The following is a 144,179-nucleotide window of genomic DNA, read 5'->3' on the forward strand; positions in this document are numbered from 1 at the left end:
TTTGCACCCCGCGGCATTCGGGTGTATAATGAGCGATGAGCGGGTCCTGTTCAGGCCCCTCGACACTGTGTGACTCGCCAGAGTCAACCCGGCAGGCGAAATAAACCCGGCCCTCACCCGGGAGTGTGCCCGTTGCCTGAGATGTGCTCGGGAGAGTGAAGAACCGGTGCCAATCGACCGGTTCGCCCCCTTTATGCTGGCGTCTAGATTAAGGGGTCACGAGCTTCCATCCGAGCTCCGAGAAGATCTGGAGACGGAGGAATGCGCCGCGGATGAGAGGGTGGCTCCACAATACGACAAGGGGGGAGTGCTAACTGCAACTTTTCACACAGTAACCGATCTAATGCATAAGAATTTAAGTTTGAAAGCCCAGCTGCGTATGGCTGTTCGAGCAGTCAAAGAAGCGGCTGCGAAAGAAAATCCTGAAACTCCACGACAAGGTGGCGCCAAACAAGAGGGAGACCACGTGGAAGAGCTGGAAGAGAAGGGTGGAGCTTCGAAGGAAGCCGTGAGAGTTCGGTCAGCGACTCCGCCCACCGACGCAGCGTCGCTGCCGACGACCACGCCTTCTTGCCGACGGAGGGGAGAATCGAGCAGAGGAGTGCATCCGCCCCTCCTGCCTGAAGCAATAACAGCAGCAGTGACTCCCGCAGTAGTAGTTCAGCCTGTAACAACATCGACTCCCGAAAGAGCAGCTCGTCCTGTAACAACGATCAACCCAGTGACTGATGCACAAGATGCCACCACCAGTCGCATTCGTGCTTGGACGGAGTTACAGCAGCTGTACAAAGAATCTGAAATTATAGCCTCGTCAGACTCTGTCTCATGGTTGGAACTCATGTCCATGGAGTTTCAGCTTGACTAACCGCCTTGTTGTGTGTAAATTTTGTAAATATTTTGAGATACGTTAACTTATTTTTTTTGAGAGTTTTTGTTTACAGATCCGGAATTTAGAGTGCGTGGCGGAGAGAAGCCCCAAGAAGGATAACATCATCAGAAGAAGTGAGGGCCTGACGCGCGACTTTGCCATAACGCCCACTGAAGCCCTGATCGTGCAGTTCTTTGTTATGAATCTGATCATGTGTATATGTGTTTGTGCTGGTTATTATTTGATTCGATCCCTAGAAGACGAACTTTTTATGTTGGCGAATTTTGTGTTCACTCGTTTAGTTCAACAACCCGTGGTAAGAGCTCTTAATAACTCGAGTGACGAGCATGCGGTCTAATTTAGCTATGCTTTCAGCAAGGGGGGATGTCACAACCCAAGGGTGTGATTTGATGTGTGTGTGCTTTGGCACTGCTAAATTATTTCCCACCACTTGTAGCTTTCTTTGCAGGGTGAATTTCTTAGTTGCAAAAGAGAAATGCACAGTGCAAGGAGTTCCCGCCATTTGTATTCAAATTTGCGTCCCACTATCGGCCAGTTCTAAATTATTCCCACGTGGCGGCTAGCGATTGGCTTGCTAGCCGTATAAGAGACTTGAGCGGTTTCTGCCCAAGTTGGAGAACTCCACGACTATCAGGAGGAGGAGAACTTCACATCTCGTGAAGATCTCTAAGTGCTGCAGAGCCTATCGGACCCAGCGTGTATCTCAAGAAGGCTATAGGGGTCTGATCAGCCTCTCGCCTCTCCCCGTTGCCGCCTGATCCCTCGATGTACCCTTCCCTGCGCACAAGTTCCACGGAGCCTAGCAAACTTCGTGTGAGTCTATTCAGAGCTCTTTGCTTCGAGTACTTTTTTCAGTTGACACTACGGGCTCGCGGTTTAGAGCTCTCAACCGGATTGGGCTAGAAGGTTCACAGGAAGGAACTCTAGTCCGCCTCTCTTCTTTTCTGTCTGTAACTTCAACTCAAGCAAGTTTTCCTGCCTGCACCGCGACCATCTTCGGTGTAAGTAAAATAATCTTAAATCAACCACTAAGCGTCTGTGCCTAATTCTAGCGTGCTGCCTGCCTTCCCCGACCCGGCGTGTCCGGGCTGCTGGCCACAGCCCGCTGCGCGAACCACCCCCCCTGCGGGCCTCGGACCGCTCCTGGCCCGCACAGGCCCGTGCAAAGCAGCTAATATTCACTTCGGATTTGTATTCGGCCAATTTCATAGTTTCATAGTAGGTAGGGTCGGAAGGGACCCAAGCAGGTCATCAAGTCCGACCCCCCTGCCATGGCAGGAAAGAATACCGAGGTCAAACGAACCCAGCAAGGTGTTCATCTAACCACCTCTTCAAGACCCCCAGGGTAAGAGCCAGCACCACTTCACTTAGAAGTTGGTTCCAGATCCTAGCCCCCCTGACTGTGAAGTAGCACCTCCTGATGTCTAGTCTGAATCTACCCTCTGCCAGCTTGTGACTGTTATTTCTAGTCTCTCCTGGTAGTGCTTGGGTGAACAGGGACTTCCCCAGTGCCTGCTGGTCCCCTCTGACTAGTTTGTAACAGGCCACTAGATCCCCCCTCAGCCTTCTCTTGTGGAGGCTGAACAGGTTCAGGTCCCGTAGCCTCTCCTCGTAGGGCCTGCCCTGCTGCCCCCTGATCATGCAGCTGGCCCTCCTCTGGACCCTCTCAATGCTGTCCACATCCCTCCTGAAGTGCGGCGCCCAGAACTGGGTGCAGTACTCCAACTGCGGCCTGACCAGTGTCACATAGAGGGGGAGGATCACCTCCTTGGACCTGCTTGAGATGCATCTGTGGATGCATGACAAGGCGTGGTTGGCCTTCCTGACCGCGTCCCCACACTGCCGGCCCATGTTCACTTTGGCATCAATAACGATTCCAAGATCCTTTTCTGCCTCTGCACTGACAAGAAGGGAGTTCCCCAGCCTGTAGGTATGCTGCTGGTTCTTCCTCCCCAGGTGCAGCACCTTGCACTTGTCAGTGTTGAAACCCATTCTGTTCTCATCTGCCCATCCCTGTAACCTGTCTAGGTCCAATTGCAGCCTATTCCTCCCTTCTAGCGTGCCCACATCCCCCCACATCATAGTATTTGAATAGGGTGCTTTTTACCCCCTTGTCCAAGTCACTGATGATGTGGAACAGCACGGGTCTGAGGACCGAACCCTGGGGGACCCCACTGCCCACATCCCTCCGTGTTGAAAACGACCCATCCACTGCCACTCTCTGGGTGCAGCCCTCCAGCCAGTTAGCGACCCATTTGACTGTGTAGGTGCCAATGCCACAGTCCCCTAGTTTTTTAATGAGAATGGGGTGAGAGACAGTGTTGAAGGCCTTCCTGAAATCTAGAAAGACTACGTCCACTGCTACCCCCGCATCTAAGGATTTTGTGACCTGGTCATAGAAGGCCACCAGGTTGGTCTGGCAGAACCTGCCTCAATTGAACCCATGTTGGTTGGCCCTAAGCATAACCTCCCCTGCTGGCCCCTCGTGGACATGCGCCAGGATAATTCTCTCAAAAAGCTTACCCAGGATCGAGGTAAGACTGACTGGCCTATAGTTTCCTGGGTCCTCCTTCCTCCCTTTTTTGAAAATGGGAACCACATTGACCCTTTTCCAGTCCTCTGGCACCACACCAGAGCACCACGAGTGCTTGTAAAGCCGTGCCAGGGGTCCTGCAATGACCTCTGCTAATTCCCTCAGTACTCTGGGGTGGAGATCGTCAGGACCAGCTGATTTAAATATGTCCAGTCTCTCCAGAAGTTCCCTGACTAGATCCTCACTGACCCTAGGCCTGGGTGTGCCTCCCCCGGGGCCTGAGCGGGTCCCAGCGGACGGGCTGATCTGGTCCCTGATCAGGAAAACAGAGGCAAAGAAATCGTTAAATAGGTTAGCTTTGTCATCTGGTGCAACAACCAGATTTCCTAGTGTGTCTTGCAGAGGTCCCACGTTACCCGGTACCTTCTTTTTGCCCCCTATGTATTTAAATAAGGAGCTCTATACCATCTGCCCTTCCTCTGCCCAAGGGACTCTTGCCCTTTTGTCCCTTGTCCCTAGCACTGAGATTCATATTTGTTGCAGTCTGTACTTGTGTTACAATGTCAATTTGGAAGCCAAATCACTGCAAATGTTGAGTGAAGAGAAGTCCACAAGGAGGAGCAGTAATTCACAGATTCATAGATGTTAGGGTTGAAAGGGACCTCCATAGGTCATCAAGGAATCAGCAGCGGGGGCAGCAACAGCTGATCCCCCGAAGGTAAGCGGGGCGGAGGGACCCAGCACAGCTGAGCTGGATCTGGAGGGGAAGCCCCCCGGGTCCCTTACAGCTGAGCCGGTAGGGAGCCGTGCTCCTGAGCCATGCAGTGCAAACAGGTGTGCTCTGTAAGAACACACTCGCGTTTGCGCAGGTGTTCGCGCCGGCGGGCAAGCAGGAAGGGAAAGGAGGGAGACTCCTGTAAGGGTAGGGCGTAGACACCACACAGATCTAACAAACAGCAGCTTATACAATGGTGTCGATGAGGAGTGCTGCTAGGGCCTCTGCCCAGGGGGCCATGCCTACCCGGGGCAGGTCTGAGGCCTCCACCCAGACTGAGCCCATGTGGGGGCTGATGTCCCCCTACCTCCATGCCTGCGGGGGATCCCCAGCAGGGCCGGGGGGGGCAGAGATTGGGGGCCCCCACACCTGTCCGGCAGGTGCCTGTCTTAGGGCTCTGGAGGCGCAGGTGAGGGAGCTCCGGGAGGAGGTTAGCAGGCTGAGGGGGATCAGGGAGGCGGAGGATGAAATTGACAGTTATTTCCTTTCCCTGCAGGACCAGGCACCTAAGGAAGAAGCATCCCGGGGAGTGCCCTCCACAGCAGAGTGGCAGACGGTCACATCCAGGATTGGAGCTGCTCGCAGTAAACCAGTACCAGTTCCTCCAGGCTGACTGGAGAACAGGTATGAGGCCCTGGCGAAGCTGCAGGAGATGGAAGGAGAGGAGGAAACCTCTGGGCAGGAAGAAACACCACACTCTCCACGCTCCGAACAGGTCAAGGGAACCAAGCAGGCCCAGAGGAGAAGGCGTCGACTGATCATCATAGGCGACTCCATCCTGAGAGGTACGGAAGGGCCCATTTGTTGCCAGGACCCCTCAACACGAGAGGTATACTGCCTGCCTGGAGCAAAGATTCGGGACATGACGGGAATAATCCAGGCCATGATTCAGCCCACCGATTACTACCCCATGGTCCTTGTCCATGTGGGTACTAATGATGCGGCCAGGAGAACCCCCGATCACCTGATGATGGACTACCATGCTCTGGGTGGCGTGCTGAGGGAGATCGGTGCACAGGTGGTATTCTCTTCTGTCCTACCAGTGAGCGGACGTGGAAGGCGACACGAGAACTGCATTAGAGAGACCAACTGGCGTCTTCGGCAGTGGTGTCTCGAGGCAGGCTTTGGCTTCCTTGACAATGACCCGAACATCACAATGAGAGACATGCTCAGTTGGGATGGGCTTCACCTGTCCCCCAAAGGTAAGCAAGTGTGTGTTCTCTTCTAGGTTGGCGGATCTCCTCCAGCGGGCTTTAAATTAGGCTCATCGGGGGGGGGGAGGGAGATGAGGGCGGGGGAAGCCATGGACCACCAAACCATGTGGCACCCACAAGGACAGCCCAGCCTGAAGGAGAACATCAGGAACCTGCAATCCATGGGGCGGCCAGCAGTACACCACAGGTAAGCAGTAAGCAGGTAAGCAATAAGGGGCCCTTTGGGACTCAGAGCTGGGGGACAGCAAAGGCGCCAGTCACAGGGCTCAAGTGCCTATATACTAATGCTAGGAGCATGGGGAGCAGGCAGGAAGAACTAGCACTTCTGCTTGCAGAAAACACCTACAACTTAGTAGGGCTAACGGAAACCTGGTGGGATTTGTCCCACAACTGGGCAGTACATATTGAGGGTTATAAGCTGTACAGAAAGGACAGGGTGGGGAAGAAAGGGGGAGGGGTTGCGCTCTATGTCAATGAGCAATATACTTCAACCCTCATCAAGACGGAATCGAAGGAGGAGAAAGTAGAAGGATTGTGGGTTAGGTTACATGGGGGTCAAGGAGAAAGGGATTTGGTGGTAGGGGTCTGCTACAGACCCCCACACCAAGGGGAAGAAATAGATTCGGGGCTCCTGAGGCAGCTCTCGGAGACCATAAAAGCTAGGGAGGCAGTAGTCATGGGGGACCTAAACTACCCAGACATCTGCTGGGAGACGCAGACAGCAAAGTCCCACCATTCACGCAGGTTCCTATCCTGTGTACAGGACCTCCACCTGACACAGGAGGTACACGGTCCCACTAGGGGGAATGCCTTACTGGACCTGGTATTGGCAACGGGGGATGACATGGTAGGGGACCTACAGATTGGTAGCCATTTGGGAGACAGCGATCACCAAATAATAGAATTCTTCATAAAACGTCGAGTGGGTAAGGTAACTAGTAGGGTGAAAGTGCTAGACTTTAGGAAAGCTGATTTCAATGAACTCAGGCGATTAGTCAAAGACGCACTGCAGAGTAGGAGTTTTGAAGAGATGGGAGCCCAGGAAGGGCGGCTGTGCCTTAAGGAAATGATCCTTTGGGCACAGAGGGAGATGATCCTGATGCGAGGAAAAGGAGGGAAAGGGGCCAGAAAGCTTCCCTGGCTGACCAGAGAAATCCAGAGCAGCCTACAGGCAAAAAAGGGGGCATATAAACAGGGAGAGATCACCAAAGAGGAGTATACCTCCTCTGCTCGCGCTTGTAGGGAGGCAGTTAGATGGGCCAAAGCTACCATGGAGCTGAGGATGGCATCCCAAGTTAAGGACAACAAGAAATTGTTTTTTAGATATATAGGGAGTAAAAGGAAGGCCCAGGGAGGAATAGGACCCCTACTAAATGGGCAGAAACAATCGGTGATGGACAGGGGGGACAAGGCTGAACTCCTCAACGAGTTCTTTGCCTCAGTGTTCCTAAGTGAGGGACACGACAAGTCTCTCACTGGGGTTGTAGAGAGGCAGCAGCAAGGCGCCAGACTACCATGCGTAGACCCTGAGATGGTGCAGAGTCACTTGGAGGAACTGGATGCCTTTAAGCCGGCAGGCCCGGATGAGCTCCATCCGAGGGTGCTGAAGGCACTGGCTGACGTCATTGCACAGCCACTGGCAGGAATATTTGAATACTCGGGTGCACGGGCCAGGTCCCGGAGGACTGGAAAAGGGCCAACGTGGTCCCCATTTTCAAGAAGGGGAGGAAGGAGGACCCAGGCAACTATAGGCCAGTCAGTCTCACCTCCATCCTTGGCAGTCTTTGAAAAAATTATCAAGGCTCACATTTGCGAGAGCCCAGCAGGACAAATTATGCTGAGGGGAAACCAGCACGGGTTCATAGCAGGTAGATCATGCCTAACTAATCTAGTCTCTTTTTATGACCAGGTTACAAAACACCTGAACGCAGGAGTAGGGGTTGACGTCATATACTTAGACTTCAGGAAGGCCTTCGATACGGTATCCCACCCCATACTGGTGAACAAGTTAAGAGGCTGTGACTTAGATGACTGCACAGTCCGGGTCCGGTGGGTGGCGAATTGGCTAGAGGGTTGCACCCAGAGAGTCGTGGTGGATGGGTCGGTCTCGACCTGGAAGGGTGTGGGCAGTGGGGTCCCGCAGGCCTCGGTCCTTGGACTGATATTCTTTAATGTCTTCATCAGTGACTTGGACGAGGGAGTGAAATGTACTCTGTCCAAGTTTGCGGATGACACAAAACTGTGGGGAGAAGTGAACACACTGGAGGGCAGGGAACAACTACAAGCAGACCTGGACAGGTTGGACAAATGGGCAGAAAACAACAGAATGCAGTTCAACAAGGAGAAATGCAAAGTACTGCACCTAGGGAGGAAAAATTTATTTTCCTCAATTTTAAAAGTTAAAAGTTGTTTCAACAAAGAGCTCTCAGTTTCAACAGCATGAAGCACTGCTACTTTGCACAGGCCATTGTCGAGAACAAGGGCAGAAGTGCTAAAGCTGAAGCAGCCCTCATTGAAGCATAATTTCCCTGTACAAAATGCTATGTGGGAAGGAGATCTCCTGGATCTGGTTCCCATCCAATGCACTGTGTATGTGCTCAGAACACAGGAGGAAATGAGCACATTCTGTCTGGTGAGCGTCTCTGGTTTTTGCACGTGCAATATGAAGAAATCATTGCATTCTTTCTTAACTGTGAAAACAGTTCCTTGTGTGTTTCCCTCAAGCCCATCATGGTCTCATACTCTCTGTGCTGTCCCTGTGGCTTTGAGGCTTTATCCTTGCTCTTCGGTGCATATGATGGAAAGCCAGCATGATTAACACTTCCATGCCTTAGTGTTCCCTTTTCTGCAGTAGATTTGTCCTGTGTTAATATTCTACCATTCCTTACTATAGGTTTGTGCCTTTGGCTCTGTACACATTCACCATGGAGCAGAGGCTAATCCATAGCTAATAATAAGGAGCTCTTTGTTGAAACAACTTTTAACTTTTAAAATTGAGGAAAATAAATTTTAAAAATATATTTGGCTGCTTATCTCTCAGTCTCAGCATTCTGCAAGGACTCCCATAAATGGCCAGAATTAGGCAGGCATAGCACTGAGAGAATGTGTTTTATATTTTGAATTACACAGCATGCCCACAATGACAGAAAGAGTTTTCAAAGACCCAAATTCTTTGGGAAAGACTGCTCAGAAAGGCTTTCATAGCACATGCACAAGAAAGATAAACTCAGACTGGAACAAGAACAGAGATCTACTACAATGATCAGGAGAACAGAAAGTCTTTCTTATGAAGAGACTTTGCTATGCTAATAAAGACTAGGTTGAGAGGGAATATTCATAGTTTCATAGTTGGTAGGGTCGGAAGGGACCTGAGCAAATCATCAAGTCCGACCCCCTGCCATGGGCAGGAAAGAGTACTGGGGTTAAACGACCCTGGCAAGGTGTTCGTCTAGCCTCCTCTTAAAGACCCCCAGGGTAGGAGCCAGCACCACTTCTCTTGGAAGTTGGTTCCAGATCCTAGCCACCCTAACAGTGAAGTAGCGCCTCCTGATGTCTAGCCTGAATCTACCCTCTGCCAGCTTGTGACCATTATTTCTAGTCACTCCTGGTAGTGCTTGGGGGGAACAGGGACTCCCCCAATGCCTGCTGGTCCCCTCTGACTAGTTTGTAAACAGCCACTAGATCCCCCATCAGCCTTCTCTTGTGGAGGCTGAACAGGTTCAGGTCCCTTAGCCTCTCCTCATAGGGTCTGCCCTGCTGCCCCCTGATCATGCGGGTGGGCCTCCTCTGAACCCCCTCAATGCTGTCCATATCCCTCCTGAAGTGGGGTGCCCAGAACTGGACGCAGTACTCCAGCTGTGGCCTGACCAGTGTCACGTAGAGGGGGAGGATCACCTCCTTGGACCTGCTCGAGATGCATCTGTGGATTCCTTCCTTCCTTCCTTCCTTCCTTCCTTCCTTCCTTCCTTCCTTCCTTCCTTCCAAGTCTACCATAGAAATATGATGCTGGTGTTGATGGTGTTTGGAGAATTGCAGATTACAAGTAATGTGGTGGAGCCCATGACAAGCATTTTCCTCCCTGAATCCCAAAAAGGGCACAAACTTACTCCACTTACACCCCTTAATGACTGTTATGCATCTGCACAACTGCAGTTTTTGGTACCCATGCACAGTTTGGGATTCTGTTTTGCCAGATGATTCACGTATGTGTTGACAACATAAAGGAGAAGGAAGAAAACACATTTAATGGCATTAGGTTAGGATATGTGCCAAGGGAACAGAAAACCTAGGCCTTAAACCAGCTCGCATGGAGAGGATTTGAACCTGCATCTCCTCAGTTAAATGCTTTGAACTCCATACCATAGCTTATGTATTTTCCAGAAATGTCTCCATCCCTCCCTTTGGAGCTGGTTCCCTAGATAACCAAGTAAGGGATTTTGTGGGGGAGGGGGCTGAGTAAAGAACAAAATGTTGGTGTGTTATTCTGTGAGAAGGATACTGCCTGTGTTATAATTTGGACTCTTGTTCCCAGGGGGGGCAGAAACAATCCAGCGCGCTATTCATTTTTGCCAAGATGCAATGGATCAGCTTAAAGAAGAGCAACAGAGAGAGCTCTGGGTAATACCTAGGTCATACCTGATGGCTGGAGCACTTTTCTGCAAAGCAGGAGATGCAGGTTCCAACTTTCTCGGTGTAAGAAGGGCTTAGTACCTGGACCTCCCATGACCTGGGCAATAGCTAACAATCCTTTATTTGGGGAGTTTTTTATGATCTGTGCTGGAAAGCTGTAAGAGGACTATCTTCTGTAGAAATCCTCTTACCCAGAGTTCAAAGATGATGGGAGATGAGGTAACAAGCTGTCAAGGAACCTGGAATGCTTGTTGGATGTTGTAGATGGTGTTTGGGAGGCATTTTTTTGCAAAGGATGCAGTTTTTTATTGGATAATAATTGTTTCCCAAAACTCTCCATTTTTTATTGGGAAATGAAGGAACCACATGGTAATTTCCATTTGTAGTAATAACTGGAGTGCTGAATGACATAACTCAGCTGTGCCCTCTCTGACCAGTAAGAGAGAGAGCTTCTGTTAAATTTCAGAGAGAGATCCCACTCCATGACATAGTGGATGGTGGCTGAACTGTACAGCTCCAAGTGATACACACATAGTAACATGCTGGCATGTGTGGCAAGTTTAAAATAACTCTCTCTAGACATAGCGAGGATATGCTAAATTAAGACAGAAAGCTCTACTGAGTGAGCGATACAGACAAAGACCCTGGTGCTTTGTTTGGAGGTTTCAATCTAACTAGCCCTTTCTTATCCTTTTTTTCCAATGACACGGAGATAATCCTGTTTACACTCAGAAGAGTAAGGCATTGTCAGATGAGAGGTTTTGAAGACTGTATCTGCAACTTCAAGAGAAACCTTTGCTTTTTATTATCAGTTACTCAGAGATTAATAGACTCATAGACAGATAGTGCTGGATGGGATCTCAGGAGGTCATTTAGTCCACCCCCCTGCTGCAAGCAGTATCAGTCCTGTTTACACCATCCTAGACAAATGTTTGTTTATCCTGCTTTAAAAAAATGACAACAATGGATATTCCATAACCTCTCTAGATAAGGTGTTTCAGTTGAGGTATAACTACCAGTGTTTGTGACCAGAGGGCAGTGGGAACAGGGGTGGTGTCAAAGGGCTGAGCTGCTGTAGGAACAGCAATGGCTGGGACAGCGATGGTGGCAGCTGCTATTCTTCCATCCCCTCTAAATGGGCACCTGGGGTTGGTACCCTGGTTACATACCTCTTATTACTCTATGGTGCTCCAGTGCTTAACCACATGCATAGTAAGAAGGTTCTGCCTAATATCTAGCCTAAGCCTCCTTTGTTGCAATTTAAGCCCAATATTTCTTGTCCTATCTCTGTGGATGCAGAAAACAGTTGACACTATCTTGTTTATGACAATCTTTTTGTATTTGAAGACTTATCAAACTCCCCCCTGAGCCTTCTCTTCTCCAGACTAAGTAATCTCAGTTCTTCCAGTCTTGCTTCCTAAACAATGTCTTCCACACCTCTAATAATTTTTGTTGTTCCTTACTGGATTCTTCCCAATTTGTTGCTTCCATGAAGTCTATTGCTTAAAACTAGGCCCCAATACTTGAGATGAGGTCTCACTAGGGCTCAAGAGAGCAGAAGAACCATGTCCTTTGATTTACCAGCTATTAGGTCTTTTTTGTACAATGTTATACTGTTTACTCCTATTTGCCTTGTGGTTGACTATGACTAGAGACCCACTGAAATCATGATTTTGCAATTTTCATGGAAATTGCAATTTCTAGCAGGCTCCACAAAAAAGTGCAGGCTCTGTACTTTTGACAGGCTCCCTGAAAAAAACCCATACTGAAAATAAAATGTGGGTTTCCTTTTGGGGAGTCAGCAGTCCTCATGGCTGCTGCAGCCTGGCACGCAGCCTGCTGGAGGACTGGGGTGGGAGGGAAGCAGGACAGGGGCTGCTGGCATGGCAAGATGGCTGTCACCTCCATCCCTAACTGCTGATTGGCTGTGAGAACTGTCTTTCATATGGCCCCACCCCTCACCATCAGTCAGCAACTAGGGGCAGGGCTGCATGATGGACAGCTTTCACAGCCAATCAGCGGTGAGGGGCAGGGCTACCAGGGACTCTCAAACAATCAGAGGTGTGGGGGGCCTACTGTGCTCTGCCCATGAAAATGGCTGCTAGCTCCATGATTTGCATGTGGAATTGGCCAGCAGCCACCTGTATGACTACCAAGTGTTTTAATGCAGTATTGTAGCCTAAGCCATTGCTCCCCCTTCGGTATTTGTAAATGTGATTGTTCCACTCTAAGAAGTGCTTCTGAATCTTACTATATGTGTTAGAGACCAGACCATTTTACCAATTTGTCAAGATCATTTTTAATCCTAATCCTATCTTTCAAAGTGTCTGCTACTGCACTCAGCTTGGTGTCATTTGCAAGTTTTCTAAGTGAGCACCCAATTGTATCCTTCAAGTTGTTAATGAAGATACTGAATCATACTGGGCACATGGCAAAGTGCTAGGGGATTCCATTTGATACCGCCCCCATCTAGACACTGATGACTACTCTTTGAGCAACGAGCCCACCTTACAGTAGTTTCATTTAGACTGTATTTCTTTAGCTTGCTTGTGAGATTGTCATGGGAGACAGTGCCAAAGTCTTCCCAAAACCAAGACAGACTACATCCACCACTCTGTCACAACCACAAAGCCTGTCATCTTGTCAGAGAAGGAATAATAACTGGAATAGCATTATGAATGTGAATAATTAAAGCACTGACTTTGTCTAATTTACCATAGCATGAGTGTCTGATTATATTGCACAGAAATTAGAAAAATGGCACAAGCGGTAAACAGACTTCCAGCTAGTTAGGGCTAGAAACTTGCCAAAACATTTTGCCATTTCCACAGATCCTTAGAGTGCAGTCATCCTGTAGGGGGAAACAAGGACGGCCCAGGCAAAACTAGCAAGGTTTGCTAGGCACTTGCATATTAAGCAGTAAGCCAGGAAATAGCAACATTCAGTTGGTTCTGTGGGCAAACCCACCAGAGCACTGGTGCTGCCAGGCAGCTTGAGCTCAGCTTCCACAGCATCCTGGGAAAGGATACAGTCATTTGGTCCAAACTCCAGAGCACCCATGCTTCATTTTAAAGGGACACTGTCAACTCCCCTTTTGGTCAAAGATGAGATTTTATAAGAAAAAGAAAAGTTATTATAATCCTAAAGACTCCTGTGATTTTATACACTTCTAATGAAAACAGGGATTTTTTGGGGGTTTTTTTGTTTTGTTTTTTAACAACTACACATCCCCCTGCAGGGACTAAAACCATGAGAACCTGTCAGTGAAATAGTGGACTAGAGACAAAAAGTGACACTTGATTCAATAATGTCCTTGACCTAGCTGAGCAAAATAAAATGGCAAATTAAAAGCAGAGAATGGCAAAACAATGGTTTTTTTTTAATAACGAAACTCTTGTTAGTAACATGGGTAAGGAAATGTGTTTGCTTACATGTTCTAAGTTGGCAGCATCCCTTTAAATAAGGAAATATATTTGTTGAGAGGACAAAACTATCTTGAAAGCTATGTACATCTAGGCAGTGCAACAGCTACAACTACTCTGGATTCAAGTGCTATTAATTAAATCTTCATGGAATGGCTTCTAAAATCTCTTTGTTATAAAAAAAGGTATTCTAAATAATGCCACTTGTGAATTGTTCTATCCTAGCAGTGCATTGTGAACATTTGTACAACAAAAAAGTGGTGCTTTAAATAGTGACTTTTAAAAATGACTATGGTGTTCTTTATACAACATGCAACAATGTAATTAACTGGAGACACAACTGGAGAACTGGTTGCAGAGACTCCTAATGCAGCTCTAACAGGCTTTTGGGTAAGTCCTTCACATGGGGACAGCCCCCACAGACTGTACAGCCCTGGACCTGTTCCCAAGATATCTGCATTTCCAATATGCTGTCCTTCCAATAATACAATATTAAATACACCCAGTTTGTAAATATTTTAACAATCTTGGCAGCAACAATATTTACTTTTGCAAAACAACCAAAACATAATTGCAGAGAAGTAGATGTATTCATCAAACAGTCTGTGACAAGGTCTTCGGTGGAAGCCAAATGGTAAAGTGAAGGCCCTTTCTTCTGGGGAGCCCTATGAATTATATTGCACAAGTGATGCCTAGAAGAAATGCTGGTGACTTTGTTGCAACAGAGCATCCATTTCTGATGAACTCAGAAGAACAAGCTCCTCTAGGCTTGTGGATTCACAGCTGTTCTCCGAATGGTTTTGCTCTGAGCCAAACGGCTGGTGATAAAACAGTAAATTCAGAAGAGGAGAGAAGAAGCACAAATGAGGGAGAAGGGAGTGAAGAAGGGAAAAGAGGTGGGATGGCAGAGCAAACATATATACCACAAGTAGGTATTCAAACAAAAATCTAGCCACAAATAAGGACCCACTCAGACCCATACCAATTTTTGAGGTATACCTGGGAGAGTCAAGGGGCCATTTATTGCTATCAGCTTTCTGTGGCTTCTCCCTGGAGACTCCTTGTGGTTTTTACACTTGAGTTTCTTGTGTTGCAGAGGAAGGCCTAAGGGACCAACCCCACACCCCATGAAACTTCATTTTGTTCACTTTTAAATTCAACATCTATATTGTTCCCTGCACAATAAACACTTCAGATTTGTAACATAGTAACTGGAGTCTATATTGTCATCGGCATCATAGTCCTCTGACATCTGTGTTAGTAATCCAAGCAATTGGACTACAGGGAGCAGGACCCCTAGCACTTGAGCAGCATGGAGGTCACAGACTCTAGTTTGGTTAAAATCTAACGCGTAGCTATGAGGCATGGACCACTCCCCAGCTCTCACTCTCTAGGGGTGACTGTGTGTGATGCACTCGCACAAGTTTCATCTCACAAATCCAGTGGCACAACCCACCACCCTTGACTGGACAGCTGTGTCTCGACTGTGGTGACTTGCCTTCAAAGCCATTTTAGATCAGTTACTATCTGGAACAGAGACAACAAGCTGAGTGAAGTGGATTTAATTGTACAATGAAGTAGTGTGCTGGGGCACAGTGCACAGGCTTTGCTGCTTCTAGGATTTCCAGCCTAAGCTGCTTTGGGGTTTTTTTTTCCTACTTCATTAAGATGCACCTTGCAGTATTATTCCCTAAAGGAGATGAGAAAGATGTAGGTGGCAATGACTCTGCCTTGGGCCCTGCTCTAGATGGTATCCTGCTGTGTCTCAATGAGTTTTCCTCACCACACTATACCTCACAAGCTCCTCCAGTTCTCATATGATTGGCTGCTAAAACTGGAAAAACCTGAAAGCTCAAAAAAAAAGGTTGGTTTAGAAAAATATCGTTTGTAAAAAGTGTCAATAAAGTCTGCAAGGATGTTAAATTGTAAAAAAAGAAAAGGTAAGAGTTGTTGTGCTGACAATTCTCAGTGACTGAAAACTTGTACAAGTTATTTACTGGAAAAACCCCTCCAGCTTCCCCTGACTAGTTGGCACATTAGCCCTTGGGGCCAAGTCTCAGGTCTTTGCATTCTCTTGCTTAATAAAGGACTTGGGGTGGTTGCTTTGGACATATGGAGTTCAATCGCACATCCTTTCTCTATTGCCATCTCCTTTCACCACTGCTGTAAGTGAAGGTCCATGGTGGTATTTAAATTGAGATCAGTAACATCTAAGAAATCTATATTGAAGATGCTGGGGCCAGCAGTGGTGAGAGAACCAAAGGCAGTAGTTGAGCTTGGTGGGGTGAGATCCAGCCATTCCATTGTTTCCCAAGGAGATTCAGTGAAGCTCATTTGTAAACCGGATCCTTCAGTAGAAGTAGGTGACAGTTGGGTCTCCATGGGTGAGAGGGGAGTCTGTAAAATCTCCTGGGATGTCAGCAGTTCATCTGCAGCTTTGCTGGAAAATCCTTCAATCATCCCTTCAAAGTGCGACTCCTCACCACCCATTTTCAGGAGGGTGATATCGCTGACTCTTCCCAGGGGGCTGTGGGAATTGAGTAAGACTTCGAGGTGTGTGTCACTGCTACCCGGACAGTGGTCAAATGAGAGCTGGGATGAGGACACTTGTTCAAAGGCAGCTGATGACTTTGGGAGTGAAGTGCTGGTATTTCCTGAAGACATCGTGATCTGAGGTACTTTCTGAAGACAAGAACGATCTTCTTTGGCATTGGCTGGCATTTCTGTTGACAAAACAAAACAGGTCTGTTAGAAATGGGGTACTACAGGGCCTGTACAACTTCTCAAACAAACCAAGCTCTCCACATCCTCCAATCCACTTTCTCACCACTTCTGACTCCTCTCTAAACCCTTGCCACTTGCTCCTCTTTGCTCAGGATCTTGCCAACTTCTCTGGTACAACTGTCACCTCCCCTTCCCTGTCTGCCCCCACCATACCTGTATACTCCTTCCCTGCTTTGCACTCAGTCTCTGGCTGTCCCTTTCCCACTTCCTCAAACACAAATTACCCAACTTCTTTTGTAAGGTCCCTCATGGCTTAGCCTTGATCATCTCATCTGTAACTAAGCTTCTGAACCTTCAAGCCCATTCCACCAATGATGTCAGCCTGTCCATTAGTAGTACTTCCCAGGAGAGGAATGGGGCCCAGTGACATGTTGCATGAGTAATGGCAATGGGCTGTGGTCTGCATGGCAAATGGCTATGGACTATGGCCTGGAAGGGTAATGGATATGATCTGTCATCTTCAGGGGGGAATGGGGATTGGTAATAACCACAGAAACCCCCAGAGGTGATGGGTAACATGAGTGGGCTTGGGTAATGTTCAAAGGCAAAGCTCCATATGGTGATTCCCTGCAGGGTTTCTCATCAGCATTGTTCAACTTTATTTTTTTGTAATAGGATAGGAAACTTCAAAAATGAGCTTCACACAGTCATTCCTGAGAGAAAGCAAGTACAAAATGGCCTCAAACTGGGAAGCTCCCATGGAATCAGTAGAATGCTGTACTTGTCCCTATGCAATCAAGCCCATTTAGTAGGGACTTTCCCACTGAACCATGTATGAAAGCAGGGCTTACCTCCACTTTCAATGAGCACATCCAGGAGCTCATCCATCTGCTGACTTCGAGTCATCTGCTACAGCAAAAGACCACAAGAATTGAGCTGGTAAAAGGTGAGTTCTTTAGGCTATGACCCAGAGAATGAAATGCAGTTGTAATAACTTTAGAGGTTAAGATTGAGACCGCCATGCAGAGAAAGGCAAGGCAAAGGAACTACCTAAAGGCCCTGTGACTGAAGGTGATGCTATAGATCTTGGAACTATGTGGCTCTCCATCTCCTAACACTACATTATCTAGAAAGCAGAGCTGGTGTGAAACTCATGAAGGGCCTTTGGCAGAGGCTAAGGAGTGGGTTCTTTCCTCTCCTTTCTTTATGTAAGTGACCTTCACTTAATGGGATTGCCTATGGATGAGGGCTCTGGGCAACTGGCTTTGCTGCTTTCTGCAAAAACACCTCAGTTATCCCCCTCACTGCAGAGAGCTCAGAGCTCACACAACCACTTCAAAGCCACATTTCAGAGGTATCTAAATTGGTACTCAATCTGCAATGAAGGTTTTAGAGCCTGAGGAACAAGTCAGGATGAACACAGCCTTGTCAGCACTCCCACTTTCTACCTACTGAGCTGCCTATGTCTCTTCCTACTGCTTAGAGGAGCCTCATGGATAAAACTGACTTTTCATGCCCTTTCCTTTTATATAATGGAAAAGCGACCTCACGTTCCCTCCAACCAACTTGTACCCATGTTTCAGTCTACTTATCATCCCCTTGGTATAAGTCTCGGTCCAATTTCTAGTCCACCTCCCTAGAGCTATTATCATAATTGGGACTAAGAGTTACCCCTCTTGGAAGCCTTACATGAGATGGGAGGGATTAAATTAATCATGGAAACTGAGATACCTTTTCCCCAAAAGCTGAGTTCCTTCCAGAACAAGGCTGAGGCAAATGGGCAGGAGGCAGAAAAAGGCAATTTTGTATTTGCTTGCAGGATAAATATAAATGCCAAAATTTCCCAAAGGGATTAATGATGTTGGGTGTTCATCTTGAGACACCTAAAAGGGGCCTGATTTTCACCCATAAGTAAGTACCCATGCTTTAGACCAGGGGTGGGCAATTATTTTGGGTGGAGGACCGCTTACAAAGTTATGGGGAACTGTCAAGGGCCGCATAGGTAGCCAGCTCCATTGCATGCAGTTCTTGCATACCGAATGAAAGCCTCACACAATGCAGCCAGGCAGACCCCGTGCCCCCGTGGCCCCCTACCACCACTGCTTTCCTCTGCCCCCTCTGCCCGCTGCTTCCCGCTTTGGCTCCAGCCCGGCCTGGCAAGCACCACGGGGCTCCTGGCTTCTGAGTGGTTTGCAGAGGTTTTCTCCTGTCCCTCCATCCGATCTTATCTTACTTTCCACTCGGAAGGAGGCAGGGAATAGGTCCAGGGATGTGTGGTCAGAAGCTGCAGAAACTTCTGGTTGGGGGCTGGGGGTGTGAGAGGGGTAGGGGGCTGGGGATGGGGAGGAGCTGGGCTAGCCTTGATGCTCAGCTACTGGGTCTTGCTACAGGCTCCCCTGGGGTCCTACTGCTGCTGTCTGCCTGTCACCTTTGACAGACAGCCAGGGGCAGATAAAAATTACTTTTTAAACATTTTTAGGGGCCCCACAGGCCAAGTAGAATGGCCTGACAGGCTGGATCTGACCCATGGGCCATATTCTGCCTGCTCCTATTTTAGACTCATACCGTTTGAAGTACCTCAGTTTGGATACCCAAGCACTGAAGCACCCCCTATCACTGGTCGTCTCTGATATGCTTGGTCAATGTGCTGGTTTCCAGGTTGTCAGTCTAGCATCTTTCATGAACACAGTGTTAATTTAACATATAGAACACAGGGCAGGGTGGCACCTTAAAGACTAACTAATTCAGAAAGGCATAAGCTTTTGTCGGTGACAGCTTACTTCATCAGATGCTATGAATGGGCTTGCAGAGAGAAGGAGTACTAAATAGAAAGGAATAAAGTCATTTAAATACAAAGGATAGGGAAAGGAGAGGAAAGGTTAGGGGGATGGGGCACTGCTAAGAGAAGTGAAGGTGCCTTTCTGAACATCTGACAAAGTAGGCTGTAGCCTATGAAAGTTTATACCCCTCAGTAAATTAGTCTATGAGGTGCTACCCTGCCCTGCCTTTTGCCTGACTGCAGACTAATACAGCTAACTACCTTTCTCAGAATCAAGCAGGATGTTTTTCTGTCATATTGAACCCGTATTAACAACTAAAACTTAATTTAAATCTATTCCTCAAACAAATATGGAAGCAGGCCAGTTTTACTTAGAGGCCATGCAACATGCTGTAACTTCCACAGCTACTAGTTGCATGAAACTCAATAAAAATAAAACAAGTTCAAAATGGTATGACCTCTTCCTATAGGAAATAAAAACCATGCAGTTACCTGCTTTATTGCATCCTCATAGGACGGAGGCTGCTTTACCTCCGAGAGGCCTGGACTTGACTTACAAAAACTTGGGGATGGAATAGAAAACTTTTGACCTGCCTGTGTAGCCTGCATAGGGAAAATATAGGGAAATTTTATCAATCCACAGGCAATAGGTTACCCTTTTCTCTGCGTTTCTCTCTACTCTTATTTGAAGCCCACTTCTCTTCTCATTCCAGAGTAAATCCAGTGTAATCTAGAAGAGTCAATGGTGTTATGCCAATGCCAATCAAAGTAAGCTGTATTAGGCTAGTGGGCAGGACAGATGGTCTGTACAGACTAGCTTTGAGTTTCCCTAGCTACAGAGAAACCAATGAGATCTGTCCATGCATACAGCTCTCCATGCATTTTAATATGAAATAATTCTGAGCAGTTTGGCTATCAGCATGCTACTAGCTGTATGTGTCCCTATAACAGAGAAAAAGGAAAAGCAAAAATATTGGGCAAGATAATATCATGATGAAAATCAATCAAATATTGACAGTGATGCTCCCAAAGCTGCCCAGTAACTCATGCATGAAAGGCCTGCCCCTCTAACATGTACATGTTCTGAAGCCCCCTACTGACCCTGTCTGGATCTCATGCTAATTAATGCAAAGTTTGTATTTTGATATCCAACCCTTTCAGTTTCTGACTTGATTATCTGGATGACAGGCTATATTCCTGTTAAGAGATGTGGTACCCCCATTCCTCAGCTCTACTGACCCTTGTCTAAAAGTCTGTGATGGTACCAGTGTCAGACTGATAGACTTTCTTCTCAGAGCCCTTCTTTCAAAAGGTTAGGCATTTTGAAGAACAGTCATGACAGTTCAGCCCCCACAGTATGAAACCGGTTACACTTCTGTCCTTGTACAGTGCAGGCCATGGAAATCTGGTTCTGCTTTACTTAATAATTGTGCTTTTGAATCACAATTATTCACCTTGAGCTGATGAGAAGGATTTTACAAGGGCCACAGGTAACTGAAACCCAAAAACAAATACCTCTCTCTGATCCTGCTTCCTCTTTTATAGAATCAGAACCTTATCCCTCTTAACTCCCAAGTGTTCAACTGCTTCAGCAGTATTTATGCTTAGGAAGGCTCAAAGACTGTCAAGACTTTTGCAACTGAAAGATGAGTTTCTTGGCAGCAGTCCTGAAGGAACCTTGCTATAATATCTGCTTATTTTATCCCAGGTTCCTGTGATGAGACAACTGTGTAGCATTCAGGGGCTTGTGCTGTACTGGAGGCTAGATAAGATTATAATGGTCCCTTGAAGACCTAAAATTAAGAAACTGTGAAGGAGATCAGCTCCTTCCATACCTAAGCCCTACAATTGATCAACCCCTCCCCACTACCTTGCCCGCATAACAAATTCCTTTCCTTTTCCTTCTCCTTTCCATCCAGACTCCCTGCTGGTATACATCAGACTCTGCTGACTGGTGCAATCTTCTATGTTCCCATTGGAGCTATCAAAGGGAACAAAGCCTTATTATTATTATTGTTATTGTTGTTTTTACTACTACTACTACTACACTGCTATATTTTGATTCTGTGATCAAGACAAGAAGCCTGGTGGTTCTGGCTCTGTCAGAGCTATCTGGGAATGTTGACTTGGTGTGCAGGTGATGGTTGCATAACCAGATGCTAGGATTTTCACTGACCCATTGACATACTGATTGGAAACCCTGTGGAATAGTTCTGATCAATGCCTTAGGGTGTAGAGGTCATTTGGAACAACCCTGATGCACCCTTCATAGTTTCAGGATGCCAAGCTGAGCCAGGCAGCAATTCACACCCTCTGACAAGGGCATTTATGGGATGGAATTGTATGCCTAAATGACAGTTTTCCCTGTGTAAACAGTTTTTTGACACTTACATGCAGTTTGTGATTTTATTACACTGCAAAGTGGATGCATAATCATACTTAGATATACTGCACAGGGTCATTAGGCTATAAGGTGGCCAGGCAGGTACATGTATTTCTGAGCATTTCTAAGAAGGAGGGTCCTTTCATGTTTCAATTCTAATATCTGAACAGTTAGAGCCCTTGCCCAGAAAAAGGGAAAAGGAGACCTGGTTTTAGGGACCTTTGGCTGAGAGAAGGTTTAACACTATCTTCCTGGCTTCCCAGTATAGTTCTTTAACCCTTGTGCATCACATGGCCTCTTATTTAGCCCTCCTTTTGAAGCTGGCCCCCTGGGCAACCAATTTTGTGACTTGCATGCATACACAGGAGGCGAGATCTATTCCACCTATTAGGCATGTAAGGGCCTTGTTACATGGTAAATTTAGGTGGTTTCTGGAGCTCTTAACTCCTGTATTGGCTGCATGTTAACACCTCTAAAGGTGCGTATACGCATTGCCCTACATTGCCATGGCAATGTGTTATGTCACTGTGTGGCGTGTTGCAATGATGTAGCAATCATGTGGGTCTACACATGATTGGCAGCTATGTTGCCGTAGTGGCACATTTCTCCATTTTAGCATGCCACTACAGCAATGTAGTGGCAAAATCTAAATGTGCCTACACACACGGTGCAATATGGGTGGTTACTGCACCGTGTTTTAGTACCTCCAAAAGGAAGAACTAAAGTACTGCGGCAAAGCATAGATGCAGTGTAAGTGGCTTAAAGCACTCATTATTTGGCTTAAAGTTATGCCACTCCAGGGCATGATTATCTCTAATCTACCTACTTTTTTTCTTGTTCCATTAAGGTTTGACCACTTCCTGGCTGCCGGGGATCTCCAGGGCTGTGGCACTCACTCTGCCAGGCAGGAGCAATGAGCTGGTTCTGCCTCTAGATCAGAGGCGGGCAATTATTTCAGGGGGAGGGCCGCTTACTGAGTTTTGACAAGCCATCACAGGCCACATGACAGGCAGCCATGGGCAGATAAATATTAATTTTCTAAATTTTTTAGGGGCCCCGCGGGCCAGATAGAATGGCCTGGTGGGCCACATTCAGCCTGTGGGCCACATTCTGCTTGCCCCTCCCCCAAGTCTTAGTTCTGCCTCTGCTCACTAAGGCTGTAGTGGCAAGTCAAAGCTGTGCAGGTGAAGGACAGACAAGTGCTTCACTAAGCCAAACAACACAAAACTGATTAACAGTTGTTTGACTTACAGCGTGAGGTATAACAAGGCCCTAAGTGGACTTCATCAAGGATTAGCTTTGGGTTAGAGGAGGCTCGGTTGGAGACACTGTGGGTCAAACATACAAGGGGGGGGCGTGGCGAAAGGGACCTTATGGTGGGTGTCTATTACCGACCACCCAACCACGGGGAGGAGCTGGACCAGGACTTCTCTGGTCAGCTTACGGAGGCAGCTAGGTCAAGGGATGTCATTGTCATGGGTGACCTAAACTATCCAGACATTTGCTGGGAGGAGCAGACAGCCAGGTCTGACTGCTCGCGTAGCTTCTTGGCTATATTACAGGACCTTCACCTTATCCAGGAGGTGCACAGCCCCACTAGGGATAACGCCTTGCTGGACCTGGTCCTGGCCACTGGGGATGACCTGTGGAGGGGACTGCAGGTCCTTGACCACCTGGGCAATAGCGATCATCACCTGCTGGAATTCAGTATCCAGCACAGGGTGTCAAGGGCTTATAGCAAGACTGAAGCCCTTGACTTCAGAAGGGCCAACTTCAATGAGCTTTGGAGATTAGTGGGGGAGGCACTGAGGGCCCAGAAGGTAGAGGAGATGGGAGTCCACGAGGGATGGTTGTACCTTAAGGGGGCGATCCTCCAGGCCCAAAGGATAACAGTCCCTGAGAGAAGCAAGGGTGGGGGGGGGGGGTAAGAGTGCTCAGAAACCCCCTTGGCTCAGCAAGGGCACTCAGGAATGCCTGAGGACTAAAAGGGTGGCGTACAACCAGTGGAAGGGAGGAGCTATCACCAAGGAGAAGTACTCCTCCTCGTCCCGTGAGTGTAGGAGGGCTATTAGGAAGGCCAAGGCAGAGACGGAACTCAGGCTAGTGTCCAGGATTAAGGACAACAAAAATTTCTTTTTCAAGTACATTGGGAGCAAGAAGAGGACACCAGGCAATGTAGGGCCCCTGCAAGACTCAAATGGTAACCTTGTGGCAATGCCAGATGAGAAAGCTGATATTTTTAACAGTTTCTTTGCCTCTGTTTTCCTGAACAGGGACTGGGACATCCCTCCTACCAGAGGTAGGGACAATCTTGGGGATAGATCTGTCTGGCCTTCAGTCAGCGCAGATGTAGTTAGGGATCTTCTGGAGGGGCTAGATATTTTTAAATCTGCAGGTCCAGATGCCTTCCACCCAAGGGTGTTGAGGGAGCTGGCAGGGGTCATTGTGGAGCCCTTGGCCCAGCTGTATGAGCATTTGTGGTCATCTGGCCAGGTGCCAAGGGATTGGAAACTAGCTAATGTGGTCCCCATTTTTAAGAAAGGGAGGAAGGAGGACCCAAGTAACTATAGGCCCATAAGTCTCACATTGGTGCTCAGGAAGATCTTGGAGAAAATCATCAAGGAGCACATCTGTGGGGGGCCTGCAGGGGAGATCATGCTCAGGGGCAACCAGCATGGGTTCATCAAAGGCAGGTCCCGCCTGACCTGATTGCCTTTTATGACCAAGTATCTAAATCCTTGGATGATGGTGTCACCGTGGACGTAGTCTTTCTAGACTTTAAGAAGGCCTTTGACACTGTCTCTCACCCCATCCTCATCAATAAATTAAGTGACTGCGGCATGGATGCCTACACAGTTGGATGGGTAAAAAACTGGCTGATGGGGCGCACCCAGAGAGTAGTGGTGCACGGGTCCTACTCAACCTGGCGAGATGTGAGCAGTGGGGTCCCTCAGGGCTCAGTCTTCGAGCCCGCACTGTTTAACATCTTCATCAGCAACTTGGACGAGGGGATTGAAAGCACATTGTCCAAGTTTGCTGATGACACTAAGATGTGGGGCGAGGTGGACACACTTGAAGGGAGAGAGAGGCTGCAACTAGATTTAGACAGACTAGAAAAGTGGGCAGATGAGAATAGTATGGGGTTCAACGTAGACAAATGCAGGGTGCTGCACCATGGTAGAAGGAATCCACAGCATATATACAGGCTGGGGAGTTCCCCTCTTGAAAGCACAGAGGCGGAAAGGGATCTTGGAGTCATTATTGACTCCAAGATGAACATGAGCCACCACTGCCAGACCACAGCCAGCAAGCCCAGCCATACCTTGTCATGCATCTAAAGGTGCATCTCAAGCTGGTCCAGAGGGGTGATACTCCCCCTCTTTGCGACTTTAGTCAGGCTGCAGTTGGAGTACTGCATCCAGTACTGGGCACTGCACTTTAAAAAGGATGTGGCCAGCCTGGAGAAAGTTCAGAGGAGGGCCACCCGCTTGGAGAGACTGAGGGACCTGAACCTGTTCAGCCTCAGCAAGAGGAGGCTGAGGGGGGACCTGGTGGCTGCCTACAAGCTCATCAGGGGGGATCAACAGCAAATAGGCAGAGCTCTTTTCTCCCCAGCACCACCTGGGGTGACGAGGAACAATGGTAATAAGCTGATGGAGAACAGGTTTAGGTTAGAGATCAGGAGGCAATATTTTACAGTTAGGGTGGCCAGAATCTGGAACCAACTTCCTAGGGAAGTGATCCTCACTCCTACCTTGGGTAAATTCAAAAATAGGTTAGGTGATCACCTGTCTGGGGTCTTGTGAACCCACCATTCATTCCTGCCTGTGGCAGGGAGTCAGGCTAGATGATTTGTTCAGGTCCCTCCTACTATGAAACTATGACTTAGTTACCTCATTGCAACTTTATTCCACCCTGTTCACATCCTGAGAATCCATTAATGCAGTTACTTTTGTAACATTATCATCGACCCATAAGACCAAGTTATTACAAAAAAGTCACTCAGGGTCCCATCACACAGAAACTTGAGCAGGGTGGAATAGAACTGCAATCAGACACCTAAGTCCACTTATACACCTGGTAGAACAGAATCTGGCTCTGGGTGTATCTGGCTAGTGCATAGCCTACTCAGCATGCTCAGTATATGGGTATGTGCTTATGCATTTACACTGCACAGGTAATATTGGGTAACAGAATCACTAGCTATGAAATAGGAGCTCTTACGCATCTAGAAAATTGCTATGGCACACAAAGGGTAATAGAAATCTGCCTGCCAGACATCTGGAAAACTAGAAAGAGGGAGGGTCAGAGAAACAGAGCTTCAAACCTGTTTTAAGCAAGGTGGGGCTTGAACCTGAATCTCTTGCTTCCTTGTTAAGTGTCTTAACCATACTGCTGCAGGGCTAAAATATAATGGGTACTGCGACTGTTCCCCCTACTCTTAATTTAGTATGGACCTTACCATGATTGCACTGCATAACCATTGGGAGGGTAATGTACGTGCATTGTGTAACTCTTGTGACAGAAACAGTCATACCAAAGCCTGATCTCAGCCTCATCCCAAGGTCAGAGAAATCTGCGTAAGCAATCCCTAAGATAACCATGAATACAAATAAATAACCTTTCTATAGAGACGAGATTGGTTGTTAGGGCATCCTACACTTACCGGAGCTGTGCGGAGGCAACTGCTGGCTTGTGGGGAGACACTGCGACCTTCGCCCTGAGAGCCAGGGGAAACTGAGAGAAGGGAATGGCTATTTGGTGATGGTGGCAGGCTGATATGCTTTGGGCTCTTTGCAGCCCCAAGTGGAGAGTGCTGGGGAGAGCACTGTGGGCTGAGGAATGTGGAGGATGTGATGGCACTCTGGCCTGCTGACTCCATGCAATGACTATTTACAATGTGAGGCAGCTGCGGCACGCCACAGTCACTTAATTTATTTGACTGACTGGCTTGGTCAATCAAGGCAGTTTGTTTTGATGCAAATGGACAACTAGCTACTGCATTTTCTTGCTTGATGGGACCTGCAAAGAAATGCTGTGGTGGGGAATGCTTCTCCTCAAGGCCACTGGTTCTTTTCCGCTTCTGGAGTTGCATCCGCAGCTCTTCCACCTGCCTCTGCTCTTGTTGTAGCTTCCATGTAAGTTCATTAATGACTTTCTGCTTTTCCACCAGCATTTTGTCTTTTTCTGTATCAAGCCCTTCTAGCTCCAGCTGGATGCTCCCTCCATTCATGCTGCTCATGAGGCTTTCCTCAGTACTGCCATGCACAGGGGATGGTTGAAGACCAAACTGTGGAGAAGACATTGGTCCGTCGTTGAATGTGTCTGGCAAAGAGCCACTAACAGAGAGGTCAGAAGATGCTGGGGAGATAGGTGGGGTAGAGCTGGTGCTCCCAAAGTGATAGAAGCCATTGGATAACATGCTGGCTGATGACTGTGACTGGTAGCTTGACAGGGTGTTTGTTGGGGTGACTGGAAAGGTGACAGTTGTTATTTCACTGAAGTTTGGCACTGTGCTGCCACTGCTTTCCTGAAAGGGTCTCAGACGCTCCATTAGTGCTGTTTTCGTGCCAGATACAGGGAGACCTCTTATTCTGAGCTGCTGCCTCAGTTCTGACACCTAGAAAAAGAGCCAGCCACTCAGTTACATTCACTTTGACATATGTTCTCATCACCATGGGGAAATCACTTGGTGGTTTTCCTGTTTTCTACTTTATGGGCCTTCCATGCTCGTTGTCCAGAACCTCTATACACAGCCCAGCTGTCCACCCTAACAGCCATATCTTGTCCTAGCAGAAATAACAGATTTCCTTCCTCAGTAACCATGGCTACTGTATGTGGAGAGACACTGAGCCATGAACAAGTAACTTGGGCAGCAAAGCTCCTAGAAGAGTTATGCTCATCGTACTCATGCAACACAAGTGTGGTTTGATGCCTATCTCCAGCAGCTGGCCCAGCTCTTGATTCTGGTGAGTGTGCTACTACCGTTTACGAGCTAACAGGCTAGTGAAGATCCTATTTCAATTTACATGCTCAAATGGCACTTTTAAGATGTTTAACTGCCGCTGTAGGCACTTATACAGAGTTTGTGATCCTACCCTCATGCAGTGTAGATGCAGAAACATCCACTCAGTTATTGTGCATATTTAGTGGGCTGTGTTCTGGCTGGGAAGGTAAGTGGTTCCATAATTGCCTGACCTGAGTGAATGAATGTCACAAAAACCCATGACTAGCAGGTGTTAAATGTTATCCTTTTGAGGCTGGCTTCCTGGGAAGTCAAAAGAGGGAGTTATGTGGGGAGAGGAAGAAGTAAGCACGCTAGAGGGTGTGTGGCTCAGTAAATGAGTTCTGCTGCTCTGGAAGTGATGGGTCCTTGGAAAAAAAAAGTCCAGGCTAAAACCCCAGTGGGGCAGGAGCTTTCCTGCTATTTTCCATCCATTTTATCGAACAGTTAGTAAATGCAATGTGCAGTGGCTCAGCTTCAAAAGAAACACTTGGCAGGGCAACTGCATAGTGCCTAACCTGTGGCCTGGTATTTCAAGCACCATGCTTGGAAACATTTTTTGTATATCCCTTCTTCTGAAAAAGACTGGCCTGGGACCTTAATCATGCCTGAGTTTAAAGTAACAAGGTCTAAAAGGAATGTAAAATGATAGAATCATAGAAAAGTAGGGCTGGAAGACACCTCCAGAGGTCATTTAATCCTAGTCTACCCCCCTGCTCAAGGCAGGCTTATCCCTGTCTAAAAACCATCCTAGGCAAGTGTTTGACCCATTCTTAAAAACTTCAGGAACTACCCTCATGCTCAACTACCAGGCATAATGTCCAAAACTTCAAAAACCCTTTAACTTGCCACAGGAAAAGCAGGAGAGATGGGAGCAAGGTAAATGTGTGAGCTGTGAATTCCATTATGCCAATGTGGGCCTTTGTTCCTTGCAGTGACTGTGCTGTAAAACAGATTTATGAGTCATTTAGAAATCTGAGCCACAGAATCTAGGGTCTGCCTACACTTCTGCACTGCTGTGAGTGTAGCTTGTGTCATATACCAGAAATAGCCTTAAATTAGCTGGCTTAGATAACGCTAACAATGTAGACAGAACAGTACAGGCACCAACAACCACTCAAGAATCTGGGGAAGTACTTGAGTGCTTAGCTGCCTTATTGAGCTCGGTGGTAATTCAGCTACATTACTAACAGGATTTAAACTCATTAGTTTAAAGGCAATTAGGGGGCAAAAGCATGATTTTTATTATCACTTTGTTACTGCTTTCATGATCCAAAGTAGAGGGCTCTGTGAACCATACCAGCCCCTGTAATTTTATACTCTCTTCACTTGCTCTGAAGTCCATATTTTCTGTTCTATCATTGATATGCTACCCTAGGATGCTTAAGAGACTTCAAAAGGCAAGTATTTTGGGGAGTGATATCATTATTGAAACAACTGAAGAGCTACAGGGGATCTAGATAAGGTTTCAGGTACCATATACCTTTCCTCGGGTCTCTGAAAGTGCAGACAGTTACAGGTTTCCCTTGATTTATATGGTAGATACATTCCCAGGGAATGGCACATAAATTGTATTCACATAAAGTGAACCTAGTTTACAATGAAACAGATAGGGATGTGTTCCCATGGTGGTGAGGGAGGGAGGGAGGCTGGGGCTAGGGAAGGGGCAGGGAGAAGGGCGCGGCTCAGCCCGGTGGCTGCAAGCAGATGGCATCTGCTGCTCCCAGGGTTGCACCAGAGCAGCACCGGGCTCTTTGCGGCACTCCAGGTGGGTGGCAGCCCCAATCACCCCACTTCTCCCCATTCACCCCACTGCTCTGCTTCTCCCCACTCACTGCAGCCCCTGCTTCAGCAGCCCTGGAAGTGGCTGACGTCAGCAGCCTGCAGCCGCTGGGCTGCACTGTGCCCCGAACCCCCGATTCAGTGCAGCCCAGCAGCTGCAAGCAGGTGGCATCCACCGCTCCCAGGCCTACACCAGGATGAGAGCAGGCTGGGGCCAGCAGCCACTGCAGGCTGGGGCTGGGGGTGGCACCAGGCTCTTCCCGGCACTCAGCAGTGGTGCTGGGAGGGCAGGTTGCGGGGGGACTATGGCAAATTTTACGGTGGCAGCAGCTCCCCTCCCATTGCTGTGGCCCACCCCAAGTGCCAGGAAGAGCCTGGTGCCACTGCCAGCCCCAGCCTGCTTTTGTCCCATTGCAGGCTGCTGCCCGCCCCTGCTGCAGCCCTGGGAGTGATGGATGCCTCCTGCTTACAGCCACTGGGCTATGCCATGCTGGGGGGTTTGGGGCACAGTGTCTCAGGGGAAGCAGAGCCCCAGGGGGTTTGGGGCACAGCACAGCCGAGCAGCTGCAAGCCACTGGCATCGGCCGCAAGCCGCTGGCATCTGCCACTCCCAGAGCAGCTGCAACAGAGGCTGTGGTGTGGGGCCCGAGCCCCATGGCCTTTTCTCCGCCCCTCCGCTCATGGCCCTTTCCTCTCCCCTCACAAACTCACAGACTTACCTGCTTGGGATGTGGGGAGCTCACCTATGCCAATCACATAACAGCGAATTTACCTCACAGATAATGAATTTCAGGTATGAAAAGGGTCATAGCATAAGAGTGAATTCGCATAAATCAAATCCTCATAAATCGAGGGAAACCTGTATAACATTTGAACAGTTTCAAAGGTGTCATCTATTAGGAACTGGTTTACAATTGTCCCTGGTTCGAGGTGTCCACATGTACATTGCCAAGGGTTTAAGTAAAATGGTCAGGTTTAGGGTTTGCAGTGCTGCCAAAATCCCACGAGGGGTGGTAGAGTACCCAGACCAGAATGCCTTCTAGGGATCAGTGCCTTGCGTTTCCCTAGGATTCTCCTAGATGGGGAGGAAGACTCAGATTGGCTGGGAACCAAGAAAGAACAATATATCATGACCTACAATTGTAATTTCTGCTCTCATAAAAATTGAGTTAAAAATACTGATTCAGTTTAAGAAAGACCATCATTATACTTTACCAATGTCTAGGTGGTATGACCCTGAAGTGTGTGTAAGTGAGGGGTAGGCAGCTTGGGCCCCATGACAGGAAATGAATCCCACTCAGTGGGATCTCAGGCTCATTTGGAGTGGAGATGAGAGTGCTCCTGGTTTCCAAGTGCTCTTGGGGCTGAGTGCCCCCGCTGCTTGTGTTTCCTAGTGAGCAGTGTGCTCTGGGGCTCCCACAAGATGTTCTCAGATTTTCCACCCCTGCCCTGGAAAGCCATGTTGTCAATGCCACCTTCCTGCTAAGGACCTTGTGCTCTAGTGTCCCAGACTCATTTGGGGTGGGCAGTGGGCATAGAGGGGCTTCCAGGTGTTTGGGGTCCTGAGGGGCATCCTGCTTATGTGGGCCTGACTGCTCCAGAATCCCCCCAGGATCTTCATGGCAGGGTTTGAAAAGCCATGAAGATCATGGAGTGGGGTGTTCCTTAAGCACCAAGCCCCCTGGGAACCATAAGCAGGGGCCGCTCAATTCTCCCATTACCTGGCAACACCTTTGTTTTCACCACCCCCATCTCCCATATGACCCAAGGATGTTGCTGCCTAGTGTCTGTAGAAGGACAGTGAAACTGAAATGGAGGCTTTCCACTTCCCCACCCCTGCAGGCTGTGGTCTATGTAGGTAAGAGGTGTTTGAACAGTAGAGTCCTGGCTGCATTCTAGAGTAGCTCATTACCCTGAATAGTTTTGGTAGAGGGTGTGGGAATGGGGTGCGGGGCATGAGAAGTGAAGTTTGGGATCCCTGAAGGACTGATCAGACACTATACTGCGTGTTTGCACATAACTTTGAACCAGCTCATGGAGGACTGGCTCAAAAAAGTACTTGATTTTCCCAGTACTCTTTGATACACTCCAGGAATTTTAAGCTGGTCTTAAGTGGCATGTATATCTAGACTCTTGTGTTTAAAATGTCTTTAGAATGTACTAAACATTACATCTGTCCACACCCCAAGAAAAAAGCAGACAAAGCAGAGCTAAACAGGAGATAGAACCGTGTAAAACTCCATTTGTAAATAGCAGTAGGATGTAACACATACTATCAGGTAAAGAGACAAGAGTAATGTAGTGGAAAGGATAATCCAATAATTGGAAGAGCAAGACAGGTTCCAGAGAGCTGTTACCACCTATAGAGTTTCAAGAGATTGTCTGGGATTAGGTAAATTATAATGGACCATTACATTAATGTCTGTGTTAATTACCTGGTTCTTAGTGTCTTAAGTGCTAATGTACTTCTGTTCTCAGGGTTGTCTCTTAAGATGTTTTGTAAATTTGAGCAGGAGAACTGAGAGACCAGAAAGAGAATGATGTTTTTCTGTAGAAAATGTTCTCCTACCTGTGTTCTAGTATCTCTGTCCTTTATCTTTATTCCATGATCGTTCTTTCTGGTGCATATTTCTGTCTGGTGTTGCCCACATAGTTTCCATGCTGGCGTTTGGTGCACTGGATGAGGTATACCACATTCTGGGATAGACATATGCAGCATCTATGAATTCGGTTGTTTCCATTGTGGAAGGTGTTGATCACTGTGGCAGTAGAGATGACCTGACAGGTTTTGCACCTATTGTTAAGGCAGGATTGGGTCCTATTAAAAGCCTGTTGATCATAGGAGTTCACTTCTGATGATGAGTTGGGCAAGGTTAGGGGACTGTTTGAAAGCCCAGTACCACTGGATGCTTCTCCTTAATTGCCCTTAAAGTGATGGCATAAGAACATAAGAAGTGCCCCACTAGGTCAGATTAATGGTCCATCTAGCACAGTATCCTGTGTTTGACAGTGGCAGGAGTGGATGCTTAAGAGGAAGAGCACTGAACAGGGTACAGCTGGAGTGATCTGCTGTTCATTACTCTCCCTGGCATCCATCACCACTGGCAATCCCTTGCAGTCGAGGATGATTGTCTTCTGCAGTTGTTTTATCCATGGGTCTGCAGGTGGATTACAGGTCAATCTGGGATTGACAGGTTCTACTGCAACTCACCCAAGTGTTTGCATGGGGAGTGGGTGGCTCTGGATTCTTGGTTCAGTGTGCAACATGCTGTTTCTGCTGCTCCTGCTTTTCTGTCTCCTGTTGTCATCATGAGGTTTCAAAGTACTAAGATCCTGGCAGCAGATTCTTCCTCCATTTGGGGCGATCCTGCACAATACTCTCTCATGAGTTGATGTTGCTTTTTTTCAAATTGGCATTGAAAACATCCTTGAAGCACTTTCTCTGCCCTCCTCTTCAGCATATGCCTTGACTGAGCTAGGAGAATAAAACTTGCTTCATGAATCTGGAGTCAGATATCTGGATGATGTGACCAGTTCAATGAAACTGATGTTGGACTAGACAACCTTCTTGTAACTGCTGCCTTCATGCCAGTTCATGACTAGGAGCTTCCAGGCCTCAAAATCCTACTCCTGTCATCACTAACTGGTTGCTGAAGAGCTTGAAATATATGCTAAAGCTGTTTTCATGGAAGATGCTTGTGTGTGAGTTCTTTTATCATGGAGAAACTGCTATACATCAGCTTCCACATGGGACCTTGATCCAATGGCAAAGAGGCCAAGACAACTGGAGATCTTGTTCCACTGCAGCCTTTGTCTGCCTTCACAGCTGTTGAGATTCTAACATCTTCTTCTACCTGCTCTGCTGTTAAGGACTTGTAGAACCATGGCTGAGGGCTGGACAGAGTTATTATAGTGGCGACCTGTACTCGCCGTGTTATAGTGCTGTCAGAGGATATATGTGGCTTTCCAGGAAGAAGAGCATTGCCATCTGCTGCCCCAACCTTATCTTGGTGGTGATGCCACTGCTTGGTTTGTGACTGCTTATTTGTCAGCATTAACCCTGCTTATTTCACAGATAACCTCCCTGAAGGTCATTCCAGTATCTGCCACCTGTGGACATGCTGGGTAGTAGCACAGCATCCACCATCATTGATTTAAAGGTGTCAGAAGAAATATCTATAACTGTTCTATTTAATAGATACCATATTTACTTGATAAATCCCCTCCCCCATCATCAGCATACTGGGAAAAAAGCTCCTTAACTCATAATTGCATGTAAGAAAAACTTATGAAATACTTTGATGCAAAAAGCAGTACGTGCTCAATAATGGAAACCAACTATGAACCTGAATAAATTCAGTTAATATTGACCATGGCTATAAAACATATTGTCCATTTTGGACAAACATGTTGATAAGAACCTATTACAAAAATGAGTCGGTACAACCTACTTAAATAACGTTTATATTAGTCTATCTTTTTTTAACCATTCACCCAGAATCCCTATGTCACTCCCTCTCTCAGCCTATTGCATATGATTAGTGTTGGCCTACTTTCCATGAAGTGGAGTTGGATCAGGTTGGCCTGTGCCTCATCTGTGTATACATTTTTGGAGGATCCCAGGACTAATGACAAAAACACCCAGTTCCAGTCCTGAGTGTGGTGTTAATTAGCACGAGGATCCTTTGTGGAGGGTATCTGGGGTACACATACGAACTGAGTGAGTGGTGCTGAGCTGTGGAGTCACCATGATTTTAAACGCTGTTGACTCTGCAGGGGCCCAGCCAAATGATCTCTAGGCTAAATCTAGTTCTGGTTCTGGTTTAATATCATGCACAAAGACACGTGGCACAGGATCTTCTAACTTCCCCCTAGTGGGGAAGAGGGTGATGACAGCGAGGAAGAGGAAGAGACAAATGGAACTGAGGATGGCAACACCGACAGCAGTAGAGGGTCCTCCAGTGGGAGTTGGAGCGACAGTCACATGAATGACAGGTGAACTGAGTATGTGACCCTGCAAGCAGGTAGGGGTTGCCTGGTTTGAGAGACCAGGGTTTGTTTGTGGGTATAGCACACGGTGTGGATATTGTAATGGGTCTGGGTGGCCAGCAGGCCTTTGTATGGGTGTGTGGGCTGCACGGGCACGGTTTCTATAATGGGCTATGGTTCTCTTTGTGGAGCGATACTTGGTGTGTAGCTATATATAATCTCATATATATATATATATATATATATATATATATATATAAAACAAAAGAAAAAGTTTTTTCAACCTTTGGTATAGGTATTCCATAAACACACTTTTTGGCATGTATATATGAGCCCTGAATTGATGCATTTTATCTTTTTATCTTTTTTGAAGCTGCTACAAATTTTAGCACAGGTATACCATAAGCACAATTTTAAGCAAAGGTAAAATATATCAATTCTGAGTGATCTAAGTCTCTGGATACTATATGCAAATTACGACGAGTATGTTTATTTCAAGATCAGTAGGCGTGTCTACATGAGGCACTTGATGCCCATTGCATTGATTCTGTTGTACATTAGTGTGGCTGGCAAAACCCATGGTAATGCACTAATGTGCAGTAGATTACTGTACTAGGCATTAAGCATCACAAAAAAGCATTCATCTGTGCTAATGCACAGTATCTTTAGTCCAATGGGTGTTAAACATCACATAAAAAGTGTTCATCTGTGGTAATACGCAATAGAGCCAATTATGGCGCATTAAGTTAGTACCTGTTATTAGAGGTACTAAACTTAGTGTGCTGTAATTATGGTGCATTAATGAACGTGTAGTTTGCTGTTAACTTCCCTGTGCTCAGGGAGAGTAGGGTCTGAAATTAAGGAGAGGGGGAAGAAGGTCTGGGGGCAGAGGGCAAGAGGGCTACCTGATCCTCCAGATTTATTTTCTCTGCTGTAGCAGTGGGAGGGGGACACATTCGAGGCAAATTTCTACTATTAGATTCTATAACTGGAAAATTATAACAAATTTATACATTTTTCATATATAGGATCTAATTATTTGGGGGGCGTCTTATATTCAGGGTTGTCTTATACTTGAGTAAATGTGGTATTAATAGATCTATCCAGTGAGCTTGAGTCCAGTTAGTAGCGTAGCTTGGGTAGAACTAGCTGGAAATACTTTTGTCAAGGTCTGGTCATTTTCAAGTATAGGCTGTAATTGATGATCTTTCTTATGGGGTTAAATGTGAGAAGGTAGGTGACAAGCAGGGGGCTGTAGTTAGTCGGAGTTTTCTTCTTGTATGGTAACACATTGCTGTGAAGTATTTGGGTGACTCTCTCAAAGATACAGTCTACTTCTCTGTTGGAGTGTCCTTGCTGGGTAAAGGTAGTTTTCAGTTTGGCAAAGTGGCTATCATGGGTATTCTCCTCAGAGTAGATGTGGTGGTACCTGAGGACCTGACTGTAATTAGAGCTTTTTTGATGTGTTTTGGATGATCACTGTTTTTATGGATGTAAGTGTGGTGGTCCATAATTTTTTTGTATTCATAGGGTGCCATCTTGGATATAGATCATGGTATCAAGAAAGTTATGTTAGCATAGAAATATTCCAGAGAGAATTTGATTGAAGGGTGGTAGTTGTTGAATCTGTGGTAGAAGTCAATAAGCAAGTCCAGGTGTTCAGTTCAGATGAAGAAAATATATATGTAATGCAGGTTTGGTGGTACACTTTCAAAAAAAAATTATTCTCCAGATAGCTCATGAAGAGATTGGCATATTGGGAAGCCATCATTATGCCTACAGCTGTGCCCAGGGTTTGGTGAAAGTGTTTACTGCACAAAGGCAGCCTGGAGTTTTGCATAGGCCTTGTTCTATTTGCTATTTAGCTCTGCTGTGTTTGCTTTCTTCTCAGAGTCCTGAAGAAGGCAGCATGGTGCCTAAAAGCTTGTCTATGTCCCTCCCAACTATACTTTTTTTTTTTCAGTAAAAGGTATCATCTACAGAAATCCTTGCCTCTCACACTTTTCCTCAATCATCATGGCTACAGCATCCCCTCAACTCCAAGAGAATTCAAAACATTTTGATTCAAAGGCATTCTGTTACTAGGTAAAAAAGGACAGGAGGTTAACACTCACCTTCAGATCATCCAGGTTAGAAGGCAGAGGGCCTGGTTTCATAGAAGACACACAGCTCTGTCCTGAAAAAGTAGTTTTCACTGAAGAAAGAGGGGTATTGTTCACAGGAGTTGATGACGAGTTTGAACTTTTGACCATTTGTTCACTTGAATGCCTGAAATGACAGTGGATATATTTATTGTAAGAATGCCCAGTTTTGGTAACAGCACTCAGTGCCATATTTACTGCTAGCAACTTGGGTAGCCAGAGGAGAGCCCCTCCAGAGTGACAACATGGCTTAGTGGCTACATTGGAGATTTCTCTTATTGCTTAAAGGTATGTCTGAAGGGGTTACAGGCCCCAGGAGGTTATGCACCCAATTGAGAAGGGGATTGTAAAGAATATTTGAGACCCAAGAAAAGGACATGGAACAGCTCCAGCAAAGATCTCAGCAGGAGCCCACAGAACTTTACCCCATTTTTGCCTGTACAGTTAAGTTGGAGAGGTTGGATTGAGGATGTTTAGCAGCCAACATTATTATTATTTTTTTTATTTTGTATCCAAGTCCAAATTAGTCCAAACTAATTCCAAATCCAAGAGCGCAGAACCGTAAGTGGCCCTACTACCGGCAAACATCCTCCACCCGCACCTGGGGCTTCAGATGCTTCCAAAACCTTTGGCAGGCGTCCTACGTGCAGGCCCAAGCCCGGAAGCTTGGGGTTTGGATGCCCCCAAGTTTTGCTTGCCCTCAGCCATAAGGCCCTCAGAGCAAGCAAGGGAGGAGACTCCCATTTCCATAAACTGGGTTTAAAGCCACTGCACCTCAGTGGGTACTGAACCATGCCAGAAGAGCAGTTCTCCTGTGAAGCAGTTCAGGAAAACTGCCTTTTTGGACACAGATACATGGTATTTCCCCTGCCAGGTTAAGAAGCCACTACGCTTGCCCTGAGCCTTCAAGTTAATTTCATGGATTCTCAGAAATGAGGGATGACTGGCCAATAGGAACATGAATAAGGTTGTGATGGGGCTACATTTGCAAGTCTCCCACACAGAGCCGAGAGCTGGTACAAACAGGCACATAGGCATAAACATGGAAACTGCACGGAAAACTTAGGTGGTCAGAGAAGCAACTCTGGGACCCTCAGAATAATGAGCAGACACTGCTGACTCACTTAAGCTGTGCTTGGTGGATTCCTTGATAGCTGAAGTGCTGTTGCTGCTGCTGTTGGCTAAGGATTTGCAGCTGTAGAAAGAGCTGCTGCTGCTGGAGAAGTCTGGCATAGGCTGAGTCCATGGGAGGAGGAGATTTCTCAGCTTTCTGATCAGGTGGGATGTACTGGTGATACTTCAGCTTCTTCACTTTTGGCTTGGTATCCTTGGGCTTTTTGTGGCGGTTCTTGCTATCACCAGAGGACTTTGACTGTGTGTTGTAGAGAGAGAAGGACAGGGGTTAGCTGAGAAATTAACCCCTGAGCTAGAGGCTGATGAAGATGAAGTCATTCTTATCTCTAAATTTTAGTCATGTAAACAAGAGGTGGGCACATCCTGTCCCCTCACAGTCACCGATCAGAGGATAAAAATATGTGATCCTAATGGTGGGGGCCTATTGGTCCAATCCTCCTGGTTGTTGCCAGACCAAACCCTGAACCTGCATATGTGATGCACTTAATTCCAGTCATACTAGAGTTACAGAGAGAGTTCAAGGGGAGTCTTTTGCCCAAGAGTCTCTTTTGTCTTGCATCTGTAATCCTAATGTGTAACACCTACCCTTTTAGCCAGTAGTCAATGTGGTAAAGTGTGATGATCAGAATCTAGAGAACTGCACATATTGGGGCTGCTCTGGACTACGAGATTTTGCTGGTTTGATTTTAATGCCTCCAATAGAAAATCCCCATGTATTGTTGCCTAGATAATTAAAATCAATATAAAATGAAGGGACCCTCAGCTACCAAAGCTAAGATATGTCCCCTTGGTTTGAACAGATAGGCTTTATACAAGTCCCAAAGGTCCACACAGTTGGGTCTCCTTCAGCCAAAATAGATGCAACCCTATCCTCAGCCCAACCCACAGATACTCAACTCTCAGACTTGTGAGAGTTCATTGATTGTGGCTACTGGGTCAGTGCACAGGAGGAATCCAGCTAGGAATCCAGTAGTGGGGTAGATTAGCTCATTTCCTGTCCTGAAGAGATTAACTCTAGATGGGACAATTAAACCAAACACAGAACAGGAAAAAGTAGCTCCTCAAATGAAGAGGTTGGGAGTCCTGGTGAACAAAGCAGAGAGGAGGCTGCTGGAAGGGGAAGGTTCATTGAGAGTGAAGCACCAGGAAGCAAGCTAGGAACCAGTAACCACTCTGAACAGTGAATATCATGGTCCTCACTATGCCCAGGGCTGCTAAGCAAGTAGACAGCCATGTGGTGTCCCAGGGTAAGGTTTTGCATATTCCTTCAGCAGAGCCCCAGGCAGCACCACTCTAGGGTAGATTTCTGTTGCACTTTACAGGCCCAAATGGCAGTTTGCAACTGCATAACCGACAGTTTTTACATTTATGCATAGTTTGTGGTTCTATTCTACGTCCAGTGTAGGCACATAAGCATCCACTGAGGTACTTAGCACGCAAAGAAGATTGCACACTAGCTCAGTGCTCTAACTGCAAGGCTACAGATTAGATGTCATGCGGTCTCCCTCCAGTCCTCCTTTTGAATCTGGACCTCTATGCTGCCAACAGGGAGATACGTGGGTCCACATAGAAAAGGACAAGCCAGAGTATATGAGGTTCAGTGAGATAGCTGCTGTCCTAGAAAGAAGCAGACCTTGATTTCTAGTCTGAACAACTTTTTTTCAGTGGGGTAGACATGTCCTTTCTCTCTTCTCTCCATTTTTATATGACTATTAAATGCAATGTGCAATGGTTCTGTTTCAAAAGAAGCACAGGAGTGGTGCCTGGATGCCTAGCCTGTTGTATAGTGATTAGAGCACAGTGTTGGAAAATTGGAGAGACACGGATTCAAATTCCCTTGGCACAAAAAAGCCTAAAAAACAGGTCTTCCACATCCTGGAAAAGTGCCTAGCCACTAATGATTAGGTCTAAAACATGGGAGGGCCTCTGTCATTCCACGCCAACATTTCAGTAATTATGTGTCCATGTTGCACAGAAAGCAGGATTTCAAACTGTATGCAAGTTTAAAAAATGACAGTGGTGTGGCTGGAAAACTGCCATTTTGGTAGGAAAAGTAGAACAGTGTTCTGCTCTGAAAAGGGTTCTGCCTTTTTTCTGAGGAGGCCTGTGCAACTGGAAATTAGTCTGCAGGGCCTTCTCAGAAAAAAAATATCATTATCATCATCCCAGTTGTAAAGACCAATGACTACTACACCCCTGGGAATGCAGAACTCCATACTCCATAAAAGCAAGAGCATCATGAATCTCACACAAGGCTACACAGCACTTTCAGCCTGCAAGGTGCCATCTTTGAAATTCTCTGCATTATCCTGTCATTAGAATCACTCCTACTTGTTAGTTAAGCCTCTGTTTAGCTTGTTTTTATCCAGGCTCAGAAATAGTTTGTATAAATAATCCCGACCCACTCAGAACCTTCCCCCAAAATTCCCTGCCAGCAAGGGCATGCAATGTTTAACTCTGGGTTAAGTGGAATTGTTTATCAGAGTATTCAGTGCATTAAAACTCAGGTTGCAGAGAGGTTTCAATTCAATTACATTGGAAGGCTCCATTCCTAATGCTTGAAAAGCTGCAGCGTAGTGAGGCTGGATAGATAGCTTCTTCACTTAGAGCACTGAATTGAGCTAATAGGTGTGAGTGAGTGAGGTAAGACAAGGATTTTGATTGCTTTAAAGAGAACTGTTTTTTGGCACTTCACTGGACAAACAGCTGGGAGAAAAGATAAGTCGACAATATGAGGCTCAAATTTCCCTTGCACGTATGAGAGGACAAATAGACTCCACCCCTGGGAGGACCATGAATGAAAACAAAGCAGAATATTTGGGTCATTATCTGCCATGGTGACCTGGGAGAAGAATTTTAACCAGGGAGGTGAAGTAAATATTAACAAGGTCCTTGTCCTCCAGTAGATAGCAGCACATCCTAACAGCTATGTCTGTCTTTACACAGCTCTGGGTGGGCTTTATTTTTGTGGGTTAAACCTAATTTTAATATAAAATAAGAAAATGTAGATGAACTTTAACCAGCAAAACTCCACTCCTCATGTTATCTTTCTTAGGACTTTCTTGGTAAGGTGATGAGGAGGGTACATTACCTTTACTGCCGTGGGCACTGGAAGTTGGTTATTCACCTGCTTTGGGCTTTCACATTGGCTACTTTGCACTGAAGTCAAATCAGTCACATTGTTTTCAGAGCCATGGGTATGAACCTGTAACTAAGAGTCAATTACCATTAGTAGGTAGCATGTAATCCCCAAGGAATATAGACAGCATAAGGAAACCCATACTTTGCAATCCCATCATGGATCACAGCACCCCTAACTGTGCATGATTCTACCACCTTCCATGCATGAATAACATAGCATTCCTGTGGGAAGCAGAGATTACTCTCCTTGAACATGCTTTGGTTGCCTGCCTCAGGCTCCAAAGTCCACAAGAAGAGCAGGAGGCTGACTGGGCTTCAGCAATAGCTTCTCAAGCCGGGGCGTGTAAGGAGTAGGCATGGTGAAGCAGGGACCTTGATCCTGCGCTGAGACCACGGCTGATCTGATATTAAATTCTCTTACTCTGTACCAGGGTCAGGCTTGGCACCACGTCTTGCAGCAGAGCTCCTCATTTGAGCACTCCATCCTGACTGCATTATCTCTTCAGGCACTCCCGATTCTCTACCTATATCCCACTCATCCTGCCTTACGACTATGGCACGCTGGGGCCTGAGAACCCTCCAGCCCATGTCTAACCCTGTTCTCACCCCCAGGCAGCCTCAGCTTGCACATGTGCTAGCCTGTGCCAGGGCTTGTTTTTCCAACATACAAATGAGAATAAGGTTAACAGGGCTGAGTAGCTAACATGCTGCGCTGTCAGCAGCAAAGCCTATGCCACAGGAACTGAGGGACTCTGTTCCTGCAGACCATTTGCCAACACTTAAGCAGAGCACAGCCAAAGCCCATTTGGCAAAAACTCCATCCAATAGAAAATGCCAGAAAAATGGAAGAAAATCTTGTTCCCATCAAAGACCCTGATCTATGCCTGGGTCAGGAGGGCAGCCTGCTCTGGCAGTTTGCATGGGCCATATATGCAGATATTTTTAGCATCTTATTCAGAACAAAGTGATTTCTAAGTTCAAGGCACAGCAAATCTTCCCATCTGTAGGTTCAAATGTCCCTGCTTCGGTTTATACAACTGAGACTGAAAGCATTTTATCAGTCCAGTACAATTAGACAAACCAAATAGACAATCATTTGGCTACTTGCCATAAGTACTTGGAAAATTGAAGCCCCTGGTGCCAAGTACATTGTGTAACAAAGGCATGGAAGTATAGAGTGTCATATAAGCCAAGAATCTGTCACTTCCAGGTTAACTATTGCTTGCGATCTTTTACAGGACACCCCTTTGCTCTCTGTGACCACTGGAGGCTGATCACCCTGTTGTGATAGCCTGTGCATTTAGGACCAGATTCAGATACAAAAGTAGCTGCATCCATAGATTTTCATGTCTTGAACAGGGTTGTACAGAATCACATGTAGGTACCTAAGCCCTCTTATGCACATAACAGATGAAACAGAATCTGGTCCCTGGAATGGGTCTTGCTCCAGGCTATCATACTAACCACTGTTTCACCAGCAGTTTTAAAGGGAAAGTACGTGTTTGTTTTTGCAAGAATCTGAGTCTAGGCCCCCAGCTGTCTCAGTCCCTGCCACGACACAGTTCCTGGGGTGTCAGGTAAGGCCCGTGGAACTGACATCCCCTCTGCTCTGGAGTTACATGTGTCTACTGAAGTTGCCAGGTTCCTTTATCAGGTGCTCAGCACCTGTTGGAAGACAGCAATGCTCTGAATCTCCTGGAATAGCTTGCCTTCACCTACTCTCACATTGTTTATTGCATTCAAAGGAATTCATTTACTGACCAAAGGCAGCAAAAATTAACTCACTAAGGACTGGTGAAAGAGATTGCTTCTCCCAAAGCCATGTACACAATTTCTGCCAATAACAAGAGATGCACTAGGATCCAGGAGCTATAACTCCGGAGGCAGCTGCTGGCAGCTGACTCTTAAATTCACAGAGATGCTATTTTGATTAAAAAAAGAGCCTTGCCCTGTAGCTGAGTTTCTAATCTGCTCTATGCCTGCTTCCATCCATTCACTAGGCCCCTCATTTTTCTTGGTGCCTGGAAGGCCTTTCCTTGTGCTTTCTCTTATTTCTTCTCCTTCCTACAGTTTCCAAGAAGAAAAGCTGATAGCTTCAAGGTCTCAAAACTACCATCAAAGTAGGTGTGTCTACATCTGCAATTAATGTGCCTGAATTTTCTGAGCAGAAAATTCAGGCTCATTAAAGCACGCTTGAGCACACATTTACACGTGCACCTGCATCAGGGGCAAACTGCACCCAATGAGAACCACACAATCCAGGCCAGGACTACTGCTGCCCTGCTCTGCCCCCCTGTCATGGGATCTCCAAGTTCTGCCACGTGCCAGCTTGGGGAGGTGGGGGAAGCTATCTTGGCGCTGTGACTGCATGTGCATGTGCGTGTGTGTGTGTGTGTGCATGCGTGCGTGTGTGTGTGTGTGGGAGGAGTATAGACAGCTAGCATTTGTATCTACTAGGTGCTGGAAAGAGGCTACAGCAGCCACACAGTAATCCCAAAACAACTTTCCTGGGTGCTCAGCTTTGCCTGACCAAGAGAATAAATGCCCTTGCTTCCTGGCACAATGTATCCATGAAGTCAGAGTGCTTGGGATACTAGGTTCATCACATGCTCAAATGTTCCCATTGGGCAGAGAGAATAAGTTTCTCCAAGCTGGCTCATAACATGTGAGCTCAGGCCTGCCACTGCTACTTTCTTTGTTTACCTGAGTTGTTCCTGATATAGCAGAGGAAATTGGCTCTGAGTTTTTAGTGCCTGTTGCTGACCCTGTGGAGCCTTGGGATTCTTCACCTCTGGCCTGCTCGGGGGACAAGTCATCATTGCTACTATCCTCTTCAAAGGCAAAGGCATCAGATGATTTAGAGAAGCTCACCTGGGTTCCTTAAAAAAAAAAACAACAGCAAAGTGTCAACGATGCATATGCAGAAAGTGTTAGCAGTTGCGTGCAGCACATGTCTCCCAAAATATCTCACTTGCTTTCCCAAACACCTCCACGAAAAAGCATGCCCATGACTGTCATGGGGCACAGGAGGTACAGCTAGGTAGCAAAAGTGAATGGCCAAAGCAAGGGAGGATGGTCAATGCAATGAATATTTGCATCTCAGGTCAAGACCATGTTTTGGATAATCTTGAGCTGTACGTATATTGCATATAATCTTGCAAAGGGACTTTCCCTGGAATGGCTTTGCTGAGTTCAGCCATTTGGATACAGAACCCAGTTTTTACATGCAATTGCCTCATAGGGGTGCCCAAAGCCAACCCCTAGAAGCTCATGCCAGATTGAGGTACATACATGCCTGTTTCATGGGCTGCTGTAAGGGTCTAGGAACAGATCTGGGCATTACTTCAAACTGCTTAGAACTGCAGTTGAAAGCTGATCTGAGATGAGAGTCTGGAAGGGAGGAAGTACAGGTGGGCTACGCAGACACCAGAACTGCAGAGATGAAAGCTTCTGCGGTGGGAACAGTGGGTTTATATTGTGGGCCAGGCTGAGATGAGGATCAGAGGGCACTGTTGAGAGTGGTGAAACCTGTGCCACTGGAATCCACTTGTGTTTACAGTCTATGTCAGTGGTTCTCAAGTGAGGGACTGTGACACCCTTCCAAGGGTGCTGCCGTGGAGGTAGCACCACAGCTAGGTGGAACTGCCTACACCCTTCCTGCAGCCCTTCTTAGTCTGACTCCTACACTCATCCCAGAAACGGAGGCAGGTGGGACTGTCCCACACCCCTCCCACGTTTCCAGGAGGAGCATGCAGGGTCAGACTGGGACGGGCTGTGGCAAGAGTGTATGCTCCAGGTGCGGATCATTAACACTGCTTGTCCAGAGGGGTCAGGCTGGGCTGGAGCAACCCTTTGTACCTCCTGGCTGGAGGAGCTGTGTGCAGGGACATCCAGGGCAGGTAAGATGATCTTCCTCCCCACTAGTCATACCCCTGCCCCCCAGGTTTACAGGAGACATTTGTCCACGGCATGAAACATATTAGTTATGCCCCTAATCCTGCTTGCTTTAGGCAGAAACATATGGCAGCACCCTGATTGCGAACCACTGAGATAAGCTGAGGCAACACAACAGTGGTTCACAACTGGGGATATGTTCAAATTGAAAAAAAGTGTGAAGGGTGCTTTGACTCTGAAAAGGTTGAGAACCACTAGCGTGTACCATAGAAGGGCATTGACACATTTGAGTCGTTGCCCTTCAAACTGATTTTATTTCCAATTTCTATTTATCTGCTTCTTATTCATATATCCAGAGCTGGCTGCAGGGATCAGAATCTGGAAAATCAGGAGCTTTTCAAACATGCTATTCCAGCCCTCCAGAGATGATAAGATACAGACTACTATCTTCCAACGGTCCAGATGGGGGAGTGATGGAGGCAGCTTGCTAGTATGTGGCTCCCTCTCCTGTCCTAACACAACTGCGATGACAGCACCCAGAAGCATTTGTACTGGCTGTTAAGTGCAATGGTGTGCTTCAAGGTCTCTAGCTGAGGCAGTGAAAGGGGAAAATGGGGGTTTTCAGGGGCTGGGACAGGCAATGTAGGAGTTACTCTTCCACTTCAAGACGCAGTGTAAATTAAAGGCCCATCATGGTAAGACAGCCAGTACCTGATCCTATTTCCCCTATTAGGCATCTAAATGCACTTAAATGCATAAATGCAATTCTATTCCACCCTGTCTGAGTTTCTGAAAAAAAATTAATGCTTCTATTTTTGTGATACACTGTTATCTTAGCCTTAACACCAGGTCTTAAAAAAAGCAGCAAGAATGAGGAGGAGGAGAATCTCTACCCATGTTTTGCATTGTTTTTCAGGTATTTGAGCTGGGTGGAACAGAGTTGCACTTAGGTACTTAAGTTCACTTACACACTTAATAGGTGGAATATACTGTAGCCCTGAGAGTGTGAGGTATTTAGGACCATAGACAATCTGAACATGCATCTGATGAAGTGTGCTTCAATTCGTGGAAGCTTGCGCTCTATATATATGTTTGTGTACACATATACACATGCACATACACACTTTGTTTAGTCTATAAAGTACAAATTTACCGTGCCCTCCATGTAGTTACATGCCTGGAAAAGGAAAGAAGTCCTTAAACATGCAGGATATCTTTTTCATGGCCACCTTTCCAGTACCACTCTGATCTGGGATTGAACCCTGATATGTCTGTACTATTGACTCTGTCTTCCTAGAAGCAGTGTGGCCTTCTCTCTGGTGCCAGGATGCTCACATCAGCAGAGTAATTTATATTCAATTATGTATGGCAGAGTGGCAGAGTCTTCCTACATGCAAGCAGCCTAAACAGCATTTTGAGTCTTGCCAGCAGCAGATGGACACTTCCAATACAGCAGCTGGGACACAAGACAGTCATTTATGAAAACTAGCCACTGTCTTTCCAAAGGAGACTTGGAAGTAGCTCTTGGCACAGACAAGAAGATTCGGAGGAAAGGGCTTTATGGGAATCTTTGGAGGTCATATAATGTCTCTAAATATAAACAAGTTTGTTGTTCATCACCAAAGAGCAGTGGTTCTCTTAGAGGGATTACTGGCCTGTGGGCAATGAGATTGATGGGTCTCACCATTATTTGCACTGGACAGATGTCTAGATTGCAGTCTTGAAGGCACTCAGGGCACTGCTTGTAGCCTCAGCAGAGGAATCTACTTTTGAGCTGGTTCTCTCAGGACCAATGGGTGACCAAGGGAGTCTGCCACTATTTATTTGGCTCCTTGTTGTGGATAAACAAAGACCTGGTGTCTCCAGGCTGGTCAGCCTGCACGTTACAACTCTTTGGGACTCCCAGAAAACTCCTCAGGACAGTGTCCCACAGCCAAAAGGCAAGAGCTCTTGACCCCTGGTTTCTACTGATAAGTAAAGCGCTGAAAAAGAAAAGCTATCAGGGGAGTCCTTGGGAAGGCTGCAAGCAGGAAGGTGGATAATGGAAGGAATATTGCTGTTGCACTTGTGATCTGCTTAGTCTCACTTCAAGTGTGTATCATGCAGTTTCCCTCTCTGATAACAAGGTGACAAATGGGGAAGTAGGAAGGGATAGGGAAGAACTTACACCTGTCTCTGCTCCAAGCACAGCAATGTGTGGCTTCTCACTGACACACTCCTTCATTCTCTGACCTGTACCTCATATCTCACTAGATAAAGCTTATTGTCTTCTCTCCTGCAGTGTGTTATACTAGAATATGTGAGAAAACACATGAAGACCCTACTGTACATATGGGGCAACTTGTTAAGCCACTGCCTCTGCCATCTCTCACTAGACTCCTACAGCACTTATTGAGCTTGTGCTCATCTGCCAAAATCATTGTGTCAGGAAGAGAGTCAACTGATGTTACCAGGTAACTCACCTTACAATCATAGAATCATAGAAATTTAGGGTTGGAAGGGACCTCAGGAGGTCATCTAGTCCAACCCCCTGTTCAAAGAAGGGCTGTCCTCAACTAAAACATCCCATCTAAAGCTTTGTTTAGCCGGGTCTTAAAGGATGGAGATTCCACAACCTCTCTGGGCAGTCTGCTCCAGTGTTTAACTACCCTCCTAATGAGAAAGTTTTTCCTAATATCTAACCTAAACTTCTCATTTTTCAACCTGAGACCACTGCTCCTTGATCTGTCATCACTGACAACAGTCAGCTCCATCATCTTTGAAACCACCCTTCAGGTAGTTGAAGCCTGCCATTAAATCTTCTCTCAGTCTTCTCTTTTCTAGACTAAATAAGCCCAGTTCCTTTAGCCTCTCCTCATAAGTCATGTGCCCCAGCTCCTGAACCATTTTCATTGCCCTCTGCTGGACTCTCTCCAATTTGTCCACATCCTTTCTGTAGTGGGGAGTGCAAAACTGGACACAGTATTCGAGATGTGACCTGACCAGTGCTGAATAGAGGGGAAGAAACTTTCAGCCTAGAAGCCCATAATGTAATATTCTTGCATACAGAAGGATACAAAGGTAGTTGCCCATTTCTTTCTTCCACACCAACCCATCCTGCCAGTTCTAGATCCGTTTTGCAGAACTTCTTTTGTCCCTATCAACAAAGGAATGTGTGTCTCTTTCTAAGTCTGCCTGTCTGTGGGCCAGAGGCTGCCTTAAATTGTGTAATCTCAAAAGAAAGACAGGGTGCTGCCCAACTTTGTGAAAGGGGCATTTTTAGCTGCTATCAGGGTCAAACATACTCCTCCTTGTCCTTCTAGGGTTTCCAAATATCTACACACACCTGGCAGTTGGGCCTCCTCCCTTGGCAATAAATGTCAGTCATTCAAAGGCTCACCCATCACAAAAAATCCCCATAACAATTGACGTATCTGGGAAGCTGGGAAGCTGCTGCAGTCAGGTATACTCAGCAACTGAAAGCAAGTCTCATGCAGCACACAACATTTGTCCTAGGCTAGTCAGTCCTACCCATGTCAGGACACTGGAACTTTTCTGATGGTTCCTCTAATTTTTGCAGTAATGCAAGGGGTCTAGGAAGGTTTTGAAGGTAGGGGCCGGATGTTACTCCAAAATGTACCTCTAGAGCAAATGTCTGTAGTTTGCATGCCTCAAAAGGTATACACCCTGTAAGGTTGCCTCTGCTGCAGGAGGATGACTTTATAGAGCAGGTGTTAAGGGGTGACAATTGTGATCCTTATGAAATGTGCTGTCTAGAGACCTGTGTAACAGACCAAGACAGAGAGCAAATTATCTGACTTCAACACACCTGCTGTCTTGAACTTTGAGAGAACCCTGTTGAATCCTTGTGCACTACCACCCAGGAGACCATCTCCTAATGCACAGAACAGCTGGGCTGGATTTTAAAAGGCATCTATCAAAACAGAAATGTGCTAAAGCTGTGCATCTGAGGGATGTCAGTCATAGGCACAGTACAGTCTACAGTGTGGCTGGAATGTGCAGCATCTTTCAATTGATATCAGAAGTCTGTGTTGAGTCGGGGGGGGGGGGGGGGGGGGAAGGGAATGCCAGCCTTATCTTTCCTGCTTTCACCCCTATCTGGGTCTATCCATGTTGTTTCATGATCCTGTCTCTGCTGTAATCTCAAGCAGAATGGTGTTTGTTTGAGGCTGTTTTTAATGCACTGGGCATTGTCCTTTCAAATGTAGTGGACAGAGTGATGACAAGGACCTGGTAAAAAAGGCTCTTATATCACCCCACAACTATGCAGAGCGCACATGGCCTCCTGTCGCTGGGACATTAAGGCTTTTAGACTGGCTCTGGTGCTTAGCATTCACTCTCTTGGAGGTGATTAGACAAACATATCAACTGTACTTTCTAGTGTATAAACATTTGAAATTCCAGGGTTAAAGTGAGATGGTTTAAAGCCCTGTCATCTTTCTGGAATTGCAAAAACAAAAGAATTAAAGTTTCAAAGTAACAATGCTCATCTCTGCTCTGTGTTGTACCCCTCCCCCCGCCTTTCTCTGTCTGCAAGAGCCAAGGAGAGTCACTGACTTGGCAAACACACCATAATGCTCCTTTGACATGAGGCATTTAAATGCCCAAACTGTTGTGTGGGGTATTATGGCCATGCAATTTCACATTCAAATTAAAAAGAAAATAGCAGAATTAATTTGATGAGGTATCCTCAATTCTGCCCTTTTGTCTTCATTATCTAGCAGAAGGGATGATGGTTGTTGAGCCCTCAAGAGAGTTTCATACTTTGAACGGGGCTGGAGCTTTGCAACTTACATCTTCCCTTCAAGGGGAACCCCTGAAACTTGTGGTGGGAGCTCCACTGCTTGTCAGCAGAAGCTGCCCAGATCAGATGATGAATCTATATAATTCTTTGACACTTAAGCCACAAATTCTCATAGACTAGTGCGATCCCACTGAGTCACAAGAACCAGTTTCAAGTCTCGTGAAAGAGCAGGGACAACAGGTACCTTCCAGCACATGGAGCTCTCTTGCTAAGTCAGGGAGTTCTTCACTGCTGGGAGAGCCTGGCAATAACTACAGCCCACAGTCTTTAGTTTTGTGACCATGTAGGATGGATTTCTCATATGATAAGGTATAAATCCCCTGGGAAAAGCTGTGATAAACTGGAATCAAGACTGCGAGAGACATAAACATTACTGGGTGCTGTCATAATCTCAAAACCAAAAATTATGAAACCTGGAAATTTGGAATAAAGGATCTTAGGAAAATAGGGCTGAAGGGGACCTCAGGAAGTCATCTAGTCTAGCTCTCTGCCCAAGGCAGGAACATCCTTGTAGCCAGCCAAGTATCTGTCTAACCTGCTCTTGAAAATACCCAGGGATGGAGATTACGTAACTTCTTTAGGCAGCCTGTGCCAATGCTTGACCACCTTCACAGACAGTTCTTCCTAATCTCCAGCCTAAATTTCCTCTGTTGAAGTCTGAGGCCATTGTTCCTGGGCCCAGCTAGAGAGAAAGTTTACACTCAAAAAGAATTCAAGCATGTGGAAGTGTGGAAATGCACAGGTAAGATGCCTAACAAAACTTTAATTCTGACCCATAGTGATACCATGCAATAGCCATACAGTCATGATTTAGGAATTATGGTTTTTGTTGTCAAGACCAGCTTTAGCTGTTGGGGGCCCTGTGTAAAATCAGTGTAGAATAAGCACAGGAGAAAAAAATTATATGTAGGGGAAGAAGGGGAAATTATGCAAGCAATAGCAAAATATGTAATCATTCTAAAGTTACCTCTGGGCTCTGTATGTGGCACATGCTTTAAGCTGGCTTTATTTGTTGTCCCCCATTAAACTTAATTTAATAGGTCACATTATATTTTTCTGCACCTGTCCCTCAGATAGGTCCCTCAGTGTCTGATGGGTGTCACAAAAGAATGGTATTTTAAATAGGGGAAACATTTGTATTAAGACTGTACAAAGCTCTTGTTTTATTAAACCCTATTTTATTCAAATTACTAACAAACACTTTGGCTCCCTTTTTTAAAAATTCAAACATACCTGCCGAGTATATTGGGAGCTGAAAATGACCTTAGAATCAAGTTTGATTGGGAACAGAGAGGTGATTAGCTGTCAGTATGCATCAGCTTTCCCCCCATCTAATGCCCTCCATTTTTATTTACACCAGGCAGTGAGAAAAACAGCAGGATCCAGTCCCCAGTTCTTGAAGGAAACAAGCTCTGATAACCCTGACATTCCTTGTGCAGAAAATGTAAGGAAAGAAAAAATGTCTGTGCCTTCTTGCTGCTTAAAAAAATAATCAAAAAGAGCAACAAGCTTTCCTTTGTTGGTCCATTGCATCTCTTTTAAACTGTATTGGTCACAGGTAGGGGAGGCAGAAGACAGTTTAAGAGGCAAGAACTGAGAAAAGCCTGACAACTACCACTTTTGCACAATATTTTTCCCTAGATTCTCTGCCATTCATGCTGCCTCCACTGGAAAGGGCCTTCTCTGGCTATGCTCTTTAGTCTTGGGGGGACACTCCTGGAAGCACGTGTGCATAAGTGTGTACTTTCACATCTACTGTGCAGTCCAGGATGCCTTGTATAAATGTTCTTAAGACAGACCGTTTTCCAGTTGAGTGAAGGCCCCAGCCCTCATCAAGAACTCTTCCACACTACAATTCAGATGCCAAACTTCAGATCTTTTGGACAGAGCTCTGTTTAAAAAAATGTCTTTAGAACTTTTTATAAAGTGGAAATGTGTTCTTTTCATAAATGACTGAAGAGTCTTTGATTATATCCTTCTTAAAATATTCCCCTTGAGGCAGAGGCCAAGCCTGGAACATTTCAGCTTCAAAGGTGAATACTCTGTAAAGTTACAGGCTTGTGAAGTACAGGAATGACATTGGAACCTGCCCTATAGTAACTTCGGGGAAACTGAACCTTCAGTGAACACTCTGTGTACTTTCTATTGTATTGTGTGCCAAACAAAGAGATGAAACAAGCAATGGGGAGACAAGAAAGGAAGCCCTGTGCATGAAAGCAAGGGAAATCTGCCACCTTTGTTTTGATAGCAGAAACTTTTCTAGCTGGCTCTTCATGGGTATGGCATACCTTGCATTATACACATTGGGTTCAAATGTGAAATGGAAGCCAAAGGCTTTCCTGCCTCACCATTTCCTGTGTAGGTCTGAAGACAGTATTTCAAAGACCTGGGGGTGCGGAGTCTTTGCACTGGCTACTGTCTGCCGTGGGTTCTAACCCGGGCTTGCAAAGATTGTTGGGAAGCATATATAAGTGCTCTACCAGTAAAAGATTCCCTTGATAGTTAAGGACTGAGTGCCACTGGGCAGGGAGTTTAGGCCCCAGAGAGCCACCACTTAAGACAATTCATTTGAATAGATGAAAAGATTTCAACTGACTAGCAGAGCTGGATCACAATTTCCAGTAATGGGCACATCTCATATAGATGAATCATAACAGCACAGTTCTTCTGAGTTTGGAACCCACGGTATCTTTCCTTCCAGTGCAGTGCCCTACTCAGCAGGCATGTCTGTAGGAGATGCTTAACTGCGTAGTAGCATACTTTACTGTGCAGAAACTGTGTGAGTCTACACGTGTGTATGCTTACTTTGTAGTAAAAACTGTTAATCATGAGTAAATTTGCTATCTGCAAATGCAGGTAGCAAATTTACTTGTAATTAGTTACTATGCAATAACATATGTGCAGACGCCAACCCGTACGTAATTAGTTACTATGCAATAACATATGTGTAGATGCAAATTTGCTCCTGGTCAGTCCTGCCACTAGGGGGCTGACTTCAGGATAGCCCCAGGGCTCTGGGCTGGGAGCCTTTCCTGCCCCAGAGTTGGGCTGCCTCTATGGGACCACTGCATGGTACTGCAGTGCTGCACACCTGCCAGGCCCGTGCCATCTAGGCCTGCCAGCACCCAGTGCTGCAGGGTGCTGCAGGCTTCTGCTAGGCCTGCCAGAACCCAGGCCTAGCTGTAGGCAGGTTCTGTCTGCTGGGGCCAGCTGTCAGTCCCATGCTGTACCCCTGCACTGGGTGCTGCAGGCAGCTGCCCAGGCCCAGCAGCACAGGGACAGCTGTACAGAAGCCCAGAGAGCTGGTGCAGGGCCCCAGTGGTGTCATCCTCGCCCATGCCCATGCCCACACCCATTCCCACCATCCAGGGCCCCAACTGGTCCATGGAAGAGACTGGCAACTTTGTGGCACTGTGGGGCAAGGTGGAGGTGCAATGCCAGTTTGCTCAGGGTAGGTGCTCCAATGCCCATGTCTATGAGGGACTGTCAGGCTGGATGTGGGAGCGTCGGCATGACCGGTCAGTATGGGAGTGCCGCATCAAGGTCAAGCCTTTGCAGGCATAGTGGGTTACAATCACCAACCATAATCATTGGTCGGAGAGCACCCAACAAGTCCATGACCTTTATGCTATGTGGCATCTGATAGACATCCTCATGCCCAGGACCCAGGCTACAGACATGCTGTATAGAGCAGCACGGGTGGCCTGCCTGAGTCCCCACCTGGCCTGGCACCCACAGTGACATGTCACTGGGGGAGGACCCCTCAGGCCTGCAGCAGCCCATCTTGCCGAGCTTCCCAGCTGCAGCCTCCACCAGCAGTGCAGGAGCCTGGGCCAGTACCTGCCCCAACAGCTCTGCAGCCTCAGTTCCAGACATGAGGCACAGCTGGCCATGTTACCACTGGCCAACACCAGCACCACCTCCTCCCCAGGGGGCCTTGCCCAGGTGCAGGACACCACTTGGAGCTGCATGCCATCATTGCTAGCTGGGTCTGACCCGAGCCACCAGCCATGCCAACCCTGTGGTAAGCCCCACACTGAGGGGGGACCTTCCCTACCCCGGCACCTACTCCCTATCCTTGGCCAGCCCAGCCTGACCAGGCAGGAGACAATGTAAAACTTTATTGAGCAGCCCATGCCCCACAGCTAGGTGGGCACAGGCCTCTTACATGCCAAGAAATGCATCGATGCTGGTGGCGATGTCTTTCTTGGCTGCAGGGGGCAGGGATGTGTAGCGCAGCCACAGGTAGCCCTCCAGGCAGTGGTGGAGGTTGTAGGGCATCCCAGTCTTGCCCCCTGTGTCATCAAAGCTCAGGGTCCTATGTCAGGCCTCAAATTTGCCCAGGGCACCACGGCCATTAGCAACAGCAGGGCATAGTGGGTCAGGCACACCTTGGTCCCCACAAACAGCTCCTTGTGCAGCCCCTGGGACACAAGCAGCAAGGGCAGGCTCAGGCTCAGGGCACAGTGGCAGTGCGGAGGTGTGGGGTGGGGAGGGCTGGCCCTGGGGCACCTCCCCAGAGAAGACCCTTCAGGGAGGGCAGGGGTATAGGCAGCTCCTTGTCCCAATTGTCCAGGAGCCCCATGTCCCCTGAGCCTGGGTGCCGGGCTGGGTGGCAGCACAGCAGGATGGTTGGCCTGCAAGGTGCAATGGGGTCTGGAGCCACAAAAGTTCCTTGCCTATCTGGTCCCGGGAACAGGGTGGGGAAGGCAGACTGGCTGTGGCCAACACCCAGCAGTCTGCTTGCCCTAAGGGAGCAAACAGAAACTTGTGGCTTGGCTGGTGGCTGCCTGGGCCCAGGGCCAGGAGCTGTGCTTATCATGGTCCCTGGGCACCTGTGCATGCTTGACCCCCGATCCGTCAAGAACCTCGGGGTGGGGTTTGACCCTCAGCTGAGCAGAAGGATGGCCTGGGAGAAGAAGGAGGACTAAGTGAAGCAGAGACTGGGCCTGTGGCATGCACACTGCCTCTATGGGGGAGTGTGTGGCACTCATGAAGGTGGTATTGCTACCAGTGCTTCTGTACGCCACACTGTTCTTCCCTCCACCTAACTGTGTCACCTGCAGGATCCAGAGAGCCATGTGCATCTTCTTCTGGGGATCCAGAATGGAGAAGGTGGCAAGGAAGACCCTGTACAAAGAGAAACAGACCAGGGGCAGGGGAATGCCAGACATTCACCTGTTCCTGTGGGCACAGTACACAAGCCAGATCTGCAAGCTGGCAATGGGGCCAGAGTCCAAAACAGCCTGTCTTGTCAAGTATTTTATAGGTCACCTCCTGAGACCATGTGGGGTATACACTCCAGCCAGAGGGAGACCATGCACCATGGAATACCCTTGGTTCTAAAGAGGCTGAAGGATTTTTGCAGTGAGTACCAGCTACAGAAGGAAAGCCCGGAGACCATGTCCAATCACAGGAAGATACAGAAGGCAGTCAGAAACAGAGATGGGCTGTCGACCATGGACCTGCTCCCTGACAATGACTGCCAGGCTGTCTGGGACTGGATCTTACACAAAGACCTAAGAAAAGACCAGAGAGACTTGAACTGGCTCATAGCTCACGGCGTATTCCCAGTGAAAGTGTGGAGGCACAGAGTGAGATGATAGTCTAGACCCAGCTGTCCCAGGGAAAGTTGCCAAGGTGTGTTCAAGACCATCAACTACCTCTTTTGCCTCTGCCCCTATGCCAAGGGAGTGTGGAAAAATGGTAAGCCGGCTCCTGGAGGAACTGACAGGAGTAAGGCTTATGACAAGGGAGGCGGCGCTGTATGGACACCTGATGAAACATCAGGGGCCCCAGACAACCTGCTTTGACCTGTTTGTGTCCTGCATCAGGAGTGCCCTGTGGCAATGCAGGAATCTCTTGATGTATGACCACATTAAGCTTGAGCAAATGGATGGTGTTAAAATGTTCTGAGTGAACTCTGGAAGTCCTACTACCAGAAAAATGGTGGGAGAAGATGGAGAGGATGAAGCCAACTCCACTTGGAAAAAGGACACGTGGCACAGGCTGTTCAAAGCACCCCTGGGAAAGGAAGTGGACAGGGAGAATGAAGGGGACAATGACACAACTGGACCTGGAGACAGCGGGGAGGACAACAATAGGCAGTGGAAGCGACAGTGACATCAGCAGCGACAAGGACTGAGAAGGGAAACCCCAAATTGGGGCTGGGTCTAAGAGACTGTGTTTTGGGTTAGGAAAGGGCTGAGGGTGGGTGCATGGGGGTGCAGGGGAGTGGGTGCATTTACTGTAATGGGTATGTGGGTTTATTAAGGTGCGCTTTGGAAAAGGAACGGTGCAATGGAAGTCTATGAGACAGGATGTGTGTGTGTGTGTGTGTGTGTGTGTGTGTATTTATACATATACCAAAAAATATATAGATATATTTTATTTAAAAAAAAATAATGCCTGACCCCTGATCTAAGCCCGGGCACTGCATGGTCCCTGGTACAGAGCATCTTATCTCATAAATGTTGGAAACTCACACAAAGAGCTTTTTTCTCATGGCTGTACAGGACCTACAGCTACATGGGGGGGAGAGGCTGCACTTGGCCTCACGGTCACTATCGCCCAAAGCAGGGGCCCTGCAGATGCACTGGCTCTCCAGAGGACAGGACAAGACAGGATAGGAACCTCCTCCTGGACCAGCTGATGATGGCATTGGAGGACCAGCTGGTAGATGCACAGACCTGGCAGGTGGAGGCCATGGCCTGTGAGGATGCATGGGACTGGGTGGACCCGGAGTTGCAGGCACAGCTCCTGGACCTGGAGTAAGAGTGGGTGGAGGTGCTGCAGGAGCAGACCACAATCCTGGCCAGGGCAGTGCAGGACATGGATGATGACTTCTGGGTTCTGGACACTGTCCTGGCTCTGGTGGTCACCTTTGTGCTGCCTGCTGCCCAGCCCCTGACCCTAGCCTCACCTGCCCCCTGGCAGCTGCCTACCACCCAGCAGCAGGCCCCGCCATGGACCTAGGAAGAGGTTCTGTGCTGCCTCCAGCAACTAGGAGCTCCTGGCCCAGCCCCTGCCACCCACCCCCGTGCCTGGGCCTGGGCCTGGGCCTGCTGCTCACCCTGGCTCCACGCAGGTGCGGAGACAGAGCTGCCTGCAGCATGGCAAGGACTGCAGTGCTGGCCCTGCTGGCCCTGAACACCAGCTGCTGGAGGAGGAGCTACACATGCTAGGGGACCACCAGCTGCTGTTGCCCCTTCGTGACCCCCCCCCACCTGCTGGACTCACCCTAGTGTATGCACCCATTGTGGAACAGACACAGGCCAGGGTGCTGGCCACCTGTCCCTGGGCTCTGCCTTCTAGGTGCCCCCACACCATGGCACCCCACGCTGGGATGGTGCACAAAGCACAGTGTAGGTACTTTGTACAGGGAAGAAGGTATTTTATTGTTGGTGGGTGGGGTGGTGGAGGGGCTCTGTTTGGTGGAGGCAGGGGGACTATGCTAGGGAGGGAGAGGGGAGGGAGGTCTGTTTGATGTGAGAGGGATTAAAAACTTGTTCTTCTGAGATGTGTCTGCAGTGAGCATGTACTGGGGGTGAGTGGGGGAGTCAGGGGGGTCCATGGTTGGTGGTCCAGGTAGGCTAGAGCGGTGAGTGCAGGAGGTGGTCGGCCAGTGCCCCCTGCATCCGGTGCCCTGGCCTCTGCTGGTGGGTGTGCAGCTGTCTTGGGGCCTTAGTAGGGGGTGGCCACTGTTGTCACTGCCACTGCAGGTGGTGTTACTCTGCCAGGCGCCTTCTACCCACTGTGCCTCCTCTGCCCAGGCCTCAAGGAAAAGCTCCCTCTGGGCCTTGCAGTAGTTACGCAGCATGCAGGCTGCAATGATGACCTGGGGGCTGTCCTCAGTGAAATCGAGGTGGGCAGTGAGGGTGTGCCAGTGGCCCTTGAGGTGGTCGAAGGTGCACTCCACCATGGTGTGGGCCCAGCCACACGCCTCCAGGATGGCCTCCCTGGTGGTGGCCTTGCCCATGGCAAAGAGATAGATTTAATAGACATTAGGGGCTAGAAGGGACCTTACAAGATCATGGAGTCCAGCTTCCCTGCCATAGGCAGGAAGTCTGCTGGGGTCAAATGATCCCAGCAAGATAAACATCCAAACATCTTTTAAATGAGTCCAGAGTAGGTGCTTGCACCACCTCTGGGGGGAGTCTGTTTCAGACCCTAGACACTTGGACTGTAAAGGAGTTTTTCCTTATGTCCAGTCTAAATTGGCCTTCCAGAAGTTTGTGGTCATTAGACCTTGTTATCCCTTGGGGAGCCCTGGTGGACAACTGTTCTCCCCGATCTTGGTGCACCTCCCTTATATACTAATAGACTGCCACTAAGTCCCCCCTGAGCCACCTTCTCTCCAGACTGAAGAGCCCCATGTCCCTCACCTTCTCTTCATAAGGCTTGATTTCTTGGCCTCTGATGATGTAGGTGGCTCTCCTTTGAATTCTCTCAAGCTTATCCACTTCTCTCCTGAAGTGAAGGGCCCAAAACTGAAGGCAGTAGTCCAGCTGTGGCCTCACTAATGTCGAGTAAAGTGGGAGGATGATGTCCCTGGTTTTGCTTGAGATGCATCAGTGGATGCATGCCAGAGTTAGGTTTGCTTTGCCGGCTACAGCATCGCATTGGTGACTCATGCATCTTGTGGTCAATCAAGACCCCCAAGTCTCTTTTGGTCATGGTGCTAACAAGTGTAGCACTGCTGAGCCTATAAGTATGATGCTGGTTCTTCCTCCCAAGGTGGGGCACCCTGTACTTCTCTGCATTAAATGCCATCAGGTTTTGGTCCTCCCACTTGTCAGCCTGTCCAGGTCAGCCTGTATCCCCACCTTATCCTCCAGTGTGACCGCCTTCCCCCATAGTTTAGTGTCATTCACAAACTTTGCCAGTCCACATGTGATGCCCGAATCCAGATCATTTATGAAGATGTTGAAGAGTATTAGCCCAAGCCCTGAGGGATAGCACTTGTCACCTTGCACCAACTTGATCTGCTTCCATCTACTAATATTCTTTTGGTTGACCCTGGAACCAGTTCCCTAGCCATCAGACCATGAGGTGGTCAAGGCCACAGTTCTCCAGCTTAGCCATGAGGACATCATGGAAGACCAAGTCATAGGCCTTCCTGAAATCCAGATATAGGACATCAACCTCGTCTCCCTTGTCCAGGCAATGTGTCACCTGGTCATAGAAGGAGATGAGGTTGGTCAGGCAGGACTTTCCACCAACAAAGCCATGTTGGCTAGCACTCAGAAAATTGCCTTCTGTTATCCTGCTGCTAATTGAACCCTGGATAATTTTCTCCAGGATCTTTCCAGGGATGGATGTCAGACTAATTTGTCTGTAATTCCCCAGGTCTTCTCTCCTTCCTTTTTTGAAGATTGGGACCACATTGGCTCTTTTCCAGTCCTCTGGTACCTCTCCTGAGTGCCACGAGTTTTCAAATATCTTCTCCATAGGGGGCACTAGGATGTCCGTCAGCTCCTTCAAGACTCTTGGGTGCATTCTGTTTGGGCCCGCAGACTTGTGGATGTTGAGCCTCTCATGGTGTTCCCTTACTTGATCTACATCAATTGTGGGCTCATCTCCCACCCCCTGGATGTTTTGCATCCTATCTGACAGGGTGACCCGTTGGGATGGGTAGAAGACCAATGCAAAGTAGTCATTTAGGAGACTGGTCTTTTCCTGAGTGTTAGACATCAGCTGCCCCATTTGATTTTGGAGGGGTCCAAAGTTTTGTTTTTCTTCTGACTTTCCACATATCTGAATAAAGACTTTTTGTTGTCCTTGATTCCCGTGGCTAGCCTGAGTTCGGTTTCTGCCTTGGCTTTTCAGGTCTGCTCTCTATAGGTGCAAGCTAGTGCTGTGTAGTCCTCCTTGGTAATGACTCCCGTTTTCCATCTGGTATACGCTTCTTTTTTCAGTTTCAGGAGGTCCAAAATTTCTCTATTTAGCAAAGAGGGTTTCCCAGCCCACTGACTGCATATCCTGCAAGACAGAATGGACTTTTCTTTCACTTAGAGGATTGCGCTCTTAAGGAACAACAATTCCTCACAGACCCCCCCCTTTCTAAGGGGCCATGGTCTCTAAGTGCCTGGCTGACCAGTCTCTTGAGTTTCTTAAAGTCAGCCTTCCCAAAGTTGAGAATTTCTGTTTTTCTGAGACATTTGTCCACCCTGCGTTGGACGGAGAAAGTGATCAGTTCATGGTCATTGTCACTGAGCTTCCCCTCGATCCTCAGGTTGCTCACAAGATCATCCCCTTTCGCCAGAACCAAATCCAGCAGTGCTTCTCCCCTAGTCGGCCTGTAGAACTCTTGTGTTAGGTAGAGGACATCAGTGCAAGCGAGGACGCTATGTGATGAGTCAGATTTGGCCATGTGCTCCTCCCACGAGATGTCGGGGAGATTGAAGTCCCCCATGACGATGAAGCATCAGGAGATTGCAGCCTCAGCCAGTTCCCTATTGAATTCTCAATCCAGCTCTTCATCTTGGTTGGGAGGTCTGTAATAGATTCCTACAGTTATATCCCCTTCCCCATGCTCCCCCCTATGTTTTAACTCAGAGGGTCTCAAGACACCCTCCTGGGTTGTTACTCAGTTTGAAGGGAAGTGTACTGCTCTTTCATGTAGAGAACTACACCCCCACCCCTCTTCCTAACACATTCTCTCCTGTACAAGGTATAGCCTTCTATACCTATGGGCCAGTCGTAGGTGGAGTCCCACCAGGTCTCCGTTATCCCTACAAGACCATAATCATTGTCACTCAGGGGGAGGTCCAGTTCCTCTTGCTTGTTTCCCAAACTCCTGGTGTTTGTTTACAGGCCGCTGAGCTCGCCATGGGAAACCGTGGGCTTCCCTGTGTACTGGGACATGACCTTCCTTGGGCTGTTTTTGAAGTAGGTTCTCTTGGGCTACCTAGCCTGTTAGTACTGTGCTTGTTGTGACCTGGGCTAGAACTGTTTATTGACTGCCTATCCCTCAGTGATCCTAGTTTAAAGCCCTGTCAAGTAGGTCAGCCACCCTGGCTGAGAAGAGCTTCTTCCCTGTTAGGTTGAAGTGGAGGCCATCACTCCACAACAAGCTGCTGCCTCTCTCCCTGAAGTGTGGACCCATGGTCAAAGAAGCCAAAGCCCTCCTGATGGCACCATCACCGGAGTCTTCTCTTAACCTCTCTGATACATCTCTCCCTTTGAGGTCCGCAGCCCATGACTGGTAGGATGGAGAAAAAAAATACCTGCACCCCCAGACTCTTGAGCCCAGCCCCCAGAGCCCTGTAGTCACTCATCACCCAGCCAGGACTGTTCTGAGCTGTGTCATTTGTGCCCACGTGGATGAGTAGCATGGGGCGGTGGTCTGTGGGCCAGATGAATTTGGGGATCCTCTCAGTTACATCCCAGACACAAGCCCCCAGGAGGCAGCAGACCTGATGTACCGCAAGATGGTGAATGTGGTCAGCTTTAGCAGGGTGAGGGCAGCCAGGTGTCTGCAGGGAGGAGTGGCCGCATATGTCCTGATACTCCAGGCGTGGCTGGAGTGGCTCCAGGAGATCCCAGAAAGTGGTCTGGGTCATGTGGAATGCCTCCAGCCACTGCTTGTCATCCCAGGTATGCTGGATGATGTTCAGCCACCAGTCCTGGCTGGCCTGAGAGGTAGTGGGACTGGAGGCCCAGGAGGGTGAGGGTAGCACTGGCAGTGGTGTCTAGCAGCATGTCATCAGTGTCCATGTTGAAGTCCAGCCAGCTAGATGGCATGAAGGCAGCAGCTGAGCAGTGGTGGCAGCCCTGGGATGGCATGTGGTGGCTGACCAGATGGTTGCTGTTCATGGGGGAGCTGGGACAGCCCAGACAGCTGTGGGCCAGCCAGCGGAACTGATCGTCAGGTGAAAGGTCTGGAGTAGCCATGGTGTAGGGAGGCACAGGCAGGGAGGAGAGCACTGCTGTGTGCTGCCCCTATGCTGCACATGCTGCTCCTGGCCAGGTAGCCTCCTCCTGGTGGCGGCAGGGCCTGTTGCAGGCCCACAGGATGTGGCAGCAGTTTGGTGCTAAGAGCAGCAAATCTGCTGCCACGTCCCTGCATGTGTAGACACCTGCCTGGTGTCTGCGAGTAATTTACTTGCAACTAAACTGCTCCGGCATCAAATGCATGTGTAGATGTGCCCAGTAAGCTGCAAAGCAAGGCTCTGCCTGATGTAGTCTCTTTCTGGCCCTACATATTTTTCCTTTTTGCTTCCCAGCTGACCTCCTTCAAAAGAAATGGTGGGTGGCCCTCTTGGCCTGGCAGTTAGGATACTGTAATGGGAAACAGGAAATGTGGATTTCAGCCTCATTTCACTGAGGGGAGGCCTAGACTGTGGATTTCATGCTTCCTGGCAATCCTTTTAACTACTAGGTTACTAGTAAAGGGCCCCTCATCCTCTGGGGTCAAACGGTCATTAGTTGTGATTATTCTGTGAATAAGCTTCCAGAGATTTATACCAATTTACTAGCTTTTGTAGGTGGAATACATTTATAGAAGAGTCTAAGTAACTGTAGTAGATCCCTCTGAATATGCTCAGAGGTTCAAGTCTATTTACATAAATGTGAATAAGAACTAAAATCCATGTAGGTGCCATTAAAAGTTCCATTTACACATGTGCCTTTATAAGTCTAAAGGCTAGAGTTGTTGGGCTTTAGTGACAATGAGGAAGCTGCCTACTACAGCGGTAATGCTCGGACAAAAGGAGAGAACTCAGCGCAGGTGAGTGACACTGGCTACTATGAAAGATGCCTATTAATTGATTTTCTTTTGCTCATGAATCAGTGTGGCCATTCAAATCAATGCAAAGAAAAAGGTAAACCATTGCCTTTCTAATCTGGGACCATGAAACAATCATTTTGCCCAAATAAGTTACAGACAAGGTACAGACAGAACTCAGCCCTATCTATGATGCGCGCACAGACACCGCACCAAATAGATATATCACCACTTTCAGCAAACATATGGTTTCTGCTCACCAGACCCCATTTGTGTAATAGATTAAAGTAACATTAATTCTCCTGTTCATATTGATTAATATTTGATTTTCTGGACAGAGGCACAAAAACAACCAACTAAGCAAATATAAAATCATGCATCTAAGTAACTGCTCGGTTACCCCTGGTAACTGCCCGGGCATTAACATGCCTTTCATGTTAATGACTGGACTTTCTGCCTTGTGTGTCTAATGGCCTAAATAACTGCTCAGTGTAGAGAATCTCCCAGGCAATGGCAGGGAGAACTACTAGGTATGCTGAAGCCTGCCAACCCAAGGCAGGCAGAAATTGGTTCTCTCAGTCCTTGGGCATAGGATAGGCAGTAATGCTTCCACACCCAATAAATGGGGAAGGGATACTAAATCTAGTTAGAGGTGACTGTTACCAAGGCAATTGGATGCAAATCATTGCTCTGAGATTAGAGCTTGCTTTCTCCTTAGACCTGGGTCAGGATAACACATGATGTTCTGGTTGGGGCTGCTTGCAATGAAAATGTTATGGGCTGAGTAGTGTACTCTTAAGCTCTTAACTTTGTATTGATTTCTTAATACCTTTAAAGCTATATATTTTAGTATTATACATAATATATAAATAGCTTCATCAATCTGCGTACCTGTGCAGCATGCATATTCATGATACAAAATACAGTTTTTTACTCAGAGTACCTTTTATGGCCTCTTTCACAGCAGAGTCAACAGGAATAATATTCTTTTCCACCAGCTCCAAGGGACCTGGCCTGAGAGCAATTTTTTCATTCAAGTCATCTGCAAGTCGGGCTCTTTTCAGCTTCATCTGGGTAGATTGAATGGACCCCTCCGCAGCTGAGTCTAAAGGGCCAAAATTGAAAGCATCAGTTTGCAGAGCCAACAAGTATGACCTCTAGATGCAGAGCTCCCAGTGATAACTTGCTTCTCCTTCACCACAGCTGTCTTGGCTCAGCAAGAGAATACTGTCACTGCCTAAGATCTGGCCCCTGCCCTTTCAAGGTAGAATCTCTCCCTCTACAGTTTGTCAGTCTTACTCAATGAATATTAAATGCCAGACACATAAAAGTCATTAGGACTATCTGCCAGAACCTAAGGTCCTCTCTTTTCTAGGCCAATTATCTTTCTCACTGCGTGCTTCTACATGAGACATTGACTGCACAGCAGTCTAACAACACTGTGCAGTAGCGCGTCAGGCAAAAACTGTGCTAATACATTACCATGCAGTAGTATTAGGCTACTGCACAGTAAGTGTCACTAAAAACCATGCACTGGCACTACTGTGCAGTAGCACAAGTTACTGCACATTGATTATCAAGTACTGAACTGAATGTGCACTAACTATGATCAGGGTTCAAATTATGAGGGAGCTTGGAGGGGGTTGAGCCCCCACATAAGAGAAGAGAGCCCCCCTATAAGATTTGAAAATCATAACTTGGGGGGTCTCCAATTTTATTAGGGCATTGTGATGGGCAGCACAATTTTTTTTGTAGACCCCCTGCAAAAGTCAAAGTGTAATTTGAACCCTAACTATGGTGCATTAATGAACTTGTAGTCATGCCCACTGTTGCACTCTCTCTGACTTGTTCACTTCCTGGTCCCACGTATCTCCCCCTCCTGGCCACCAAGCTTCAAGAGGCAAGCTAGAGGGTGCTCTGGCCTAGGGGTGGCAAACTGGAGGCTCAAGTGTCACAAGTGGCATGGTATGTACATGGTATGTGGCAGACTGGGGAGGGGAAGGCAGCACAGTGGCAGATAGGGCAGGGAGCAGAAAGCTGTCAGGACAAGGGGTTTGGAGTAGTACTTGCAGAGCACATGGGGCTAATTCATGGCATGCCAGCCAAAAAGGGTGGCCACCACTGTAAGTCTGGGCAATGCCTAGCCCATAACTTAGTGGTTATAGTACTTGGCTGAAAGATCCGTGTTCAACCATCTGCTAGAGGAGTGTGTGTCACTGTGTGACAGTGGTATGTTCAACTGTACCTTGTAAAATGTGCATATTAACCAGGTCTGATTGCTGAGGCCTGCTTCTGATCTTGTGCTTTAAATAATCTTCAGCCTGCAGGACAGAAACACAGAGAATATTATACCCCAGCCCCATTTAGCAAATTATACAATGGTGGTTCCTTCTTCACAACAATTTGAACGTTTCATGTTTTCTTGGGAAGGAAGAGGAACTGCCTCTTTTCTGAACCAGCCCAGAGGGCACAGTTATCTCACTGAGTGCCCAGGGTGGGGGAGGGGCAAAAGTGTGTGTGGTCGGGGGGAGGATATGCTGACCACTGTAGACTGGGGAAGAGGGACACATGAGTGAGGGGAAGGGAATGCTTATCTTCCTGAGCTGCTGCTGCTGCAACAGCATCAGCTCATCAGCTCAGCCCAGGTGGCAGCAGCCCTGTGGCTGGACACCCTGGAAGCTGACCCTGGTGCCCCGTTTGCTCCCTCCAAGCCCCCCCATGCACACATACTTCAATGCACACATATAAGGTGCACTGATGTGCCTGCTCTGGCAAAGGCTCCTGAGGGAGGGTAGGAGGAGCACCGTTCCACTCACTGCACTCATCCCTGCCTACCAGATACACTGCTTGTGTGACAATGCCCTGCCTGGCTCCTCTGGCCAGGTAGGGCAGTGTAGGCCTGCCTCTGCTGTGGCAAAGACTCCCAGGGTGTAATTATGGTGCCCCCTAGTCAGTGCTGGGGGTTGGTGCCCTGATTACCCTGCCCTAGTTACATTTCTGAGCCAGCATGTTAAGTTGCATCTCATTTGCCAAGCACTAACTAACTCTGGGAGAAGGGATTCCCAGCAAAGCAGACATACTCCTTGGTGCAGCATTGCACTGTGCTGTGATGCACTGTGCAGCTCCTGTGGCTGGGCAGGGGCAGTGCAAAGACTCACAAGGGAAGAGGTATGGCTCATGGTACCCATGTGCCTGGGGTGGGTGCCCTGTTACACTACTGATTAACATTGGGTTATACTTCAGGAGAAGGTGAATTGGTACCTGCATGTAAATGCCAAAAACACCAACAACACAGCTAAAAAGCTGCCATTTAGGTACTGGCACATAAAGTAGAATTAGAATCTTCTTTATTAGAAGTAGAATTCTGCTGCAAGTGTCTCCAAAGTGTCAGATTCTTTATGAATCAAAAGGAAACGGCACCAAATAGAACAGGTGTAATAAGCTAATAGGATGGCAATGGCAAAATACACATGTGTATATTTTTGTTGCAGCAATAGGAAATATAAATCATATTCCACTTACTCCTGATTCCCATTGTTATTCAGAATATTTTCAGACCTAAATAAGACAGTTCTACCTTCAGTTATTTAAAAGCCTCTTCTATTAGTCCATGCAGTTTGCTAAACTAAAATGCTGAAGCATTGATTCAAGAAACTCATAAACTAAAACAGATAAGCTAGAATGTCCAGTAACAAAGAATGGTGACATAATTAGCATTTCTGGAACATGTTGGTAGATAAAAATCAGTGGGATATGTTACTAACTGGGTGCATATTACATGTGCAATTAATATGACTGAATACACTATATATTATATAAACTAATCCAGATGTTACAGTCTACACATGCATTCAAGTGCAGTAATTTACTGTGCTGCCAGATACCACTTGTATCTGATGGGACTATCTGGCAGTGCAGTCAATTAGCCTACTGTGCCCCAATTGCCATACGTGTCTAGATAGTGATGCTTTAGTGTGCAGCAAATTAGTCTACTGAGCAGTAAAGTGTCTTGTGTACATGTGCCTACTGATTATAAAATACACAGAAAGGAAAGGAAAAATTAGCTCACAGAGGCAGTGGAATATGACTGGGTGCATCTACATGTGCAAATAGTGTGCCTGAATAAACTCCGATGCAGTTCATGCTGGAGTGAGCTGTTCCCAGCTGCACCATCTTCACATGTGTCTGGGACTGCAGCAGTTTAAGCTGGGGCAGAGCAGCCCTGGACTAGCAGCAGGCTCAGAGGGTCAGTCCCAGGTTCTGAGTGTCAGTGTTGGGCAGTGGAAGGTTTGGATGGGTCACAGGAGTGGCCAAATTGCAGACCTTCCTACCCCACCAGATCCTGCTGCCAGCCTGGGGCTGTTCTGCCCTGGCTCAAACTGCTGCTGCTGCCCTCCTGCTGCCCTGCTGCTGTCGAGGTTACTGTCAATATATGCATTGTGGTGCAGTAAATGAGCTTGCTGTAAGATAATACTGTTCCTGACAGTAGTTAATTAATTTACTGTGCCCTAATACGGGCACATGTGTAGAAAGTGACGTTTTACTGCAGAGCAAAGTAGCTCCGCAGTAAAGTGCACATGTAGATGCACCCACTGACCGCATCTACATGAGATGCTGACTGGGCAGTAGCTTGTTATGACTGTGCATCAGCGTTGCATGGCACAAAGAGTGATGTGATGCTACTGCTTTGTAGTAACAAGCTACAGAGCAGTCAGCATCACCTAAAAGCTTTCAGCGATGCTCCTGCACAGTAACTCTGGTTACTATGCAGTCATTTAGTACTTGTATATACAAGTACTAAATGACTGTACAGTAACAACTGTGCAGTCAGCATCTAGTGTAAACATGGACACTGTGTCTGAAAATTACCAAGGAATTTAGTAGGGTATAAGTTTTGAATACAGAATCACAAAGCAAAATCTATAAATGCAAATCCCATATTATAAGGATCCACATGAATGCTGCATACCCCCAGAGGCCAGGGGGGTATGGCAAGCTCTGGCAGGTGGCGGCAGCGTTGTCGGCAGGGGGAGCGGCAAGCACCAATCAGTGGTTGGAGATGACCTGTAGACGCTGCCGGCAGTGTCAACGGCAATCACTGACCTCCCACGGATGCCATTGCTGGTGTCGGTGGCAAGGGCGGGGGTGGCAAGTGGCAACCACCCGCAGGCACTGCCGGCAGTGTCAACAGTGCCTTTTCATAGGGGGTGCACCACTACACTCAGGGGGTGCACGTGCATCCACATGCACTCCCTGCGTGTTGCCAATGAGGACACAAATATACTAGTAGAGTTATGTTACCAGTTTACAGATTAATAATCTACTAAATATGCAAAGATAAAGAAGATTAAAATGAAAACAAAATCCACCCAAGAGTAACAAAGCCAGATTTTGGGTGTGGACACACACAACAGTTGAACCATTCCAAAATGTCACTGATTAGAAACCAACTGTGTGACATGCTGTGGCTCCAGCACCAGAAGGTGGTCATGAACCACTAACCCAGCATTCCTTGGAGTACGTGAGTGAGGTGCGTATGTGCTCTCACCCATGTTGTGGGGATTTTAAGGGGGTGGGCGACCTGGGGTTGGGGGCATTTTTCACTTTTCTGCTTTCACTTCTCTACTAAATATGAATTCAACAAGCTTGAAAAACCTGCAAATAGCTAAAGTCTATGGCATGCTTGCCTGACTCTGGAGGGACAGTGCTTAGACCCACATTTTTTTCCCAGTGGCTGGGGAAGTCATTATGAAGGGCTGCAGTCAAGTAGGCAGTAAGGACACAGCTGATTGTACAAAAGATAGCTCATCAATAGATCACTCATGAAAAATACAAACAAAAGAAAAAAGGGGGAGGTAGAGTTTCAGCTACATACCAAAGTGGTCAGTTATAGCAGTTATGTGTGTGGGGGATGATGAGTAATGCAGTGGGGGATGCCTGGAAAACCAACCAAACTCATGTCACACAACACTTCGTTTCCATACATAACAGTGTGTTTAACCAGCTTAACAGGCTCCTATGCCTGTCCACTTCAGTTTTAAACCATTTTGTGTGTGTCCATGTCCTTTTATTACCACATATACAGTGGTTGAATGTCACTCTGAGCTAGATTTAGGTACTTAACTTCTATTGGAATTACCAGTAATCAAAGTTAATTCTGAAAATCTTACTAAGAGCACTTGGACATTGGGGTCTTCATTAAGAAAAAGCAATTTTTCAACATTTTGGAATGACTGGTAATAGAAAACACAGGACAAGAGGCTACTCTCTACTGGGCACATCTGCAAGAGACACTTAATGCACAGTAGACTAATTCTACTGTGTGCATCACAGTAAAACCCATGCTAACATGCTAATGCGCAGTAGAATTAGTCTACTGTGCATTGTGCATTGTGTCACAAAAAGACTGTGCACCATTGCTACTGTGCATTAGTGCTGACTACTGCGCATTTATTTAGTGCCTCATCTTAGACATACTAAACTTAATGTGCAGTAGTAATGGTGCATTAATGCACATGTAGGCACACCCACTGAGTCTTAAATAATATGCACAGGTAAGTTAAAAATAGCTATGACTGAGATGAGATTAAAAATAAACAAAGAGACAAAATAATCAGGAGGAATAAAGAGTCAATTTTTGACATGGCCCAGTGGTAAACAGTGAGATGCTATCAGTTTCTATTCCAGGAGAGTGTTATTTAACATATTTATTAGGACTCCATGCAGGGAAGTGAAAAAAATCTGCCAATGACATGGCAATGTTTCATGCAGCTAAAATGAGAACAGACTGTGAATACCTTCTAAGAGACCTAACCAAACTGCATGAGTAGGCAGCACAAGTGAAGATGAAAGTCAGTGCTGATGGGGAGGATTAAGCACACTGAAAGGAAAGAATGTCACTAATGCACCTTACTGGATGCCAAATAACAGCAACCATTAAGGGAAGACACTAAGGTATCACTACAGGCAGCTTAATAAAATTTCTGGTTTGGGGACAGAGATGGATTAAAAAAAAACCCAAACAAAATATTATGAAGGATAAGGAATAGGCTGGAGAATAATAGTGCAACTATAATTGTATAGAATATAGTTATATAGTTATATATATGTAGAAATATATATAACTATATATAATTGAATATCATATAATGATATAGTATATGGTATTATATAGAATAATTGTATTTTCTATAATTTTATAAATATATTACACTCCCTCTCCTCTCCTGGAATAGTGTAATAAGTTCTGGTCACTCCACAAAACAAAGTATCTAGCAGGAAGAGAAGAGTTCAGGAGCAGGCAATGAGAATTGTGAGATATGGAAAGTCTTTCTTATCAGGTGAGAGTGAAAAGAACAGGACTATTTAGTTTAGAGGGAAGATAAAATGGGTGTACATGAAATAGTGAATGGTACAAAGAATGAACGCTGTCTCATAACACAAGAACAAGGAGAAGCCAATTAAACTGAAATGCCAACTCAAAACTAGTATTTTTTACATAATGCATGATGAATATATGGAATTCCCTGAAACAATATATCACTGACCATTTAGAATTCCAATACAAATGAGGTATTTATTTGTTCAGCGAGAGTATACACAGTTACATTAGACTGGATAAAAAGTTTTACAAGAGCTATAAATCTTTATGCTTTGGAGTATGAAGCTTTCTGAGATTAGGAAGAAACATCCCTTGGGTAGGATATGTCATTATTATCTTGCTTCTGGAGTATCAAATATTGGCTGCTGTCAGAATCAAACAGGCAGGGTTTGAACCCTGGGCAGAACCTGTGGGAGAGCAAGGAGGGCAGAGGTGCCACTGAGTGCTGGAGGGGCAGAGGTTCTGAGAACCTGAGGGATCAGAAGTCTTACCTTCTCCCAAGACTCAAAAACAGTCCCTGGCTGCTGCTACCACAACCCCAGCATAGTTTTCCTGCCCTGGCTGTTATTCCTACAGAAGCAACAGGGTGCCTGTATACTTGGCTGCTGCAGTAGCAGCAGCAGCAATGCCAAGGATGGGGGCTGGATCTGATGCTGGGGCATGGACTCCAAAGACGTAGGGGGTGATTCTGGAGCTACTACTAAGTTGGCGTCTGGGGCTGATGTCCAGCTCACCCACCACAAGTAATGGTATTGGCTACTGTCAGAAACAACAATGTAAGAGATCAAATGGGACACGTTTCTCTGGTGCCTTGTGCTTGCTATGAAAACTGCAAAAGCTTGGGCAGTGTCTCTTGCACAAAAATGCAAGACAATGGCTGGGGCAAGACTTGGTAGTGGTAACAAGCCTGCCACACAGAATATCAAACTCTGCTAATGGCTTGCAACCCATTAGGCACAAGAGAGAGAGAGGAGCTTGTGGTACCCAATACCAGACCCATGCCATAAAACAATAAGAGTGATGGTTTCTCTAAAAGGAAAATTGTTGGCAGATACCTGGCGCACTCATCACATATGTATCTCCAAGCTAAGAAATCCAGAGAGAGAAAGGCTGAGTCAGTGTAACTAAAGGAGGCAAGGAAACTACATATACACATTTCAATTGAACTAGCAACTAAAGAAGACAAAAGAGTAAATACACATTTCAAGCAAAACCATTAAAAGGTGCATTGAATACAGGAAAAATGTCCTGTATGTGACATACTCCCATTTCTCAAAACAGGCATCCAATGTCTAAGGTGTTACAAAAGTCTCAATCATTCAATGTATATCTAGAGTTTTGTAAATAGATCATCACCGGTACAAACTATTGCAAATGTGCCCCATTGATAAACAAATACACAAAGACAGGTCCAGTGACTAATGCCTCTAAGCATCCTGTTTGACCACTCAAGGCCCATCACATTTAACTGCTAATCTAGTCAGTGGCTGTGAGAAACACAAGTCTTCACACCTAGACAAATCCAAAAACAGGAGCCAGGCAATTTAACAGTTGTAATGTGATGGTCACACTTTTCCTCCCTGTTTTTTTGGACTTTAATTGGCCAACCATCAAAGAAAGTGCATTAAAGCTATACAATTAAATGGTATAAAGCAAGACAGAACTGCCAGCAAGGTATGCAGTCCAGGAAAAATCAAGAAGCCATACTACACCCAGCCCAAGAGTAAAGGCTACAAGACTGGACCGGCTTCCCTGCCTGCATTGTCGAGAAAACACTACTGCAGCTAAATATGTACTGGGACTTTCTATAATAGCTCATTTTATATTGGAAAAGAGTCTTTATCTGTATTTAGTTTTATAGTTTGTTGGTAGTTATTAAACCAAGACTTTCTGCTATTCATCAACCAAGTGTTGTATCAATTCTTAAAGCACTAGGTTTAGAAACTCAACACTTTGTGTAGTTTCTAAAGTGGTGTCACTACAGTCTTTATAGTACTATGGAATCCTGCACAGTGGTGGATTTGCTGGTTGGATTTTGAGTGGGGCGTGCCAATATTCCTTCTGTGACTAAAAACTAGACATTCCTGGTTGGAAGGTCTTGCCCTTCTGCTCAGGCTCAGACTGGTTGCTACATTTGGGATCAGGAAGGGATTTTACCCCACTGTTAGACTGATATAGACTTGGGTGGAGGGGAGGTTGCCTTCTTCTGTAGCAGGGGGAATGGCCCTCTTCCTTGGATCTCTCAAGGGTTTTTTTAACAACCATGGCAGCTCTTGTCCTCCTTCATTTGTGGCAGGTGAGGGTGTTCTTGGTGGTTTGGGACAATGTGCCTTGTAGTTGTGTGACAGGGTTGACTGCAGTTTTAGGAACAGGTTAGATGCACATGTATGGAATGGTTTGGCTAGCAAAGATCCTGCCTTGGGCAGGGGCTGGACTAGATGATCTCTGACATCCCTTCTAGTCCTACTTTTCTTCCATGAATCCTGAAAGGCCTTTGGAATAAGTTACCACAGGTTGTGGTCAATTCTACATCACTTGAAGTATTTCACCTGAGACTGCATGTCTCTTTCTGAAAGATCTGTGGTATGGAGGAAGACGGGAGTCATAGGACATCACAGTGGCCACTTCTCACTTCAGTGTGTGAAATTTAAACTTATATAAATCGAGGATATTGTACATATTACTTGTGCTGTTTTATTATGTAGGTCCCCCAAGCTGGGAGATTGTATAGAGCAGCATTTCTCAACCTGTGGATTGTGACCCAAAAGTGGGTTGCAAGAATATGTCAAAGGGTCGTGAACAAGTGCCAGAAAAAATGTGCAAAAGCATGGGTTTCCCCTTGCAGGCTGGCAGTGTTCCAGCCTGCAAGCAGCTGCTTGAGGCATGGCCAGCACGCAGCCAGGCAGGGTCGTGGGAACAGCCCCAGCAGCTGGATGAAGGTAAGTGTATGGAGAGCAGGGGTCAGAGGGCCAAGGCTTGGGGACTGCCGGGGTGGAGGGAGTATGCATGCATGCATGTATGTGGAGGGGAAGAGGTTGGGGAGAGGGGACAGATGCCTGCCAGCACTGAGGAAAGGTGGCCGGGTGGCTGGGCACCAAGTCAGGCCCAGGGGGGTGCAGGTCGGGTCAAGCAATCGATCTTTGCAAATGGGTCCCGTTATGAAAAAGGATAAGAACCATTGGTATAGGTGATCACAGACCTCCCCCCACCCAAGACACTATGCATGCACCTCTGGGATGTCTCATTTTAAAGAATATTTATCTTTGCTTCTGCTAAAAACTTGGCACTTATCTTTAAAAACTAGTGGTTTCTTTACTACTCTTATCTTCTCATGAAACTAGTTTTTTATGGTATTTCTCAAGGGAGAATTACTCTATGCTTCTAACTCCAACCAAAAGAACAGCGTGTGCCCCTAGAGAAGTGTGCACAAAATGGGAGCTGTGCCCTTTTATTCCTGACACCCCACCTGGAAACTCTCCTCTAAAGAGTAAATGTCAGCAGAGCACAGAGCACTTTGCAGAAATGTTTGGCAAGCACATTCATGAGAATATTTTGTTTAAAGGAAATTTGGGACCCTGACAGAGATTACATTTAAGATGTAATTAACTGGTTAATTCATTCAAATAATGGTGTGATAAAATCAGGAATAAGCCACAAAGTTACTACACAAAATGTGTGTAAGCTTTGTGTTTGGTTCCCATCACACCTTTAATTGAACACATGTTCAACCAATGCCCAACCCTTTCACCACACCGGAGCTTTTCAAGACTCCATGTTCTCCAGGGGCTGGGAGCGCCCCTCAGCTTATTGGGGCTTCCAGCCATGGGAGCACATTGTGTACTCCCACAGCAGGGAGCCCTATCAGCTGATAGGAGTTCTCAGCTGTGGGAGCACACCATGGGACTGCAACATGTGCTCCCATGGCTAGGAGCCAAGCTTGCTACTTGTCGGTATAGAGGGAGCCCAGGATCAGGCTCCCCCTGCATTTAGCAGTACTGCACATTGGGATTTGACGTGGGAATCCTACAATTAAGCCTCCTACCATGCATGTGTGGTATCGCAGTAGGGCTGTGTGAAGCTTCGGTCACTGATTTGATTTGGTGGAGATTTGGCCTGATTCAGCAGCTGAGTCTCCAAATCCAAATTGAATCAGGAGACCCTTTCATTTCTCCGAGTCATATAGGAACCCTCTGAATCGATTCGGAGAGATTTGGAAAGATTCGATGATTCAGGCATAGACACAGCTTTAAATGTTTTTTCTACATACCTCAAGGTACCACACAGCTCATGAACACTGAGATGCTGAGGCGAAAGGAGTGTCCCATGGCAGAGTAGGGGAGTCCCCAGTGCGCTTGGCAGTAGACCTGGAAGTGGACCAGAAGCACTTCCAGTCCACTTGGGGGTTCGCTGCTGAGCACGTGGCCCCTCTCCCCCTGCACTCCTGTGGGATGTTCCATCCTCCCTACCATCACAGTTTAGGTACCCTGAGGTACATAGAAAAAACATTTAAAGCTGTGTCTATGGCCGAATCACTGATTCTACAAATCAGCATCAAATCTTCAGATTTGGATTCGGCTGAATCAAAATTGGGACAGTGATCTGAATTAATGAATTGAATCACTGTCCCCGAATCAGGCTGAATTAAAATCTGAATCGAATACATCCTGTTTCACACCCTGCTATATGGCAGGAAGTGTGATTGCTCAGATCTTTCGCATCAGATTCCATCGGGTCTTTTCTTTAACATCTGTCAGGGGCTTTATTTATCCCTTGACTATCTAAACACCAACCTACTTGGTTATATAAAGACCATGTTTATCTGTGAGGTTTGATCTCTTGCAAAGGGTGAATGAGGTATTCTAAGTGTATCTTTGGTAAATGGGCATGAACCTTAATAAACCTCATGTATGGTGGGTTAAATTCATCCACTGAGTTTCCCTTGATTCCCACTACTTAATGGCAGTATGTTTTGGTCCTCAGTAAGCTCTTGGCCAAGGTAACAATGATTTGGGTGGTTCTATTTATAAATACCCGACATGATACATTCTTGTAGTCCTGTTTCTTGGAGGGTAGGTGTTCATTAGCTTCTAAAAGTCCCATTTGTTCAAGGCTTCTCAAGTTGGCATCTAGAACTGAGAAACTAAAAATTGCTAATCACTAGCTTGTTTAGACGCAGAAATTGGAAGATTTAAAGTGAGGAGACAGAGACTTGATTGTGTACATGGACAGTAAAATACAGAACATTTCTTGACTTGACTGCTTGAAATTCCCTAAGTAAACTAATTTTTCATAGAGGCACTTTCAGTTTTCATGTTAGGCATTTATTATTGCCTGCAACTCACAGTCAGTGGCCTAGAATATATTCATTCACAAGAACATTTCCACAAGTTTCAAGTTAACTCCTTTCCATAAAGATCATTTGCACCATAGCTGCAAATAAATCTCTCAGAATAATTGAATGAACTGCTATAGTTGATTAAAAATCAGCCAACTGTATATGACACTTTTCCCTTTTATGTAACCACACTACTATTATTATTCTACATGCAGACAGACACAGCTAATAATGACTATAATTGGGGAAAAGAAAGACATGGGGTATGGACAGACATAACATCTGAAATGTTTCTGATGCCTTTCAAGCAGTACAGGCACACACACCCTTTGAAGCTCTCCAAAGTTGGAAATACTCCAGAAATGACCCTGAAGGAAACAGGTACTATTTAGAAGTACTTCAAAATGAAGCATTTCAGGTTATATACACATGTTTTATGGAGTGTGATAGGGAATTCCTGGGACTTCCACTATCCCACAGTGCTCCATTTCCCCATGGAGGGAGTGGGGGAGAGAGAAGGTAGGAGAGAGAGCACTGTGTCAGCTAGCACTCTCCTATCTAATCCACCTCCACTGTCCAAGAGCTCCCACCTGCAGGAACTGGGAGACTCTCCAGCTCCCAATCCCTGCATACTTCTCCACATCTGGTCTGTTGATTCTGGCAGGCAGCACAAGGCCTCCAGTCTCCCAGTTCCCCCTTCAAGGGAAGAGGAGTGGAGCTGCAACACCTAGGAGACCAGGAGCTGCAGAGCCACGCTGACAGCCCAACGCAGGGAGAATGGAGCCATCAGAAGCCACAGCCCCTGTCATGGCTCAGCATGCTGCTGTATGCACCTGCAATGATTTTTAAGTGCTCAGCTCTGGGCTGTGGCATAAAGCTGTATGTCTGTCCATGGTTGAAATTCTCCATTTTCTAAGTGCTTCAAATGCAGCTGTAAACCCTTCAAATGTTTCTTCTATTTCCACTCTAGGAAAATTATACTAGAAGACCAAGTGGGATGAATAGGATTGTTTTGAGATGAGCTCATCAAAATATATTTGATACTTGTAGCACATTAGATATTTGACTCTTTATTCTCACTGGAGCTTGACTGCATATATGTTCCTAAACATTTGTCTTGGACAGTGTGCTTTTACAACTGGGCATTGTAAATGGACTTTGTAATGGGTTGGAAAATTGACATAGCTCTCAAATAATGAATCTAGTCAGAAGCTTTTCCAATGTCTGGAAATAGACAGTTCTGTCATCTCTGTCTTCAGGGAACTTGAATTTGGCTAGATAACAGGGTCTAGTGGGAATAAGGCACATTTAGGAGAGATACATAGTAACCCGAGGTGCTTCAGTGGCCTGATGGAGCACTGTGTATGCTACAAAGCCCTATTATTTTGTGTGGGATCATCTCGTGGTCAAAATTCAACCAGAAATTAAAAACGGAGAGCTGTAGCTCACTATCTGCTGCTTTGAGGAGACACTTCTGTTATTCTGCCTATCTCTGAGGCTTACTTGGGTAGACAGAATAGACAGCTGCCCTATTAGCATTCTCCCACCATACCATTCTGCAGTTTCCTCTTTCTAGTTATTTGCCAGCTGAATTTCCTTTGTTTTTCCCTTGGTCTCTCACTTGCTGCATTCCCTCTCAGTGCCACCCTAAATCCCATGCTCCTCCTCTGTCTGGCCAAGTTCCCCTGACTCCTCATAGCTCCCTGTCTTGATTTTTAACTTCTTCCTGCTCCCTGCTGCTCCCATAGTCTATTCTTTACCCTTACACATTTCCTGGTCTCTCACTGACCTGCCCATCATAACTAAGAGGTCACAATCTTCATTGAGAACAGCCCAGCTTCAGCTCCAAGTGGAGGCAAAGGGGGACAATGGTCATCTTTCATAAGTGCAGTAGGGTTTGTTGTAGCCATGAGAATCCAGGAAATATGCAAGAAGCAAGGGTTTCTGGGTGATATCTTTTACTGGACCAACTCTATAGTTGGCAGGGATGTTAGACAAATTTTGGGGTACAAAGTTGTTTTTTTTTTGTGGCTCAGACCAGAGGAAAGGCATTTTGCACCTGAAAGCTTGTTGAAGACCTCTCCCCACTATAGTTGGTCCAATAAGAGATATCACCCTGCAAAAAAACCTTTATTCTTACATCTGTTTGTAAGAGCAACTATGATTTAACTTACAAAGTACATCTGCTTAGATACTTTCAAATTTTGGTGGATAAAGGGATCAAACTTAAAAAAAAAATAAAGAAAAAAATAACCTTATTTTTTTCACCCAGCTATGGACCTAGCCAAAAAGTCCAGAGTTCAATATTTTTTCAGTGAAAATGGACATATGAAAATTATCCATAAAATTGTTCCCTACTTTTAACCAGCCCAATTATAAAAAAAGCACAGAAATGTGGTGCACATCTTGCTGAGGGCAGCTTGTTGCTTCAGTCCTGTTGATGGTATTATGGAGACAGTTACCCTTTTGCATAAGGGCAAAACTTTATGAGTTTGGAGTCAGAAATCAAAAACTAATAAGAACCCTTAAATATATGAAATATTGCAAAAACACTGCTACATCACTAGAGTTAGCAATATGGAATCTATGTATGTTTTGTGGGGTAACAGCTGAATTTAGTGGGCAGCATCTGTGTGTGGGCTAGAGCTATTTATTGGGAGGTAGAATTTGTACTCAGAGTACTTGGCTTCTTTAGCACAGTCTCAATAGCATGGGGTATACATGGCAATTCCTTTCCCACTGAGTTGGTGAGTCTGTCCCCCAACAGTAAGCACTTTAAGGCAATGGTTCTCAACCTTTCTGGACTTGAGGCACCCCTCCATAACTTTTGTGAATTGAATAGCATCCAATTTAAAAAACTAATGTATATATTGCAGGACGTACCTCCTTATACAGGGGCTGAGCTTTAGGGGTTAGGGATTGTCCAGGCAGGGATAAGCCTGAGCCTGGCTTATTTGCTTGTCTTATCTTCTTATTGCCTCACACCTCATGGCACCCTTCAAAGGATCTGGCAGCATCCCAGAGTGGCCTGGTGCCCTGATTGAGAATTACTGATTTAAGGACTAGTTTAGATTGTTGATTTGCTCCAACTGGAGTCACTGGTGTGGTAATGCTGGTACAACCCCTTTTGTTAGCAGGCAAAACAACAAGGTAGACATTTCTACTGCCTTTAGTTTATCTCAGTGGCAGCTTTCTATCCATTTAAGTGGCAATTTTGGCACTTACATACAGATAGTGATTCTTTCACCTGCAACATGGACATGTAATTGTGTGCATGTAGACTGAGTCGGTATTTATATGCGTATTGTAGATGTACACCTGGATCTAAGCCCTGAAAATGTAGGATGCCAGAAATACTTGACTACCAGATGGAGGAAGAATGCCCTCCTGTGTTTTCATCCCAAGACTTGAGTGTTTAGAGCACTTATGCAGGATGTTAGAGACCTGAATTCTATGTCCCCTTGCCCAGAAGGTGTTTAAAGTTGGCTCTCTCTGACTTCCTAGCACAGCACTCTAACCACCATGCCACAGTATGTAGTTCCTCCTTCAGCACTCTTTGGAAGCTGGCAGCTAAAAGAAGGAGCTATGCAAGGCCATGAAAAAGAAAACAAGGTGTGTGACTAAGTGAATGACTGCTGGCTCTGGAATTCTAGCTTGAACCCTTAATCCCAATGGGGTAACTTCCCCACTGTGCTGCCCTTCAATGCAAAAGACACTGGCTCAGCTTCAAAAGCAACTCTGGAGAGCAGTTGGGATAATGAGTTGATGCTTAGAGCACTGTGCTGGGCAGTTAGAGGGTAGGTCTACACATGCTATTAGTGCACATGAATAAACTCCGGAGCTGATTGCTCTGGAGTTTTTTGCTTCTGGGTGCGCTATTGAGACATGCACCTAGGAACAATTAACTCTGGAGCAATCAGCTCTGGAGTTTATTCATGCACAGCATGTGGAGCCCAGTCAGAGCAGCCCCAGCTGGCAGAGGACCTTGGAAGGGGGTGGGGGGTCAGCCTGCCAGCCCAGGGCTGCTCCAACTGGGCTCAATATGCTATGGAGTGGATAGCTAGGGAATTAGGGTACTTCAGTGCAGGGCTAGGTGGCAGGCAGCCCCCACACTGAAGCATCCTTGTGCTTGAGCCAGCCAGGTGAGCATTTACATGTGTGCTGCGATGCACAAAAAACTCTGTAGCAGGTACTACTCTGCTATAGAATTTATTAGTTTCCTGTGCCCTAATAGGGGCTCGTGTGCAGATGCTGAGACATTTATTGTGGAGCTAATTAGCTCCGCAGTAAATGTCTCATTTAGACACACCCAGAGAGATGCAAATTAAACCCCTTGTGGGCAAGAGTGGCCTAAAATTCAAATATCTGGTTTCACAGGGGAGTTACTTCATCCCTCAGTTTTTGGGGAGAAAACCAGAGAGGCCTCTTCTCCTACCAGCAACTGGTCACTTTTCATGGACTTACATCTAGATATGTGCACATGTACCCAGCCAGTGCATAGCCCTACTGAGCATTCTCAGTCTATGCATACAGGCTTGCATGGCCACCATGCAAAGAGGGGGTCATAAAGGGCCAGGGAGATGGACAGAATTGCACAATGGAAAATAGAATTCTGTTGCACCTGCTGTGTTGGAATCTATTACTCGGTCAAGTAGGGATAAACTCCATTGGTGCCAGTACCTGGAATTTAACCTGCCTTTACCATGAGTTGCACTGGAATAGTAATGGCTGTAATTGGTCAAGAAAACTCCTAATTCAATGTATTCAAATGCATACAAACAAAAGATGGAGTGTTGGCATTTTTTCCTGAAGATCCTAGAAGAAATGAGGGGCCAGCTAAGGGATTTCTATAACTTGCCCCAAGAATCTCTTCTTTACCCCAGGGATCAGTCTGATCTTCCCCAGAGACTACTCTCTTCATCTCTGTAACCCAACTCTCACATATTTCCTAAATTCCCTCGATCACTAGTTTACACATATTTCCCCTGGACAGTATGACACAGAGGACCACAATGCAGGTAGAAGAGAAGACCTGAGCCAGTAATTTTAATGGGAGCAAGATTAGGTTTAAAGACTGTAATGTTGCTTTTTTACAGATTCTCTTTCTGATTCTACAGGAATCTATGCAGACTTGTAAGATAATATGCAAATTGATACAGCATTCATTCATTCATTCATTCATTCATTCATATAGATGTTTTCAAAATTTACCTTGGCTCTCTCCAGGCTTCTCCTTTGTTCATGGAATGCAGATGGACTTTTTAGTGCTGCAATAGGAAACAGAAGCACAATCAGCACAGCAGTGGTAGCAAGCAGCCACTGGAATATTCAAAAACAAAATTTTAATGGGTGGTATAAAAATAGCAACACAAACTAGCTGATCTCTTTATTGTGCTATCTAAAAATAATTCAGGAAAGCTATGGGAAATCCCAGTCTCTCACAGCCAGCTTGTGGCAGGAGAGCAGAAGGGATGGTGAGCAAAGGGCGAGCAAAAGACACATGGACAGGTGTAGGCTTTGCAGCTCAGTGTTCTACAGGATACGTCATAATCCAGGTGAATCCAGGTGCAGCTTTTACCTGGAGAGCTTTTTGCGAATTACAGTGCCATGAAATGCTGCCTGAGAACAAAGTGGAGAGTGGGGAGGAAGAAACAAGGGATCAGTATCCAGGAGAGAAAGGAAACCTTGCTGAGAACTTGCCAGGAGATCAGAGCTTGTGGATGTTCCATACTGTGAAGCCTCTAGGGTAAGGAGGCCCAAGCAAGATAGGGGAACCTAAGAAAAGGATCTCATTACTCTTCAGTCAGAATGCAGGAAGAGCAGCTTCACTGGCAACTGTATAGTCAGTACAGATTTTGGAGGGTTTTATTATCTGCTCTTTGCCTCACATGCTCCTCTCGCTGAGTACCAACTTGCTTTCTGTTTGCAAACTAACTCTCCTTCACCTCTACAACTCTTATCCTATGAGCAACACAGCTTTGGTTCTGCACCTTGGCAGTTCTCCACTGTGTTTTACTGAGAAACGTATTTTATTGAGCCTACTGCCCAGTGGGGTGTGTGAAAAGTGTTGATAACACACTGTATAGAAAAACTTTGCATAAGGGGGCCACTGACTCAGCCTGGGCACCAACGTCAGCAGGCCACTCTGGTCACCACTTCCAAACACTTTGGCTTTCCCTAGAGAAGGCTTTCCAGAGAAAAAGGAATGGCTAGACTTTTTTCACCCCCTTCAAAACATTATTTCTGTGCAAGGGTTGCCAATCTGGTTTCCAGTCATCTAGTGAAAATCCTTATGGCATCCTGTTGGGACAACAGCATTTGGAGTTGAAAATTAGGGTCATTTGTGAGTTTGTTATTTACAGATTCTGTAAAACACCAATTAACAGTTGGAATCAGATTCCTAGAGGCTTACTGAACAGAGCCTGTTTCCAATGTTGTTTGAAGCTTCTAATGTTAATATTTGGACCTTTATTTTAAATTAAATTGAAATTTATTTCTGGCTGAAAATCATTGTTTCCAAGGTGCAGAAATAAAGGCTGTGGGAACAAAAAGCCCCACTTTGCTCCATGTGGCATTATTCTCATCTGTAGGGTTTAAATGACAGTAGCAGTTGGAATCACTAGGATGAGTCTTTCAGGGTTCCCACTGAATTAGTTTTCTTGCTCAGAAGAGAAAACAGAATCAAGTAACATCTTTGATTCTGACACTAAATGTGATGATTTTCACACATCTGTAGGAGCTGTTTTCTGCAAATATTAGGGTCTGTTTCATTTAACATCATTTGATTAACCTCCTTGCTTCTTGTCCCCCATTGTAAATGTAATTTAAAAAGGGACAGAAATTCAGTTTAGACAAGGCTCAAGAAAACAGGGGTCAGTCAAAAATTCCAACATGAAAGAGTAAAAAGGAAACTCAGGAAGAACAACTAGATGCCTATATGAAGTCTAGGGGAACACCTGGATCAGCTCTTGGAAGAAGCAAGAATCCAGTGGGGGAAAAAACAGGATGAATCACAATAAAATTCAAGAGGCCAGAAGGCCTTTTCCTGTGTCTGACGTTTGAAAAGTAGACAGACAGACAGACAAGGTAGCATTTCTGTGCCATGCTCTGGTGAGCAGCCAGTAAGAGTGGTGACAGCTGATTTAGTTAAAAGCAAATTAACAGAATGCAAATGAAAAAAATGAAATAAGCAACAGACATTACTTTTTATAGCCCAGTTCACTAAAAAGTTCTAATGTTACAAGGTTTCTGCGGGCAGGAACTGATCAGGTCATACTTCATGCTACTCATGCTGAAAGTGTTGCAGTATTTAGTCATTTACCAAGGTTTTGGAGGAATTATGTGGATACTGCAGCTGGTATTAGTCTGCAAAACAAATAAAGGTATATCTAGCACCAGTTCTTCATATAAGATCTCAGGTAATTGTGGGCTGAAATTTAACAACTCAGAAGTGCAGTGGCTTGGAGATGATTGAACAGAGCTGCTGGACTTGACGTGCCAATTTTAGGCCTATATTTTGCCTTTAAGTTTCAGCCTTGTGTGGGAGCCTGAAGACTTTCTATATGTAGCAAGAGCCCCAGCATGACTGGCCAAAATTACTCCAGAGGCTCTCAAGAGCAAACTTTTGCAGGAGCAGCTCCACTGCCCTTTAAATAGATACGGTAAGCCTCTAGCTGTGCAGGCCATTGCAAGGAATACAGCTCCCCTAACCCTCTCTTCATGCCAGCCCAGAACTGTAGACTTTGGGTGGGCCCTGCACAGGGCACCAAGAGAAGATCCTTGTTCTTTTCCCAGCTTGGTCTCCCACATCTAATGAATCACAATCTGTCTTTTGGGGATCATGAAACATACCCATTTAGGATACACAGGATTTTATGAATTAGGTTTTCCAGAAGGTTAATTTTCTCAGGAAATCAGTCCTTCCAAATTTTCATCAAGACAGTAAAATGACATCTGGAAAAGAAGTTCAATAGTACCGGTATATCTTGTAGTTTGCTCTTGCCATTTCATTCAGCCTACTATACCTAGTAGAATGGGGCAGGTTATGGTCCCAGCTGCATTGGTGTGATTCTGAAATTACTTCATGAACTTCATGAAGTCTGATTCTCGCTTCATTTTCATGGGTTCCAGCACATACAACTCCATCAGTGGATTCCAGGGTAAAGTTGCCGAGAGGTTGTTCTTTCTTACTCATCTGCACTTATTTTTAGCGTATTTGTAACCAATGCATCATTTTAGCAGAAGATCTATTATTTTAACTGTATGAGAATAGCTGTATATAAAATCCTAGAAGCCCTTTTTGGAGTCTTGCAGCTCAGACAGCAAGCTCAGTAAATTCAGCCTGTTTGAACACAAAATCTTTTTTCCCGCTTGGTGTTGCTGTTTGTTTATCTGGGCAGTTCCAAAATGTTTTCCACTGAAGAGGCCAGAAGAGAAGATGAAGCTTGAGCAATTCTCCCACTAGCTAGTCCTCTCCACTTCCCCCTCCCCCATATCTTCTTCACTGTGGGAGTCATTTATGAAGCTTTCATTTCTCTTCCATCTACAGTCTACCTGTGAGAGTGAGAGCAAGGCTGATTTTTACCTTTATTTCCCTAACTGCTTTAATCATTCCAGGTGGGACTTACCACAGATTTTTTACAACACAAAAATGTTCTGACTGTGTGGTGCATTCAGATAGAGCCCCAGGATGATTCTCTTTGGGCCTATTCCTGCTGCATGCTAAGCTGTCTCAGCTTGATGCATGCTGTATCATTGTTTGCAGTTTTTTCTTTAACGAGCTTTCAATAATGACTACAAACAGCAGTGGTGGTCAGCACCTCCATGGGCTTTTGCATACATTCATAGATCATGGATTTGCACAAAGAAAATACTTTTTTAAATGATTGTGCCCACTGATGTTGTATTAATATGAATACTGAACTATCTCTTGTTCTGTCCTCTGTGTAAAAATCAGTGGATCGCTTATATAGAGGGGGTCAAAATCTCTTTAATGGAATTATTCCAGCAGAAAATTTGGGCAAGTGATTTTAAAATATCCTGGTGGAAAATCCAGGACTATGTGCAGTCTTGGATCAATTACATCATTAAGATCTGGTATAGCATGACTATTATACATTTGAAGCAGCTTTCTAACAGTACGGGTAGCTCAATCATATCCAGTTTTAGTGTTTTATTGGAGCTTAAATTTTAAAACCATTGTCTCTGAATTTATAGAACTACTATTTCTAATACACTATAGACACTGAGCATTATAGCAGCTCTACCTCATTCCATACTCACCTTCAGATAGCATATGGAATGAGGTTCCAGTCCATGTGTACCTCCAGGAACTCAACTTACATGGGCACACCAAGTCCCAGAGAATACAGGAAGATCATAATTAAACAAACTTTTATTGTTGGTACAACATAATTATGCATGCACAAAATATGCTTTTAAGGCCTTTGTAAGTTGAATAAATCAAAATGCATTTCCACTGGAATAACTGGTGGCAACTAACAAATGCAGAGCTTCCCTTTTGTCAAATATAAAGCATCAAGCTTTTCTGCTGAGGTAACAGAGCTGTTAAAGATTTGTACATTTATTCTTATAATGGCAGCGTATTTCTTTGCCCTCATTCTCATTTGGGGAAACCAACTGGCATAATGGTAATCCTGAAAGTGAGAATCTGGCAAAACTAAAAACAATGAGAAAAGACTATTTATGTATCACTACTTGTCCCCGGCTTAATGCTGGTGCCATACCATACTACGTGCAAGGTATAAGTTTGTTATAAAGCATTAGGTCCCCAATCCTAAAAGTAAATGTACCTCATGCATTCATACCAGCTGGAGATTTTTCAAGTGCACAGACCTGTATGTTCATATCACTCCAGTGTACATGTGTGAGATAGGGCATTTTGCATATTCACATTAAGTGCCCACTTTTAAAGTATGGGAGATATTAGAGGTGGTATAGAACCTGACAGTCTTGCCAATTCTTCTGATTTTATTGTAAGTCTTCCAATATTTGGGACTTAAAGTCCCAGCTCTTGGAATCATATGATCTTATCTACTACTCTTCCTAGCTCTGAGGAAGATTTAATAGTACAAACCCTGAAAAGTTAAAAATAAAAAAGCAAATAAAAATAACTCAACATTTATTATTTTTAAATAATATTTTAAAATATATTATATTATTATTAAATGATTTTTGAACACTAGAGATTGGCAATACTGTACTGATTGTCTTGTATAGCTGTCAACACAGATAATCTGTGAAAGGGGCAGAATGAAAGAGAAATAGTGGAAGAGCCAGGTATTGCATGGAATGCCACAGCCATGCTGTTACTGAAATGTCTTGTTACTGAAGAACAGAAAGCATACCTGCTACTGCCCTCTATTTAGATTTAACACCTGTTTAACAGCATTTCTTAAGAGTACCCATAGAGTCAAGCTCAGTAACCAAAAGAAAGAGGGAGAAAGCAGCATGAAAGAAGTGTAACAGACCTTGCAAAGTCATGAATTTTAACAACGATCCTAAAGGAGACCATGATGAGACAGAAGTGAATATAGACAATTTTTTGCCTGTGTTTTTTCTGGCTTATGCTCAACATGTGTTTAACAGGGCTCAAAGGATGTTTGAGATCTAGAAGCAAAATTCTATTACTCTTGTGCATATAAATGGCAGTTTTTTCAACCATATAAGTGACCTATTTGGTATTTACACACAGTTTGTGATTCTACTTTACCTGGGCAGTCTGGATAAGTCAGTGTACATGTAGAAAGTGCATATGTTCAATAGGCTTTGTACTGGCTGGGCAGATGCATGGCTATATACACACACTGATAGTGAGAAGTGTAAATCAATACCATGTGATGAAGAATAAATACCCTCCCATGTTTCAGCTCCAATAACTAAGTGATTAGGTCACATGCCCAGGAAACTGGGAAACCTAGGTTTTGGGTCCCCTCCAACAAGTGGAAGTGCAAACTTGTGCCTCTCCAGCTTCCACATGTAGACACTCTACCCCGTTCCTCAAGTCATAGGGCATGTTGTCCAGTGTCTCTGGCATTCTCCCTTGTCATCCAAGAGCAAGAAACACGTGAAGCTAGGAGGAAGCAGCAATGCTTTCCTGCTCTGTAAGGGAGCAATATCGTAGTTCTACCTGGCATCTGGTAGCATAACTGAGTTGTGGGGCGTAGGGGAGTGGGGCAGTGATAGAGGCAGCAGCCCTGGACGCTGCCTTTGTGGCGTGTGGACGGAGTGCAAAAATAGTTGCAAACACAGTGGCATCTCACTGAGTGCCACTACCTTGAGTGTCATGCAGCAGCCCGGCTACACCTCTGCCTGGATCTTTCATCTCAAGTGGGGCAAGATCTTCTGCATTGCCTTCATGCTAGGAGGAACTGAATATTAAATGCAAAGTGCAATGACTCAGCTTCAAAAGAAGCAGGAAAGGAGTTTGTCTTAGACTTAATCTGTGGTGTCAGGTGTGGGGCACTATCCTGGCAAATGAGTGATGTGATCAAACCCTCTCAATGTGACAGGTTGGGGGGGGGGGCAGAGGAGGGGTTAGAACCAAAGTTTTCTGCTTCCTGAGCAAGGTGCACTAATGTATGTGTGCTTATGCATCTACATTGTAGGAGTAATAGACTAGGAAACTGGTTGTACATGCTGAAAAAGGCCACTCACAGGGCTGGAAAACTACCATTTAATTGTATAAAGTGAAATAGGATTCTAGCTGCCTCCTCTTCACTGATGCTGCTTGCTGGCTTTACGCTCCTGGGGCAGTACAGATATAAGAGACAGATTTAGTCTTTCCCTTCCTGACTTTTACATGCTGACATGGTACTGTTGGGCTTGGCTTTCTGACACAGGAGAGGGAGGAGTCAAGTGAAAACATTGTTCTATAGTCTGTGCTGGACTGCGATCTGGCAAATGAAATAAAAGCTTGCAAACCTGTAGTGGAAGAAATCCACTTAGTTGAGGAGAGAAAGAGTTACAGCAGGGCAAAGTACCCACATGCTCCTGGCATCCTGGGTCCCAAAACAGGCAGGTTCAGGTGGGGATGCAGAGAAGATGCACTGGCCCCCAAGAGATGTTTTGGTTCAGCTTGGCTGAAAAGTGGTCTCTATCAGTGCACCCCTGATGGGTTGCTGGCTATACTCTGGAGCATCAGCATGTGCTACATGATGCTACATCAGCATCATGTAGCACATACTGTGTGTGCTACATGATGCTACATGTAGCACACATCATGCTCCATGATGCTACATATAGCATGTGCTACATGATGATACAGCCACTGTTGATCCAGGGGTTGTATCCTCTGTGTTGGTGCTGGGGAATCTTGCCTTTGGTTTTTATTAAACATTATACAGTTATACTCCCTTATACAACTGTGAGCTCCTGTATTTGTTAAAAGGAGACTTGCAATTGACTGGCCTCAGGCTTCTTGAGGGGGGAAAAGTCAAACCTTTTACAGTATCACCCCCCGGCCCCCAGAAACATCCAGTAAAATTAGGCAGATATGTCAATGTCTCTGTCAGTTTGCCTTAAGTTTACTGCCTGTCTGAACAATGGCTGCCATTTCCTCTGCTTTTGGGCCAGTTCCTACCACATGCAGGGCAACATGCTGCATGAGTTAATGCCACAACTGCATTGAATTCCAGAAGAGCAACTGTACTTGGCACACCCAGGAGACACTTTACACCATCCCACATAAAACACTTCCAGAGAAGTGGTGGAGCTAAGCCAGCTGTGCTGCTATGCTGACTAATAAAGTGCAAAGCATCACAAAAAGTAGGAGTACTGCTCTCCTGAGGATGATGGCCAGTGAAGATGATGGCCACTGAAGCTGTAAGATTTGGGTAGTTCCACTCACAACAATTTGAGCCTCTGTTATAGTCTGTGCAGCAGACTCACAGACCTAGAGATAAAATGCCAGTTAGAACAATGATGCTTCCAGAGCCATGACAATTAACACTGCTAGCGCTCTCCCATTGCCAAATTTACAGACACAGGAGGAGCCCCATGGTCTGGATGACAGCCCTGCAGTCACGCCATGGCTGGATCTGGCGAACAGAGCTGGGCCAGAGTGTGGGGCTGTGCTGTGGCTGCATCCAGCACGCAGGGTGACTCTAGTTCACACCCGCAGACTGACTCCATATACTGATCCTGTTCTGAATCAGGTCTGCAGAACAGTCCTGCACATGGGATACAGCCCACAGACCAACCCGATGCCACTCATCCAGTCTGCAGAGCTAAAGGCCTGTAGCACCACTAGAGGCTATCATCACATCATCTATCATCACATCATCTACTGGTGACTTGCTTGAGTTCTAGGCTGTTTGTGGATGCAGAGAGAGGGGTAAGGAAGGTACTCACGTGGCATGATGCCCTGGTCCGCCAGCTGCTCTCGGGTTCTTCTCTGCTGAAGCCGTAACTGTAAAACTATTAAAGAAGGTATATCAGGAAGAGATTTTTTTTTTTTTCCTGAGGCAAGCATCTTTCAGTAAAGAACCCTACTAAAGAGCTCTCAGAAATACAGCCAATGATTTTGATTTCTGGGAAGAAAAGACAGGATTCAGTTAGTACATTAAGAAAGAGCAACTTCCAAGAGGAGGAATGCTCATGCACAACAGGAGGGAAATCAAGAGGCAGCCCATCACTGTGATGCTGTTTTACTTAATAACTGGTGGCTAGGACAGTGTTTTTGCATTGTGGTGCAGAAGTGGAAACAAAAGAAAGGAAGAGAAGGGAAGAAGAAGGGACTTTGGCAGAGCATTCTCTTGCTCTCCAGGACCTTAGGTTTTACTTAAAAATGGAGGGAGAATTAACTTCCCCTTATTGGACCACAATGGGCACATCTACATGTGCGCATTTACTGCGCAGTAACCGAAACTACTGTGCCGTGTGGGCTCACATCTACATGTGCATGCATGTACTGTGCAGTGAATATGGTGACTTATATCGATTTGAGCATAAATTTGACACCTGCATTATGCAGGTATCAAATTTACGCCCAATTAGTTACTGCACAGTAACACACATGAAGATGCCATATTGAGTAGTAACACTGTGTGTGTGCTTTAATGCCTGCATGTGGAGACACCTGCCTATTCCTGCCAACTGCACAGTAAATTTAAACCTGCGTCAATGCACATGTAGACATGCCCAATAGGGAGGAAGTCTAAAGTCTATATCTCCTGGAATCTATACTAGCTTTCTGTTCTGTTTTTTTTCTAAGGCTCATGGCAGATGTTACATGGCCTGTGTGTTACATGTGAGTATCACATAAAAAACTGTAACATGCAAGAACTTAAACCAGATTATCCCTGGATAAAAATAGCAGATCAGCTACAGTGAAGTTGCTCATTATAACAACAACTTTTTTGCAGTGCAGAAGTATCCTGCAACACTTTTAATGTGTGCTCAGTTGGCATGTTATGATTTGAGCTATAATATCCACATGAGTAACAAATGTAACGTTTGCCAGGGGCCTAAGTGGTGCCAGGACAACTTAGCTGGAGGGTAGACAACTAGGAGGACTTCAGTGGCTGAAGTGCAGGATTGCACCTGGTAGATTGCAGCGTGGTGTTTACAAATGTATGCTGTGGCCATAAAAGGAGCAAAGATTTCCTTCATCCACTATCACATTTGGGAGATGCTTCGTGGCTCTTTTATTGATTTGTGACCTCCCAGACAAGGTAAGCAACAAATCCAAGAAAAAAGAAAAAGTGAAAGGGACCAAGTAAAGATACTAGGGAGTCTTGTAGTGTGTGTGTGTGTGTGTGTGTGTGTAGGACTGGGGGTGCCAACAGCCACTCACTGGACAGCAGGCCACCTCCCATGCATAATGCCAGAACTCTAATATTATTGTAAAGGCAGAAGCATCAGAGTTCTGGGCAACTAAGTATATATCCCAGCTTACTGGGGGCTGGTTATAATGTGAATGAAAAGGTATTTTGAATATATGGGAACATGGGGAAATTGTGAAACTGAAAATGATAAGCAGCTAGTTTTGTTTAGGTTCAAGCACTGCCATTGTCTGAGACAAGATCATGATTTCCAAAAGGGATTTTTAAGTATGCAGAAATTGCATATTTTAAATGATGCAGATGCTATTGCTCTGGGACTCTTTGACACCCTGTGAATCATAACACCATTGTTCTCCCTGCTACTCTCCAGATGAGTGTTTGCTGTTAGGAGATTCTACTCCAATCTCTGTCCATTATGTGGTAAATATCATCATACTATATTGATGTCGCATAATAAGACAAAATCCTTGGAGCAGTTGGTTTCACTTAATGGCTTTTGCCAGCCTCCAAGATATTTACAATCAGCTATGCTGACTAGAGGGATAGGAAGCCCAGCACAGGGCAAATAGGGTCCAGCAGTTCAAGGAACTATTTTGATATCTGTGGGGCCGGGAGTAGGATGCACTGGAAATTGCCAAACTGTATATAGTACTGAGCTCGCTCATCCGCTTGTGCTGCTAATTCTACTCCTAGAGTTTAAACCAGTGCTTTCTCTGCTCCCTTGTCCACATGGCAGTTACCCTATTTCCCTTTCCATAAATTTTGGATGCAGCCTGGATGCAGACATTTGCAGCTGTGGGGTCCTGCAAAATGCAGTAAGAAGTTAACACCAAGCCTGTAGAAACATATTGCTTTGTGGAACTATGGATCACTAGTACGAATGCCTTTGGAAAGAAGCTTTGACAGGTGTATACCAGTTACTGAGCAGAGAAAACCTCAGTTTCTGCCCAGAATCAAATAAATAATTCTTTTTCCTCCCAATGAAAATCATGTGCAAACTCTCTATTGATATTTCAAGTATCCTAAGACAGGATCCTAAATCCTATGGAGTATAGCCTGTACTACGGGGCATAGTATATTCTGCTTTTGTGGCATGAACTGGTAGGTGGTGTATTGTCTTATTTCGGTTACAGTTTCCTATGCCTATATAAAGTAATATACTTTACACTCTTTTGCTTACTTATCACTTATCACAGGAGTGTCAAACATATGGCCCATAGGCTGGATCTATCCCCTAGAACCACTCCATCTGGCCCACCATGCTACTGGAAGGCCATGGAGTTTGACGGTACGGTTAGCAGGGGCAGGGCCTGTTGCAAAATCCAGGGCACTATGGATCAGTGGACTTGGCCCCTGGCAACACTGACCTTGGTTATCCCATAGCTGCATGGCCCACAGCTGCTTGCCACATTGCCTTTGCAGTGGATGCTGCCACTGTTGTTGCCCCATGCCCTTATTTTGGGTCTGGCCTGAGGTTCAAAATTAGTTCAGCACCCTTGAATTATCCCCTCTGTTTTGTCAGAATTAATCTCTTCTGTATTTAATTGAATTGTAGGTCATGCCATTGACTTCTTCAGTTTTCCTCTCCATTAGCAGAAATTGAGTAGAAAGATACTAACAGGGGCACATGTTTTTTGATGGACAAAATATAACTGCATATTCATCTCCCACCTAGACACAACCCTATAAGAGGACTCCCATTTCTGAGCACCTCAGGACTTCGGGGTCATCCAGACCTGCCTCAGCTCCTTTCTCTTCCTCATTATCCTTCTGCTTTTGCCAGCAACTTGTAATATCCAGAATGAAACTTTCCTGATGTCTCAAATGGAGGTGAATAATGACAGCACTTCCAAAGGAGACTCCTTAGCATGAAGCTTCCTGAAAAGCCAATGCTTTGTAATTTTTCCATGTTCTGAATACACACAGTCTTACATTTGAAAGTAAATATTTAATGAAAGCCCCACATCAGATGATGTTTTCCTGCCAAGTTTCAGCACTTCTTCAGAGTTACATTTTTGCTGCGAGTAATAATGCAGCCTTAAGCATATGGTTGAGTCCACAAACATGCTGTTTTTATTAGAAACTCAAATGTAAAATTGGTTACCAGTGCTGTCAATAAGCAACAATCCATTCTTCACCATTGCACCTTTGTACCATTTCATATCCATGAAGTACTATTTTTCCAGGCAACAATTTTTCTTCTGACAGAAACCAATCTGTCTATGTATTTAACTGACCCCTATCACCACAAATTTCGTAACCTTCCTAAACAAGGCTATGTCCAGTCTACTTTTGCTCATACAACATTTCATTTAGGTTCAGGAGTGATAGCAACAGCTAGCTCCTTCCTGCTAAATATGTTCAACTCTATTGCCCCATGACCATTCTCTAGGGTCTGAAAGTGTAACTATATGAACAAAGCGTCTAGAAGAGTAAGCCTATATGCCTGCCACTGGTTAAACTATGTCTTTTTTGGAAGCATCTTTCTTTTTGTTGCATGAGTGCTGCTACTGGCAATACAGCCATTATAGGACCTTCTGCATATGTGGGCAATTGTATCAGCTTTGGTACAGAATCAGGGGTAGATCCAGGGTGTGTGTGTGGGCAGGGGAGGGATGTTTAGTGATGCAGTTGCACTCCCCTTTGATTCCTACTCTACCTAAACTTTAAAACTACCTGCCCTGGAGGAGTAGCAGCATTTCTATTCAGGCAGTGCTGAGGGTGTTAATTGACTTCATGGCTCATTTTAATGTACCTGATTCCTGCTAATCTCAGGTGCTAGTGAACCTCTCTCTTTTTTATGGTCTTGATGTCCCATTACTCAGGTTATCCTTTCTTCAGCAATACTGGTAACTGCTAGCCATTCCTGGCAATATCTCTTTTCTGTTTCACAGCCCTTCACTGTTTTCAGTCCCAGCTAAAAATCTTAACTTAGGTGTGGTAACATTAATTCAGGTGATTATTCAATCATTTCCACATGAGTTACAGTGAAGTGTTGGATGTACTGTCAAGCTGTTCAAGAAGGTTAGATTTTGTTTTATAAATCTGAATAAGAGATGTACATTTATCTATAATGATTACAGGGCTAATAAAATGATATCCTTTGACTATTTTGCCTAGTTTTTTGTGGTTTTGAATATGTAATCTAGTGAATTAGGGCACAGCCCAATAAAGTTATATTCATTTTTCCTTTGGTCTTAAACTCAATAATATAGCCCTAGGCCCCTAGCACCTTTGTGAAGTTTCTAGTTTCTTTTTACCTAGATAAAAATGTGCGATGTTGTACCAGACCTTCTGCACCCTGCTTTTCAAAGTCCTAGATCGGCCCATGTAGAGAACAACCCACTGGTGAGGATTAATGTGAGGGTAAACACATGCTGCTTATTCAATGGCCAGTAAGTACAGCGCTACAGCTATTAATATCTGCATAGGTGGCTGGGACCTTTGAATTGTAAATGTGTATATTCATATACTTTTGATTGATCATAGTCAACTTTCATGAACCCCTAAAGCATAGTCTGTGGACCCCCAGGGTCTGTGGACCACAGGTTGAAAACCACTGATCCAGAGAGACATTTCATCTCTTCCCTTGACACATTCCACGTGTCTCAGATTCCTCAGATTGTTCTACATTTTAGCCTTTCTGTTGTGTTAGGCCAGGCAGTGTGCCATGGACAAATGAGCAAGAAGATGCTAGCGGTCAGATCACTATGAGTTCACATATTGCTGCTTCTACTTCATAGCCTTATAATCAAGCACGGCTTCATTGTCCAGACTAACGTGACAATTGAATATGAAACACACCATTTTACAAATAAATTAACTGAGACATTGAACAAGGTCACTTGAGACAAAACTACAAAGATGACAGGTCTCCAGTGCAGTGGATATATAAGATTTAATGATATTGTCTTTCTTACTTAATATGTTAAATGTATGAAAATACCTTGTAGATAGCAACAAGTTCGTACACTTGGCAAGCAGGTTCCTTATGTATGAGCAAGCTGCACTCTGGTATTTCCAAAGTAAAATCTTGATTTTCCAACTTAAATCACATTTTTTTAACATTGCTTTCTGTATGTAATTCCACAGAATCTATTTTTTGCATGCACCTCTAACACCCATCCATACAAGACTCTAAACCCTGTCCCTTTAAACACAGTAGCACTGTCTTCGACCACTAAAGGTAAAAGGCTAGTTACAATACCTAAAAAAAGAGAGAGGTAGTTATGTCATGTTACCTCTACCCTGCCTTCTGCCTACAAGCAGGAGCAAGCTGTTGTGCTTTGTGGTCTAGAGTTGACCTCTGCACAGAAAGACCTATTTTGCCACCAGTAGAGTTGAATGTTTAGATTTTGACAGGCTTTTTACACTTGCTAAATAGCTATGACCATTTGTATAAGCACCCAGAATGGTAGGAAGCTTCAGGCAATGATAAGAATTGTTAACAGTACAGAATTAACATGAGACAAAAAATATGTGAATTACTGGTTCCTAGCTTCAGCACCTTCTTTAAGTCACATGGTTTTTCACAAGGGAAAAAGAAGCAGCTGCTGTTTGATGGTGTGCAGGCTAGGATTCTCTCTCTGTGGCACATTGAGGGTGATGCCAGGGTGGTACATACTCAAACCTAATCAAGTGTTGATGCTTTTTGGCAGCAAGCCAAGAACAGGGTGTAGTATAGAACATAGATGGGTTGTGACTTTGCAGAACTCAGACAGACCTGGAGAAATTTATCAGTCAGACCTGGGTGTACCAGTGCTCCTGCTGAGACCAAAGTTCCTGGCTAGACGGTCTTGCCCCTTGGCTCAGGGTCAGACCAACTGCCATATTTGGGGTCAAGAAGGAATTTTACCCCATGATAAACCATGCCTTAGTAATGCCTTATATCTCAACACTGCAAAGAAGGCAAGATTAATCAATCAGGAATAGATGAAAGGTTGCACAAGGTCACTTTTAGCAGAGTTGGAAGAGCTCTCAGTAACATCCAGATATCAGCTACCTACTGGCAATTCGGCTCCAAAAGACTCTTTCAATCCAGTCTTCCAGTTAGTTATGCTGTATGTAAACTGGGACTATTCTTGTTCTTCTGTTTGAGTATTTTTCACAGCCCTGTTGTAAGCTGGTCCACATGAAACAGTAGCATTCTACAGCAGGCAGCCTACAAAGGTAATTATTTAGCCCATGTCTGCCCTGTACTGCTGCAAGTGTTACTTTCAAACTCTGCCATGAGTTACATAGAAGATTATAGCAAAAATGACACTCAGACACATTTCAGATATAGGGAGGCTGTCCCCTTCTCAGGAGAACATGTCACTCTTGTGTGTAGGAATACAGGCAGTCCTTGACTTACAGTGTTTTGAGTTACAGCATTTCGCACTTACAACGTTTATAAATTGAAACCCTGTTTCAACTTTCTGACATCAGTTTTGACTTTACAATGCTTGATCCGATGCCATGCCAGCGAGCAAGTTCACTGCATCACCCATCTCCCTGGAGAACATCTTTTCCAAACTTCCTTGGACACCTTCTTTAAGAAAGCAGACAAGACTGTAGAAAAACCTGCAGCCGAGACTCCTGAAAATACTCCAGCCAGGACCCTTAAAAAAGTCCAGCATAGTCACTTCAAAGAAGTGTTTCCAAATCAGTATGATTGCTATTTACAATATAAATACATTAATGTAGCTATATTACTCATCTATAATGGATTGAGTACAAACTTCTGGGTTATTTTTTGTGAAAATAGGGTTTTGGGCCTTGGTTCAGGAACCAATCCCCCATTTATAACATTGTTTCCTATGGGAAAATCGGTTCCAAGTTACAACATTTTGACTTAAGACATGGTGTTCAGGAACCAATTGTGTTGTAAGCCCGAGGACTGCCGGTAGAGCTGTTTCTCTTAAAAAATCTGTGAGGCTTGTAGCAGTGGCCATCATGTTTAGAAGTTGCAAGAAGCTAATCATATTAGTAGTGTACATGTAAGTAAGCCTCAGTTGTCAAAGTGCAATTGCTTCACAAGTTATCAGACCCTACATATACTTTTAAAAGCTCCATTATAGAACATTGATAAGGTTTTTGTTTCCTCTCTGGATGCTCAATAAGGGCATTTCAGCAGAGGAGAAGCAGCACAGCTAAATGACACAGATGGGGGAAAGGTTGGGCACATCTATACAGGATGTTTACTGCAAAGTTGACTGATTAGCTCCTTAGTAAATGTCTTGGTGTCTACACATGCACCAATATTAGGCTGGAGTAAACTAATTTATATATGGGACTTATAAATACAAGTCCTAACCTACTGCAGAGCAAAAAACACTTTAGCAGTGCACACATAGATGCTGGAGAGCCTGGCTGAGGCACAAGGGTGCTTCAGTGTGGGGGTTGCTTCCCAGCTAGCCCTACACTGAAGTACCCTCGTGCCCCAGCCAGCCTCTTTGTAGTGTGTTGAACTGGGGAGAGCAACCCGGGGCTGACAGGCTGACTCCCAGGGTCCCCTGCCAGCCAGGGTTGCTCTGACCCAGCTCCATGTGCTGTGCCTGAATAAACTGCAGAGCTTATTGCACCAGAGTTAATTGCTCCTGAGCGCACATTCAAACGGTGCACCCAGAAGCAATAAACTCCAGAGCAATAAGCTACACAGTTTATTCAGGAGACGTAATAGCATGTGTAGAAGTGTCTAGTGAAACATAAATATAAAGTTCTGGCAAATACTTAAAAGGAACAAAGTGAATAGACGACTATGAAGTCCTGCTTCTAAACTCATTATTAGACTTATTATTGGTAGACTTAGACTTGTTGCCTTGGGTGACTTCAACATACATGCATTGTCTTCAGAGCTGAAGCAGGACTTCATGGCCTCCATAACAACAATGGGGCTATCCCAGATAATAACTGGGATGACAAATGAGGTGGAGCAGATGTTGTTGGTTTGCACTTGCCTGGAAAGAGGGATTCAGATCTCTGGGTGTGTTGTTAATATGCCTTTGTCATGGTCAAACAATTTACCTTCTAATGGCACAGATTCCTGTCCTCCACTGTTCCCACTGGGGTGATGGACCAGTTAAGCTGGAGACTCATGGAGTCAGTGGAATTCCAGAACTATAGGGGGTATTCCTACTGACTTTGGTGGCTACTCTGTCAGTGGTCTGGTTGAACTGTGGAATAACACATTTGCTAGAGAAACAGTGGCATCCTCATGTCCACTCCCACCGCTGTGGTGCAATCTACTTTTTTTGTGTGGGGACTGGCCTGGTCAATCCAAGTTGCTCTCATCTGGAAACCAAGTCATCTACTGTTTGCTGTGACTACAGACAAAATTGCTTGCATCTAGCACACTTGGGGAATGCCAGTCTAGCTGTGGAGTCAGAGTTTGGGGTTGCAGAATATTGTTCACATTTGTTTTTATGGATCCATTCAATTGTTGTTGCTCATTGATGCAAAGGATATGCTCAAGGGGATGCAGGCAGTCACCTGTGAATGGAACTCATTGCCCATGGAACCACATGCCCATCTTGGCTTGTAAAAGTCAGCAGGAGAAGATTGGCACCACTGTTGGTGAGGGTAGTCACTGCCTTCCTTCATGAGAACAGGGGGCTGCATGTTCTTAAGTCTGTCATTGTCCAGCCACTACTCAAAAAAAATCTCTTGACATTGAATCCTCAGGCAGCTATTGTCCTGTTTCCAACCTCCCCTTTTTTAGGAAAATTGCCTAAAAGCTCCAAGTATCTTTGGATAATATCAGATTCTGGCACCCCTTTCAGTCTTGTTTTCATCCTTAGTGGGCATGACTGCATGAGACACTTACTGCACATTAGCCTAATAACACGGTGCAGTAGTGTGGTGGTCAAAAAATATGCTAATAGCCTACTTCACATTGTTATTAGCTAATGCACAGTAAGCCTCACAAAATAACCATGCACCAGCACTATTGTGAAGTAACTCTACTTACTGTGCATTTGATTAGTACTTTATTAAGCAAGTAGTAAACTAAATGTAAGATGGGCAAGTAGTAAACTAAATATCTACAGTGCATTAAGGAATGTGTAGATGTGCCCAGTATAAGGTAAAGGCAGTGCTTTGCACCTTGGATTAGCAGAGAAACTGTACCCTGCTGATCCTATTAAATCTTTCAGTAGTCTTTAAAAGAGCTGACCAAGAGGTGCTGATAATGTGTTAATGTGATGTGGTGAGACTTTGTGGGATAGGTGGTAGTGAGGGAGCGCTCATTGTAACCTGAGGACCTTTCCTGTGAGTCCCCTAGGGTTCCATCTTGTCACCCCCACCATTCAATATGTGTCTGAGGCCACTGGGCAAGATTGTGTTGAGATTCAGTGAGGTGCCATCAGTATGTTGAAGATACCTAGCTTTCTCTCTCTTTTTCATCTGACCCAGGTCCCACAGCCTTGGTCCTTACCCAGTGCCTGGCTACAGTTGGGAATTGGATGTGGGCGAACTAAATGAAGCTGAATCAGACAAGACACAGGTGATGGTTGTTGGCAGATATCTAGATGTAGGGGGGATAGAGACATCTATCATTGATGGGGTTCAGTTTCTCCTTGTCAGCTAGGTTTGCAGCCTTGTGGTGCTCTTGGATCCTCTGCTGCACCTGGATTTTCAGGTTGCAGCAGTGGCTAGAAATGCCTTTCACCATCTCTACCTGCAATCCTTTCTTTCAGATTTCAGATTCAGATCTAGCTTCTAGTACTACAGACCACTGAAGTGTGCTGTATCTGGGCCTGCCCCTAAGGGCTGTGCAGAAGATGCAGCTAGTACAGAAACTGGCAGCCCACTTTCTGACAGGGTGGGTCACCAGAAGCAGATTACTTCAGTGCTCCGAAATCTCTACTGGCTTCCAATAGCTTTCTGGACCCAGACTAATGTGGTGGTTTTCACCTGTAAGGCTCTAGACAGTACAGGCCCAACATATACTAGAGGATGACCTTCCCCTCATTATGTTCCATCACGATCCCTACAGTCAGCCAAAAGCAACCTCCTGGAGGGGCCATCTGTGCACCGTGTTCGTTTCATGAAAACACATGGGAAGTGGTTCTTGGTAGTCACTTCTCAAATCTGGGACTCCTTACCCCTTGTCAGTGCCTTTACTGGAATCACATCAAGTCCTTTTTATTTGGGTATAAGTTAAGTTTTGGGGCATTGTCTGGGGGGTCATATTGCATAGTATTTTAATATTTTTATTTGTCTTTATAATGTTTCTGTTTTTATTTTAGGCTGCTGTGAGCCTCTTCAGAGGAGGAAGGCATAAAAAGCTAATAAATAAATAAAAATAAACCAGAGTGGTACTTTTTTGGGAAAATGGGTATCTATCTCCCTGCTGTCACTAAGAAAGCTGGATGATGCTTACAACATCTTTGCAGAAAGTACCTCCCCTGGTAGCACAGTTGGCCACAAATTGTCTCTGGACAGTAGTTAACTCCGGAGTCAGAGCTCTGTAACCTCCTCTCTGCTCAGCAAGATTTGGACATTAAAGTCATGCTCCATGGCTAATTTTGTAGGGTTTGTAGCTCAGCAGTAGAACCTGTTCCTAACTTAAAGACAGCAAGGAAAGCACAACCTGGTACAGACAGACAGTCTATTCAAGCACTCTGCCATTGTTATTTACAAAAGACTTCAGATGGGTTACTATAATGGGAAGGATGCTACTTTAGAGGCAGTAATGGAGCAATAAGTCTTGTGGGTTGGAGCCTTCCATACATAAGTATCTACTGGCTGGAATGCATGTAGGTGGGTGACTCCCAGCTCAGATCAGTGCTACATGACTCCAGCCACTTTAGCCTGGCTTAGACCAACTCGAGACCTGCTGCTGTTACCACTGGGTGCCTACAGATGTGTTTGTGGGTGGAGGCATTTGAATTAGAGCAGTTCCCAGAGAGCCTCTCTAATTAAAACACCTCACCCTCACATGTATTAAGTATCCCATCAGTAGCGATGTGTAAGGGGTGTACGGGGGTACACGTGCATCCCCTGAGAGCGCTGGTGCACCCCCTGACAGGCCACACTCCCTGCTTTGGAAAGGGGGACAGGTGGAAGTGCCTCCCCTGTGAGTGCTGGCCAGGGAGTGGGAATGCCGGATGAAGAGCCGCAGCCACTTCTGGGAGTGCCGCGGCCACTTCCTGGTTGGCGCAATCAGCCGCGGGGGGAACCCCCTCCCTCTGGTTGGTGAGATTGGTCGGTCGATGAGATTGGCCATGGGGGACTCCCCACCCCGGTTGCTGACTGATCGCTGGGGGGGGCATGTGCCCTCCCTGACTAAGGTGACACCAGTCGTCCATGTATCCCGTGTTTCAAAATAGCTTTAACTAAAAATCATTCAACAAGTTTTAGTTAAAGCACCTTAATATATGTGACAGTGAGGCATGCTGGAGCATTTAAATTAAATAAGCTCAGTGTGCTCTGAGATATTTTAAACAGAATATCTCAGAGCACGTCTATAGGAACCCAGTATTGATTTCAAGGGGAACTGTGTCATTGATTTATATAGGAACAGGGTCAGGCACTGAAACAGAATCCCAGCATAGAACATTGCACAAATGAGACTGGAAAGGCTCCCAGCTCATCAGTGCCTTTACAGGAGACAATTCTCATCTGGGAGCATTCATTATACCCCAGAAATCTGTCCTGTGGCTCATTTGCGATTGCTGCTTCTACCAGACCAGGAAACTCCTGGTTTGAAGACAGACTATGATTCTCAGGTGAGGAGCAGCAGCATTTTAACATCATATACTGACGTGGATTGACCATTGGTAGGTATTCTGGAAAACCTACTAGAAACCAATAAAATAGTGCCGAGTAGGTGTGTGTGAAACAGGCCCTATTCAATTTGGATTTGGCTTGAATCAGGGAAAGTGATTCAATTTGTTGATTCGGATCACCGTCCCTGGTTCAATTTGGTTGAATCTGAAGATTCGATGCTGATTCGGAGAATCAGTGATTCAGACATAGACACATCTTTAAAAGATGTTTTTACATACCTTGAGGTAGCAGGCATGGCTCGTGATCACTGCAATACTGGGGCAGATGGAGTGTCCCACAGGAGCGTGGTGGGGCCCCCTGTGTGCTCGGTGGCTAAACTAGAAGTGGACCAGGAGTACTTCCGGTCCACTTCCAGGTCCACCGAGGAGCGCACGGTGTCCCCCCCATTCCCAGGCCCCTCTGGCTTGGCTATTGACCACAGGGGGACCCTGGGTGCCCCCCCACCAGAGCCAGGAGGCACCAGTTGCTGAGCCGGGGGAGTGCGGGGAGGGGGGGGGGAACGTGCTCCCCAGTGCACCTGGAAGTGGACCGGGAATGCTTCTGGTCCACTTCCAGGTTTGATGCTGGGCATGCTAGTGAGCCCCCCATACTTCTCTGGGACACTCCATGAGCCCCAGCATTGCAGCACTCATGAGCTGCCTGGTACCTAGAGGTATGTAGAAAAAACTTTTAAAGCTGTGTCCGTGTCCAAATCGCCGGATGTTTCCGAATCTCTCCGAATCAATTCGGAGGGTTCCAATTCGATTCACAGAGATTAAAGGGTCTCCTGATTTGATTTGGATTTGGAGATTAAGCCACTGAATCAGGCCGAATCTCCGCTGAATTGCATCAGGGACTGAAGCTTCTCACAGCCCTAACGCCGAGCACTTTAGCCAGTTATGCTCTGCTGAACCAGATAAGTGCTGATGTTGCAGTTCAGAGATGGGGAGATTATGGAAAAGGATTACATATGGAGAAGGAAGAGCATATATCGTAATGCCAGCAATTTCCAGAGCAAGAAGAACAGCCTAATGTCACCCTGCACTTTGTTCTTAGAGCGCATGCTCTAAGAACAAAGGCTCTGTAGGGTGAGGAGACTATTTTTCAGCCATTAGATCAGGTCTAGTCAAGCTGAATAAAGCCTTTAAGGAAGCATTTAGATCAGTGGTTCTAAACCAGGGTGCCATGGCACAGATAGGTGGCAGACCCCAGTTGCAGTCGCCCAGGGGCAGAATGGGCAGAGAGGGGAATAAACCTCCTCCCTGTTCCCCCTGCCTCAGGTGCCAAGACAGCCAGCATCTGGCTACATCCCTACCGCTGCCGCTGCAGCAGCAAGAGGAGCGCAATGCAGATCCTGGCTCGGGTCCATGGTGGTAGGACAGGGAGGGGGGAATTAAACCCCCTCCCTAGCCAGTTCATTCCAGGCTACTGCCGGGGCTGGCTATGGCCCTGCTGCTAGAGCAGCCAGAGGAGAAAATGCCTGATAGGGATCTGGGACAGAAGTTGCAAAACTGGTTGACCCAAATCAGTTAAGTCTGATACTACATTCAACCAAGTTTATCTGAAACCAGTTTCAGCCATTTTGAAACTGGTTTATGGGCACTGAACATATGTTCTGTTACAGGTTTAAACCAGTTTCTGATCACTTAAACCAGTTATGTGTAATTTCTGTCCCTAGCCAGGGACAGTATGCCTGGGCTCTCCACATATTTTTAACTCTTCTTGCTTGGGTTTACTTTCTAATCATCATTTCTAAACTCCTCAAGACTAATATACTAATACCAGACAACCTTTCCCTTTGGCTACCTGCTCCCCACAAGTGAGGCTTCACAAGTAAAATCACAATGTCAGTCTCTGGAATTGTGGGCTCAAGCCCGATGCAGATCTGAGAAGATTGCTAAAAAATTTGCCTGAATGCAGGAAAACATTTTGTTTAAAAACTATGCTGTAGCTTGGGCATGCTTTGTCTGGAAGGAGCAAACTCGGCTCACTGATGACTCCTCAGGCTGGGTCTGAAGGCAACTGGAGTATTTTCTCTATTGAATTTCCAGCTTGTGGAATCTCTTAAGGCCCCAAAGAGCTAATAAGGGTTAATGATAAACCCTGCAATGCTTAACCCTCTGTTTCCTAAGAACATGTGAACACTAACCTCTGTTCAGTTACCCAATGAGTAACTCCTTCAGGAGGCAGTACATCTGCCTCCTCCTAGAATTCATAAACCTCTTCCTCTTCCTTCACATTTAACCATATCTGCCATACTGCACGACCCTCTTGCTGCTGGAGGTGTTCATTTCTTCATTGGCTAAAACACCCAGGTTCAACATGCTTGTGAAGGTAAAGTGAGCTATAAACCAACCTCCATTACATTTCCACAGAACAGTAAAAAAACAGAGGAAACTCCCAGAGAAAAATATAGTGAATACAGGTAGGACAGTATCTGCAAATACACACACTAATGTAAAACCATATTAATAATGTTAAAAGAATATACATTGGTTGAATACCTGGAAATTCAGAGCTAAGATTTCACTAAAAACTTAACTCTTCCCTAATATCTTCGTCCATCCATAAACTATGGACAAGAAAACCTTGTAGTCAGAGTTACCATACTTCATCTACTACTTCTCTCACCTAATATCTGCTATTGCCCTTTGTCCAGTTCACTCACAGATTTGTCAGAAGCATATCATCACTCACCTTACCCCTCTGCTATTCCATTACAAGTCAGAAGTTTCAGCCTGTTTCTTTTACTTTCTCTGCAAGACAAGGACTACTGTTGGGTCTGTTTCATCCCACCAAAGAAGCCTCACTGGCACTTTAGCTTGTCCACACGACAAAGGCTGTCCATTCTTAACCCAAGGAATGCCACTGCCAATGTATAGCTAGATATGAACCTGCAAGGTTATACTTTTATTTTTATGCTTTAATTTCTAGCCAATTGGCTACCACTGATAGAATATTAATCTAGGCCTCTTATAACCTTTCTCCTTATTGCTTGGACAGGGGAGGCAGAGACAAGGTCAGCATGAAAGCTGTTTAACTCTGAACTTTCTTGCTTTCGTCTGTTTGCTCACATTGCCTGATGAAGGGATTCCATTAAAGTTTGAGAGCAGCCATTTAATATCTAGAGCAGACTCTTTATATGAATGGTTTTCTCCAGGAATACTTAAAATCATTCAAGGAGAAAGTTCCTGGAACAGCCGTTTGTGTATCCCAGCTGATTTAGTGCAGTCTCATTGATGCTTGGAGCCTGCAGGACAGCATGGCAGCTAGGCAGGCAAGAAGAATCATTGTTCCTGCAAAATTTGTCAGGATGACCTCAGGTTTGTGTATTTAGATTTGGCAAAGTAGACAAAATAAACACACACACACACAAATATGCATCTCTTACTCCTAGGAAATGGAAGGAGAAAATTTCAGTGCCTGCAAGATGTTGGGATTGCTGACACACTGACTATTCTCCATGTTGAGAATAGACTGATATATCGCTGATGGGTCTCTGTTTGAATCTATTACTGTAAATTGCCCTGAACCATTTTGGGAAGGATGGCATATACATCACAGAAATAAATTAAATAAATAAATAAAATGTCAGACCCTGATTCAGTTTACTCAAATTCTACTGTTCGTTGTACTATACCGTGATTGTTCCTCTACACTTGTGCTGAGCTCTCCCCTGCCAGCAGCTGGGAAGAGGACAAGACAGAAAGTTGCCATGCATACTTTGGGTGAAGGACTCCGGGAAAGATTACCAGGGACTGACCTGAGAAACCACTGATTAGTGTGGTTTCTAACAGTTTAGAACTGCCTGCAGAAACTCATTTTCTTTTTCATTCCCACTAAAGATAACAAAATGGAAAATACTGACTAGGTGAGATGGATCATCACTAGATCAGAATGGTTCAAATCTCTCTAGAAGTAAGGATTTATATGCCTGCACCATCTTCTTGCCACCTCTTTTCACCATTTTGAATTGCTATGGGATATAGTGATTAAAAGGTTTCTAGTAGGAAGAATCAAGTCAAAGTAACATGGTTCTGTCATTGATTTACACTCCACTGCCCACTCTTCAGTTCAAGAAACTCAGACTACACAGGCAGCAAGTATTCACTTATATCCTGCCTCATCCCTTGGGAATATCAACACAAAATCAAACAAAAGGAATATGTACTATTTGTGAGTCACTGAAAACACCTCGTCCCTCCAAAACTGAGAGAGTGATCAGAGCTTAACACCTGACGTGTCTCATTGGAACGAACCATTGCCAAAGTAACAGAGTGCCCTGAAACTTAAGCTTTAGTACCTGATTCTCTCTGGCCTTGTACCCTGTGGGCCTGATTCCCATTGGCCTATCCCTGGCATGTCATTTACATGGGTGCAGACCAGGCTCTCTGTGCCAATTAGACCTATACAAAGTGAATGGAATAGTAAAGCAGATCAGAATATTGCATTTCTTGACATCAGTACAAGCAATTTTATACCCATTTATACTGATCTTGTACACATATACATGATGACAGTAAGAAGAGTCAGGCCTATATGCTGTTTTACATAGCATGGGGAGTTAGGTCTTTTCAGCCATATTTACTTAGGCTCATCTTCTTTATTCCACATTGTGTAACAATTTGCCACAAACTCAAGACAGATTCCCTGTCTGTAGGCTTTCCTCCAGTTCTGCTGATGTCCTGCCTCTCCTTTCCCCACCACAGATGTGTCAAGAATTGGGATTGGGATGAATGATCCCTAGAAATACACACCCACACAATTGGGAGTTTGGAAAGATTGCAGTAAAACAGGCAAAATATTGTAAAATCAGCATCATATTTTTCAACAGCCAAGGCACAAGAAATGGCAGTAGACGTAGGAACAAGAGCTATAAATTAGAGACTGTCCCATAAATTGAGTGATTTGATAATACTGAAAGGCACAAGAATTTATGGCTGGGAAGACCCTCAAAATTTATTTTTAGTGAATAATCATTTGACAAATGTGTTTTGAAATCTCACTGTCAGTTCTGTTATAAAATCCACTAACAAATACCCGCAAAATTAATATAAAAAATAACGGTTCATTTGAAAAGAATGTGGTGACACATCCAATCCACATCCCTCTCTCTTCAGAAAGGTGGCAGTGTTGCTTTTTAGTTACTGAATGAATAGTTAGGGACTAAGAATTATTTCAAATGAGCTGCAATGTACCATAATATACCAACAAAAACTAAGGAATGACTTAATCTAATGAAATGTAAGATCACAGTGATATGGAAACCACACCAAAGCCCTGGACCCAAGTATTGTATAACTCAGGCAGACTGGGACCCTTGTGTTTGCGCACACACACACTTGGGTTTTCAACAAACTGCCAATTTTGTATTTGCTTAGAAAACAAAGTTTAAATTGACCACCCAGCTATCTAAGAGATCCTGATAATACTACTTATGTCTAGCATCAGTTTCATAAACCTCTGATCTTATTATCTGCATTGTGCAGAGACAAAACACACATGGAGTGGGTGTCTTTCTGAAATCATGTTCTTGTGTGACCATACCATAAAGCTTTACAACACATATATGATACATGCAGTCAGAGTTTGTCTAGGCATTCATAAAAGATAGAGAACTTCACCTCTGACAGCAAAAGTAAATGCTCAAATATACTTCTATCATTATTGTTAATATTACATTATCTAAAGTCAATTAAACAAATAAGAGTAAGACACACCCCCCCCAAAAAAAACCCCCTCTACATGCACACACGTATCCTACTTACAATAAACATAAAAATGTGACTCAAGGTACTAATATCCAACAGAGGGGCTGTTTTAGAAGTGACCATCCCACAATTCACCTTCACTCACCTTCACTCACGCTGAATATCCTCTGACAAGCCCTTTATTAGGACTTCTACTAATTCACAAGAGTGGAACATGTTTTTACTTGCAAACCCTCTGAAAGCAGCAATTGGTTCTGTGGCTCTGGTTTTATTTCTCTGATGATGTCACTTTAAATATTTTTCATGTTCCATTTGTTATTTTTGCTTCTAAAAATGACGCATTTCTGCAAATTCATTTTTTTCCAATTAGTCACAACTTAATGGAACAAAGTCAGCAGCCTGGATGTCAGAGTAAATGTCAGGGCCGTCTTCTCTGCTACCCCCAGATATACATACTGTAATACACCTGGATATAGGGATGGGATTAGGTATGTTGATTTTTACCACTGTCCTTTTGGATTTTTGCCCCAAGCCTTTACAAGAAAGAATAGGGTAAAGGAGCAGGGAATCATAGTTTCACTATCATAAACCACAGACATAAACTGAAAAGCAATGAAAAAGCAGTAAAATAAATTATAGAAAGGAAGGAAAATGCATTTCTTCATTTACAGAATAGCCTCTGTGAGAGCAAAGCCATGACAGCTTTATGACTCCCTTATTATCTTACTTGCATGCTGCTTCCAAACATTTAATGAAAAACAGCCTATGGCTAAGACTTGCAGGAGAGGAAAGTTTTAGGAGAAATTCTTGATGCTCAGCCCTACCTGATCTGAACTTGCTCCGAATCAGCAAAGAATGCTCAGTACCAAGAAGTGTCATGGTGATTCTCTGTGAACCGTTCCAGAAGCCCCCTCACTTAAACCATTAACTTGCTCCAAGGAGACAAGCTGACCACAGTTAGTGAACCAAAATTCATCCGACCCTCCTGGAGTCTCTGGGTGCTTTTATAGCTGGGTTTGCAGAAAGCAGCAAGTGACTTTAAAAGTTTTGGTCCCATCCAGCACTGACCCTCCACAGAAACCAACTGCTCCCCCCAAGTTCTGTGTTGAACTAATTAACTTTTAGCTAGCAGGACCCTCCTCCTGCTCTGAGTTTACTATCAGCAGCATCACTGGGTGTCCTGGCTGATGTCATGGTCTAGCAGGGAGAAGCGACTATCAGTAACAGGGTCTTAGGAAAGTCAGAAGTTTGATATCTGATCCTTATTACTACCAACAGGAACTCAGCCAATCAGGAGGCTCCCTGTCTCAGACAGCTGGTTTCAGAGCAGTTCTGAAATATCAACAGACCTAGTGTTTAACTCTTTCAAGCATGGGGAGATGCAGCCACTGGGAATTCTAAGCAGTAGGATTTATTACTAAAAACACACTTCTCTTTCTAGGACCAAAGTCTGCCTCTACCTCTGCATGCCTGGAGGGCAGGGTGTGATTTTTGTTTATTGTACTGTACTTTTATGCACTCTGGTGTGTAGAATTTGTGGGTTCTTTCCTTCAAGGAGTCAAAAGATATCTAGATTGCAGCTGAAGGTCTGATCACAGCAAGGGTAGGGCTACTTGTACATCCCTGGGTCCCTGGGATTTACTCAGCATATACAGTTTACATTGAAACTGGTGCCATCACATCTTCACTGCTATGGAGTTAGCAGGGGTATGCCTAGCTGTGCTGGAATCACACCCCTAATTGTTGTGTAGGCATACCAAGGTATCGCTATGAGGATGCATGTCCCCCAAATCTGATTCCATTTACTCTCTTTTTGATGTGTTGGTGGACTGTGCCATACAGTCAGTTTGTGCCATATTCCTTTACAGATGGACCATAAATAAGCTAAACTGTCCAAAAATAAAAACAGTTTTTAAAGTTACACAATGCCCTAAGTGTGTGGCCATGTTACACATCAGGCAAACATGTTTGATTAAAAAGATCATATGATCATACTCTTTTTGTTTTGCCCTCACCACGCCGGAACATGACACAGCATGCAGGCAGAAATGGCTGCAGTAGAAATTCCTGACAGTGATACAGAGCCATACTGATATTTCCCCAACTCCATGATATTACATCTTAGAGTTGGCAGTGCTTTGCAAATACGAGAGAGAGAAAATTTTTCATAAAATTTCCCTGGCCAAAACAAGGGCTAGTTTAAGGAGGGAGATAAAGGCAAGTAGAAGCCCTTGCCAGGTAAGGCTGGTTAGCAATCTTCTGATGCAATATTTTTCAAATGGAAAATACCAATTAGTTGAGAACAATATGCTTAATAGAAATGGGATGATTTTGGCAAATCATATGACAGATCATAGTTTTCAACTGAAACTTTCCACCTAGGCAGGTCTTAGTTGGAAACCTGTCTGTTTTCTGTACACTCCGCAGTAACAGGTTAGCTCACCTGGAAGACTTTTTGTGGGTTAGAATCCAGGGCTTTCAATTACCATGGTTTGTAGGCAACCCCATTATACGGGCTGCCCTAAAGTCAGGGAACCCAGGATCTGTGGTTCTGGGTCAGCCACACAGACTATGACCCTGGGGCCAGGGAAAGTATGGGTTCCAGTCATCTAGGCCAGCTGACTTTTTGGGCCACTCAGCTCCTGCAGCCTGTCAAGGAAGCCAGTTGTTGATGTGGTTGAGAAGAAAGTGCATATGGCAGCTTTGAGGCCCCTGTCCATCTGAGAGTTAGCATGAAGAGATGGCAGTGGACCCTCTGTCATAGTGTGGGGTACCTAGGGGTGGCCATGATGCCCCTAGGGCTCCGTGACCGTGTCAATTCTGTCCTGCAGGTGCTTTCTTTTCTCGCCTGCCATGTCTTGTTGGTATAAATAATAAATAGTGAGGCTTCCCACAGGTTTCTTCATGGCCATGGTCCTGTTGGACCCCACTAAACCCTACAGATTCTTGGACCCCTTGCTGGGTCCCACTTTAAGTTGATGCCTCACAAGACACCCCAAGCCTTATGGGGTAGATGCATGTCTCCAAAACCTTCCCTTTACCATGCCTCATGCCTCGCAGATGGTATATAAATATTATCTCCCTAATAAGGTCTTGGCCTAACTCAGCCTCCTGTGGTCACTTGGCTCTGCGACTCCTGTTGCTGCGCCCCTCTGGACCTGGGCTCTGTGGCCCCTGTTGCTGTGTCCTCCCTGGCACTGGGCTCTCTGCAGCCCTGTTGCTGTGCCCTCTCTGGTGTGCAATAGTGTGCCCCAATGAGGCCTCCCCTATTAGCCTCATCCTGGTCCACTGGTGCAAATAACAACATAAATATAAGACCCTGGGCTACAACATAACAATAACAATGGAGGCTACACTCTGCCCCTTTAAGAAGGCAAGCTTCTACCTCAGTATTGTGTGCCTCCTAGCCCTGGGTGTCTTAGGAGCTCCTGGAGCCCCAATAGTCTTACAAGCAGCAGATCAGGCCTGGGGCTCTGGCCTTAAAATCTACAAATCTATGAATCTGTTTTAAACCTTTCAACAGTTTTCTCCAAATCAGTGCCATTTAGGTCCTATGATTTCTGTGCTTTACTCTAAAGCTGCCATTGTCAAACATTACTTGGTACTGCTGTGTCCACAAGTTATATTGGAATGGATTCGGCAAGCAGCTAAAATCTCTCTGCTCCAGGAAAGATTCCTTGGCATCTATAGGCTAAAATTGCACGTATTTGCTGCATTATTACATCATAAATATGAATCCAGTTTGCTGCCTCCTGTCATCACAGACTTCAGTCAGTTATCACTCCTGCCCAGCTTTCTTCTTCCCAAACACCCCAGATTATTTCTCCCTATTAGCTGCATTTTCCCAAACTGAATCCGGTATCAATTTGTGCTGCTCATACTGATCCCCTGTTTATGTTTATGTGGATCCTGCTCCCCTCAAGGGAGGCATCATTGATGTGTTTCAGATAATCAGTGATGTGCATTTATGGAAATGCATCTACCACCAAAAACATGAGAGCTACATGGCATAACTAATAAGTCATTTTCTTTCTGCAGGAATGGGCTCTGCTTCTTGGGCTCATTCAGTATTTCATTATTGTTAGTGCCAGTCAAGCGCTGCCAGTTGGGGTGATGGGCGTGAATGTTAGTTTATAAAAGGTCCTACCAGCCACTGGATTCATGTGACCCTGGTCAGAGTAAGTCTTGCCAGCACAGCAGTAAAAATGTCATGAGCCAGGAAGGGCTTTTCTGTGCTAGCATTTCCCCTCTATTCTTCACTGTGGGTCTTCTAAAAGTTTGCAATGGTGAGAACATTTCAGAAAGCAGGCTAGTGTAGACAAGACCTATAACAGGGTAGTTCAGACTTATCTGGAAAGTGTAGATAAGACCTGTAGCAGGATACTTCAGACTTGTCTGGGAAAAAGAAGGCCAGAAGGGAAGCCAGAGCACACTGGTTTGAGCCATAAAGAATTCCTTTGGTAGGAATTCTGCAGTCATATGAATCCCTGACAGCTAGGGAGAGAAATGCTGCCTCTGAAGGCCAGGAGTAGTTGAGGTGTAGTCATTAAACAGCCGATATGGGAACAGAGGTGAAATGGTACAAAGTGAGGATCAGGTGGGTATCAGAGGAGAAAAGGAACAGAGAAGGGATGAGGTTCAGCATTATGGCATTACAGAGGCATCGTACAGAGGGAACGAGGTACTTCAGGTGTTTTGATGGGGTCAAGGTCAATGGTTGAATTTCATGGGGGTTGTGGCTCCCAATCCTATATCTCATTACTAGAGGTTGTACACTGTCTGTCAGATGAGTATCCAAGTGACAAGCACATAGTATAAGTACTGTTGTAGAACTAGGTGCAGCCAGCTTTATAATAGCCTGATAAACATGTACATAATCCCACTTCTACTTGCTAGCATGGACTTGGAGGTTAGTGACATGATGTTCTGGGTCAGACTGTAACCACCAGGGTTGGGCTTGGCTCAGTCCTGCTAATAAATCTATTTGCAGATGTTGAAGGCTTCCTCAGATGGTTACACAAATTTCCATTCAGAACAAAGACTCCCCTCTGCTATGAAGGTCAGAGGATATAAAAGGGCAAAAGTGAACTTGGGAGTCCCCATTGGGTTGGGAAAGCACTACACATAGAGAAAGTCAACATCAAAATGTTGTCATTTGAGCTGCTGGTTTTAAAGCATTTACATTTTTTCTTCCATTGTCAAAAGGGTGCAGTGTATTCCCAAGAGCTGTGGAAAATCTTTGAAATATCCTGGCCCATAAGGAAGCTCCTTATGCCTAGAGCACCGTATCAAACCCCCCTCCATCTCTTGGAGGTTCAGAAGTAGAAGTCATGCCTAGTACTTAGCCATACACTGTACTGCTCTCCCTAGAGGTATGGGCATAGGGCACCTATACACGAGCACAGAGGCTGCTCCAATGTGCTGGAATTCCAGCAGTTGGAGCAGACTTAATTAATCGAGTCTTCTGGAGCACGGCAATTACTGTGCTCCAGCAGCCCTCTGTATCTCATGTATCACTGTCCCTGTGCTTTAAAATGGTGGTGGGGCACTTGAACTAAAGCTTGTCAAACGAGTGTGGGGGAAGCTGAAACACAAGATGCGGTGGTGCTTTAATTTAAGTGCTGCCCCCCTCTTATGAGCACATGTAAAAGTCCATTCATGGAGCAAAAATGGAGTCCAGCCTACCCAACCACAAGAGGGCTGAGCACATGCAGTGACTCTGAGAGGCAGGGACAATGCAGGTAGAGAGCCCTATATACTGGATCACTCAACTTCTGTGACTTTCCTGGCACTCCACCATGAATCATTGACTCCTGATGCAGCTCCCTTGCTCCCTAATAGATGCTACAATTTGTCTAGCTCCTTTGTTCATGCAGTTTACCCCTCCATGTCTCCTACCAAACCGGACAACAGCTCCAGACCAATGACTGCAGCACTGTGAAAGGTCAGGAAGATCTGTTCCTGTCTCTTCAGTATGATTGTATCGGGGCAGTCTGTTTCTTTAAGAGGAAATAGTAAGCTTTGTGGCAGAGCTTTTGAATTTGTTGTGGCAGGTTAAAATGGCCCCCACCCCCACACAACTAGGTTCCCCTCTGTTCGCCAAATCAATGTAGTTTATGGGAATGTTTTGTTGCTTCGCCACAATCAGTGCTTATATGCAGGGGATAGACATTCTTCACATCAGACTGTCAAAACAGAGAGTGCCGCAGAAAACCCTGCCTCCACGGCTTGTAAGGGAGGCAGCATGGACTGGTGAACAAAACAACTGACTGGGACTGAGACGACTTGGGTATCTTCCCAGCTCTGCCATTGACCTGACATGTGGCCTTGGGTAAGTCACCTTCCCTCTCTGTGCTTTAAATTGGGGATAAAGAAAATGACCTCCTTTGTGGGCATTTGGAGATCTCTGGATGAAAACTGCTACATTTAAGATTATGATAATGCTGCTGCTGCTGGTAATGTGTTAGAGGGGGCTTAAGGCCTTGCAAAAAGTCCTTGTCTTCAAGCTGCTTTCTGAATAACAAGTGGAAAAGGTAAGGGAAAGAACATTTGGGGAAGACTGGCTATGGAAATACAAGCAAGGTTGTGGTCCTGTAACTCTAAAGGAAAGAACAAACAAGACAGCTTGTAAAACCATTTGCACGATGTCACTGCTATCAGTGCAGCACCAGAAATGAGCAGTGCAGTAGTACACCCAGAGTGGAAAACCTGCACCAAATTCAGGGAGAAAAATGCAAGAAAAAGAAGCAAAAAACCCCCAACCAGTATCTACAAAGAGACTTGCAGTTTAATTGAATCAGTTTGAACTTTCACTGTTATTGAACTTTCACTGTTATTTCAATTAATATAACTTTCTTGATAAAAGTTAAAAGTTATTCCCAAAAGACAAAAGTGTGAATTTATACAAATCAGTCTCTTAAGGCAACACTGGTCATATGCCATTTATGACCCTCTCCCTCTAATTGGCTTTTTAAACTACCATAATCAGCAAATGTGGAAACTTCTCTTCTGAGAAGGCCATTTCAGAAAACCATTTTCTTTGCAATTTCTAAAAGAAACACATTTTGTGGAAAAGAAATTTCAGGATCTTTACAATACATCTAGTAATTTTAAAGAACATTTATCAAGGGGATCCCCAGCCACTGGCTGGGAAGACATAATTGTTTGCTAGTCAAAACAAAGGTTAGCAAGGAGACAGAGGCACGGCAATCCATCCTCACCCTGGGAAAAGAAGCAGAATAAGAATTTACATGCACGTCATGGTTGGGGTTGGATAACACCACCCATGTTGGCCCTTCCCATGTTGGCCCCCACTGCAGAAAGGATGTGGGCAAATTGGAAAGAGTCCAGCACAGGGCAAAAAAAATGGTGAAGGGGCTGGGCAACTTGACTTATGAGGAGAGGCTGAGGGAACTAGGTTTATTTAGTCTGGAGAAGAGAAGGCTGAGGGCGGATTTAATAGCAGCCTCCAACTACATGAAGCGGGGACTGAAAGAGGATGGAGCTAGACTGTTCTCAGTGGTGGCAGGTGACAGAACAAGGAGCAATGGTCTCAAGCTTCAGCAAGGGAAGTTTAGATTAGATATCAGGAAAAAAGTTTTCACTAGGAGGGTGGTAAAACACTGGAACAGATTACCCAGACAGGTTGTGGAATCTATATCCTTGGAAGTTTTCAAGACACAGGTAGACAAAGCTTTGGCTGGGATGATATAGTTGGGGCTGGTTGTGCTTTGAGCAGAGGGTTGGACTAGATGACCTTGTGAGGTCCCTTCCAACCTTAATTTTATGTGATCCTATGATTCCCTGATCTTGCTGCTGCTATGTGCAGGTCCATCCCTAGGAGCCAGCGGTTAGAGCAGTACATGGTCTGTCCCAATACAGGGCAGGGGCCTGCAATTGAATTATTCTGATGTGGAACAGCAGAAAGTGGACATGGGAGTATCACTCTTCACTGGCAGAATTTCCCTGGACTAGTAGATCTGCCAAATGCAAGATGATTTTGATGATGAAATTACCAGCCCCAAAGAAGAGCAATTCAGAGAGGCTGAAGGCCCCTTGTGAATGGGTAAGGAAAACAGGCAGGCAAATGGCAGATAACAATAAGTCTGTCTCCTCAAACTCTGATGGAGCTTTGTGCTGTGTACTGGATCTTCTCTAATGAGAGGAAGAGAGATGGATATGACTTTCCTCTTTGGGCCCAGCAATATGAGACAGAGAACTGTGATCACGTTCCCTCATTGTTTGCATGTGGAGCTACAGAGAGCTGTCCTTTGCAACACACCTGCGTAATTTGGGAGTGCTAGGATTAAAAGTGAATGGGGAGTAATTTTCTCTGCATGTTGTCTCTCCTTGTCATTTTGAGTTTCAATGCCTGCACCCAGGTCAGAGGTGCCCTGACATCGATAATACTGAGGCACTAAGCCCCAGGGAAACTGACTAGAACCTGCTGGATATCCTCCAGTATTGGAGGTAACCCCGGTTAGTGGAGATTTATAAACTTTGGTTGTAAAATCTCTGGGCAGAATCCTATATCACTTTACATGCCCAAATGACACTTAACCACATGACCACCATTTTGGCACCTATGCACAGTACATGATCCTTCTCTGTGTGCAGTGTGAAATAGGATTCTGCTGTAGTCGTTCTTTGTGGGACCCAACTAATACCATCCTCAAAGGGGGATGGGCCAAGTCCAGCTTCCTTTTTTTTTTTTCTCTAATGCTTGACCCTTTCCTTTTGAACTTGTTAGTCCTGCCCTGAGCTTGCGGATCTCTGCTTCAGGCTCTGGGCAAAGTGACCGAAGTGGGTGGAAGCTGTGTGTATTTCTTACTCCAGTGTGGCTAGGCCTTATCTGTGCTAGAAGTGGTTTGTTGGTATACTCAAGCCAGTATAGCTATTATGCTATCAGATCCTCCTGAAGAAGATGCAACCAGTACCATGGCAAGGAACTTTGGCACCCATGGGAATGCCTGTAGTGGCAGCTTGCCGTCACCCTGTGCACAGATCCAGGGGGCACACGCCTCCCCATGCTTGCCCAAGAGTGCATGCAGCAGCAGGAGCCACCCTTCCCTCGCCCCCATGCTCCCCCAGACGAACTGCTCGTGGCTCTGTCCCATGCTCCACCCCGGCTAGGCGGTGCTTGCTGGTGTCCCTTCGCTTCGGCACCTAGGGTGGTCGCCCCGCTCCCCCACTCCTCCCTGCTACGACACTGGATGCAACTTGTACTGGGAAGGAGATCTTTGGCTGGTGTGGCTTATACTGGTTCTCTGAATGAGATAGCTGGGAAAGAGACATGTGAGAGACATGTAATCTTTCTTAGAGGGCAGCAATTTTTTTTCAATTATAATTGGCACAACTTTGATAGCAAAACTGTAGTATGCTCAGGCCTCTGGTAAAACTCAGCTAGAGCTGGTGAGTTGTAAGGAGCAGTTGGGTCCAAAAACGAATGTGAGGGGAGCCATCTGACCTCTGGCATTGTGAGTCACTGAAACTGTTGCGTTCTCCCATGGCTCAGAGTTTGAATTTGGCTGTTGGTTACAGACTTTAGTGGCCTGGAGGAACGTGAACCTGTACTTTGACGAGCTTTCCTGGAGTAAGCTTTTCCTCGCCAAAGAAGGGTGTGTACCCTTCCTTAGCACAGCGTTGCCAAGTAGGAACTCTGAAAAAGCGAGGCTTGGGACCACCTAAGAGGAGCAGCCAGCTTTGTTCCCTTTGTCTTCTGATGATGGTCTCTGGATTTCAGGGCTCTACTGAGCCGGCTTCAGGTAACAGCCAAATCTGTTCTTCCTGAGAGGTGGACACATCTCTAGAGATGAGTTTACAAAGCTAGACTGCTTTTCCCGGCAGCACACTGCCTAAGTGGGATGAGGGTCTGTGAACATACCTGCTTCAGCAAAGCTCAGCATCATTTTAGGCAATCACTCTGTCCTTATACTGTAATTCCAAAGGAGAACTGTTGCAACAGGGAACATGAGGCTGGTGCTCCGCCATCCCTGTACTCTCTGGTCTGCTGTTATGGTATGTGTGGTACCACCTGATTGGAGATTCCCATCCTGCATCCTGGACGTGCTGTCTTCTTCCCATTTACTCCCCATGAGGAGCATAGAGGACTATGAGTTTACAGCAGAAATGCTATTAGCCTTTTTTTTTCTTGCACTGACAGCAGACAGGCTTCATTCGAATTCGAGCTGTGAACTATTTATCATAGCGCTTTAAGCCTCTGAGCAAGGTCTCCTAATTTATGACTGCCCATGAGACGTTATGCAATTGACAGTACTAACAGAAAATACTTCTGCACTTCACTAAAGCTACTATTAAGCTGCCTGATGTTTTCATCATAATATTTACTTCTTTGTAAATAGGCTAAATTCTCCAATCCTGATTCAAAACAGAGAGATCAGAGAACGAAAATAAAGAGATGACATGGCTGTTTAAGGATTATGTAAAATGTTTTCTACTAATATAAATATTTGATTGTACAATTCTCAGTGTGTTGTGTTTACTGAGGAGGGATGCGCAGTATGTACAGAGTGCAGGGTGGGAGCATGCCTGCTTTTGTCAAGGCTGCACAAAAAAATTTTAGCACCAGGGTTCAGGGTTCACCACCACACAACTCTGCTCTAGGCACAGGGAGGGGATCAAGAAATCAGTGTTCCCTGCTGTCTCACTTGACCAGATTATTCTGATCCAGATGCCAAGGCTTTAGCTAATCCAACCTCCCCAAAATTTTAAGATGTGGATTAGGCCCATTATAAAGAAAGGAGACAATACCCAAAGCCTGGTTCTGGATTTGAACTTCCAAATGTCCAGGGACTGACTGACCACATAGGGTTGTGGCCCAGTTCAGTGCTTTGTCACAAGGGCTTTCTGTTTTTTGGCCTCCTCTGTACCAGTTTTTTCCTTCTCCAGGGATTAGAGAGGAGATGCTGCAGGGAGACCATACCAAGCCCTTGGAAGAAGGAGATTCACAATGACCAGAGAGGGTTTGTCTGCTGGTGCCCGCACCCAGATGTTGCTAAATCAGGGTTGAGCTTCTGAGATGGGAGGTTGCACGAGAGGGTCAGGCTGGCTGCTTACATCGGATGAGGGAGAGGACACAGTGGCCTCTGCTGGCAATACGTTAGAGCAAGGCAAAAGATGCCAGCTCCCTGAAGATCCTGGGAGGGGGTAAAGACCTACTAGCTCTCATTCTCAGAGTGCAGCAATGAATAAGTACTGGGACAATGGATGCACTGGAGGCAGGCTATCCAGCTTGGATAAGGAAACATAATTGACCTAGACAATATCTGCTGAGCCAAGACTGTGTTTCTAATGCATCACTGTATCTGCTTTAGGCAGGCAGATTTCCAGGCTATTTAATCCTCTTGAGCTGACATCTTGGGGAATAGTTTCTTACTAGCAGCTGGGTTAGGATTGCTGAGTAGAGGCTCTGTTCCCCTCAAAGTGATCTTTGTTGAATGTAGACTGGCTTAAGTGTGGCTGCACACAATGGCTCCACCCTTTTCTGCCTTCAGCTGGTTGGTCCTGCTGTTGGAAGTACCTGGGAAGAATCTTTTTTCACTGTTCTCATTCCAATGGTACAAGCCCAGCTGCATGATGGCCATTTTTGGCACTTAGACAAAGTTTGTGATCCTACTCAGTATACACTGTGGATGCAAAAGTGTCCACACAACTACTGAGCACAAATATTAAGTTGTGCTATAGCCAGGTAAATACATGGCTCAATATGCATACACCCTCCATGAGCAGAAAAGTCCAGAAACTGTACCCAGCAAAAGCCCACAGCTTGGGGAGGACTTTCATATTTTAGTCTCAAATCCTAGTGGTTAGGGTGCTCCTCCAGGAAGCAGAAGACTCAGGATGTAGATTCCCCTCACCTAAAGGCAGCTTGAACCCATCTCTCAAGCTTCCCAATACTGTGAGAGTTCTAGCCTAGAACACTGCTTCCCTCGAGGCAGGAGCTTCCCTACCGCTCTCCCATTTTACCCAAAGAATATTCAGTGTTAGGTGCAGTGGCTCAGCTTCGCAAAAAGAGCTGGGGATGTGGCTACATAATACCTAACCTGCCATATGGTAGTTTCAGCACTTGGTTGGGAAGTCAGAGAGATAAAAGTTGAAACCCTTTTGGTGAGGGAGCCTAAAAGTTGTGCTTCCTGCTACTTGACAAGTGCCCTAAGCAAGTGCCTAAGGCTACTGGGCTAAAACAGCAGGCAAACTTTCTCCTCCTCCTAATTTTTGCCTGTCTAGCATTTCAGTACTTACATTCTGGTATGTGTGTATGGAGCTACAACCATGCACAGCCAAAGTGCACCCTACTGTGCATGATCAATAGCTCTGTGGGTGTGTATGCATCCATGAACGACGCATGCCCCCAGAGACTGGGGTGGCACGGTGACTTCCCGCAGGTGGCGGTGATGGCGGCAGGGGCATGGCAACAGTGAGTGGGGAGCTCCTGCAAGTGCCCGCAGAGGTGTTGGTGTTAGCAAGGGGGAAAAGCAGGTGGCAAGCGCTGACCGGTGGTTGGCAATCACCTGCAGATGTTGCTGGCAGTGCCGGCAGCTGCGATCGGTGATCGGCCACAGATGCTGCCGGTGGTGTCAGTGGCGAGGTGGGGGGTGTGGTGGCAAGTGGCGACTTCCCGCAGGCACCGCCACCAGTGTTGGCGGCGCTTGTCTCAGTGAGTGTACCGCCAGTCTCGGGGTGTACGTGCACCCACATGCGCCCGCTATGTGTCGCCAAAGTATGCATCTACACTGCACATGGAGAAGAGGCTCATAATGTGCATAAGTACCAGAAACAGCAGTTCCATGGCTAGGTAAGTGCCACTTGGGTGCGTAAAGAGGAATATGACTGTTACCGTCACACTACAGGAAGGACCTAGACATCTCATTATTGCTTTATGTCTCATTATGATGTCTGTTAAATGCCACCTGAACAAGACAAAATCTGATAAATACAGTCTACACTGTGTGCGTGAATACAGCACATTATACATACAGCCTGGAGGTTAAGTACATGTGATGTACTTTTCACCTGCACTTTGCCCACTACTCCATCTCCTCTCAGTAGAAGCCAGGATCAAGTAAAGCAAGTTTGCTCTAGCAAGGGCCATAATAGTCCTCTGTACCACACCATTCTGTCATGTATGTTGTATATGTGACATGGTTTATACAAAACACTCTATACCACACCCCAAACCTATTCATATTGAAATAAACACATCAGGAACATTAATTGTAAGTAGACAAAACCTTCCATAGCAGGGTAAATATTCTGGCCCTCTTAGACCAGTGTAAACATGCCAAGTACACTAATACCAGTGTAAATGTACCTAGAACACTCATATTGTCATATGCACACAAAGCTCTCCTGTATCAGTGTACATGAGTGAGCCCCTTTAAGGGGTGCTGCAATGCAGGTGACACTATGGCTAAGTACAACTGCTTCGTTTGCCTCCTGCAGTAGAAGAACAGGAAGCAGGTATCGCTGGAGCCTGAACAATTCCTGAAGCCCTTCCTTATTTGACTCTGTACACTTTTCCCAGAAACAGACACATGTTAGGCAGATGGGACTATCCTGTGTGCCTCTGGGTCTGGGAGGAGCAGGCAGGGTTGGACCAGGAGCAGCTCTGTCAAGAGCCTGCACTCCAGCTGCACCACCTGGCTAGAGGAGTCAAATACAGAAATACCCTCCTTCCCCGCTCCCATCACTACCCCACACCCACTTTGTCTCCCAGGGGAGTTTTGTCTAGGGCACAAAGCTTGTTAGTTATGCCTCTGCTCCTGCCTGCTTTAGGTTTATTAGATAACCCTAATACAGGCCGGAGCACATGGCAATACCCTGGTTGAGAACAGCTGAGGTAACTTGAGGCAGCACAACAGTGGTTCTCAACTGGGAATGCCGCCAAAATCAGAAAAGTTGTAGAGGGTGCCCTGACTCTCAAAAGGATTGAGAACTACTGGTGTAAATGCACCAGCCATTTTAGACCATTGCATACATACCAAGCCTTTTTAGACCAGCATGACTATGCCAGTCCTCTCCACAGAGTTATATGTACTAGGTGTGTGTGAAGTGGGCCCTATATGATTCAGATTCGCCTGAATCAGGGACAGTGATTCAATTAGTTGATTCAGATCACTGTCCCTACTCGATTCGGCCGAATCCAAATCTGAAGTTTCAGTGCTGATTCACAGAATCAGCAATTCAGACATAGACACAGCTTTAAAAGCTTTTTCTACATACCTTGAGGTAGCAGGAGTGGCTCGTGATCGCTGCGATGCTGGGGCACATGAAGCGTCCCACAGGAGTGTGGGGGGGACCTTCCACATGCTCAGCAACGAGCCCCCTGCGCTTCTGTGGGACACTTCATGCACCCCAGCATCACAGCGTTCAGGAGCTGCCTGCTACCTAGAGGTATGTAGAAAAAACATTTAAAGCTGCTTCCATGTCCAAATCTCTGAATCTTTCCGATTCTCTCTCTTGATTCAGAGGGTTTAGATTCAATCTGGAGAGATCAAAAGAACCTCTGCCGAATGGAATCAGGGATCGAAGCTTCACACAGCCCTAATATGTACCACCAGGGTTATATGCAAGGCTATATGCCAGTGTAAATGCACCTGACCTCTCAGACAACGGTAAACATGACAAGGGCATCATTATTAATTCAATTCCAAAAAACTGTAAATAGGCTAGATGATCACTAGCGTCTGGCGGTGAGGAAAAGACTGCCACAGTCAATACGCCCAGAATCCCCAGCTGTCCCCTAGGACTTCACAATAGCCAATAATCCAGGAAACACACCTGGCTAGGCAGCAAACACACCATATCTGTGGAGTACAACAAGGTGGGCAGGGTGAATGAGAGGGGAGAGTGGGCACAGAGAGGAGAAGGTGAGGGAGCGGGCACTATTGTGTGGGTGTTTTTCTGCCCTGGATTATCTGACCAGGGAACAAATGAATAGGGACAGCAAACAGGGGAAGCAGTTTGCAGGCAGTTGCTGGAGGCAAGAGGAGGAAGGAGGAGAGAAGCCAGGCACCAGATTCTGCCCAGGAAAGGTAAGTGATCCAGCTGCCTGTACCTTTGGTTTTGCTGAGTGTTTGTTTGGTGGGCTGTGTGTGTTTGGGGTGTGTGCTCTGAGAAGCTGGGAGTGACTGCTGATTGTTGTGGGATTGCTGACTGCTATATGATTGCTGCCTGGGCCTGACAGAAGCCCTAACAAAGGGCTGCTGCCGCCCTGAGGCCCTCATCCAGAATGTTGTGGAGAGGAAACCTCGGTTCGTCTGACCCTCTGACCACTACCCCATGTTTCTCATTCATGTGGGCATGAATGACATGGCCAGGAGTAATCTGGACTGGATCATGAGTCTCTACAGGGGTCTGGGTGCTGGGCTCAAGCAGTCGGGGGTACAGGTAGTCTTTTCCTCTGCGCTTCCGGTTGCAGGCCACGGACCTAGGAGGGAAGGATGTGTTGAAGAAGCGAATCAATGACTCTGGCAGTGGTGCTACCGAGAGGGCTTTGGTTTCTTTGACTGCAGCACACACTATAGGGTGAGAGGACTACTGGGAAGGGACTGCATCCACCTCACATGGAGGGGTAAGTCCCTGTTCTCAGCCAGGATGGCTGATCTTCTAGATAGGGCTTTAAAGTAAGATTGCTGTGGGATGGGGAAACACTGACTGGAGCATGTCTGGCACACAAGAAAGCTCCAAAGTTCGGGACACCAGGAGAGTCACTATTGCAAGAGCTGAGGGGATGGTTCTCCCTCAGTGTGACAGGAAATTGAGGGTCTCAACTGGAGGACTCAGGTGCCTGTACACTAATTCCAGGAGCATGGGGAACAAGCAGGAGGAGCTAGCCCTCCTACTCTCCAGTGGGCATTATGATCTAGTAGAGATTATGGAGACCTGGTGGGACCCCTCACATGATTGGAGTGTAGCTGTAAAGGGCTATGCCCTGCATAGAAGGGACCAAGTAGGGAAGAAAGGTGGTGTAACTCTCTATGTGAGGGAGCAGTACACCTCCTTGGAGGCTGACATTGGCTTCAAAGAGCAACTCAAAACCCTCTGGGTCAAACTATGGGGGCAGGCGAGTAGGAGCAGGGGAAGAGGGAGTGGTGAGAGAGACCTAACTCTAGGTGTATACTACAGACCACCAATCCAGGGGGAGGAGCTTGATCTGGAGTTGTCTCGAGAACTGGCAGAAGCTGTGCACACATGGGACATAGTTGTCATGGATGACTTCAATTACCCAGACATCTCTGAGGAGGAACACTTGGCTAAGCTGGATCGGTTGCGTTGCTTCCGGAACTATATCAAAGAGCTCTGCTTGACTCAGGAAGTAAACGGGCGAACCAGAAGTAACGCTCTCCTAAACTTGGTCTTGGCCAAAGGAAACAATCTGGTGATCGATTTAAATATAGAGGGTAGCCTGGACAACAACAATCATGAAACCATCACTTTCACTGCCTGCCACAAGGCAGGAAAATCAGCTAGCAGGGTTGAAGTTTTGGACTTTAAAAAAGTGAATTTCAACAGCCTCAGGGCAATAGTAAGGAAAGCATTGTGGGACCAGGGACCGAAGGTGAAAGGAATGCATGAAGAAGGGTCATTCCTCAAGGACACGATCCTCGAAGCACAAAAGAAGTCCATTTCCATGTGGAGGAAAGGTAGCAGAAGGGCTGGTAATCCCTCTTGGCTTAATAGGGATATCATGGTCCTCTTGAAAAAGAAGAAAGAGGTATACAAACAATGAAAGCCTGGGACAGTTCCCAAGGAGGACTATACAACAATGGCCCACACTTGTAGGGCGAAGATGGTGACTGAATTTAAACTAGCAACTGAAGAAAACTTTGCTTTGGTATTTCACCAGGCTAAGGGGAAAATCATACTACATAAGGTTCAGAATGGGCATGGTTGGAATGACCACCTTCCTATTGTTGACGTTGAGCTGGTGCATGATCAGTTAGAAAAGCTAGACATATATAAGTCAGCAGGACTGGATGAACTTCGTCCAAGAGTGCTGAGGAAGCTGGCCAAAGTCATCACAGGACCTCTGGAGAAACTCTTCCAAAACTCGTGGTGCTCGGGAGGTGCTTGAAGACTGGAAGAGGGCTAATGTTGTGCCCATCTTCACGAAGGGGAAGAGAGAGGACCCAGGCAACTATAGGCCAATTAGCCTAACTTCTATCCCAGGGAAATCCTGGAAAAATTCATTAAGGAGTCTATGTGTGATATGCTTGCAGAAGGTAGGATTCTGAACGACAGCTAGCATGGCTTTGTCTTGTTTTACTAATCTCATCTCCTTCTATGACCAGGTAACTCGCCACCTGGATTAGAGAGAGGAGGTTGACATTGTATACTTAGACTTCCAAAAGGCCTTTGAGCTGTTATTCCATGATGTTTTCATGGAAAAATTGGAGTATTTTGGGCTTAACTGCTCAACAGTTAGGTGGGTAGGAAGCTGGCTGCGAGGTAGGACCCAGAGAGATCTAATGAGCAGATTTGTGCATTCCTGAAGAGAAGTGGCAAGTTGTGTCCCTCAGGGTTCAGTGCTTGGTCCACTGTTTTTCAATATCTTTATCAATGATTTGGATGTGGGGGTGAAGAGCTCACTGGCCAAGTTTGTGGATAACACCAAGTTATGGGGGAGCGTGGTCACACTGGAAGATAGGCTGCAGATACCTAGACATCTGGCAAGTCGGAACCAGATAGAAACACTGAAAAGTGTAAAGTGCTCCATCTCGGAAAAAACAATCCCAAACAAACTTACAGGCTTGGTGGTGCCAAACTGACTACCACCATGACTGAAAGGGACCTAGGGGTAATAATAGACCATAGTCTGAACAAGAGCCGTCAGTGTGATGCTGTAGCCAGCAGGGCAAACTATACTCTAGGACGCATCAACCGATGCATTTCAAGCAAAACCAAGGAAGTGATTCTTCTGATTTATTTAGCATTGGTGAGACCGCAGCTGGAGTACTGCATCCAGTTCTGGGTGCCACGCTTCAACAAGGATGTGGAAAAGCTTGAGAGAGTCCAGAGATGAGCTACCTCTTGCAAGGCAGACCATACAAGGAAAGGCTGAGGGACTTGGGCCCCTTCAGCCTAAAAAAGAGATGGCTGAGAGGGGACTTGATAGCAGCTTGCTGGTATGTCAGGGGAATACTTCAAGGACTCAGAGAACAGCTGTTTACCAGGGCACCCTTGGGGAAAACCAGGAGTAATGGCCACAAACTCATGCAAGACCATTTCAGGCTTAACGCTAGGAAAAACTTCTTCACAGTTAGGGTGTCCAGACTGGAACAAACTCCCTCCAGTGGTGGTACAGTCACCTACCCTGGAAATCTTAAAGAGGAGACTGGATAGTCACCTCATTGGGGTCACCTGACCCCAGTTGTCTTTCCTGCCTAGTGCTGATGATCAAGTGAGGTCCCTTCCAGCCCCTAATAATCTGTGAATCTGGCACTGCCAGATGTGCAGCGCTGTAGTATGTATTGTACTTCTTTTCCCTACCCTTTTTCTGCATCTGTGTGTTGATTTTAGGCCTGCCAAGCAGGTTTTCTTCCTTCCTTCCTTCCTTCTGTAACCCGGGCAGTACTCCAAGAGGTATCCCCTTTCCAATTGAAGGGATCAAAGCAGGTGCACAAGCGCTGTGGGAGGTGTAGGGACTCTCCTCCCCTTATAGAGCAGAGCCAGACCGCCACTGGGCCTTAACCATATACCTTTTAATGAAAGAACAGTACTGGGAACATAACAGACATAAACCAGGGGGGTATAGGGGACACTACAACGCCCCGAGGGGGCAGGATTCCATAAAGGTTAGACATTTACAATCACTGACAAAAGACAGGGTTAACAAAATATAAAACACAAACAGCAGAACAAACAATACTGGTTGGTGAAATATAAAAAGGCACAAAATACAAAATGTCAAATGACAATGAAATACAGGGCCTAGGTACCTGAAGGGGGAGAAAGGGGGGAAAACACAATGGCCCTTTTCTACTGCAAGAAGATTTTTTCCTTGTTAGCTCACTCACCCCAAGTCACCCCAGCTGGGACTTAAACTGGGAGCTCCCACATGGTAGGCAAAAAAACTGCCACACAGCCACCAGTGCTAGTACAGCTCTAAGCTACTAGGGGTCTTGACCTTCCTGGAGCCCCCGCCTCACGTTGAGCTGATAGTGTGAGCTGCCTGGCCTCTGATTGGAGGAGCTGGAAGCAGAGCTGGGAACCTCTCAGGTCGTTGCTCAGATCCTTGCTGAAGCCAGGGAGCCTCTCCTGCTGGCCACAGCCTCTCATAGGGGATCCTGGAGCCCAGCAGAAGCCTCTCCTGTCAGCTGCATGCTGCGCTGCTGAGTGTCCAACCGCTGCCTACAGGTCTGTCTCCTTCAGGCTCTTCTGGGGCAACTGCTCCCGCACCCCTAGCCCAGCTCTTGCCAGCTCTTTGAAGCTCCTTCCTTGTGGTCCCTTACTGGTCTTTCTTGAGTCAGCCGCGCTGCCCCTTTTCTCCCCCTTCAGGTGACCCAAGGGGCCAATCAGGGGACACAGAGGCTGAATCTCTGGGGCCTGATTGGTGAGGAAAGAGAATCCCAAGTCCTCCAATCATCTTTTGCCCTTTCGAAACCCTTGGGCTAAGTCACTGCCAGCTAGCCCGTCACACTTCCTTCCTTGGTTTTTTTCTTTCTCTCTCTCTCTCTCTCTCTCTCTCTCTCTCTCTCTCTCTCTGCAGGACTTGGCAAACAATGACCTTGCTCCTAACTCAGGCCTTAACTTCTACAGTAACAAAGACAATGAGTCAGAGGTTCTGTCTCTTTCAGGGTATCTGTTAGCCATCTTATGCATGCAAGGGGACATTTCTGATGCTTGGTTCTCCCGGCTGGGCTATCTGGTGCAAGTGGTCACCTTGTGAATATCTAGAGTAAGAAAACCTTCACTCAGGGTCAGAACAATCACATTTGGGACCAGGAAAAAATGTTACCACAAAGTCAGGTTGGTGTGCATAGAGTTAGTGGGGGAGGGGGGAAGGGATATGGTTCTCTTCCTTGGATCCTTTGAGCATATTTAATAGCTATTCTGTTGTTGCAGTGGTAAGGCACTGACAATGCTCTGTTGCCCTTCTTTACTTGGGGCAAGCTAGGGTGTTTGTGTCTGGCAGTTGTGCAAGAGGGTTATTCATGAAGTCTTTACGAATAGGTTAGACAAAAACTTATTTAGGATGGTTTAGATAGCGATGATCCTTCCTTGAGCAAGGGGCTGGACTGGATAACCCCCCTGAGGTCTCTTCCAGCCCTACATTTCTATGATTTTATGGAGTGCCCAAGATTTGAGTCAGGGCTAGTGTGTGCTTCTGTGGCACTTTGACTGATCTCTAGCCTGGGTGATGTCTGTGACACTGAGAAGGCAAGGATCATTACATTCAGTGCAACCATGAAAGATTTCTGTGATGTTTGAGTGAACAGTAGCGCTGGTGGGCAGTTTGAAGAGTAAATCTGGGTGCTTGAGAGAGCTAAACAGTGCCCATACCATTGCCATGCCACAGCTACACCCCCTGTGCCCCATCATATTCCTTTTTTTGACCAACAATGGCTCCAGTTCCAAAGCCAGCTCCTCTGGTGTTGCTGGTCCTGAGTTTGCAATGTGGCTTTCTCTGTATATATACTGCATTAACTCCACCTCATTATAAACCTTCACTTGGAATTCATATTTCTCCCTGCCTTTGCCTCAGGTGCCTTCGCCTTCCTTGGGTTAATTTAATGGGAAAATTGTTCAGATATTGCAAGGTGATGGCCTTTCAGCCCAATTAAGAATGGCTCAGTAGCAGGGAAGTACAAATGCAATTTTACTTATAAGAATGATGTGATGATGGATGCAGCATGTTCTAGTGGTGGAGCACTGGAGTAAAACATAGAAGACAGCTGTGTTCCCAGCTCTGCTAAAGGTCTGCAGACTGGATTTGGACAAGTCACTTCTCCATTTAGGGCCTCAGTTTCCCTCTTTATAAACTGGGGATTTCTTTACTTGCTCTGTAACACACTTAAGAGATTTATTAGTGAATAGTGTTGTATAAAAGCTGGGTATAGCCATTAGAACCTCCACAGCCAGCCCAAATAACACAGGATTCCAGAAGCAATTATCAAGGGGTGCACTGAAACCTATCCCTACCACTTGAGAAGCAGCCACAGTGTAATGGATTAGACATTTCTGGCTGCATTTGTTCCTCTCACATACTAAACCATCTTGTCACATTCACTTGTTTTGTGGTGCAGCCCTTAATAAAGAATGAATGTTTCAGGAGACATGGGACAGACATTAGCACATGACACCAAGCAACACTATGCCTTGGTTACTGATGAGAAGGGATAAAGCCCCCTGATATACTTTGGATAGCTTGGGAGCATTATGTATTTCTGGAATGCCTTCTGGTCTTTATTAAAATGAAACCACAGCTAGAGCTCATCACCCAGGCACTGAGCCAAGTATAAGTTACTTTTACAAATATTTATTTAACCATATCAATGACAAACTCTTTTGTATAAATGTTTTTATTTAATCATAATTTACCAATTATTTTAAATCAGTTGTTTGCCTTGTTTCTAAACAATAATCAAGAGGCTTGCATTAGAGTTACTCAGGCGGATTAGATGCATTATCTCATTGCAACTCATACCATTGTGTCTGGCTGCATTGACTGGGGGTGGGGTGTTCATAGGGCCAAACTCTCCCTCCTGCTGGGCTTTGGAGACTCATGGCTGGTCCTCAACCATCCATTACTTTCCTGAACTAAAATAGCTGCAAGCAAAGGGTAATTATAAATAGATACATGCACGAAGGATGTGTGCCTCCTGAGACTGGGGGGGCACGGCGACCACCTGCAGGCGGTGGCTGCGGCGTTGGCGGTGGGGGCATGACAGTGGTGAGTGGAGACTGCCTGCAGATGACCATAGTGTCATTAGCAGCGAGGGTGGGCCTAGAGGGGACTGCCCATGGGCTGCGGCAGAGGTGTTGGTGGTGAGGAGCAGGGTGGCAAACGGGGACCACCTACAGCCACTGTCTGTGCTGTCGTGGTTGGTGGTTGGTGAGCAGTGAGCAGGGACAGCCTGCAGCTGCCAGTGGCCGCGTCGACAGCCGGGGGGCAGTGACCGACCGCAGAAGCCGCCAGCGACTTCCACAGCAGCCAATGTCAGGGCGAGCACGTGCCCACTGTGCCTCCCCTATGTGTCACTTATAGATCCATGTCAGAATGGCAGGTTTTAAATGGAGTCCGACAGGGGTCTATCCTCAACTTGGTGCTGGTCAATGTTTTTATTAGTGTAACAGATCCCTGTAAAGATCCCTGCAAAGGCAGAATGGGAAAGTTTGCAGCCCTGTTGTTTGCAAAAGCTTATGTATGTTTTTGATTGGCTCCTGAGGCAGGTGTGGGGAGGGAAGTCAGCCCCAGGACACAGCCAGGGTCAGAGAGGGGAGAGGGGTCCTGGCACCCCAGAGCTCAGGCGGGGACCACGCAGGTCCTGCTGTTGCTGTGCTGTGAATAGAAGCTATAATCAGTGACCGGGAGAAGACCTTTCTGGTATCCTTTCTGCCTCTGAGGCAGAGGGACCTGTGAAGAGGAAAAGGGTCGTAAGGGAGACTTGCCTAGGAGGGCAGGGTGTGTCAGTCTGGGAAGGTTCTGAGGAGAGTTAGGAGAGAAAATAGCTTGGGGCTGGGTGGCTGATAAACCCAGGGCGGTTTCAGTTATCAGCACAAGGGGCTGTGTTTGGGAATTAGAGAAAGGTGCTTTTGGGGAGGGGGGACAGTGTGTGTTTCTTTTGCAGATACAACAGACAGCTGAACCCGGGTGAAGCTTCTCTTCCCCATGCAGGCTCTAGCAGAGCAGCAGGTGGAGCTGCACCAGCCAGTGTTACTAGTGTTGCTAATGTAAAGGAGAGCTGATGTCTTGTTAACCCTGTGTGCTCTTGCTGAAATTCACTTGACTCTCAAGGTTTAAGCTGGAGAGTTGTACTGAGCGTGTTTTTTATTCAATTGGTATAAAGTGTTTTTAGTTCATTGATACCTGGCTTTGACAATTAGATTATTGATATCCTGTTTTGCTATTAACCTCATTCATGCGTTGACTGTTTTGTAAATAATAAACTGTGGAAATAGTTAGACTGTATGTACTCTAGTGTGTGAGGAAACCACAAGAAAGCACTCCATGGAGAGGTGACCCCAGCCTTAGGGGCTGGGAGGAGGTTGACCGAGGCTATTTGACACCCCAGGTCCCTGAATGTGGATGTGGCCGCAGGCAGCACCGTGGCTACATTAGTAACTTGGATGTTGGAATAGTGAGGTTTTGAGCAAATTTGCAGACAATGTGAAACTGAGAAGGATTACAAAGAAACTGGAAGACAGAAGTACAATTCAGAAGGATCTTGATTGGAAAGCTGGGCTACAGCCAACAGGATGAAGTTCAATGTTGACAAGTGCAAGATGCTACACCTTGGGAAGAATACACAAATACAATGTGGGTGACTACTAGCTGAATGGTAGCACTATGGAAAAGCATCTGACAGTCATGGTGGATCACAGACACAATATGAGTCCACAGTGTGATGTTCAAAAGGCAAATGTGGTTTTGAGCTGCATCAATAAGAGCATTAGGTATAGGACAGGAGAGGTGACAGGCCTCTTTATTCAGCACTGGTTAGGCCTCATCTAGAGTACTTTGTGGAGTTTTGAACTCCATATTTTAAAAAGGATGTGGAGCAGTTAAAGACCATACTCAACATCAGGAGAATGAAGAAAAGTTCCCTAATTGATTTAGTTAGGAAAGAAGTTAAAGAAGGCACAATAAAATTATGGCGTGAATACAGAAAGGGGCTGTCCAGCAAAAGGGTATGATTTCTGGAGTTATTCTTGACGTCTCCAAGTCACTGAGCAAAATGGATAGTGTTTGGGAGTTCCCATGCTTCTGGACTTTGCTGGTTGCCACTTGGGAGTGGAAAGGATTTTTTTTTTCCCTTCTGGTTGCTGCATGTGTCAGGGTTTTGTTTTTCTTCCTTGCTCAAAAGCATTGGGTGTTGGCAACGTTCGAGGCTGGAGATTTTTATGGGTATGCCAGTGCTCTTGTTGGCACTAAACCATGGAAGTTTCTAGCTACAGGGTCTTGCTTGTCCACCCAGAATCAGACTGATCACACCATTTGGGGTTGGGAAGGAATTTTACCTCGAGGTCAGATTGGTACTGACTGTGAGTGTTTTTGCCTTCCTCTGTAGGGGGGCATGGCCCTCTTTCTTGGAGCTCTCAAGTGCATTTTAAGAACCCATGCAGCAGCAGGATGCTGGCTGCAGTTGTCCCTTTGCTTTTCTTGTGGCAGGTTAGGGTGATATGGTTTGGATCCTGCATCTGGCACGGGGTTGGACTAGATGACTGTAGGAGGTCCCATCCAGACCTACTTTTCTATGATTCTATGATCAGTTGTCCAGCTGCAAAGGACTCACAAAAAACAGACCTTACCTCATGGAGCTTACCCTTTCCTCAGAGTGACAGGCTGGAACTACTTTACTTGTCTCTCCCACTTGGCCAATAGCCCTTGGCTCCCTTAAGTGCACATCAGCAGTTACCTACCTTGTTCCTGCATGACCTCCTAAATATCTATAAACTTTCTGAGACCACAGCAGTCTCCATTTCTATGTATGAGACACCCTTCATGCTCCACAGAGCTTAAAATATCTGCCAACAATTCAAAGTCCATAGAGAACCCAATTCAGAGCAGGATGGGAGCCTAGGAATAAATGCATTTACCTCCAGGGCTTAATATATCTTTATTTTAAACAGTATAGCACTCTCATTCTCTGACCTCTGACCTCCCTAAATCACCAGGAGGGTTCACTGGCGAGTTTTACAGATGTTTAAATGCCATTTTGTCCACGTACACGCATTTTATATTTCTGTTACCCATGAAATGTGGACACTTAAGTGTGAGTGCATGTAGTGAGCATGCTCAGTAGGCAACCAGCTGGTCAGGCAGCTATGGAGCTATGCTACCAACCAAGAACTCATGAGCAGTGGGTTTTAGACACCAGAGAAGAAGACCCTCATGTGCATTAGCTCCTGTTGCTCAATGGTTAGAGCACTCACCTGGAAAACAAGAGACCTTAAGTTTTAGGTGCCCCTCACCCAAAGAGGGCTTTCAACTTGTATCTGATTTTTCAGCACAATACCCCTGGGCATTGTCCAGACTGCTGGATGAAGGGGCCTAGAACATAGGTCTGGCAAAGAGCCCTAACCACTCAGATTTAGAGCCAAAACATGGGAGGGCCCTCCTACTCCTGCTGTTTTTTAGGACTTGTGCTCAGATATGTGCATCTGTTGCCTTGTAGCTGGGCAGTGCATAGCCTATTATGAATGCTCAGTAACTATGTGAAGACTTTATTTGGCCACAAAGTATGGGCAATAGATTTGAAACTGGGCATAAGTGTAAAAAAATGCCATTTGCAAGGCTGGAAAACTGCCATTTAAGTGCATAAAGTGAAAAAGAATTCTGCTCTCTCTCTTTCTGGAAGTTATACTTTCCTGAATTAATCTGTTCAACATCTGTTGCATAGATTGGGGTGTTTGTAGTGTGTATGCCATAGGTTTACTGAAGACTCCAGTTTTTCATAAGAGCCCTCAGCACAATAGCTGTCTGTATACAGCACATGCCCTCTCCCTGTCCTTATTTCTGCCTCTTTTTCACTCTGTCTCTCTTTTTGCCTTATGCATTTGACAAATGTATGTTAGGTCAATGACTACTTCATCAGTAACATGGACCAAGCTTCTGTAACACTGTTAAAACCAGCAGAGCTGGAAGTTGCTCTTGGATGTGGCAGCTGCAAAAAAACTCTCGCTTCAAACCATAGCTATTTCTTCTGATGGGGCTAATCTGGACTGTTAAGTGGGAGATAAGCCAAAGACATTCCAAGTTCTCACAACTTGGGAGAAGGATTAAGATGCCAGAAAATGGTTAACCAGAATGGGAACTTGGCATCCATTAAGAGTTTGTCACAAACTCACCTGACATATGAGAGTTGAGGAAAAAGGGTCTATGGGAGCCATGTAACTCATGCCACATGGCCTTTTGTTTGAGCAGGTGAACAAGGCAGCTGATCTCTTCTGCTTCTCTGGTGGAAGATGGCTGCCCAGGGGTACTGGCTGTGGGGAAAGCAAAGATTTTTGCTTCTCTATGCTTAGGGGCTGGGATAGCCATTTAACATACTACTGTTTCACAGACATATGAAATGTCTAGCTCAGCTGTGTGTCCTTGACTTTTGTGCCCCTACAAAACAAGGGTGCCCCCCAGTCAAGTCTTCAATTACTTCATTTGCTTATGCTGCCTCTCCAAGCTCCTTCTGCTGCTGTTTATCTCTGTTTAATGTCTTTAGAACAGACCCTTTCTCAGGCCCTAGCTACTGCTGCTACTGTTGGGTCTTCTGTGAAGGGTAGACCCTGAACAACAGAGAATAAAGTTAATTATTACACAACATGGCAAGAAGACAGGGACAGAAAAACAAGCTGAAAAAGAGGAAAAGAGCATGGTATTCATAGCAGAGGAAAGGAACAACACAGTGGCCTAACTTGGGAGCTGCCCCGGCCAGTGACCTGGGGGCGAGGGGTGGGAAAAAACAGCTGCCACCACAGCTGCACAATCACACCAGCAGCATGACAGCAACCAGAAGTTGCCACTGCCTCTCTGTGTAGCAGCTGCTTAGTGCTCAGCTGTGCTCTTATGTCTCTGGGACAACACCTCCAAGGTAATAAAAGGAAAAGGAGAAGAGTAAGGTTAAGGGAGGCAAAGAGAAGAGATCAGAAGTACCTACTAGTAAGGGTGGATGCAAAATAGGACAAGAAAACACGGCAGTGCAAAAGTGCTTCCTGAAGTTCAGGGCTGAAGAGCACTGTGGAACAGGTCAGAAACCTATTTGGATCAGTCCTTGTTCCCTACTTTCTCTTTGCTCAGCCTGTCTTTTGTCTTGCCACAAAAGTCTCCCTACTAGTTCTTCCCAGTTTTCATTTTCACACACAATGTCCCCAACCCAGCCTGCACGCAGATGGAGGTGGCTGCTGATGGAGATGTCTGTCTCTCTCCTTGATTCAGACTGTTTTGGGGTAAATATTGCCATATATTTCCTGTGAACAGATTTGTCTGGATTTTGCTTCAGCACTTCCTGATATCTGAATTACAGATCTGGTGACTATGAATAACTGACAAGAATCTTCCTGGAAATAAGTACTGTAGTTTGAAGGGCCCAATAGTGTTTCCATGAGTTTACTCAGGAGCAGGATTGGGCCACAAGAGCAGGTGGAGAACATCCTTAGAAACAATATTTTATATTTGCTTTCCCAAATGTTCACGTTAGAAACTTGTTTATAAAGCCTATGTTTATCCAATCAGGAAATAGAAACGTGCCACATGACTTAACTGATCATTCATGTGGTTGTAATTTTGAATTTTGAATGCTGAACACTTGAAACAAAGTGTGCCCCTGTGGGCTGCATGTCAATGACTAATTCCTAATAAGAGATCAGTTGGAAACAGCCAGTTTGCTCACAGTGCTCTGTGAACAGGAAGAACAGAGATTAATCATGAGCAGCGGTTTCCTTGTGAATTCTTTTTATCCTTCTGTGTAAAGAGGCAATTGTGAAGGGGGCGTTTTAAAAACAGAAATTAAAATAAATAAAGTATTTTTAGTCAAATGAGCAATGTGATATTTTTAAAGACAGAGGTACTGAAAGCAATTTGGTGATTTTATTTCAGATTTAGTACAAATAAACTAAATAACATACACAGCAGAGTGATTTAAAGACCTCTTTCCCCACTCTGTTTTAATCAAAGAATTTCTGAAGGCATATATATTTTTTCAGATAAAACTTATTGAGGGAGGGTCTCAGAAGCTTTGGATTACTGAAAGGATGAGAGTCCCTTTATTCCTTGGATGTGGCAGATGAAGTGCAGTTGTACTGGCTGTGGGAAATCAGGGACAAATCCAGGATGTGCATTGGATTGGTTCCTGAAGCACTGTCATGCACAGCACCATGCAGTGGAGAAATTGCCAATGGTCTAAAAGTAAAAAATGTCAGACACTGCTTTTAGCCCTACTCAGATAAAAGGGAGCTGTAACTCTCAAGCTACTATACCTAGCCTTACTAGTTATGAAAATGGAAAGGCTCTGCACCTTTAATGTCCTCTAAATATTCTGTAAAAGAAAAGGCACAGGTTAGTTTAATTTAATTTACTCAAAGATTTTATTTTTAATGCAGGGTTCACAGATAAATGAAAAACAAATGTGGTGTATTAAAGGGAGCTGCCCAGCCCAGGGCAGAGGCGGGACCAGCACAGGAACATTTTTTTAATGATCCCTTTTGGAATGTTTTTTGAACTCTTCAGAACAGCAAAGGTTTGGAGACATTGTATGTTTAGCTAAGTGTCCCCTGGGAAAGTTTGATTTAAAATTAGGAAAGCTGCTTCAGTTTTTAAAACCTTCCTTAAAATAGCTGATATAAATTTTGGTGGGAATTCTGTTGAGAGTCTAAATTTGTTGCAATAGACAATCTAATGAACATGACATTTAGGAAAAATGTGAAAAAACCTGGTTTTCTTTCTGACTTTGAATGACATAATCAGGGCCTTGCAGGACTGGCTGCCCCCCAGGGTGCCTCCCTGACCTCTGCTGTTCTGGTCAGAAGTTTCCCTAGCATAGAAAGATAGAAGTGTTTGGAGGAAAAGTAAAAGGGAAAACTCACACTCCACTACTAGTCCTACCTTTTCAAAGTGGAAGCTAGTTGCTGGTTACTCTTGTAGGGTGTGAACTGCTAGAGACACTTGTGTCAGGCTGACACTGTAAATCTTAGGCCTGAAGGAGTCAAAGCTCTTGGGAGACAGGTTTGTTAGGTTTTACAGGTAGTCTAGGAAAAGTAGAGGAATTTTCTCTGTCTGTTAAATATGGTAGTGTGGAAGAAGGTCTTCTGGGCACAAGCCATTGACCCCAGCCAGTGCAGATATTGGGATCCTGAGTCAGTGGTGAGAGAGGTCTGGTAGAGCTGTGATGTCTGACGCACATGAATAGAGAGATACTCTGGATTTCATTCAATGTTCAGTTCTGAGGAACCCACGACAGATTTACTGGTGACACTAGTGCATCACAATCTCGTGGGACTAGCTCCCTGACATGAGCAACTCCTCATGATCTGATGGGACCTGTTTCTGTGTGAAAGCATTGCCTAATGTTGTCATGGGACTGGTTTCTTGGTGAGAAAGCCACCTTTTATTGTTCACAGTATGCTCTTGAATTTCAATCATGTTTCCTTGCGCTATTCCAGGCCTCAAGAAGATGTGGCCAAGTGCAAGAAGCAGAATGAGTAGATTAATGGTCTCAGATCTTCCTCATCCCCAGTGGGATGATTTGTACCTTGAAGGTCACTAAGAGAGAGCACTGCCCAAGCCAAGCACCAGAGGTGCTCACTGCCCCCAGTCCTGAGGGAGGAAGAGTTGGGTCATCTTCTCCTCTTGCTCTGCTCCCTACTTCTCTAGGGAACATAGACAAGAGAGAAATAGGCTAGCCTAGAATTATAACATAACAGCCATGTGAAAGGTCTACTCTACCCTGTTGCCTATGAGGAAGGACCTGGTACACACTATTGTACATTTGAGGGAGAGCCTAATGGGCACTGGTCTATATGAGTGAAGGCTTAGCATGCACTGGTGTGTGGGCAGAGCCTTGTGTGTACTGGTATATATGAGGGAGGGCCTAATTTTAGATAGTATGGGTGAGAGAAACCTAGTATGCACTGTTGTGGTGAAGCAGGCATTTGTGTTGGGAGGGAGCTTGGTGTGCGCAGGTTTGTACAAGGCAGGCCTGGCATTCTCCAGTTTATGGGAAGGAGAATCTGGGGTGTTAAGGAATGTGTGCGAGGAGGCTGCTGTGCATTGGTATAGGTATGATGGGGTACAAGATGTGCTGAGTTGTATAGTGGAGGTCCCTGTGTGCACTGGTGGGAAAGAGTGAGGGGCTCGGGGCATAGGTGCATGAATGAAGGCCCTGGGGAGTATCAGGGCAGGCATGGAGTCAACTGGTATGAGTGAGGGAGGGGCAGGTGCATGTGTGTGGTGGCCACTGCTGCTCCCTTACACTTACTGCTTACCACTGAGCTGAATCATTTAAAAAATGCTCCGTGTTTGTGCCTCCAGAAATGTGTCTGGGACCCTTCTTGACCCAGTAGCTTATTTACACAGAGCTTTTTGTGACTTGATGTGATAAAGCTGCCTTCACACACCTCATGTTCCTTTCAGAGCAGCTGGAAGATAAGGGATCTTGGCTTAGGCTTGCAATGAACCTCTGAGGATTTCAAGGAGATGCCTGTTTGGGAACCTACTTTTGCTATCATTTTGACAGGTGTCAGCTGTGCTTTTAGGAGCCAGTCAACATTAACATGGAGATTAGCCAAATGTGGTTCCTGTCCAGAGTACATGGGATCTCTGGCACCATTTAAAATAACGGGAAAGGATTTTGGACTCAGATAGTGGGCTTTATTCAGAAATGCTCTGACCTCGAGACCTCACTATCACCAGCTCCAGTAGCCATCAAAGCTGCAGCTCTTCCCTGAAAGAGTGCCATTGTGATAACAGGGGGAGGCATTCTTCATGGTGCAGCCTCAAACCCAGTCACTGCCACTTGAGGACTATTCCTCCCCTTTGCATTTTACTTTCGTATGCACTAGACACATTGAAGACCCTGCTTGAGAGAGCCGCAAACCTCTTCCATCTTAGTTGTTTTGCTTGGGGAAACAAAAGTCCAAAGGGCCTTGAAATGGCACAAAAAATTCAAACAGTAAAATAACTTTGGACTTGTCTGACCGTGAATGATATGAGGCACCAGCCTACAGCCTGAACTGAACTGAAGAGCCAGAGAGGGGAAAGGATGCTAAGTCCTGGGACTGCACTACTGTGCACTAGCATGGCCAAAGATTATGGGGAACTCCCCAAATGACTGTAGCAGTTTGTATGCATTTCCCTATCATGGGGAACTCCAATCTAAAATCTGTGTTTTTCTGTAATTAAAATGAAACACCACTATATATACAGATATTAGATGAACACAATGTTTTATTGATATATTTACAATTTTAAAGCAAATTGAAAGCCTACAAGTGCCTTAGTCATTATAATAAAATACATTCTAAATACCTATGTATTTTGGCTTGGGAAGTGCTCTCTCCTAGTGACCTTCAAGGTACAAATCATCCCACTGGGGATGAGGAATGATGGAACAGGAATGATTAGATTCTGTTTAGAGCTAAACTGGCTGCACAATGGTGGGAGGATGATAGGAAAGGATTGGGCACCAGCCTACAGCCTGAACTGAACTGAAGAGCCAGAGAGGGGTAAGGATGCTAAGTCCTAGGACTGCACTACTGTGCACTAGCATGGCCAAAGATTATGGTGAACTCCTCAAATGACTGTAGCAGTTTGTATGCATTTCCCTATCATGGGGAACTCCAATCTAAAATCTGTGTTTTTCTGTAATTAAAATGAAACACCACTATATAGACAGATATTAGTTGAACACAATGTTTTATTGATATATTTACAATTTTAAAGCAAGTTGGAAGCCTACAAGTGCCTTAGTCATTATAATAAAATAAATTCTAAATACCTATGTATTTTGGGATTTGATTTTGGTTTTTTTATCATAGAAAATCAGAGCTCCCTCCTGCCCCTGTTGCTCATCAGGATGTGGATCCAGCTGCAGTTGTTTCCTGCCCTGCACACTGGTTTGTGGCATTGGACAGCCCTGCTATGCTCCCAGACCCTTGTCCCCCGCAGTGGGCATGTCTATACGTGCATTTACACTGGTTTAAATTTACTGCACAGTAAATCACTAGGCAGTAAGCAGGAATAAGCCAGCATCTACATGTGCAGGTGTTAAAGCATATTTCCACTGTGTGTGGACTGACTTGGGACTAAAGTTAGTCGCAAGTCTGTTCACACACCCACTGTTACTGTGCAGTAAGGCGTCTACATGTTGTGTGGGCCGGGTCAGACCCCGGGCCCTTTTCGTCGCTCTGCACACGGGCTGTGGCCAGCAGCCCGGGCAGGCCGGGTCAGAGAGGGCGGGCGCCGAGCTAGAATTAGGCACAAACACGTAACGGTTGATTTTAAGATTGTTTACTTACACCGAGATGGTCGCGGTGCAGGCTGAGAACTTGCTTGAGTTGCGGTTACAACAGAAAACACGAACACACGTGGAGTTTGCTAGGCTCCACGCAGACAAAACACGAACAATCACGTGGAGTTTGCTAGGCTCCACGCAGACAGAACTCCGGATGTCCAGGACAAGCGCGCATTAAACTCGTCGATACGTCTTTTAGTAGGCTCCGTTCGAAGATGGGAAGAGGTGGGCGGTGGATCAGGCCGCCAAACTCCTCTGAGCAACACACAGGGTTTCTATTACCCTGCCGCGCACACCCAGAGTCCCCACGAGATGGATGCGGAGTCCTCTTCGGCTTGGGCGGAAACTGCTCAAGCCTCTTATACGGCTAGCAGGCCAATCGCTAGCCGCCACGTGTGAATAATTTAGCACTAGGCAATTGCGGGCCACGAATTTGCATACAACGAGCGGGAACTCTTTGCACCGTGCATTTCTGTGCTGCAAAGAAAATGCACCCTGCAAAGATCGCTGCAAAGTGGCGGGAACACTCCTTTGCACGTGGGTTCTCTGCGCAGCAGAACTCCTCCATGCAATGAAGCTGTAAACCCGCGGGGATAATTCGAGTGCCGAAGCACACACAAAAAAATCAGACCTTTGGGTCATGACACATGTGTGTTACTGTGCAGTAACTAATCGGGTGTAAATTTGATACCTGCATGATACAGGTATCAAATTTATGCTCAAGTCAGTATAAGTTGCCATATTTAACTACACAGTACAGGCATTCACATGTAGACATGCACCCGTACTGCTCAGTAATTTCATTTACTGTGCAGTAAGTGCACACGTATAGATGTGTCCAGTGTGTGGGGCAACATGGGGGTGTGTGGGGTGGGGAGGGTGCCCAAACATAGGCAATGCATCAGGGTGGCAAGGGGGACACATGCCCCCCCAAACTTGTGCACCCACGGTGGGCCATGGGGCAGCAGCCTGGGTATGGGTAGGAGTTGCTTCCAAGGCCCAGTGGTAGGGACCCAGTGTGGGAGTGCAGAGCAGAACAACAAGACTTGTTGCTGCTGCTGCCATTGCGGAGACACCCATAGCAGCCATGCCTCCAGCAGCATGAGGTGTAACGGACTGGGGTGAGGGAAACACTGTCCTCACTTCCTCCCGCTGCCAGCCGCTCCCACACCAGGCCACAGCTCTACCCTGCTGCCGTGGCTTGGCTGCCACCACTCCCTGCAGGTTGGCCATACTTCCCCCTACCCCACTCTCCCTCCGGGGTAGAGCCATGGCCCAGCATATGAGCAGCTGACTGTGGGAGGAAGTGAGGTATAGTGCATCCCCCTCTCCCCCTCCACACAGTCTGTTACTTCTTGCACTGATGGCAGCATGGCTAGTGCAGGGGTCCTGGTGGTGGTGGCAGCAGCGGCAGCTTATGGGCCCCCGGTGCCCATCTCTACCCTCCCATGCCAGGTCCTGCCTGCTGGGCCACAGAGGTGTCTCCTGCCCATGCCAGTCCATCCATGGTTCCATCTCTGTGCCCTGCTGTGAGTGCACAAATCTGGGGGGGCACATGGCCCCCCCAATCCCTCTCTAATGTGTCAACTATGGCATCTGACCTCTTCCTGGGAGTGCATACAGCAGCAGGAAGCCTGCCCCACCCCATTCCTCTGCAAGATGAGCCACTCATGGATCCATCCTGCTGTCCAGCTGGGTGCTGCAGCCACACATTCCTGCCCTGGGCCCTGCATACCTCCACAGCTGGGCAGTGCCCCCAGCCCCATCCGCCAACCCTACCTCACTCCCTCCCTCATCATGGGGGCTCAGTGTGAGCTGCTGCCTCCACTTCAATCTATCCCCCCTCACCCCTCTCCTGCGTTGCCTATGCCCATTCCCACCTCCCCCTGCCCTAAAAGCTTACATTTAGGCAGCTAGGAGAGTTGCTGTCTACCATGCTGCCTGGCTATACTGCTGACCTATGTGCTGGCCCCAGCCTCCCCCACCCCACCTGGGACAACAAGCTGTGCACCAGAGCACGCGTGCATAGGTGGTCCCCAGGGACAAGTAGTAGCAACACATACTATGCTGCTGCTGTTTGTCCCCAGGGAAATGCACATTCCTGCTCATGGGGATGGTTTCCACATGTCTTGCCTGCCACAGTTATGTACAGAGGAAGGCTGCCCTCTTGCCTCCCGCCCCCCGCCTGGCCTGGAGTGATTCTTCTGGTGCTGCCCCTAGTTGTACACAACCCTGGTTGTCCCTCTCCATGGGGTTCTGACCCCTCCATACACAGTCTTTCTGTGGGGCCCTGAGCCCCCTGAACTCTGGTTCTCTGACACTGAGCCCAGGTCTAAATCATGGCCCTGCAGATACTAATTGCCTTAAGGGCAATCAATAATCATGGCCTCCAGCTCCACTCATGCCTCACAGATTTTAATCCGTCATTTCCCAGCCCCTCCAGCCCCACACTGGTTTCAGCCCCTGGATCCCTGATGCATACCAGGCTGTTGTCTCCAGCCCACAATTACTCAGCCTTGGCTCACACAGCCCACCAGGTCCCAAACCCATGTGATGCTCTACCTTGGCTTCAGCCCTCTGTGTGTTTCAGCCCAGTGGGCCCCGACCCATGCCAGGCAGTTGCCTTCAGGCTATAACCATTCTGCTCTGGTCCATGCAGTACACCGAGTCCTGGACCAATGCAAGACTCTGTTTTGGCCTCAGCCTTCCTTTCAGCTTCCACCCATCTTGAGTCCTCACCCCCTGAGGGGCTCTAAACTCAGAGTGCCCCTCAGGCACCTGCCATGTCCTCCACACATCCCCTGTTGCCATAACTTGGTCCTCCAGTCTCACTGCAACTGAGGCCTGGGATTTATCCTCCCCTAGGCTCCCCTCACTGTCAGCTATAGCTCAGGGTTGCCCATGCCCACTTCTGTCTATTGGCTGTCTCTAACCTAGGTTTTACTTCCATCTGAGGCTTCTCCCCACTTCTACCTCACTTCCTGCCTGATGCAGACACCAGGTCCACAGCCTCTGTTCCTCTCAGGGCTACTCACAAAAACACTGCAGCAGACCCCTAGGAACTCTCCTCTCTGCAGAGGTCAGGGCCAGACTGACTGCCTGGCTTTGCAGGCAGGCTCATATAGCCCCTGACTCCTCCATCCAGTTACCTGACCCCTGGTCCCCTTGTAACATGGCCCAGGTACCACTCACCATCTATCCCCAAGTTTCCCACTATGCTTCCTGTGCTTGCCTCTGCAGTTCTGCCTCTTAGTACTAGGTACAGGGGTTTCCTATTGTTCCCTTCACCGGCCTTACTGCAGTCTGCCAGCCTTCCCTGAAGACTGCATTTTGCCCTGTCCTGTAGCCACTATCCAGCTGTCTGTCCTACTCTCAGTAACAAAGGCTAGCCTCCTGATATGAGTGGGCAGCACTGCTAGCCCCACTAAATGCGTACAGACCTTTCTGCTGCGGTTGGTGCCTGTGAAGAGATGGTGATCATGATGTAAACTTCCTTGTGAGCCCTGCATTTGTGTCAACACCTCAGTGGGGAATGGCACAAAACTGCCTTCCTCTACAGTGGATGTGACCAAACAGTGACTAGACCAGCAAGTCTTTGCCCAACTGAATGTCTTGTCTTTTATCTGAAGAGTTTCAAGTTCTGTACAAGGGAGGTGAGGAGTATTCTCCCTGTTTAACAGCTGGATAATCAGGGAAGTTAAAAGATTTGCCCAATGCCTGTTGGTGAGTCAGTAGAATAGTCAGAAATGGAGGCCCCATTTCTGGACTGAATCCAATGCTTGACTCACTGGATGCTGTAGCCTCTCATTTGAGGGAGGAAGTTCTGTCCTCTTGGCAGTTTGTTCCTGGAAGTCTTGTCTGCTGAGTCACCCTGCTGCTGTCTTGCAGCACCAACACAACAGTGAGAACTCACTAAGGGACGTGCTCTGGGCAGGAATGGTTTTACAGTGAATACTTGGCCAGGGTGTATTAAAGATTCTAAATGCTGCCCTGGCATTGATTCCTTTCTGTTCCTGTGTCTACCGTGGCTACTTGCATTTACCAGACAAGCCATTTTACCCCGTACTGTGCTTCTCTCTTAAGAAACAGATTGGCTATCCAGCCTTACCCTCAGGCTTTCCAGCCTCACCCTCACAGAAAAAAATAGCTTCTTTTGGGCATTCAGTTGACTGTCAGGCTCTGGCAATTCAGACTAGCAATTAAGGCTGTGTAGAGAAATCACCCCCCAGTCTGTCTTTGCCGTAATGCAGCAGTCCTCCCCCTCCCCCTCTGGTTACAAACTCTGGCTGCTGGATTCACCTGGTCTCTTAGGTAAGAGGGTTGTGTGATGGGCTGGCTGGTAGTGACTTAGCCCAGGGGTTTTGAAAGGGCAAAAGATGATTGAGGGACTTGGGATTCCCTTTCCTCATCAATCAGGCCCCAGAGACTCACCCTCCATGTTCCCTGATTGGCCCCTTGGGTCACCTGGAGGGGGATAAAAGGGGCAGCGTGGCTGACTCAGGGAAGAGACCAGTAGGGGACCACGAGGAAGGAGCTTCAAGAGCTGGCAAGAGCTGAGCCAGTGGGGTGGGAACAGTTGCCCCAGAAGAGCCTGAAGGAGTGGGACCCGCAGGCAGCACTAGAGTCCTCAGCAGTGCGGCATGCGGCTCGCAGGAGAGGCTCCCCATTGGGCTTCAGGATCCTCTACGAGAGGCTGTGGCCAGCAGGAGAGGCTCCCCAGCTCCAGCAAGATCTGAGCAGTGACCTGAGAGGTTCCTAGTTCTGCTTCCAGCTCCTCCAGTCAGAGGTCAGGCAGCTCAACGTGAGACTGAGAGTCCAGGAAAGTCAAGACCCCTACCAGTTTAGAGTTGTGCCAGCACTGGTGGCTGTGTGGCAGAGTTTCTGCTCACCCTGTGAGAAGTTCAAGTCCCAGTTTTGGTGACTTGGGGTGAGTGATCTAACAAAGGCATGTTTCTCTTGCAGTGGAAAGGGGCTGTTGTGTTTTCTCCCCCTCCAGGTACCTAGGCCCTATATTCCTTGTCATTTGACATTTTGTATTTTGTGCCTTTTGTATTTCCAGTAATACCAACCAGTATTGTTTGATCTGCTGTTTGTGTTTTACATTTTGGTTAGCCCTGTCTTTTGTCAACTGGATGAATATGTCTATGCTTGTAAGTGTCTAACCCTTGTTGAATCTTGCCCCTTTGGGGCATTGTAGTGTCCCCTATACCCCCCTGGTTTATACTGGTTATGTTCCCAGTACTGTTCCCTCATTAAAAGGTATATGGTTAAGTCCTCATTGGTGGTCTGGCTCTACTCTATAGGGGGAGGAGAGTCCCTACACCTCCCACAGCGCTTGTGCACCTGCTTTGATCCCTTCAATTGAAGAGGGGGTACCTCTTGGAGTACCGCCCAGTTTACATTTTGGGGGCTTGTCTGGGATTCCCGCGTAGCGGGTGCTAGAATATTATTCAAGCGCTGTGTACCCCTGTAGAGAGAGAGAGGGAGAGCCACCAGGAGACATGTCCAATGCTGACCAGTCTGCCATACTCTCTGGGAGTGATGGGACAGTGCAGGGGGGAGCAGGGCAACCTGCTGGTATTGAAGCTACCCCAGAATGGGTGAGGGTTTTCCGGCAGATTCTTCAGGAGGTGACCCATTCCTCCAGTGACCAGGCGGCCTATAAGAGACTCCGGAGTTTCTTGAGAACCCTTCCAGTCCCTGCAGGGGAGGAAGGATTCGATTCTTGGCTCTCCCATATTCAAGAGACTTTACTGACTTGGCAAATACCTGATGAGGATAAGCGATGCCATCTGCTAGAGGTCCTGAGGGAGCCTGCCCTTGGGGCTGTGAGGACTGCCAAACTCTGGAACCCTGCTATCACCACCCAGCAATGCATGCAGGTTCTTCGGGATGCTTTTGGCCAACCCACAGGGAGTGGGGGTGCGTACTACGAATTGCTGGGAACTTTCTAGCGCAAGGGTGAGACTCTTTCAGCTTATGTCCTGTGCTTAGAGCTGGTGGTACAATGCCTGGTGACCCAGGGAGCATTTAGTGTCACTGATGCCGATCA

The 144,179-nt window shown here is 46.1% G+C and overlaps 1 protein-coding gene across 9 annotated transcripts; it reads right to left on the reverse strand.

Moving 5' to 3' along the window:
* Nucleotides 1-13,396: 13,396 nt before the first annotated feature.
* On the reverse strand, nt 13,397-107,167 carry MYOCD (myocardin). 9 transcript variants are annotated; one of them, XM_019481864.2, is made up of 13 exons: nt 106,769-107,167; nt 88,052-88,117; nt 79,892-79,947; nt 64,210-64,285; nt 62,908-63,069; nt 43,243-43,418; nt 40,490-40,603; nt 37,389-37,636; nt 36,238-36,391; nt 26,015-26,968; nt 19,458-19,568; nt 17,038-17,095; nt 13,397-16,185 (listed from the first exon to the last, which is right to left on the reverse strand). In XM_019481864.2, exons 1-13 carry the CDS (start codon nt 106,821-106,823, stop codon nt 15,617-15,619), a joined length of 2,799 nt encoding a protein of 932 aa, XP_019337409.1. In that variant the 5' UTR covers nt 106,824-107,167; the 3' UTR covers nt 13,397-15,616. The 9 variants fall into 9 exon arrangements, with proteins under 9 accessions (XP_019337409.1, XP_019337408.1, XP_019337407.1 ...); XM_019481863.2 differs by having other exon boundaries at nt 17,038-17,092; nt 40,490-40,609; XM_019481862.2 differs by having other exon boundaries at nt 40,490-40,609.
* Between the last annotated feature and the right edge of the window lie 37,012 nt (nt 107,168-144,179).

This window comes from Alligator mississippiensis, chromosome 8, assembly GCF_030867095.1.
Source record: "Alligator mississippiensis isolate rAllMis1 chromosome 8, rAllMis1, whole genome shotgun sequence".
NCBI lineage: Eukaryota > Metazoa > Chordata > Crocodylia > Alligatoridae > Alligator > Alligator mississippiensis.

Coding starts and splice junctions, on each gene's coding strand:
- MYOCD (XM_019481862.2), bottom strand. CDS start 106,823: ATGACACTTCTTGGTACTGAGCATTCTTTGCTGATTCGGAGCAAGTTC. Junction 64,286..79,891: donor GAAGCCTGGAGAGAGCCAAG/GTAAATTTTGAA, acceptor TCTGTCCTGCAG/GCTGAAGATTATTTAAAGCA. Junction 17,096..19,457: donor ATGAGGATGCAATAAAGCAG/GTAACTGCATGG, acceptor CTTTTGCTGTAG/CAGATGACTCGAAGTCAGCA.